Source organism: Dermacentor albipictus, chromosome 1 (assembly GCF_038994185.2).
Source record: "Dermacentor albipictus isolate Rhodes 1998 colony chromosome 1, USDA_Dalb.pri_finalv2, whole genome shotgun sequence".
Taxonomy (NCBI): Eukaryota; Metazoa; Arthropoda; class Arachnida; order Ixodida; family Ixodidae; genus Dermacentor; species Dermacentor albipictus.
The window spans coordinates 351025392-351131118 of NC_091821.1; the positions used below are offsets into that span (position 1 = coordinate 351025392).

General features: G+C 43.6%; 2 protein-coding genes across 2 annotated transcripts; one reads left to right on the plus strand and one right to left on the minus strand.

Moving 5' to 3' along the window:
* The first annotated feature begins 40387 nt into the window (after positions 1–40387).
* mRpS30 (mitochondrial ribosomal protein S30) lies at positions 40388–48583 on the plus strand. The gene is made up of 5 exons (XM_065441643.2): positions 40388–41010; positions 41633–41788; positions 42242–42353; positions 44907–45080; positions 48053–48583. Exons 1-5 carry the CDS (start codon positions 40444–40446, stop codon positions 48517–48519), a joined length of 1476 nt encoding a protein of 491 aa, XP_065297715.2. The 5' UTR covers positions 40388–40443; the 3' UTR covers positions 48520–48583.
* Positions 48584–50968: 2385 nt separating this feature from the next.
* On the minus strand, positions 50969–102237 carry Elp1 (elongator complex protein 1). Its single transcript, XM_065441642.2, has 33 exons — positions 101960–102237; positions 101723–101860; positions 101324–101405; positions 100163–100243; positions 96147–96232; positions 95828–95927; positions 93402–93492; positions 92528–92651; positions 92360–92456; positions 90075–90305; positions 87680–87856; positions 86997–87108; positions 84382–84543; positions 81244–81350; positions 77922–78016; positions 77244–77400; positions 75946–76129; positions 75767–75845; positions 72884–72963; positions 72654–72791; positions 72153–72238; positions 71803–71945; positions 70323–70446; positions 66970–67067; positions 64615–64816; positions 58336–58397; positions 57791–57853; positions 56644–56809; positions 53040–53136; positions 52807–52949; positions 52369–52517; positions 51184–51262; positions 50969–51116 (listed from the first exon to the last, which is right to left on the minus strand). The coding sequence occupies exons 1-33, from the start codon at positions 102101–102103 to the stop codon at positions 51049–51051; spliced, it is 3945 nt and encodes a 1314-aa protein (XP_065297714.2). The 5' UTR covers positions 102104–102237; the 3' UTR covers positions 50969–51048.
* Positions 102238–105727: the final 3490 nt, after the last annotated feature.

Here is a 105727-nt window from a genome sequence, read left to right on the forward strand (position 1 = left end):
TCACGTGATATAAGACAGAGAAAGAAAGAAGGAGAAAGCCGCACATACGAAGTCCTTCTTCTCCTCCATATGCACGCCACACATTACGCCCAGGCAAATCCGCTCCGGGGCGACGCGCCGCGCCTCTCCCGCGCTCACAACACGCGTGTATACCCCGAGGACCGAATACTCGGCGAGAATCCAGCAGCATTAAATGCTATCGCATCTAATGATGCAAATAGCTATATGGTGTTTATGCCGATACACATCGCTTACGTTTGAAATCTAGCGCCCAGTCGTCCTCGTTGCATACGAGGACGACTGGGCGCTAGATTTCAAACGTAAGCGATGTGTATCGGCATAAACACCATATAGCTATTTGCATCATTAGAAGCGATAGCATTTAACCGACTCACAATACCGCTTCTGCTTTCCCGGTTTTGTCGAAGAAAAAAAAATGGAGTTAACTTCTGAGAAACAATTTTGCCAAGGTATTTCTGTCGGCACGGCATTCGAACTTCGACGCGTGAAGCTTAAGAAATAAAAGCCCATATCTCTCATGCAGCATACCTCGGAACCCTGTCCGGTGTGAAATGACATTGTACAATGAGAAACAACGCGCTTAAATGCAGGTTGTGTCGCAATAAGTTCATTATTATTCTGGCCCCGCTCGTTGCATCCTTCTGGTATATATGACCTCGTGGAATAAAGGCACGGAAAGGCGCTTGAACGGATGTCTTTGGCAGGGGACTTGCCTACCCAATGGGAGTTGGCCGACTCCCATTGGCCAACGGGAAGAAGTCGGCCAGAAAAGAGAGGGCGAAGGACCACTCATGCCTGGTCATTGGTCAAGTTGGCCGAAATTCGGGCCACTTGGTTGGCCCAAAGCCTTCGGGTGACGTGCCATATGCTGCAGGTCGGCAAGCTAGCATGAGTCAACCTCGTTGTGAAGTGGGCGCCAAGCCCTACGCTCGTGAATGCGAAAAATTTCATAAGTTGGCAAATAAGTACAAGTGTTCGCCGGTCGGATTCTAACACTGTATACCACCAACTTGAAGCCCAATATCTGTGACTATGAGGCCACGGAGGCACACCTCTACGGGTGTAATAGATCACTCCATAAGAATTTCCCGCATGCAAGCCAGCGGCGTTGAGATGTTGGTAGATGATTTGAAATAGGCCCACAAAACATCGTCTGAGGCCTGGAAAGCACGGAGTTCGTAACGCGAGGTCGGAAAAACCTCGCTTTAAGGTGTGGGGCCAACACTTTCTTTGGTACTTGGGAAAAAAACATAAATAAATATAAACTGGCGGTATATTGTACAATTTCTCCATAGTATTACTCTCAGGTGTCTTTTGTGCTTAAAGTCTAATCTTAACGTCTATAGTTTAACGCCTCATCTTTTTGTACTTCATTTTATTGTGCTATGACGGCGGCTGCTACTTAAGTGTGAAACTGCTGGCCAGTCGCCGCGGCTGGCTTAATTAGCCGTCATGCCTGCATCATGGACGCTTCTGCGGCGCCAAGCCGTATGTGTTCGAATGTTAACTGAATAAAATTCGCATTTGGCCAAGGGCTACGACGTACGCGTCATCCTGTTAGCTTGATAGGCCGGTGTGTTCACTGAAGGGAGCTTTCTGCGTTCCGAGTCGTGAAAGGTAGCATTGTTGTTGATACACATGCATTTCAGCTCCTCGGCGTCTCAAATGTAGGATAATGTGGCCAGACAGTTCGACATCAACAATTCTAATGATTTATTACTTCTCGACTTGCAGGCTGCCTTGATATACTACAGCAACCAATGCAAGGTGCGAGATCCGTTTGACGCCCTAGATCTTGGGCACTCAAGACAAAGATGGAGGAGGCACTGAGATGCGGCAGGCAGGTTAGGCAGGGATCAACGAATGCAGTTGACTGTAACTTACTCAACTGATTTTTAACATTATTATTGTATAAGCTTTTTACAGTTACATATATGGAGCGGCATTACATTTTTAGCGGTACTTTCAAGAAAACGTCACTACCATATAAGGTATGCTTACCAATTTCTGCAGTACAGTTTTTAGTCTAGTCAGGCTTGATAAAACATGTCAACACGTTTGTGCTTCCATCACGTAGGCCGTTTACAGATTGTTGTTCCAGAAACTCATCAAAAGTGTTCGCTGCGTTTTGAACTTGTGTGTGCTGACCTTACACTACATACGACTGCATTTGTGGTTGGGTTAGAAACACATATAAAAATGCACATATAAAACGAATGGGTTACCATATTTTGCAAATATGAGCCACCTGCGCACCGTATGCTGCGGCTGCGAGGCAAAGCGCGCGAGGACGAGCTGAGAAGGATGGTGGCTTCATGAGCGCTGTCATCGCGCCCGACCAATATTGGAGGTTATACGTGACCAAGCGCGCTAGGGGGGAGGGGGGGGTGGAGGTGAGTAGAGCGCGTCTCCTCCACTAGCCAGGCCGAGGCTGCGCACGGCCGTCAGCGCGGCTGAGCGCATACGCAGTCCACGCGCCCTACCTAGGAGGTAATTGAACTGCGGCGGGTGGAATACCGAAGGGCGAGCCGAAATAAATGGTGACTTAACGCACGCTGTCTTCCCGCACAGCCACAGTGTTGGAGGTAGCGTAATCCAAGCTTCGGGGAGGTGGTGAAGCGAAAGCTGAGTATCGCCGTTTGCTTCCTGTTGGTCGCAACTGATGCACCATCGAGGTGCGACGCCTGCAACGCCACAGGCGGCGCTCATTATACACCGGCGTTGTGAAACGGCCGGTAGCTGCCAAGCCACTGTTCCTTCTGCCCAGCAGGAGTCACCTGGCATGCTGCGTCGAGCCGACACGTCGCACCCGCGTGTAGTTAGTACACCGTTCGAGGAGTTCAAACTCAACGCTAAACTTTGATATAGCTGTCGAGGCTTCGCCATTCGGGCGAACGTGTCAAATTTCGCCATTACGCCGACTGAAAGGCCAATTGCCAGCTTTTCTTTATAGCTGTAATTGTGCTGCCGCAGTGAAATGTGTGCTTCTCCTTGTGATCATGAAGTAGTAATAGAAAGCCCGCTTCCAAAGAGACGGCACGACCGACTTCATACACCTTTACCCCGAGCGTGCTCCATCTAAATAAGAAAGCGAAGAGTTGCTATAACCATCTCCTCGCGGCACAAGGTTTCTGTAGTCGATAAGTACACTCGTGCCGAAACATTTTTTTTTAATCAAAGAGCTTTGATATCATTAATCTCGTGTTAGAAGCTCTCTTCACCCAGACTATACGACACACGCGAAATATGCCGCGGAATATTAAAACAGCGTTTTCGCAAAACAGCCGGCGACGGGCCGGCCTGTCAACACTGATTTATCGCGTAGAATGGACCCAGCCCACCTCTCTCGCGCAAAGCCTGCAGGTCGCGAGAGAAGTCGGAGCGATCAAAGGCACGTCACGATGCGCGCATGCGAATCGAATAACAACGCGCCGCGCAGAGCGGGCAACGGGAAGAAAAGGAGGACGGTTAACCAGCTCTTCAAACAAGGCTTTCCACGAGTGCCGGGCGCGCGCATCACAAAACTCGACAGTCAGAGAGACCGGCAGAGCCCCGCGGGTCCCGCCCACACACGGTCACATAGAATTAAGTGCACTTCAGAGCGGAGAAGGAACGAGCAGTGTACATATACGACAAGGCGGGAACAGTTTGGGGACGGCGTGCGTTTGTGGCGGTAAAAGCTCGCTAAATGTCCCAAGACGGTGTTCATCGCGCCGTCAGAAAAAGAGAGCGCATCTACGTGTGTGCGTGTGGTGTTGAGCAAGGTGTACTCGGAGGAAGGCGGGTATCGGAAGAGAAAAAAACAAAACAAAGAAAATAAATAAATAGGGGACACGCGCGGAACCGTGTCTGGGAAGAGTGGGGGCACAGCGGAGGCAGCGCCGCCATTTCAGCCGCTCCGTGGACAAACAGCAAATGACGGAGCGCCAAAAAGCTTTCGCGCGTCGAGTTGCCGCCGCACATCGACACGCGGGGAGCACAATCGATCACGCGCCCGTACACGCACAGACACGTAACTCGGAGCAGAAGCGTTTAGCTGCTAGCTAATGCGATTGGAGCCACGGAAAAAGCAGAAGCGACGGCGGGCGCTTGTGGCAGAGAAGAGCGGGCGCGCGCGTCTGTGAAGTTACCGCCTGACGAAACTCCGCGAGCTGCAGAGCGTTGGACTATATACGCGCTAATGGAGCGGCAGTCTTTCCTTTCCGCGCTTCAGCCGGGCGGGCGGATGTAAGGTCTCTCCGCGCATCACGTGTCATGAATAGATCTTGCATTCGCTATTCGTAAAAGTTTTCGGAGCAACTGTCCGCTGAACTACAGATGCAGTCATTCTCACCCGCCCACGGAACGTTTTCTCGCGTCATGGTTACGGAGATCGAGATAAATATAGTGACACCGGTCTGCGTGGAGATGAGCAAGTGGCACGATGCTTACGCATGGTTAGACAACTGCCAGAGGCGTTTCTTTTCGTCCATCTTCATGTTTTATTTGATCATAATTTCCACAATTCAATTAAATAAGCAAGTGATTCTCCCTATGCTTTCCTTGTTCTGATTGTCTGTTGGTTTTATGTGGTTGCATGCGACTTACAAAAATCGGGTCCCTCGGTTCCCTTTCTTCTCGTTCACACACACACACACACAACACACACACGCACGCACACACACAACACACACACACATCCATCCACATAATGTAGTGCCACGTGAGATGGTCGTCGGCGTTTCGTACGGCACGTGCGTGTGAATATAGCACGACGCTTCATCCGCTTAGGCGGATATAGCTCCGCGGTTATGAACTGCCGCGTAGGAGTGCGTATACCGTGCGTGAACCACGCACGCACGCGGCCCACGCACACGTGTATACACGCCTGTCGGCGTAAGTATACACATGGCGGCACGAACACATATACGCACACCGAGGAGCGGCGAGCAAGAAGAAGAGTGGGCGGGGCCCGAGCTCGGCGGCAGCGCACGAAGCTGTGCCGACAAGAGCGTCCGCGTTGCCCGGGCGCGAGCCCGAGCACAAACTCACTTAGCGCGCCTGTTACCGCCCCGCGGCACAGACGCCGCCACTTCCTGGTTTGTCGTTTGTTTCCTCTCCGCTCTGCCGGCTTGGAGTGTTTGCCGGTAGTGCGCATTATACTGCAGGCTCTGGGCGCCGAGCTTGTTCACTATACGGTTACTTGTGTGCTCCGCTCACCGTTTTTTGTGTACCGCTTATACTTAACCGCCTCATCTCATTTGCCCTCTTCTCTGTTATTGCTTTTTAATCTCTCACGCATACATCACAGCGAAAGAGAAACTATACGGTTACACTCCGGGACGACTTTATTATATTTCGATGTTTCCTTCACAGACAGCTTTGCCGTTGCGTTAAATTACCAGTTTCGCTCTCGCACGCAAAATCAAAGGCACGGGTCTGGATTTCCCCAACAGTGCACCTGCGGTCGCGACGAGATGCTACCTGGCTACCTTCTGAAGTTCTGACCAACAAAGAGAGCGGTGTTTGCATTGATTGAAGAGTGAGAGAGTAGAATGAGAGAATAGAAGCGACGCGCACTTTGTCGAGTTGGAATGAAGTCGCCACCTATGACCGTCAGCTACGACGTCCCGCTGAATGCACTGCCAATATATATATATATATATATATATATATATATATATATATATATATATATATATATATATATATATATATATATATATATATATATATATAGAGAGAGAGAGAGAGAGAGAGAGAGAGAGAATTTAAGAAACGGCAGTGAAATTCGGCCTGAGATAAACTCCTCTGGACTGCATTTTGCGCCGCCTAAGATGAACACAGAAAGTGTTACGAGAGGTGACAACGGTGACAGCGGATGCAAACGGACAAATGCAAAGGAGCGACAAAGAAATGCAGTCAATTGACAGGCAAATCTATCGCAGTCGTTAGTCAAGTAATGCATGCACTGCTCTGGATTTACAATATGCTCAAGGTCCGAGTGAGGTATCTTAAGTAAGCGGCCGATTGTGGCTTCAAACAGGGATGATAATATGACGGCCATTGGTACGCGTGCTAGGGTTGTACACAGAGAAGACGATGCACTGTTCTATGTCACAACTAGCATAGTTGAGATATCCGGCACGTTGAAGTATAGACGCACACATCGTTTATTAAAGGCGACGCCTATAATCTGTGCGCCATGCCCGTATAACTTCTCCGGAGGCAATGCGACATTCGAAAACAAATAGTGTATGATCAAGCCTGTGAAAGCCAGTGTACGTTTGCCTCAGTTCTCATTGTCGCAGTGACGAAATATAGTGGGCTTCAGGTCTAGAGAACAGTAAGACTAAACAACGCAGGAAGATTTAAGGACCAGCCATCCGATGATAATTTTTTCTAGATTTGAGACGTGTCCACACTTATACGCTTTCAAAGAGAGATCCATAGCGACCGTAAAGTGAGGCTTTTATAGTATAACAGTTTGACCACCAGCGTATGTTTAGCTAAATCTAATGCACGCGGGTATATTGTATTCTGTACCGATTGTAAAGAGACGGCAGTGACCGGAATTCGAACCCGCAAGCGACCTTACGCCCAGTAACAGGAAATACGCAAGTTGGGAAAGCTGCGCGTTAAGCTTCCCAACGTTGTATGTATGTATGTATGTATGTATGTATGTATGTATGTATGTATGTATGTATGTATGTATGTATGTATGTATGTATGTATGTATGTATGTATGTATGTATGTATGTATGTATGTATGTATGTATGTATGTATGTATGTATGTATGTATGTATGTATGTATGTATGTATGTATGTATGTATGTATGTATGTATGTATGTATGTATGTATGTATGTATGTATGTATGTATGTATGTATGTATGTATGTATGTATGTATGTAACACGCACACAAAGAAGCCGACACTGAAACTCTTGTTTTGCCCTTGGACTAAATGCGGCACCCTTGGCGCCCCTTCTAAACAGAGCACCTCCTTTCCATTCCTCGCACCGAGGCCTCCGAGATCGCATTGGCAAACGGGTGCCGCTGCGATCTCGGAGGTCACGCCCAGACATGGCAAGACGCAGCACGCATCGCCACTGCGTCCTCTACCTTATTCGGCTTCTGCGTATCATTATGCATAGTTCCGGGCTTTTCCTCCGACCCCGAGCAGCGTTTGTCACTGGGTTTAGGCGGTGCATGCAGCTGTTACAACTTACGCGCACGAGTGGACGGACTGAACGCACAGACCCCGCTCCTGCATATGATAATTGTTGACGCAGCAACACAAGGACCCGAGAAGAACGAGGGAAGACAGCTGCGCGTATCATCGCGTAGCTCGCGCATACGACGGGATCGGAATCCCAAAGTCACCACAGCACAATTTTTCAGGAAATCCTATAGTCTTCTTCCAACAAAAACACTGCGCCCAGCAGATCACTGCAACGTTGTGACATCATGAAAATTTGGTTAGGCTTCACCGGCAGCATTGAGAAAATCATTGCGGTATAAGAACATTGCACCATGTTCCAGCTAACAATGTTTCCTTTGTTTCATATATAGAAGCGGGAATGTCGAAATCCGACAACGTGACAGACGGTATAGACGAGATGAACGTAACAATTTTGTTTTCCTCTTAGTCACAAATTTTCGCGATTAGTACGATCGAAAACACTAAAACACGTTATAGCCTAATTGGACCATAATCTTTGTCCTAGTTCGGCGAAAGATAAAAAAGTAATGTTTCTAGAAAAAAAATTGCGAGGACGGGATGTTTTCGGCATTAGTGCCGCAGCCGCTTTGATCTGAGAAAAAGAACCACCGACCTCGCCCACTTAATGCGTACTTCGAGCAGCCTTTAGGCGAACTGGAGCCTTCGACAAAGCGCGTCTGGCGTCCGCGATGCAAACGAGATTTGGCCTCTGGGTAACGTTCTTTCGGCGGATGATGCGAGAGAGGCGTGGTAGTATCCGTGCGGTATGTAATAGGCTCGCTTCCTATGTATATGTTGGGGTTGTGGAATGAGATCAGCGAGCTACATATATATATATATATATATATATATATATATATATATATATATATATATATATATATATATATATATATATATATATATATATATATATACACGCACACGTATACTTCCAAACATACGCAGCCGGACACATCCTAAGCCTCTCTGTTGTGTAGCCTTGTTTGGCCCAGGTGGGCGCGCGCAGCTTCCTTCGAGCTTGCGACGAAAATTAGATTGACGTGCGGGCAAGTTGTAGCGGCCGATCATCGGGTTATCGCGGCCGTACACCCCCGGGAGTGTACGCGGAACGGACGACGTTCCGGCGCGGAAACCGAGCTTTGAGTAAGGGGCAGCCGCGAAGAAGCCAACAAAGGGAAAATCTTATTCGGTTTCGCAGGAGAAGAAAAAAAAAAAGCGTAAACGAGAACCCTGCCGCCAGGCTTCCTTCTCAGCGCCGCGCTAATCTTCTCCTCTTTGCTTGAGATGATCGCGAAGGTGGCCTTCTTATTACGACCGAGGCAACATAATATGCACGCTAGCTTTTCTTCAGTCATAACATTCGCTGAGCATAATACACAAACGTTAATGCGAAATAAAAGAAAGGAAAAAGGAGAAGAAAAGTAGAAGAAAAGCCTGTCGGCCAACCCACCAGCGCATATACTTCTCTCTTTTTTGCAGGACAGCGTCCCAGCTCTGTTCAAATGCAGCCACCGCAGCGACCAATTGACCTCACTGCCCGCGAACATCATAAAAGAAATAAAAAACACATTGATTGCCTCCTTGCAAATGGGTAAAATTGATTGATTTACATAGCGAAATTCATGCTCGGGTAGAAGTCTTGCCCGGGAAGCTATTCGTGCAGTCCTTATAGAATGCCATTAACCGGATGATAAAGATGTTCACCAAATCAGTTTAGTTTGGCTGATTGCTATTTCAAAACAGTATTTGTCACAAACAAAAAACGTTTTCTTGGCGGAGAGATGCAACGCTGTGTAGCCTTCCTTGCTTTGAGTTTCGCTCTCGAATCAAGGTTCGTGAAGTAAGCGCGACGACACGGATTTCGTGGCTTGGCTGCACCTTTATGTGTAGGAACTGTCCATGAAAGTTTCCAGGTTGAGCCTCTACCTTGGAGTACAACGTAGTCCTTTATTATTGATAAGCGATTAAAGGCTCTCACTGAATGATGCCGATATTTATGGAGTCACTGTAATCTGGTGCGGAACTTAGAAGTGGTGGTGCCACGCGCGTTCAATCTTTGCATCTATATTTTTTGGGGGGGAGGGGGGGGGGAAGGGGCTAGATAACACAGTTGTGGTGGCTTCGCAGATGCACCAGTTCCTGACCGAAGCACAGGGCAGATAAATTCTGCTTAACAATTTCTTGTCGTTCAAAGAGAATGCTTCGCTCGCAGGCTCACTACGAATCTCCAATCTTCATTTAATGAAAGCAGTTTATTGTTTGGGTAGTATCGCCATGTTTGCACTCCATTAAATATTTGTGCCGTGCTGCGGTATCACGCTTCTCTCCTTCTATGAGCACAGCTCTCTACGAGCGTCTGGTGACGGGCTGTTCCCGTGTTTCATTACTGTAATTGTCATAGTGCACCAGAAGATTCACGCCACCTGTTTATCTTATACGGGCTCCTCAGTTTACCGAACGTCCAATTGTGAGGGGCATTACATGCATATCTGAAATAATGTTAATAAGCCGTTTTTTCTTTTTTTTTTAGAAAACGAACACCACACATACTTTATGTAATTAAACTGAACTTAGTAGCCTCGCAACACAGACCCCATTTTGTTTATCGCACTTCTTTTTTCTCTTTTCTCCCCCTACCACTTGACTTGTCTAAACTTCTTCTATTTGCAGGCCGTCATAGGACTGCTTCCCTTTATATTTCACTTTGTTTAGAAATGAGAAAATATTCGAACCCACCGTGGTTGCTTAGTGGCTATGCTGCTGGGCTGCTAAGCACGAGGTCGCGGGATCTCATCCCGGCCACGGCGGCCGCATTTCGGTGGGGGCGAAAACAACCGTGTACTTAGATTTAGGTGCATGTTAAAGAACCCCAGGTGGTAATCAGAAAGTGGTTTTGGCGTGTAAAACCACATAATTCAACTTTTTTAAAATAAAATGTTCGGCATGCGATTTGGTATATTCGGAGGTGCTTTTTCTCGAACATCTGTATTCGATTCCATTCGACAGTTTTCCTATTCGAACTTCGTCATTCCTACGCTGCGATTCTAACCAGTACTGAGGGCGAAAATTTTTATCCCTCTGCAGAACTCCTGTGCACTTCTCGGTACATCTCTCCTGACCTAAAATGCGGATCTCGGACTAAAGTCACAAATAAGCCATCAGCGTGCAGACTAGTGCCACCATTCGGCCCATCTACCCTTCATTCCGCTAACAATTCAAGCTTTCGGAACGCCTCTAATCTTCGAAGTACGACACTGTAAGTGAAAAGTCAGTGATCTTGGTTGTCCGAGTCAGCGGTGCGAAAAACCCTGCTTATGGAGGTATTCATGTACACCTTTTATTCCCTATATTACGCATCGCCAAATGTGGCGCCGCTCAGACACGCTGGTGTCTGCGTTCAGACTCGTTCAGAGCGCGAAGTTGTAAGTGACAGCGTCTTTTGTCGATGTCTTGTACGCAAGCAGTTCTGTAATCTAGAACACAAGTTGTATCCATTTTATCACAATAGGATTCCTGCGCGAGCCAATTTAATACATGACAGCGCGTAACGACGACAACGCCTAGAGAGAGAGAGAGAGAGAGAGAGAGAGAGAGAGAGAGAGAAAGGCAAAGGAAAGACATGGAGATTAATAGATTATCTTCGGTTAGCTACCCTGTACTGGGGAAGGCGCAAGGGGATACAAAAGGTGATAGAGAAAAAAGGCTAAAAAATAATTTAAAAAATACAATAGACAAAGCTCTCACACACAAACACACGTACACACGATACACACGAACTGTTTCTGTGGGTACTGTCACGTAGCCTGCAAAGGCGTTCTATAGTGTTACGCAGTGTCACCGTGCGTCACTCAGTGTACAGTCACAATTTGTCAGAAAGTCAGATGTATTTTAAGTACCGCAGCAACGCCTCCGTATCGGATCGCGCTGATGTTCGCGTAGGCCAGTTCCAAGGATGTTGTTTTCTGTCATTGGGCGCTTGTCCAGCATGTCTAGAGTGGCCTAGAGGACTGCTCTTTGTGGAGTGAAACGAGGGCACTCACAAAGTAGGTGCGCGATTGTTTCATTGCACCCGCAGAAGTCACAAAGCGGGCTGTTGGCAATTCCAATAATAAAGGAGCACGCTTAGTTTCGCGCAAGGATGCTGCAGTAGCTCAGCGCCTACACGACACGCTGCTATAGTAAGCACGAGGTAAAGGGTTCGGTTTCTAGCCTCAAAGGCAGCGTGTCGATTGAGGCGGTGCGCGTAAGTGCTCGCGCATCGAGATGTCGGCTACAGTTTTTCAAGAATAATACACAACCCTCTACCACGGGGCCCCTCATACCCTAAATAAATTTGCAACTTCAGAACGCTAAGCCCAATCAATCAAACATATCCCGTGGATGAAAACATTACCCACATGCCACAAAGCCTAACGGCCAATCTTTACCGACTGCTAGTTGAAGCGAAATATTCCTAGCGTATGAATACGTTTAGGCAGATCGCTGGAAAGCTTTGAGGCTCAAGTAAGTCGAAACCATTCACACTTGCGTACAGCGACGCCCGAGACATGGATCAGCATATACGCTTGCCGTCATGGTGCATTTTCATGCAAAAATCACGCGCGTTGGCGTCGGTTGGGCGACGTAATGGACACATAGCCGCGCGTTTTCCCATCGACATCAGTACTGGCTTCCCAATGACGTTTCTACGCTGCTCCTAGGTGTCATTTTATTACAGCAATTCTCCGCGAGGCACCGCCACAGCTAGGCTACATACACTTTATAGGCCAAAGAGCTCAGTGGTCCTCCACTCATCTGCTACCAAAAGAATAACAAGTTTGCCACATATCCACAAGAAGAAGATATTACATATATTGATTTGTTTTCTGTGGAAGGACTGTCTGCGCGCAAGCGACCAGTTTCCCGTGCTGGCTCAACGTGCCTCACTTTTTCCCGTAAAATCACTCCTCGTCGGAACTCCATACATTAGAATGTTGTACACCCAAACAGGGTGTACAACTGGTCCCGAACTTCGCACTTTAACGCACATACAATGATTTAAGCCCTCCCAGGCCAATCTAATTAAAACTTGTTCGTCATTTCTTCCTGCAATGCATGCTTTGCCGTATAACAACAATGTCCAAGGTGAAGCATCTGTTTCGGGGGGGGGAGTGAGTTTTGTTTTTGAGGTAGACATGGGCATGGGCTGCAAGTAGAAGATAGCGTACTCGCCGCTGGCTATCGAGTGAATTGTTTAGTGCACTTATTCCATAAAGCGTAGTATTGTATATAATAAAAAAAGCTCACGCACGCACACAAAGAAGACACAACGCACGAAAAATTTTGTAGCTATGCTCACTGGCTTCACACAATTTTCCGTCATAGTGCGAATTAATAATAATAATAATAATAATAATAATAATAATAATAATAATAATAATAATAATAATAATAATAATAATAATAATAATAATATAAAGGATGTCGAGAACACCAACGCGTGAGGCACAGCACGCGGATATGAATAATTCAGCGGAATTAAGGATTGCGGTCTACCACATACAGCGACATGGATCCCTCAGCGAGACGGCACTTTCGCACTCAGGCACACTAATCCGAAACGCAAAAAAAGAGAAAAAAAAAGAAAAGCGAAACGCGCTGTTTGCGCTACCATTGGTGCTCTGCGAACAGCGGCCATTCTCACGGACGAAACGAAAACCACGAGGCTTAAGTAGCGCGAGAAATGATTCCGCAGTGCCTCCCCATTGTGCTCGAACGCTGCGCGTGCCGCGCCACTCACGCAGGGTCTTGGGAGAGAGAGCACGCGCTCACTCCCATCGCGGACACGTGACCCTCTCCGGCGCATCTCTCGACAGCGTGCGTGGTCATTGGAACGCGGTCGGACGCAAATCCGAGTCACGTGCCGTGCTTTTTTGAGCGAGCGAGTGCAGCTTGCGTGCGCAACCACGACACCCTCCCCCCCGGCCCCGTCCCCCATTCCCTACCCGCCACCCTGGCTGCAGCAGCAGGCCAGGTTTGCTTGCTGCTTACGCTCAAGGATGCCACCTCACAAGAGTTCTGTGCACTGCTGTAGAAGCGGTGAATCATATCGTGATACTTGCACACTGCATTGAAATGGATACGGAACCTCTCCGCCACATCTCGACTTCCTTGCTCGAGGATAACCGCATATCTTGAGCTTTCTTTCCTTTCTTTCTTTCTCGTTTTAAAACTTTATTCACGCAACGCGACAGTTACAACGCACTTGTCTCCAACGACCGTCTCGCCACCAAGAGTTCTAAACAAGCTCATTTCTTGCCTGGTGACTGAGGACCCTACTTTGCCGCAATATCTGTGCTGTAAAGAACCCGACCCGCTCAGTCAGAAAACTGGAGATGTTAGAGCGTTGTTACGCTATACCGCCTGCAACATACATACAGCGCTGGTTATTTTGCGACTGCCTTCCTCAAATGCGTTCTGCGAAACGACCTAGAAAGCCTCTCAAGACCATGGAAAGCATGCATAGAGCCACCGGCATCGCTCATATAGCGTGCACGCATGTTCGTAGGCTTGCCCAGCGCTGCATGGAAATGGCAGAGATTATAACAAGCCTTCGCACGGCCTTACATATAGGTCGCGTGGCTCCACGGCGGGAGGCACTTGCATGCGTGTCCCATTGTAGCGCTGCAGAGCGTCCAAGAGCGTGTGCACGCGCCCGACCATGTAAATGAGCAAAGTAGCTTGTTTAGGACGAGTGGTGCTTTCAGCTACAGGAACAATATCAGCGCGTTCGTATGCCGTGTGCGTTCCCGGTCGATCTTTATTAGACCCATCTCGCAGATAACCGCATCGGATTTCAAAGTGCAAGCGAATTAATATCCTGGCATGTGCAGTCGTCGCAGGACGTGTGCATATGAAACGGGTAGACACAGACTTATTCGGCTAGAGAAATTAAGAAGGAGAAGGAGACAAGCGTTGTGTACGCACCAAATTGTAGTTACACGCCTCATGCTAGTAGTCTCTTGTTCATTACATTTAACTGAAAGTACCGCAACTTCAATGCATTCTTGGGCTGATTAAAAGAAAAGTGACATTTTTAAGCGGTTCTTCATTTTTTTTTGTTCTTCCGATTCTATTACGACACTTGCGAAGCCTGTTGTATTACATCGAATGCGTGCGAACATCCAAAGACCGCGACTCAAACGATAGCTCTCCCGCAGAGTCAGCGGGCCTAACGTAGGTATTCTGAACAGAACCAACGAATTGAACAGAACTAATGTTGAGATGCGCCGCACTCTGACTGTCTATAGCATCCCTTTCGAGATTGCAATAAACTTGTCTGGTTTCGCGGCTTTCACTTCTTTATCATACGACACCGATCTGAATGATGCAGCGTTGGAATGGAGAGGAAGGTCTTAGCTAGACGTCCCGATCATTCAGATACAGACTTAACGCTTGGTATTCGTTAGCCAAGGAGAACGTTCTCCATTCTTCGGATACAGCTCCGCGTTGTCAAGGCATATGATCTCGTTCTCGCGAGTGTAGTTGGTCTAATTGTACTTGCGCAACCGGATACTGCATTTCTTCGGTCATGTATGAACGTTACTTCCGAAGTACATCGAGAGAACCGCGATGAAGCACATTCGATAGCGGAAGTGTCGAAACCTGCGCGCTTTCAAAGCTGTAGTAAAAATTATGAAACAGGTGTAAGGAGACTTACCAGCCGTAAGCAAACTGCCAATTTCTGATGACATCACGCCACCTACTGCTGAGTGACTGGATCTGCACAAATGAAAAGGCAGGTAAGGAAAATGGTGTTCCTTCTTTTGCTGCTTGCAGACCTCGGCACACGCCAGTCTCATTATAATTAATCCCAGCTTCTTTTCGTCTTTTGTCCAAGTAGAGGCAGTTGTTAATTCTTTTTTTTTCCACGGAGAAAAGACAGGCACATGTTTATCACCTCACACGTTGCGGCATTTTCGAGTGCGAAGGTCGCGCAGGGGAAATGCTTTAATGTCCTAAAGACAGAGAAACAAAGATAACGACGCAATGAGAACAGGAAATAAGAACATTTAGTAATTCATTTTTGTCCTATAACGATGCTTCCTTGTATTAAAGGAGAACATTACGCATTACAAACATCGCTTTGCATACTTTGTGTTGTTTTATCTGTTCCTTTAATAGCCTTTATTACTCTGTTTCCTCCGCAATCTGAGAGTATACCTTATTAAGCCGATCGATCGCCTCGATAAATATAGTTTTTGTTTCTGTTTTCTCCTATTTATTTACACGCCTGTCTTTTCCGCATTCTAAATTTTTGGCGCGTATACGTTACGTCAATTCTTCGTTACTCTTATGTGCCAACAACAACAACAGTCGAGGAAGAATAACAAGAGTAACCAAAGGGTTCGATTTCTCGCCACAGCCATATATGAGACAATGATGACAGGGAAAGAATATAGAGGCAACCCGTTTCCTTAATATTATTACATAGCCGCCGCGGTGGCGCAGTGGGTTTGGCGTTGGGGTGCCAAGCCCGAGGGCGCGGGATCGGATCCCGGTCGTGGCGGCGGCCGCATTTCGGTGTGGGCGAAACGCAAGAATGCCCGTGTGCCGGGCATTGGGTGCACATTAAAGAACCCCAGGTAGTGTAAACTAATCCTGAGACCCACACTTACGGTGTGCCTCATAATCAATGTCTTGGATTTGTCATGTAAAATCCCGGAATTTAATTAATCAATATTTTCTTATATTTAAAGAAAGAGGGGGGTTATTTAATCACGGACGCCAAAGGGAAACGAAATTGGAACAAAAGACAAATTTGACGGCTGTGGGTTAGTTGAGGTGCCCTACAACTTCGTAATTGACATGTTTGCGATTCACGCAATAATTAAAAAGTTCAATAATTAAAAACAAATAATTAGTCAATACTTCGCGATGAAAAAGATACTGGCTGTAAGTGCACACGACTAAGGCTACTATGCAGTCGGCACGATTTCTCTAGAGCTCATGGTTCCTTTGTTTTTAAAATCTTAGTCCAAGTTAACTGGGACATCCGGTATATTTACGTACATATATCTATAGACCATGACCCTGGAAATATTAACCAGCGCCACCGATGACCGTGGCGGCGGATGTTGAACCCACGTTAAACCGCAGGCGTGACGTAGTGCGCGAGCAGTCGAGGAAGACGCGCACAAGACCCAGCCGCTTCTCGTCCTTACAGCACCGTGCACGATCGCGAAAGCCATGCCGATACGACGGCGCCTGCAAATCATCAAAAAGCCGAGCAGCTGTGTCTAAGCCACCTGCTTACCCACAGTCGGACAGCATCGCGCCACACAATAACCCACCCTGCGGCCGCGTTGTTGTGGCGGGTCGGACAAAGGGCTGTGGAGGCGAATCGAAAACTAATCATCTTCCGGGCGACTTAACGCCGCACATACCGCTGGGCGCACGCAACAGTGGCGCGGTGGATTTTGTGCCCGGGACGAGATTAATCCGCGACGGGGGCTTCCGTGGCTGGTCTTGCCAGTGCGTCGAGTGGGACGAAAGAAAGCACAGCGTCGTTCGGAGCACAAGGCAGTGGCGCGCACAACAGTGCGGAACACGTTATCGGATTATATCGAGGTGCGCAATAAGCACCGCGTGCCGTGTGGCGAAGATGAAGTCGCGACGCCATATGTAATCAACTGGTCAACCATCGTCGGTAGTATTTCGGTTATTGAAGATCTTTTTTTCTTTCTTTTCTTTCTTGAATTTTTCTTGGGGCGACACTGCGTGGTTCAACCTTTTGAGGTTGTTTGGTTTCGCGCGAAGACGGTAATTTGTGTCTCAAGCAATGGCGTCGTGGCGGATGTGCAGCTTTTGTGAATCTAAAACGGCATTTCCGCGTTTCCTTCTTCTTTCTCAAGCTTTCTTTCTTTCGTTTTTTTTTTTGTCAATGGTTTGTAAGTTATTTTGTTACCACAAACCCATGGGGAAGTGCAAAGCAGCCGCTTTGACCACCTTGGTGCATGCAGTGCATTCGATATATTTTACAATTTCTGGCTAACTATAGTCCCTACACGCATGCTCCACATTTAACAGCCCTCGCGCTGTCTTCCCTTGAAAAGAGAAACAAAATGTGTCCACTACAGGAATTCTCGTGACATCGGAACTCGTTTTGCTGGGAACGGAACTACTGTCCTGTCTCTTCCCGCAACGCTTTCAACGTTGAAAAAAACTCCTGAAAGCATGCTCCTGAAAGTTCCTAACAGTATGCAGCGATGAAAACAAGACAACAAAGGCACCCGTGCCCCGATGACAACGGCACGACGACGGCACGATGCTTGCACGCGTGTCCAGTAAATTTCAGGTCACGAACGGCACGGGCGCATTTGCGTGACACGGCGTTCTTGACCGGAAACAGCGAGTGCAGAGTTTTTAAAGAGATGAAACACAAGCAAAACAGATTAGGATAATTTTTTTTAAAATTTTAGAGTGCATAAGGATCACGACACGGTGACGTATACACAAAAGCTTGACAGAAGAGATGGACGGACAGAGTTAGCCCTGTTTAAAGCCTTTTAATTACATGATGCCATAGTGAAAGGATAAAGTAGGATGATAGCAAACAGTTTTCGTACAGAAACGATATACACACCTCATTCTCATTCCAATTAAAGTGATAAATTACAGGAGTCACTCATACATTATTATTGACGGCGATCAACAAGCATTTCCGACTATCTCGAAAAATAAACGGGTGCCAGCATTCATAAAAAACGATGTGCCTCCCTTGGGTTACGCTATGGAACGGGGCTCTCTCCTTCGCGTCTGAAACCTAAACGGTGCAGCAATGGGTAGTACTGATGACCAACACGTTATGGCCCATGGCCTAATGACGACGCAATGCAGAAGCTCATGTCATTTTATAAATGGCCCTTGATATCAACGTTTATAGATAGGCGGTCCGTTGCCGTTCCCCCCACCGCAAAGCTGCGGTGTATAGCATTGCTCCAAGCGTGCTTCCGTCGTCTGCTATATCCTGGCGCGGTTATGGCTAATTGTTTGTCAGGGCGCTTGCAATTTGCATGGGGCTCGCTGATTAAAGGAGCCTCCTTGCTTCACGAGAGTTTATTCGCTTATATACGAAGCACCTAACTATAGGAGGATAGGTACACAGGCTGTCTCTCGTTGAAGTCGGAATACACACGGTGAGTCCTGTAAGCGTTCAAGTTTTAAGAAAAATGAAAGCAGTTTCCTAAAGAGACCTTCCACGCTCCGCGCATGAACCATGTGATGCGGATTAACACCTTATCTCACCGTGACGTAGGGCAGTTGCAATTGGGGCTTTGTATAGACGCGTAGTTACGCACAAATATATCATCAGTTGTCGCATAATCGGTGGCGCACCAGAGGCGTTACATCATTTCAGTGCAGCTCGAAAGATCCAAGCTCGCATATTTTTCGTGAACGTCCGTTTACAAATTTCCTCGACGAATACAGCGTTTTGCCAAGTTACACGCCCGCTCATAACCAGCTACTTTCTGTTCAAAGCGCGACATTCAGTTAAAGGGAAGAATGCCCGCTCGCGCCGAACGGTCGCCCTGTTCAGACGTATGCTATAGCTATATCCAAGCACCGGAGTCCTGTTTTTTATTGTTGAAATTTGAAGGCTGGTACATGTGTCAGATCTCCTCGGTGTTCTCACCTATCATAAAGCACTGTAATGTTTAGCCCCGTGATCCGAATGTGATTCCACTCTTTTAAACATCCCGTAGATACCCTTTTTTTTTTTGCGCCAACTACACGCCTATTATTTAATTCAACAGTATTCCAGAGTTTACGCTGAAATAAAAAAAGCACCCCACGTTTCCCATTCGCGTACAAGTACTCAGAATGGAAAATACATCAGCTTTATTAAAACAAAACGCTCCTCACGGTCATTTTACTGGTATTTCCTTCATGCGAAAAGTGCACGGCGTGACAGAATGGAAAAGATCTCCAATTCGCCGACTTCGAATTTAAGGGAACCCTTTTCTTCATTAATTTTTTTTTAAGTTGAAGACATACATTCGAACGAAGATCTTCCGCAAGCTTGCTCATGCTTGCTGCTTAGTACCGGCGCTGTACTTTTATCTTCCCTTTCTTCCTGTAATATCTCCCGCCCACGGCGGCCGCATTTCGATGAGGGCGAAATGCGAAAACACCCGTGTGCTTAGATTTAGGTGCACGTTAAAGAACCCCATGTGGTCGAAATTTCCGGAGTCCTCCACTACGGCATGCCTCATAAACAGAGAGTGGTTTTGGCACGTAAAACCCCATAATTTTTTTTCTGTAAAATCACTCACACACACGCTCACTTGCCGTAAAACTATAGACTGCAGCGGCCTTACAGCCCTTATATAGGAACAGGCCGCGTCCGGCTCGAGAGGAGGAGTTGTGAAACTAAAAAAAAAAAAAAGTATCTGTAAACGCTGATTGCCATGTTCTCCTGCGGTGACGGTTGCAACCCTGTACACTGTCTACAGACTCGACTTCGGGTCTTTTATTTTTCTGTATATCTCACTCTGGCAGGCTGCGTGACCGTCGAGCTCAGAGCACGCTGAGGCATTACATACTACGGACGCAAGAAAAGAGACAGCGGGGCTCCCTTTATTCGTATAGTATTCGTATGTAACGTTCGAGCAGGGCTCGGAAATTCTACTCTAATTTGATTCTACGCCGTACTGGAGCGCTTAACATGCACCTCAATATAGTGGCAAATTCGACGGGTCGCTTTCGAGTACTTTATAAGGCATTCTCGTGGAGCAGTCTACATTCGGCTTGTCGAAATTGAGCGCTTGAAACGCATTCGTTTGATTCATTCAGAGCGGTGCGCTCCAACCCCAAAGCACTCGGAGGCGCTCTCACCTATAGGGCGCCTCGGTGCCCCTAGGCAACACCACCTACATAGCACAAGGCCTGTTGACTCCGATCCATGACGTCACGCTACCTGGCCCGAAATTTCTATTGACAAGGCTGGCGTGATGAAAGCGGTTACGTCAAAATCACTCGTATCCAGCTTTTCTGGACACAAGGGTTTAGTTCGCGTGAATGCCACCACGTGGCGTACTCACCTTAAACTTTTCAAACTTCCCGCGGTGACGCGTGATGACGTCAACCAAACAAAAATAAAAAAAGTAAAAGCTATCCCTGCGCATGGAACTTCGCCACAATGCTTGTCCCGCCGGCGTTATCAGTGTTCTTGATCAAGCGTATTCGCTCGTCGCCTGGAAATCGCTCGTCATCCAGCGTTTACTCGCGACGAGCAATTGTTGATGCTGGACTTTTGATTCGGTTCTTTTTTTTTTCTTCTCTTTTCCTTTTCTTTTTCTTTTTTTTCATTCTACGGAGTAAAGAAGCTAGCCTAGCTAACCGTCAGAAGCACTTCGGGGCAGCCTTTCTTCAATCCGCATACATTGTTAACGTCCGAACATCGCACCGCGCCTACTAGAGACGCCGTCATGGATGGATTTTGATTTTCCCTTATCGAATTCGTTAAGGTGCACACAATTATTTCACTAGCGACTTTGCAATGCGCACTCATGGGCTATCGCCGCAGCTGCAAATCTAGATGTGCTTAAGTATTAAGACATATACATGGATATGTTGGTTTTTCACCTTGACACAAAAGTCATGAAACAAGAGTTGAGCAAACTGTCCCTGTGTCGTCGCAGGGTGTGAGAGGGGGCTAGCTGGTATTCCATGCTAAAGTGACAAGCGCAAGAGTGGACACGGGATACTAAATAGGCGACAAGGATAAGCGCAAACTTCCAACTGGGAGCTTCTCCTTGTAGCGTCTCTCTCTTGTCCACTCTTGCGCTAGTCACTTCAGTCTGTGTCTTCATCCGTTAGAATGCTATGGCCGAAGCTGCTCGCAATATTACGTCACATTTACTGCCCACCAGGCCAGGTAAACCCTTGGGTATGACATATACAGTACTTGCAGTTAGTTTCCAAAGCAGTCTCCTATGGCGGCTATCCACGTGCGTGAAGCAAGAACCCTATTTAAAATTATTGTGCAGTAATATATACGGGATTTGTATGTTCTCCACATTCTCTACCATGTTGCCGTTCCGCCTTTATTATATATAGCCGCAATGTAGACTAGCAGTTATCGAACGCCATAAAGGCTATCCACATATTCAACCCTTAATTCCCATCGGTTATCTTCCCTCTTCATTACATGTCCTGCCCATGCCAATTTCTTTTTCTTGATTTCAACTAAGATGTCATTAACTCTCGCTTGTTCCCTCACCCAATCTGCTCTTTTCTTATCCCTTAACGTTACACCCTTCATTCTTCTTTCAATAGCTCGTTGCCTCGTCCATAAATTAAGTAGAATCCTTTTCGTAAGCCTCCAAGTTTCTGCCCCGTAGGTGAGTACTGGTAAGACACAGCTATTATACACAGACTGGATTCCAAGGGAATAGAAGCGTAGCAGGGGGTGGCAGAAAGTTAAGTGGGCGGATGAGATTAAGAAGTTTGCAGGGACGACATGGCCACAATTAGTAGGTGACCAGGGTTGTTGGAGAAGTATGGGAAAGGTCTTTGCCCTGCAGTGGGCATAACCAGGCTGATGATGATGATGATGATGACGACATATTCAAGGACCTAACGCGCAACTCCTGACACTTAATTGTATTCAAGAGTTGTGCGACTGCCCAGGACATCCTTAACTAATGTTACATAACGCATTATGACGTTTTACTTGCCAAAACCACGATTTCATTATGAGGCACGCCGCAGTGGAAGATTCGAGAATAATTTAGAGCACTTGGGGTTTTTAACGTGCGCCTAACCCTAAGTACGCGGGTTTTCGCATTTCACACCCATTGAAATACGGCTGCCGTGGTTGGGATTCGATCCCGAGACCTCGTGATTAGCAGCCGAACCCAATAAAAGCTAAGCAACTACGGAGGGAAAGGAATGTTGGCGAAGGTGACAGCCGGCACGTGAGACAATTTGTTCCCATCCTCATTGCTGGAGAATAGGTACCATCTGTCCAAGAATGACACCGTAGAATGCACTGTATTCAGTGTGATGGAGTCCGCGTCCAATATTTCAGACCCGAATCATACTGTAATTACTGACGACCAGGCATCTCGCTAATACGTGCAGTCGCTTGACAGCCGCCGAGCGCTGGCGTCGGCCACAGGACCTACTGGACCTTTGTTCAACACTTGCCGACATTCTCGCCTTAATTCGCACCATTGCGTTTCAGCTGAACTGCTTCAACAGCCGATTTATTTGTACCAGAATTTGGCCACCCTGTCAACCTTATGGTTTCTTATTTTTAAGTCATGTTTTATATTTAGGCTGAGGCTGTCGTGAAATTTCCTGCGGTTTCACCTTTCCCAAAATGCCCGCATTTTTGTCGGCCTCTGTTAATATTTTGGAGGATTTTTAATAGACGTGGAAACCATTGCATGGCCCCCTGACCAAGCTGCTCAAAAAGTCATTTGATATCCCTGAGGTCATGCGCAAGCTTCCGCCTTTTTGCCGTTCATCAACCTGCTGATTTCCCTGTCACCTGCATTCCATTTTGACGACTCCATTCCCACGGAAGTTGGCGACGATATGTCCATGGGATTACAGCCATTTAAATCAATTCTACTGTGGATACGACAGCCGCTTATGCTCACTGTGGATGGAAATGTTGCGCTAATGAGCGCCATTCTGAAGCATCTAAATTGACAGTCACAAAATTATGCGGATCCCACGTATGTGCGAATCGATGTAAGCAAAGCTTTCTGTGTTTGTTGTCATTGTTAAACGTAATCTCCACATAGTAGTCAGGCACCCTCTAATGAAATGCTGTCAATGTTTGCCTGATTACGCTCACCATTGCGATGCAAATAAACGTAACTTCAACTCATTTTCTCAGAAATAAACGCTGAATCAAACGCTGACGTCATCCTGAACAAGATCAACAAGTGCCCTAGTGCTCGATCTTATGATGCCCCTATTCGTAAGCTTATATTCGTGATTTAGTTATTTGGGGAGGGGGGGGGCGAGAGCGATGTGTTCTTATACCGTAGAAACATCCCTCGGACGTCTCTGATGTGCTCGTTTTTATTCTCAAGTACCCAATGAAAACTGTCATCGCTGCAACTTCATGATGTCCTGGTGGCAGGCCACCATGGCATGTCGCGCAAGTATGACCGCGCTGATTCATTTGGGTTGGCATATACTATTTGGTGCGTCATACTTTGCCACATGCATTTTTTAAGCAAAGCTTGAAAAGGGCGGCCAACTCACTACATCCCTTTCCTTTGTTTACTTCCGCAAAAAGAGTTGCTTTCACCAAGTCTTTTCAGCTAGAACTGAAACGCCAGACAAAAATGAGACCTACCGTTGAATATTTTTCTTGTTTACTAGGTTTAAAGCAAAAATGCTCATTAACACAAATAGTGATTTCTTTAAGAAATGGCATATGGATACTATATTTCAAGGTCATGTTTTGTCAGTACGGCCCGGCACCACGTATCGACGAAAGGGCATCACAGTGCCGATGCACGCGGCAGGTCACTGAATGAAGAAAACAGGAAACGACTGTTTTTTCAGTTCTCGCAACATATTGTACACAGAACACAAGACACCCACCACCATGACATTCTTTTTTTTTTACAACAGCGACACACAATGCCGGACTGATATACTTCCTAAAGGAGTCTCATTTGATTTTTCATCGCAGAACCGCAAGCACAGTTGCGTCACGCGTGCTTGCAGCCACGTACTGTAGCCGTGCTCCTTTTCCTCTAACAATATGGCCGCCGGCGGCTTAGAGCGCTCCCGTAGGTGGCGGATTGGACTGTCACTCGAGAAGTTTAAATACATAACCTCTTTGCATAGAAACGACGGCATGATTGTTAACATCATTGCTCTCCAGACTGATCTTGATGAGCTAACTCATTGGTGCGGTAGGGCAGATGGTAATTAACGCAGACACAACTATACATCTCAAATTTACTTCCGCTGCTAAGACGACTCCTAATGCCCACACAGTTAATAATACTATCATTGAAACTTCAGCGTCGGTAAAATACCTCGGTTTAAATTTTAGCTCTTATTTATCCTGGAGCACTCATCTTGAACTGATTACTACCAAGGACTTAAAGAAACTTGGTCTTCTTAAACGCCGACTACGCCAAGACAACCAGGATACAAAACTACACGCATTCAACGCGCTAATCAAGCCTGTGATAGAATACGCACACGTGATCTCAAACCCTCATTATACCTATCTTGTTAACATGTTGGAATGTATACGAAACAAGGCTGCTTGATTCATCATTTTCCTTTACTCTCGGTATCAAAGTGTAACAGTACTGAAAATATCGCTCCGTCTCCCGCCTCTCGTCATGCGCAGAAAACTCAGCCGTTTATCTTTTTTCCATACTCTCTACCACAGAAACACACCATTCGCAAGTTCACATCTTCTCCCGGTGCCGCACACACCGGCTCGTGTAGATCACATGAAGAAGACTAAACCCATTTTCGCTCGGACAGAACGATACAAATGCTCACCTCTGGTCCTGGCTATTGAAGAGTGGGATTCGCTTCCTTCTAGCATTGCGGCTATCGCTGGAACATCATCATGTCAAACAGCTCTTTGGTCCCCCCCCCCCCCATACTTAGAAAATTCCACTTTAGAATGATGTGCGTTTTTTTTTTCGTTTTTTTTCAGTGTGTGCGTGTGGGCCGTAACGTTCCGTGGAATGTTGGATGACATGTTTTGTAACTTCTGAAGGTGCGATTTTTGTTTTGTTTTGTGGGATTTGCCACATGTGCATTTTTTCAGTACCTGGTCCTAGCCATTTCTTCCCCTTAACTCGTACCTGGCTTATTAACTTGTTTATTCCTGTCTTCAGCCGTTTATATTCTGTGTTGTATATTGTTAAGTTTTCTTTGATGAATCCCCCCCTTACGTAACGCCCGCATTGGGCCTTTAGGGTATTGAAATAAAATAAATATTGTTGGCTTGGATATGTTTGGCACGAGGCCCAAGTCGGTACCCTGTCTTCTAACGCATTCTTTTGTTTTCGTCTCTGTCTTGAAGGGACGCGCACCGTAACATGCTGCAATGGTGATTGCGTTGCGCGTATGTAAGGTGAGAAACGCGGTTCTAAAATGTCTGTTCACTAACTTGTGCAGTAAACCCATGTTTATAGTATTCGCGCAATAGTAAGAGTCACGAGTATGGCAACCGTAACCGCAAGCGCCACGTTACAGTCGTAATTTGTCGCGACAGCGTAGTTGAAATCCACTGACCCTGCCACTAAGAAATACGTGGCGAGGTATGGCTGATGAATAATTAATTGCGAAGATTGGTTTTCAGTAAACGTTTGTTACCAAGAGCGGCGGGTGCTTATACTACCGCAAATGACGGATGCTTGGCGGTGACTCCAATCATTTACTCGCACATCACAGATCTACACTAAAATTCAACTGGTTTCACCAATTCTCGCTTATATTCTCTCGCCCCTAAACTGCGACTTCGCCTGCCACCCGGCCTCCAGCTTTTCCTCTTTGTCCCCCGCTTCTTTCCCAATCTGCTGAGACGTGCTTCCACTGATGCTTGCTCTTCTTTTTTCTCAATAAATGAAGGCATTCATTCATGCATTCCTGTGTGACTGCAGGAAATAGCTTGTCTTTATCTACATAACCACCCTCTCTCTCACCTGGACTCTCCAATCGCAAAACAAAGTTGCGGTGTTGCAAATGGTTGGGCGTCACATATACAATTTTCTAGGAATGGCCGGTAGCACAGCGGGCAATTTTCGGTGGGTGACGAGACAGTATACAGAACACCTTCTCTGCAATATCCACACTCAGTGCTCTGCTTCGTGAGCTACTATTAGCCGCTACTACGAAGTACGCAATGAAAGAAACCTAGCTGGGCTGGTCACGGACAGCTCTTTTTCGATTCGTGATGCGTCCATATAAGATATATATATTTCTTATATAAGCCTAAATGACAGCGATATAAGCGAGGTGAGTTACGCTAGTTCGTTGGTTTTGACTAACGACGCTCTTCACGCAGCACTTTCGTCTTATGCGTGTTTGCGAACGGGAATAAAAGACAGGAGGGTAACACGCCTTCCTGAAATGAAACATTCGGAATAACTCTTTCTTTGACGGTTAGACATATGTTGAGGGCCCCCGATACGAACCACCTGCAAGTCTGTATCAGCTTGCAAAGAGGAATTCAGATTAAACGTTGTCAAGAGGTTAGGCTTTTAATTATCATAAAGATATCTTTATTGAAATTCTTACCATGAGGTGAAAGCCGACTAATAACCATTTATATTTTCTGTGTTATTAAAATGTCCTGTTAATAAAAGGTTGCTGTGTTTTACAGCCTCCTAAATTAGGTTATAAAAAAAAAATTGATGCGGTAAGTGTGTAAACGCAGACGCAAGAAAAGGCTTAGTCCGTTTCCAAGTATTCACTCTATGAAGATGGAGCGCCTCTGTACTCTCACATTGTAGGGATGTCAAGAACAAAACACTTCCAAAGAGTGAGTCACGAATATATCTCATTATAAGGTGAGCTTGCGCTGGAAAAGAAAACGCTCAAAGCGCAACGCAGTGCTTCCTCTGATTCCGATCTACGGATCAAGGCGTCAGTTCGTCAGACTGAAATGCTCGTACATTGCAGCGCAATCTCGGGTCCTCAAATGTGACGGCGAATGTAGGCCAGTATTCGCTTCACGCGCGCAATCTGATAAGATAACGCTCTTTCGCTATTGAATCCATGACAACATACTGGATATTAGAAACACATGCAGGCGCATCTTGAGCTAACTGATAACTTTGGAACTGTGGTTAGACGCTAAAAAAAAAGCTCCCCTCCCCAAAAAAGGAATACAGTTGCTTTCAATATTAGCTGAAAAATAGTGCTTGTCGTTTAAAAAGGGCCTCCAACACTGCACAGCGGCGCCGACATACAGGAAATTCAAGCGCGAATTATCAAACCAGCGTATCGTGGTTCAATGTATCCCAATAGTCCAGGGGCCAGTTCCACCACGGCTACTGTGTCGGAGCTCATATTTCATGTCGGCATTATTTGTCACAAAATCACAGTATTTTTTCTTTAGATATTATCATTAGACAGCTAAAATACATCCAGCGAAAGCCTCATCTTAATATTTCACTACTTTTCGTTGTAACGTGCACATCCGTGCGATCCATATGTTACAAAGTACTGAAAATGTACCCAATGCTTTCCTCCAGGCAGCAGTTTTTATTCCTTATGATGCCAGGAAAGCGAGCCTGACGCCACCAACGCTCAGGCACTTAATCGGGAGCGCACACAATGTTCTCGCACGCCTTGTGGGATGTACCGTAGCGCTGAGGTGCTTCTTGTATAATATATAAGAATCGGTTGTAAAGGCAGTCGTGCAAGGTTCGGCACATGTGCTTAAGCTCATGAAGTTGATTAGTGCCAAGATAACCTGTCCAAGCTTTCACACTTACTTTATAAGAAGTCTACAACACCATCAATATGCCGGCTGCTTTTAACTGCACGAAACAAAACTATTGAAATGATACAAACAATGTTAACATCATTTTATCATTCGAGAGGTCAGACTGGTAATCTCTAGATGCGGAGTAAGTTGAGAAGTTGTTTGCGTAATTAACAAAGCTGCGTTAATTAAATTTTCAGTAATGGTTCTTACGTGGCTAAAGAAAATGAGAAGTTTGGAGCCCGTCCTCGTGATTATGCAGCCAATCGAAAAACTTTCGACCAAACATGCTTCTGTAAGAGCCATGCAAACAAAAATTTTCCAAGAAAACATTCTTGGAAGGCGTAACTGACGCAGAAAAGGAACATCTGTAAAGCCACAGAAAGAACAGCAGTTCACGACGGGACACAAAGGAGGAACCACACACAAACTGCGCTAACAACTTCAAGCGCTGTTTATGTGATAATGAAGCAGCTAGACCGTCAGTCATTCCTTCCAAACCTGTAAAGCCAACCTGACCACATCTAGCCTTTCGGGATGCTGTCATCAGTAGTATGGCCCCGCGAACATATTCCACGTGGCCTTATAGTCGCCTTCCATTTTTATTCATGCTGTTTTCTCGAAAGCAAGCAGTTTAAAGTTTTGGTGCCAATGCGGCAGTGTACGTGTGCCGCCGAAAGCTTGCTTGGTCGCAGAAGCGATGCATGACGAAATGATGGTGCAGATTTAGCGCGCCGCTGGCATCAAGACAATGCGCGGCCGCCGAGGGAAGGAAGATAACGAAAGTTAACAGCTTGGTAGCTGCTCACGGAGCCGTGCCGATGGGGACGGTGCCATCATGACGAAATCTGAGCCAGCGATATTGATGGATGCAGCGTTTTTGTTTTCTTTTATTCTTTTATTCTTTTTTTACAGCGAAGTCGTTAAGAGGAAGCTTTAACACGGGCCCTACTCGGACTCGGCCTATTCAAATAGATGTGAAACGCCGAAACGCTTTTCTTAGATAACCCCTGGACCGATTTTAATGAAATTTGTTGGATTCTGGAGAGAAAGGTAAATTCTAGTGACTATCGGAAGCGGAATTTCTATTTAGGGCCTGAATTTTGGTAAAAGATATTCAACAATTCGAAAGTGCGAAAAGTACACGAGCACGAAGTTTACAAATTATTAACTCCAGATCAAGAACTGATATCGCGGTTCTGTAAACAGCATCCATTAGACAATTCCAATATGCCGATTTATATCTTACGTGAAGTCGTTAAGTTGTGAACAAGGGTTGTGGAAAAGCTGTATTTCCATATTACTAAATTTTTTAAGATTCATGCGTAATATATCAATTTTGTCTGCTTTAGATGTGCTGTTAGATGCAATGTACATAATTTTGATATCAGTTTTCTTTGCCGGAAGAGCGTTGTAAACTTGATGGTTTCGTTTTCCTAAAATTTGCAATTTTGGACAATTTTGAATAAACAAATGATGACCTAATTCAAGAATTCGAAACCAACAGACACTAGATTTTAAGTTCTTGTTTTAAATGCAACAAACCTTATCAAATTAGATGCAGTGGCTGTCGAGAAAAACGAATTCTCCTTTTACATTTACTGAGATAGGACCACCAGAGCTAAAGCTTCCTCTTAAGGGCTACTTTCTCCACTATCGCGTTCGCGTGTAGAGCCACATCCTGAAGGTAGCGTAATACCGGCCCGGCCCGCAGTGGTGGTGAAGCATGCGTTCAGCGCTCCCCATATGTGGGCTGATCCCGAATGTAACGCCATGCTGGGGAGACCCGCGGCGGAGGTGAAGCAGGCGTTAAGCACTCCCCGTACGTGGGCCGATCCCGAAAACAGTGCAATGCGGGGCCGACATACGGTGGAGGTGCAGTTCACCATTAAGGGACCCACATACACAGCTTTGCAGGTCATGTTTCTTCACGGAGTGGAAGGGCACTGAGATTTTTTAGTTATCCGCGTTTGTCCTGCATGCGTCTGCGATGAAAACAAGAAGCAGGTATGCCTGGAAAATCTAAGGTGGTGGAAGCAGGTGGTAGCGGAGAGGTTAGCATACTCAGCCCCTGCACGTACTTATATCTGCATTGACATGGGTTCGTGGTAGTGATAGCGACCAAAGCTCTACTTTTTCTGCGTACTCTAGTCATTGTGAACCTAAGGATGTGCTTAGCATGCCCAGTCACTGAATGCAAATTGCAGCAGTTACGAGTGGTGAAATCCCGCTGGGGCTGATTGTGAAGAAAGCTTCCTTTCTCTGTCCACTCTCGCGATGGTGAAGCTAAAAATGAGGAGGAGGCCTGACGGACACAATGTTGATCGTCACCATAACAGAATGGATGGACGACCTGCGGAAACGACAAGGCACACCAAGTTTTTAGCACTTAATTTGTCCTACAGTAAAGCGCTACAATGGCTAGTATGCCCTCATGGGAATGGTAGACCGAACTGCTTCTCACTGCTAACAATGGACTGATACTAATAAAATACTCCGTCCGCAGGCACCACGCTACACTGAAATTAGCAAAACAATGTCAGTTTATAAACTGATATTGCCAATTATCTGGTGTCCTTCTTGTGTGTGTGGAGGGCATAAAGGTCCTGGCAATGAAATGGTAGTATTTTCGTTTTTGCTGCAGTTGCACACAAACAAAATTCTTTGAAGTAATGCGACAGCGATCTACCGGCGGAGAAGACCAATCCACAAATTAAAAATAATTACTGGTTTCAGATCTTGCAATTTACTTTGCGCTTAGCTACCATCTGTTATATTTTTCTTTTTGTGCTCTTATAAAGAAGAAAACTCCACATTACTACAATATCAACAACCGTACACAAAATAGACTGGCTTTGAAGCTGTGACCACGCACCGCACTTTTCTACATTTAGCACATGTAGTATTGGGCAACACGTTTGAACAAAATGATTAGGTTTTCGGTCAAAGCACTGTGACAGGCGGGAAAAACTTGTTGTCATGCCCGGTCGAAACAATACCATCTGAAATCTTATTTACTTATATTCATTTTTGAAAAATTACTATAACCGTTTATACATTTGCTTCGTATGAGTTATACACTAGCTTGCCTCGTCAATCTCAAAAATCTATTCTCTTTTCGGGAGACGGCCTACGTGAAAAACGACGCAACATCACAGTAAAACATCCAGCAAGGCTCTATCCAATGATTGGAGAAATAGTGCGCTGAGACCGTGTCGACTAGCGTGCGAGTGAAAGTTGAATAATGATAGTTGTCAGCTTGTGTTGCCTCTAGCACGAGCGAGTAGTGTTAGCAATGACATTGGTGTGAAAATGGTCAGCTCAGTCTGCGATTTGCTCATGTGATCTCCGCATTGAACGTCGCAGTTGTCACGATGAGAGTACTTCTGTGACATTATCAGCCCAGTGGGCTGGGAAGGCTCGAGTGGTAGCTCACCTTGAGGAGTATCAGGTAACAATTATTAATATACATACTTTCCGATGATGAAAAAGGTGCAGAAACACCAGTGGTGTTGTCTAACTATTCGTAAACAGGCCCCACAAATTTCGACTGGCCCACCCCCAAACATTAGATAGGCCCACCCCCAAATTTCAAATTGGCACACCCTCAAATTAAAATTGGCCCAGCCCCCAATTTTAAGTCGGCCACGCCCGATTTTTTTTCGCCCAGCTTTAATCTTGGAGTTGGCCCATCCCCAATTTCAATTGGGCCACCCCTAATTTTCAAGTTGGTCCACCCACGAATTTCCATGAATCGTCCCCCAAAATTCCAGTCGAAGCACCCCAAAATTTAGGTTGGCCCACCCCCATATCGACCCCAAGTTCAGATTGACCAACCGCGAGATTGCCCCCACATTTAGGTAGGACCCACCCCATATCACCCCCAAATACAGATTGGCCCGCCTCCACAACACCGCCAAATATATATTGGCCCACTCCAACACCACCTGCAAATCGAATTTGACCCACCCCCATATCAGCCCCAAACTAATGCTGGCCCACCCCTCGATCACCTCAAATTTAGGATGGCCCACCGCAAATCATACCCCAATATAGGTTAGTCCACCCATCACCTCCCCCCCCCCAATTCAGCTTGGCCCAGCCAAACATCACCCCCATGGTTAGGTTAGCGCGTCCCCATGTTACCTTCAAATTTAGGTTGGCCCACCCCCACATCATCCTCAAATCCAGGTTGGCCCACCCCCATATCAGCCCCAAACTTAGCCTGGCCCACCCGTCTATCACCTCAAATTTAGGATGGCCCACCGCAAATCACTCCCAAATTTGGGTTAGCCCCCCTACCCCCCCCTCCTCGATTCAGCTTGGCCCAGCCCCATATCACGCCCATGGTTAGGGTGGCCCACCCCCCATATCACCCCCAAATTTAGGTTCTCCCACCCCCATATCATCCCCGAATCCAGGCTGGCCCACCCCCATATTCCCCCAAACTTAGGCTTACCCACCCCTATATCACCTCAAATTTAGGTTGGGCCACCCCCATATCAGCCTCAAATTCAGCTTGGCTCACTACCATTTCACCCCAAATTTAGGTAGGGCCACTCCCATATCACTGCTAAATTCACCTTGGCCCAAATTTATGCTGATGCCACTTCCAATTTCAAGTTGGTCACCCCAACCCTTTTTATGAAGACCTATATATTTATATGGGAAATGCGTCAAGCTTTTGGCGTTACAGGTACGATATTGCACGATCTTGCTACCAAATTGCTGGGGTACTCGACAAAGAATGCTGCGCATTAAAAGCAAATGCACCGAACGAAGGACATTTATTCAAATGGTTTTTTACGGCCACACCTACGGATTGATACCACTTGGCTGTAGGGAACACATTAACAGTAGCTACTAATCCAGACGCTGCACATCTCCTAGTTGGTACATTTCTTATTTGGATGAATATTTAGAAATAATTAACGTTCTGGCAGCGACTCAGCCTAGCAGACCCTTTGTTCCACACGAATGTTGCATAGGAATGGCACTGGCCACCGGGTAACATTGTGGCACAGCTGGACGTCATTCGCTCGGAGTGTGTGCCATTAAGGACAGCCGAAAGTCGAAGAAAACGGACCTTCCAGAAGAACGCAATAAGAATAGCCATCTTGTTCTTGCAGGTCCCACGCTACAAGCACGAAAGTTTTTTTTTTTTTTTCATAACACAAAGCCATGCGCAAGCTTCTATTTATGTTGTCCAATGAATAAAACCTTCATAAAAGCGATGACTTAACAAATGAACACGATACTGCTACGTTTTCGGAAGGAAAAACAGAAAGCATAATATTTCAAGAGCACCACTGGAAAACCAGAACCGAAAGCAATTCGAGAGTTTTGTGTTTATGCCATTTGATAGGAGACTATAAGCCCTATGCGGCTTTCAAAAAATGCGCTGCTGAAAAACCAAAACCAAAACCGAAAGCAAATCTTGGGTTTTGTGATTCTGCCATCTAGTGAGAGACTACAAAACTAGGTCCTATGCTGCTTAAAAAAAAACGCTGCGAAGGGGGAATCGAACCACGGCCGCCCGTGATGCGGGACGAAAGGTGCTCGCTATTCTACAACTCGGCCACAGCTACCGGGGCTTCGCCAAGGGGTACGCTCATGTTTTTATAGATACCACGGCAATTTTCACGACAGTGTTACAAAAATCGCTTTCGGGAACAATCTTACGCCATATGTGGAGAGCCGAGAGAGGCGTCAATCGAAAGCTGAGTCTACGGACTACATACGCTGCACTGCGTATTACGATAGACGGCATAGTTTTATTACAGTCATCGTTCTTGCCTCAAAAATCGAGCACAAATTTTCGTCGTTTCCATAGGCTTCCATTGCTAAAACTTTAAGTGCTGTGGGAACAAAATTTTTACGTGCCATAGAGTGATCACTGCATTTGGCTCGTGTGGATTGTCTTCCAGAACACGTCTGTCACCTGCGTTTTTTGATAATCGACCTGCAGCTTTTGTTATTCGCGAAAAACCCGCTTGTTCCATTGAAAACGCGCTAGCTTCGTGCCGGGGCCGCTTGGGGCGCTAGTTGGTACGTGTCCAGAAAAGCTGGATATGGTTGCCTACTCGGGAGCATCCCCATTAGATTCTATGGCAGTCAGGCCAGGTAACATGACGTCATGGATCGGAGTGAAAAGGCCTTGTGCTATCTAGGTGGTGTTACCCTAGGCAGCCTCTTCGAGCTAGGCGCGCGGCCGAGATCCGACAGAGTCCCTATCATGTGACTACTCCGCTTGCTCTGGGGGCATCAACCACGTTTGGCCGCGGGGAAGTCTGGCTCTGATCTCGATGGGGCTGCCCATCACTGTAAACCGACTTGGATCGCGGTAAAAACCAGCCGAATGTATACCGTAAGTACACGAGTGTTTTTGGACTTCGCCTTCCACAGAAATTCTGCCGGCCGTGGGGTGGAATCGAATCTGCCACCTCGGGCTTAGTAGAAGAACGGCAGAACCATCAGGCCACGCTGGCGGGCGAAATTTTATTCTTTCCCATTCAATGTAGAGTAGCGATTGAATGTCGGACACCTAGGCATTTTATTGGTTGCCGAAAAATATCAGTGCAGATAAGCGCGTCCCTATAAATCTCGAAACTAAAAGGCAGCCGGCATATATACCACGTTAACAAGCATTTAGCGAGGGCTGTCGTGAGCGCTACAACGTAATTGACAGTAATGATGCAAAACACTCGAACGAAAATGGGGGTTGGGAGCTTGTACCGAGTAGCTCGACGTTCTATAGTTGCTTATTTTTCGATTTCTTTTTTTTTCGCGAAAGGAGAGCACGGACACGGCATCACATGAAAAGTAAATAAGACCGTTGGTCGCTTTCTTTGGCCCAGAGAGTAAATAACAAGAGACGGACAGAAAAAGGGAGGCGTGTAAAGGTTTCTCAGGTGTCACGTTCGCCTCATCAGGGCGAAGGAGGAGGGGAGCGAGACGGCATAGAGTGAAGGCACGGTGGTGTGCAGCGTGTCGAGTATCTCGACTTCCGGTTTCCGCGTCTCCCTGTCCTTGCTTCCGGAGAAGGAGGATGCAGTGTTCGCGCGCTTCCTGTATCGGGCGCTGACAACAGTGTAAATAACTGCCGCCGGCCGGCTGTGCGGCGAGGCGGTCAGTGCGACCACGGAGCGGCTGCCGCGCACCTAAAAGCGACGTACACAGCTCCCGTAAGGAAGAGGGAGAGAAGTGGCCAAACAAAGTGCTAATGTACAATCGTTGACCTTTTCTGTGCGTCACGATGGCGTACGCAGAAATGCGGGTGTCCACTATGTAAAGTGGAAAGGGTGTGTCAGCGCGAATATTATTAATCCAATTAGCATTCTTTGGAAACTTCAACCAGTTTGCGCCTTGTTTCTTGTTTGTTTGTTTGTATCTAACCTATTTCCTGCCAGCTTGAGTCGCTGGGTTGTCCATGGTCTAATGGGTAGAGCACCGGGCTGCCACACAGAGGGAACCAGGTTCGAAAGCAAGTTTGGGACCAACTGAACTGAGCTGAACTTTGGTGTATGGGTATTTGCCGCTAGATGTGTACCACCTTAGATATGTGACGCCACGCGCGGACTTCGTGGCGGCGCCACTAGGTGGCGTAGCGTGTTCAGGTGAAAGCGCGAGAGAGGAGCACGGCTACATACAAGCCTTATACATTAGGCGTTTCGGTGGTGGCAATATGGTGTTTCGCTACATTATCTCTATGTTAATCACATTGACGTCGACATTCATCAGGAGATGGTCTCTGCCGTATACATGTTTTATGTTTCGTAATTGCGACATCTTAGAGAGTACGTTTCTTTTCCCTGTCATATAAGCGCGCTTTAGCTCGCCTAGCTCGTCCCTAGCCCGTGTGAGACATCAGTGTTCACCATTATTTCATTATTACACTTCTTTCTTAACTACGTACATAATGTAATACGAGCTGTGGCGGTCGGTTACAAAAATTTCAACACTTATTTACCCATATGCCAACTTCTGTGATGGACCTCACAATCAGATCGTGGTTATGGCACGTGAAACACCAGAAAAAACATGTATGTATGTATGTATGTATGTATGTATGTATGTATGTATGTATGTATGTATGTATGTATGTATGTATGTATGTATGTATGTATGTATGTATGTATGTATGTATGTATGTATGTATGTATGTATGCATGTATGTATGTATGTATGTATGTATGTATGTATGTATGTATGTATGCATGCATGCATGCATGCATGTATGTATGTATGTATGTATGTATGTATGTATGTATGTATGTATGTATGTATGTATTAACGGACACGAAGCACAAGCACCGCGTAAAGAGTGAATTTCTCATGTAATCATGTATGCAGGTATAGACATAGACGTAATTATCAATTAGGCGAAGAATCGTGGAAGTAAGCGTATTACTTTCGGATGTCACTTGGCGCAACGGCGACGAACCTGGCAACAGGGCCACGTATGCTTCATATGATAATACTTGATATTTCACAAGCGTCATCGCTAAAAGAACGAGGTCTAAGAACTGAGGATCGCAACACAAGCGCTTGTGTTGTGATCCCCTTATCTTCGTCCGCGTGTTTTTTAGCGCTGCTGCTTGTCAAATATTAATTAACTTCACCCAACTCGCCCAAGTTTCCCTACTATTGAGAACAGAGAAAGGATACGGATTGATCAAAAATTTTTTTTTCTGTCAGTTTGCTGCTGTTTTACGAGAGAAGGAGGCTGCCTTTAATGAAAACTCGAGGCGTTAATTGGCCTGGCTGACGGTCTGGCATGCTACTCCAGGTGTTCGTATAACGTTATGACACACGTTTACAGTAATCAGAAAAACACACAGACGGCACATGCATGCACAGACACGCATGCACTCAACCTGCTCATAAGTATCACTAAAGTCCACAGTTAAAAAAAAACAATGCCAGAAGCGTTTTTGTGGTACGCAATGCGCAAGCAGTGTTTCGCCACAAGTCAATTAAGAATGTCCCGCAGCTTAAGGCTACAGAGTCACCGTGAAAATGCAACAGACCCTTTACAGATTGTCTTTTTGACGAATGTCGAGTGCCGGTCTTGCCAAAACACACGTGCGAACCCCCGCACTAGCGAACACTGAATTGCCATGACCCCGCGACAGTTATAAAGCCAGTAAACGCGTCGCGGCCAGCTGCCGGCCCGGCTTCCGAGTCCGGCCGTAGAGAAACAAATTTATCTACACGGTCCAGCCTCCGTCATTAGTGCGAGGCGACGCCGAAGCGCACCAGCGGCCCACGAAACACGCAAAAGCGAGATTTGCAGGTCCGGCGCGATTCGTGACTCGATCTTTTCGTGTACGACCGACCGACCGCCTGCACCGCGCGCCGCACCGCGGGGACATCCGCCTCGGAAGCGGACTACTTCGTGGTTCTTTTACAATCTTCCACGTTCCGGTCCTTCCTTCCGCTCAGCGCCTCCCCGCCCCCTCTCCCCGCCCACTCCTCTTGTTCCCCCGTGACCCTATTGTCTTCCGATTCTCGTTAGTGATCGCACCGCGGCACAGAAAGGCACCTTTTGTCTTCCGGGGGTCCGGCGGCGGCGCTCGCTGCTTTTGTCTCTCGGCGCTGTTTCGTCGCATGCCACGTCTGCAATCGAGGCTTGTATGTGTACACACACACCGGCTCGCACGTAAGTGCGCTCTGCCCGCACGGTACTTCGCTTGCGTGTCTCGCCAAGTGAAAAACCCGCGGGTCAGTATTATAATACAATGATTCTCTTCGTTGATCGATTTTGGCTGGATCTATTCTTGTCACCTGCCACGGAGAGGACCTGCAGCGATAACGCAGAGTGATGCAACCGAATGGGATTTAATTTACATAGAATCGCTGCAGTGACCCATGCACCTCAAATCATATTTCATATAGGTCTGAAATGTGTTTTGATTGGGGTCCCGAAAAGGGGAAGCACTGTGGTTATGATAAACGACGTAGTGGAGGGCTCCCGATTAATTTTGACCATCCGTGCTTCTTTAACGCTCACGTAAATCTAGGTACATACGAATGTGTGTGTTTTTTTTCTTCTTTTCCTCTTTTTTTCATTTTTTTTTTTCATTTCGCCGCTATCGAAATGCGGCCGCCGCAGCCTGAAACGTTTATTGTCCTAATGCGTGCGCTCTCAGTAAGAGACAGGAAGCCACTGGAAAAGGACGCAATAAAGTTGGCGCAATCAACTTGAACCCAGCGTTACAGCGCATGCAAAAGCACAAAGAGAAAACAGAATACACGAGAAATCACGCAGCACCGCGTTACGCCCTCTTTTCACTTCATACCTTTGTATTTTTACAAGAATGCTTGGGCTATAGCTATAGCGTGACACCTTATTTTCCAGCGCGAATGTGTCTTGCACTGCGCTGCATTGACGCACACCGAGATTTGATGATGCGAAAATGCTCAGAAGTCGGGTCAGGTTGACGCGATAGATGAATAGAAGGGACTTCGTGATATACGTCAGCGTTGCGTTCGTTTCCCTGTCGCAAAAAGGACTTGATTATTTTTTAGGCACATAACCATGTATGCTGTGAGGCTGGATGCGAAAAAGGTGTCCTTTCATATTTCGTCAATCACCGCGCGTCACGCGCTGTATGTGCAAGCGAAAGATTGCGAGGGTCAGCCAACGATCTCGCGCGCGCGAGGGAGGGAAGCGGAGCGGGAGCGCGCCGTCTTCTGTCGCGCGTGAGGCCTGGGAGGGGGAGTGGGAGCTGCTACTTATTTATTTATCAGTCGGAAAAAATTAGTACGCTATCAGTACGTCGCTGGAAATACCGCAGTTAGATGTCCCTAAGCTGTGCCTACAAATGCCTCATTGACACTCTGTAAATTATGATAGTACGTCTCGAGTTACATATTTTTTTACAATTACCTAGTGAAATCTCAGTAACGAAAATATTACTGGCAGCTACTCCACTGTACTGGAAACAATATGCACTAGGTTTTTTTGAGTAACGCATTGCTTTTTTTTTTAAATCTTGCTGCATGATAGTTAGTGGGGACACCCTGAATATATTTATGATCTCTGCATGCAAATGACGATGTTTCCATCCCTAATAAATGTAAATTCTTAGAAGTGTTTTTTTTTTTTATGAGTCGTTAGCTTTATGAGTCGTTAGCTACTGGAAAGAGAAGCGATATTGAGACACATACATACCATTCACGTGCATTTCACACGCCGTTGATAAAAGACTTTTCCGAAAGGGTCACTAAAGTTACCAGTTTTTTTTTCTGGGTCAATAAGCACGCAAATTATTTTGAAGCGAGGTGAACATACAGCAACATATTCATTCTCTAGGCATAATCTATTCATACCTTTAGAAATAATTGTCAATTGCCTACCTTTCCTGTGTATATATTCAAATATATTGAGTTTGTGCATGGTGTTTACAGTGGAAACTTAAAACAATGAAGTGAGGTTTTGCGGACGAGGCAGCCGCCACTTGTACTTCTAATGCGTTTGTTCTCCTATTGTCAGGATTTGCCAAAATAAAGCAAAATATGTATTAAAATGCGTGCAGGTCCGCGCCAACAATGATGTAGTAAGCTATTGGCCACAACAAAATTTTAAGTGAGCAGGTTGAGGCAAGTCCAAAGAAACCTCGAACGATGTGGGTGACAAAACTCTGGCAATGGCACGATATGTGGGGGATATGTGGAGGTTATGTGGGGGGGGGGGGGGGGGGGGTAGGGGACTCCGGTGGGGGCTCCCCACAGGATTTTTTTGGGTAATGCGGATCTTAAAGGCTATTGTTTTGTTGGTTTATTTATTTATTTATTTCACGTACTTTCAAGGCCCGAAGGCGTTACAGGAAGGAGTGGAGTCAAAAACAAAAATAATGCAGTCAAAATACAAACAGAAAGTATTAGCCGAAAATATTAACAAAAGACATTCTGAACAGCTGTCTTGAAGTTGGTAGAGTCGGTGATGAGTGCGATTGATGCGGGAAGGCGATTCCAGTCCGTGCTTGTCCTATGGATGAATGAGTAACTGTACTGGTTTGTACGGCACAATGGCAACCCGACTTTAAGACTGTGGTCAGTGTGGGCCGAAATATAAGACGGAGGGGCAAGAAGGGTTTCTTTTACAAGGGTGCTCAAATGAAAAACGTGGTGGAAGCGATATTGAGATGCGAAATGAGGTGGTGTCCACAATCTGACGTCTATGATGTGTTCTTGGCTCTTGCAAAGGCGTCCGGAACATTCAAACTACAAAAGCATACTCTTTAAGACGTATAAGTATAAAGGGCGTCATCTTATGAGACGTGGATTCCATAACCCATCCAAAACTCTACCTGTATGACGTGTTTGTGATTCCCAAGATCACCTCAGAGTATTTTTCTAGGTCACTTTACTTCAGCCGCATTCAGCCATAGAGATTCCTACAACATCATTCAACATCAAGAGATTAAATTATCATTTCAACTCTAGAGGACGCCACCCTATACGACCGGATGTCTTGCAGTCATAGCTTATACCGGTACAAGTTAGATTTTTGAGAAAAAAAAATAGCAAGGAGATGTATAAAAAATCTGAATAAATCAAGCTAACTAGGTGTCTGTTTGTTGCTATTTGTGACCGACCCGCTTCAAAGGTGGCGCAATTAAATCATCATCATCATCATCAAATTTGGACTCCACCTAATTTAAATTTCGCGTAGTTCAGCTACTGCGGCTCACCCCTCTGGCAACCCTCGCTACAGCCATGTGCTTCCTTACAAAATGGCGACCAAAATACTAGCGAACCGGCGCATTTTAGGATGCGCCCGAAATTTGCGGTTCACGAGTCACTATCCCAAGCTTCTTAACCCGGACTTAGAATCAGAGTACGCGTACACTGAAGAACCCAAGTACCCGCCGATCTTGGATGTTTCTAGAGAGGCCACCAAGAGGCGCGAGAGAGAAGAATGGCGAGACAGCATCAAGGCGATGCCCACTGTTCAGCAAAAACTGCAGACGATGGCCGAGACGGGCCAGCAGTACTGTTACGTGGTGAACCCGGATATCTTGTACTACAACTGCCTCCCTGCGTACCAGTACGCGACGCGCACGCACCTGATAGAAGGGCTGCCCGACTCTTACGAGAAAATAGACGTCGAGGACGCGTACGCGCGGCTCAAACCGTACCTCGTCGATGCCATCGCCACAGAGCTGGAGATGTACGAGATGGGCGGTAAATTCAGAGCTAAATCTTTCGAGTCAGTCAAGCAGAGTAAAGTTATCGCAAGCGTTTTGTCGGTGCTTCTGAGAGGCCTTGCCAAGGACACGCCTCACCTTCAGACCTCGCAGGTCGGTAAAATAGCTCGCTTCCTACTCGATAGTTAGTGCACGGAATTGTGCCGTCAAACGGCTGCGTTGGAGCACACTGAACTTTGTATAAATGCATGCACGGTTGCTTTATGTGTAATTCTGGTTAAAGAGTGAGAATGGCGCATGGAAAATAATTGGATTTCAGTGTAAATTGGATATCCAAGCACACACTTATTCTCGCTTATGCTTGCTCTTCAGGCGGCACTTTGCCGCGCTTTAACTGAGCGTGATCAGAGCAGCCGACGCGTTGTTAGGCTCACAGGAGTGCATAAACATGTTTAACTGGAAAGACTACTAAACACAGATTGAGTGAAGATGACTATCTTATGTAGCGACACGTATCTGTTTAAGCATGTTTTTTTTTTTGAAAAATGAATTGGGATCATTAATAAGCAAGTAATAATGTCAAGTTGTAAATGTACATAATGACAAGTGCGGTGTGACTTTTGGATCCTTGCAAGGAAAAAGTTTCGTGCACGACTGCGTAAGAACAGCTAAACATGTATTCTCGACAGCCAGATTGGTGACATATAAGGCTGTTACAGTGCTCAATTTTTGGGATAACGTGGCCTGCATAATAAAATACTCGTCTCTCTTCCAGGTGGACTTCACACCACGTTGCGATGCCTTTTGGGAGCACGGCCGATACTACCCCAGCCAGAGGAGACGGTTCAGAAACCAGGAAACCATCCACATGAAATTGCAGTTCAAGGATAAACCTGATGCTCAAGTCAGAATTACAGAGCCACTTCCTGCTGTAAGTCAATATGGAGACACCCAACATGTTTGATTCTAATAAGGATATCGGTGGTTTTGTCAGAGCTTCCCTTCGGTAGAGCATGCAAGGGTAGAAAGTTGCTTACAATTATATGATCATAGCAGAAGCTTCTCTTTTAGCAGCTGCTTCACTTACTGAGAGTGCCAATCGTTTCATTTTCACTGACAGATTATTTTTATGCAGATTATTTTAGCCTGAAATAACTGTGTAATGGGAAGGTGTGTAGTTGTGTTTGCTTCTTACCATAAGTACTGTTCCTCTGCGCAGTAAAACCCCACAAGTTTTCCCTGCAATGTGTTGCATTATTCATTCCTTGTGATGAGCCCCTTCCTTGTTTATGCTCCAATAAAGCAAGGACAAGCTGAATGTCTTATAACTGTGCTGCAAAAGTAACACAAAAGAGGGTTATCTCCTGTAAACATTTATTTATAGATAGTGAGCCTGGATGATCCACTTGTATGCAGCCAAGAAGTTCCAGATTTTCCCTACCATCCATCTTATATGAAGTTCAAGTGGAAAAAAAAGTATCAGACTAGTTTGCCTGGTAAGTCCTTTTTTTTTTCATATGTACAATTTGGGGGGGGGGGTGTATAGTGTGTGCTAGCATGCCTATACTCCTGTGCCTTCTTGCACAGAAAATCCTAAAGTTCTCGCATCCCACGCAATTTGAGAGTCTGTGTCAATATGAAGCATTTGCTCACACAACGCATGAGAATATATGTGTATTGAATGCTTATTATGTGGATATCAAGTAATGTGGGATTTATTAAAGATGTGGGAAAAGTGGCAAAGGTTTATGTAGTCAGCAGGCATTTTTTAATGATTACACTTGAAGTACTACAAGCTTTCTGCATTGAAATGTCCTCCATTAACATATTGACACTTTTATGCTTAAAATTTGGCATGCTTATGTTAAGGTACAATGGTAGACAGTGCCATATGCTGGGTGCTACATGGAGAATGGTGAGTAGCAGCCTGTGAAAACTGAAGCAGGAAATGTAACCATGGATCCTTGAATTGTCTTCTTGCGACTATATGATCAATGACATTCACTATGTGTACTGCTGTTATTGTGTCCAAATTTATGAGGTCGTGTCCCAGTGCCTGCTTCATGAATGCAGGAAATGATGTATTTGATCAGTTTGAAATGTCAAAAGTAATGTCAACGGTTACGACCATCGGCATGTGTTTATCTCTGGCATTGTCGTAATATGAGAACACTGCATGCAAACGTTTGGTATCAGCACAATAATATTTCTACAATGCTTACACTGTTAGGCCTCACTTAAAACTATATTAAACCAATTTTACATGCCACTACTGGCACAACTGGAAGACCAATTTTTATATGCTGTAATTTTTATGTCTGCAGTAGAATATGCACGTACAGAAAGGAAAACAGTGGTGCTAATTAGAGTGTGAGGTATATGTTGTCTTTGTTGTGGAATAAGCCATAAATAAAAACATGGTACTCTGAACTGTTCATATTCTCCTTTACTGTCCATTCTATTCCGTTCACCCATTCTATTTAGAGATCTGTGTGCATTGGAGACAGCTATACGACAGCATTATATGTAAAGGCTTTATACGCTTGATTTGTTGCTTTATTATGTAGAACAATGTGTGCTTCCTGGCACTGTTTTGAAGGTCAGTTATATCATACTACCCAGCTCACTGTATGAAGCAAGTCGCAATTTGAACCGAGTATTTCTCCACATTAAAAATATTGCTAGCAAGGTTTCCTACTAATCATGCTGCTGTAAAAAAGAAATTGCGCAGATCCAACATGCCTGTTGGAGTCTGTATGAAGCAGTTAAGTAAATATTGTACTTCTATCAGCACTGTGTACAAACGTGCTTACTTTCATCTATAGGATGAAAGTAAAAACATGTAATCTCATGCAATGGTTACGTTTATGCACCTGAAAGGCCTCAACTTCTGTATTTCTTTGTCACATTGGCACATACCTTCCGAAGATCTAGTCAAGAATAAGCACACCCCCAGTGGCACATATTGAATGGTTAAATCATAGAAAATCAAGTAAATCAATGAAGCTGCTGAATATAATGTGCTATTCCATTAAATAGGTTGGTATGCTTTAAATATGCGTCTTAGCAGACAATATGTCTTCAAGATTAATGTATAAATTCATTGTTTTATTACGACGAACAGAAGTGCACCTACTAGTAATACATGATGGTCAGCATACAGGGTTCTATAAGCCCATTTGTTGGTACTTGCATTCAGAGCAGCACATTAAGCTTTGTACATACATGTATATATAGAAAATGTTGCTCCAGTGAGAAAACAATGACAAATGCCATTTCACATGTGGCACTGTGAACTGTAATGGAACTTCCAAATATGGTGTTGAATGGCCATTTTTGTGAGTGCGATCATTATAACGTTACCTTGAACAGCTTGTTCAAGTGCGACAGTTTTGCAAAATATAAACTCCACTCAGATTTTAATTGAATGAGACAATTAACATACTTGAACCATTACTGAATTGTGGCATTCTGAAAAAATGGTGCAGCTGCAAATATGGGTTATTGCTGCCTAGATTGGCTTACACAATAAGATAAACTCATGGACAAATATTCAACATTTTAACAAACATATTATAATTTGTCAAACTAGACAGCTTGTATTTTAGATTCACTTGCTGGTTTAGGATAATTTGTGTTTTTTGAATGTATTTAACAAATCAATGGCACATTGACAAGGGGGGTTCAACTTTGGAAACCTTCCCCCAAAGTTTTTTTTTCCGGCTAGTGTGTGTGTGTGTGTGTGTGTGTGTGTGTGTGTGTGTGTGTGTGTGTGTGCGTGTGTGTTCTCTCCAAAACCATAATTTCTCCCATTGCCCCAATGGGAAATTCTGGGTACACTAATGTTACAAATAACCTAGCTGGATTGAGGGCCAGAAATCACTCATGATTGTGTTGCTTTTTATGCTGTAGTTTTTCTTTTTTGAGACTTTGGTTTAGTTGCCATAAATGAAAATAACGACGGGGTTATTTCCTTGTCTGTGCCTTTCCCACATAGAAAACACAAAGCAGCGCACATTCTCATTGAGCCTCATTTTCATGTTCTTTAGGTACTTGGCCACTCCACGAGTGCAATTTTCCTTTGCTCACCATACGGCAACGCAGCGTGCTGACTGGCCACCACAGCTCTCCATTCAAAACACCTGAAGAGGTACAGGATGCGACGAATGCTGCAGCCATACTGGCAGGCTTTGGCTGGCTGAATGGAGTGGCAACACAGCTGGGTACGCGTGCAGTGGCACATTGTTGCACACTTGGCATTGCATTATCATTGTTGCACATGGCTGTCACCAGTGAGGAGTGAATAGTGCCCTTAAGTAACCGGTCTTTTTGTTGTGGGCTACAACTTCTGCAAAAGCTGTATTTTTGCCATCATAGTTGTCATGGCTAGTCATGCAGGGCGTTTTATCATTCTTGATTTTTTTTAAGTTCATCTGCGGCACGTAGCACAATTCTAATTTTTGGGCTGGATTACTGTCTGAGGTGGACATTATTTGCACAAGAAATCAAAATGAATATTTGACTAATTAACAAAGTTTTGTTAACTCACTTAATCTAATTACATTACGGGGCATATTGCAATGTACTATAGTTGACTTCCATTAATTCAACCCTGATGGGACCGATAAAATCGATAGAATTGTCTGCCAGGTCTAATTATATGAGATGCAGAAAAAAATGTCAGAACAAAATGCCAATTCGTTTGGTAGTATTTGCCAGAGTCTAACGTGCCCCCAAATGAAATGCACCCATTTTCTATGTGTCCAAGTAGAAAATTAACGTAGAAAAGACATTAAGGTTTCTCAACAAAATAGAAAGCTAACGAACACCCAATTCGTTAGCAAGAAATATGGGCAAGGGTCTAATATTTGTTGCACAGTGGCAGCAGCTTTCCTAAAGTCAGCTTTGCTGCAGTAAATCTGTTTTATGCGGTAGAGCATCAGAAGGCTATGCAGGCGGTTTTGGTTTCATGTCTGATTGCTCCGCTTAAGCAGGCCAAAAAAAGGTGTTTTCGAGGGGAGGTGACGAGTGTTCAACGCATTCATTCTCCCCCTAAGGGCAATTCCGGCATTTCTCTTGTCACATTAGGTTATTGCCATTTTCTAATGGCATTGACAGTTCTACCACTGGTAGGATGGTTCACTTTGCTTAGAAACTCAACAATTTTAAGTGACCAGTAAACGAGGTACCAAAACTGAAATGGGTAGCTGCTTTGTGTGACGTCTACGATGAGTCGATGACATCAGATCCTACACTACAGCAATGTAAACACACAGAATGTGTGCTAAACACGTGGTGCACATGGTATTAATGCCAAAAAAGGCGAAGCTGACAATCTCTTCCAATGACATGGGAAGCTTTTCCAGCTCTTTTGAACTAGACAACGGTGAATTCAGCAATGATATGAGCACTGAAGGATTACCGCGTGCTTTTGACCTGCCGCTGCCTCGCGAGGCAGCTGACGAGCCCCAAGCTCTACACATTGTGCTGCGGCACGACGAAAAGAAGCACAGGTCACCATGTCTGTCAAGTGATGATTGTCAGCCGTTGTCTCGTAAAAAAGAGGGGGGCGGCCAGCTTCGTTGTTTCTGGGCTAAGTGGCAGTATAGACTCTGACGTCACAATCACAGGGTGGCCAGTAAAATGTCATTCATTCGTGGGCATGAGTCGAGAGTATGCAGCCAATCTTTAAGTTCATTTTCAGGAAAACTAAATGCAGTCCTATGGTTTGACAAAGATAATCAGAGTGCGAGAGAGAATGTATATTCAAAATTTTATTAAGGTCAGTGGGCTTTAAAAAATTGAATTGCAGGAGTTGCCATTTAAGCTCCGTTCAAGACACATGCTGCCACTGAAGGGGTCACTGCACGTGTGCTGGCTGGTAAACTTTGAATTATCTGGCAAAGGCAAATCTAGGATCGAAATAACGAAAGTTTGGACCCACAGACATGCATGGCCATTGGCTGGGATTGAATTAACCAGCATCGATAGAACGGAAGTCTACCTTAATTGTAGGCTACTCCAAAAGTCATATCTACTTGTAACATATTCTGAAGCTGGCACCAGTTTTAAGATATACATCCCTAAAGCTGGTGATAAAATGCATTAGTGTTCCAGTAATTTTTGAACATCAATGCATAAAAACATGTTCTGTTAAAAAAGTAAATGGAACAGCTTATCTTTACCACAAGTTTGACTGCTCATCTCAAAATTAGTTCCAATCAGATATGCTTTGTGAAATTTCTGCCTTAAATTTGTTTATTGGAATATGTGTGCTGAAGTAATTTTAGGCAGTTGATTAGTAAAGTTTTGTTAAGCATTCGATTAGCCATATTGATATTTAGTGTAAATTATATCTGCCTCTCTGAGCAAGCCAGCTCATCAAGATTTGTGCGATTTGCCACAGGCAATATTTAAAAATTGTTGTAAAATAAAAAAAAAGCACCCTGTATATTACATAGCTGTTCAGTCATTACATCACACTAGCCATGGCCTGCATATTTACTTAAGCAATTTAAATATATCTTGCAATTGCTGTTTCTTCACAAGTACTAAGATTTCGTGCCACAATCACATTTTATAATCCCAGTCTTACACGAATGCTATAGAGGTCTGCAGTGTTCAGCTAGATCGGTGATTACACATCTACCAGTAGAATCTCTAACAAGCCAGCCTAACTTCGAGCAGGGGTATCGTTCACAAGAAAGGATTGATGCAAAGGCAGGTGGCACATCATCAATTTCCCGCAGCATTTTATATTTTTGTTGGCTGTCTGGCCTAGGCTTGTTACAGCTGTTAATTGTTAAATGAGAATGTTGCATTTCTGTATTTGAATGCTCAACTACTGCCTAGCATAACAAAGATCCTAAATAGGTAAAAAAATGTGAAAGGGCTTTTCTTTTCTTTTTCTGTGGACTAAATATGAAGTGCAACTGCCTTTTTTTATTACGTGATGCATTACTCTGCAAGCAAACTCTTATATGATTCACATATGTTAGACTTGTAGCACATGTTATGAAGGTGATCGCTTATAACTGAAGAGTTTGTTTTATGACACTTGTACTAGCCAACTTGTGTTCCATTTTAAATAATGATATTTAGTTATGTGTAGTTTAACATTACTATTAAATATAAAAAGAGATGCAGTGCTTGAGTATCTTCACCCTTCTTGTTGTCTTTAAAATTTCTTTTACAGGATTCACAATATATCATGACCCAACCTATCCCCTGGTCAGCCACATAGTCAACACAGATGGGCAGCACTGGACATTTGCAGTCTACCAACTAAACACACTTCGTTTCCATGAGGACTACTACGAAAGCAATCCACTTCGCAACCTCTGCTGGTCATCCGGAAATCTTCGCCTCTTTGAAGCTTACGAAAATGGAGAACTGAAAGGTATAGACGACAACGTGTTCAAGCTCCTGCTTCGGTTCATGCTCCGCCAACCCAAGGTGCCTGAAGGGGTTGAGCTTCGTCCATATCTGGGTGTGGACACCCGTCTTGAAGAAGAGAGGCAAGAACAACTTCAGTACTGGATGAGGACCTATGACTGCCGCTTTGTGCTGAGAGAGGCTATTGCTAAAGAAGTGCCGATGTGGGTCAAGATCTACAAGTGGCACAAAGACGCTCCACCCTCACCTCACATCAAGCTGAAGTAACTTGCTCGGCATTGTGAATGTATAGTTGTTTATCTCCAGTAAAGTATAACATATGTGATTCAAAGTGCTGCCTTGATATCTGAAGAGGAAACACTGTTTGCATATTTGTCTCAATTTTACTGAAAAACACAATGACGTCATCAAGAATATTATGCCTGACTCAAAGTGGTCCCTTGATCTCTGAAAACACTGTTTTGGTCTCAAATGTAATTAAATAGTACATGATTATATCAGCACAGAAGCAGTGCTGCCTGACCCTTCTGAGGAGTGTTACAATGAAAAGCATAATATTAAACTAAAATTTCAGCCAAATCAAAACTGTACTCTAATACCAAATACACGTTTACATTTGTAAAAAGTAGTACATTTGTAACAAGGCTGTAGGTGAGGGGAAATTTACAAAATATAATAAGGCAAAGAATAATATGTGAAATGTGAATATGTTGTGAAACTGCTTACAAGTGAAACAGAAGGACCATGCCACAGTCGAGAATAGGACATGGTCCTATCTCACTTATAAGCAGTCCTAACTGTATTCCTTTTTTTGCGTGCATTTCTTGCAATCTCATGCCGACCCCATCTTTCAAGAGCTTTAAAACATTTTACAGCGCAAGCGGTTATGAGTTCATTCCAGTAGCCGTTTCACTTGGCGATGGTGTCCGTAGCAGCTATCAGCGGGAGTGAGAAAAAATGATTCCCAGTTCCCGCCGGAATTGAACCTGGGCCCGCTGCATAGTACTGTAGTTGGCTACTCTACCACCGAGCCACACAAGCGTTTGCTAGTATTCTGCAAAAAAAAAAAAAAATGTCCTATAAATCCATCCTAGCGCGTGAGGATACGCACAATGTCACATGCGCACTGCGTAGCGTCTATGCGTGCCACATTTTGAATTGCAATTGCACATTATTACACCAGGTAGAATGCCATATAGCAGATGCACAGGCAGGAATACAAGGCAGTTAGAAAGGTTTAGGGAAGAAAAAGAAGTTCAAGGAGGTGTATACAAGAACGCTGGAAAATATATTATGTGCCTGATTAAATCAAGCTGGCTAGGCGACTTCACCGCCGTGTTTCAACGGGAATGCCAATAAATAGTCATCATTATCATTGTATTGCGTCACTTGCCCTGCGATGTGAGATGTGAGCCGCATAGCATCTATATCTGCACCCTTTGCATTGCAGTTGCATATTATTGCACCAGGAGCCACCTCATGTAGCAGTTGCATAGGTAGTGGTACAAGGTAGATAGGGAAGTCTTGAGAAAGAAAGATTATAGAGATGTATGAATATTGATGTAATGAAAAACATGTATGGCATACCTGATTAATTTAAGCAGACTAGGTGACTGTTTTTCAATGTTCTGTTTCAAAGGGAATGCCATTAAATCATCATCATTAGCATAATATTGTACCATTTGACATGCAATGTGACATGTGCTCCGTGTAGCATCGATACATAAAAACTTTGCATTGCAGTTCCGTTATATTCCACTAAATGTCCTGACATGTAGCAGTTGCATATCACAGTTGCATGCTGCGCATAGCTGAACCTGGTTAACTCAATCAGGCTAGCTGGCTTTTTGTCACCACCCCTTTTCAAAGGGGATGCCAATAAATCATTATAATCATCATCAACAACAACGTACCACGCCAAGGATCAAGGGATGTGATATATGCGCCACCTAGTCTAGATACCCATGTTTACTCTTTGGTACGTGTTATGGCACCTCCTCACAAGGTACGAACTGCTGCTCAAGAAGCGAATTGTAAAGCTACCCGCGCGGCTTTAGAGAGCAGGGCATGCTGCAGCTTGCCGTCAACGCCTGGCGGACAGTTCAGATCCTTCTCACGAAAACGACGTGAAGACCCTCTATAGCGTAGTGCCGAAAATGGAGCTCCTAGGGAACCGCTATTCGAGCTTACGCTGTGATTGTGCTGCATGTACTGTGTAGGCCTGTGACTATTTGCGAACAGAAATTATTTTTTGTAAAATTTGATGCAAAATTCATGAAACTGTAGAAGCCCAAATTTTGTTAACTTTACGAGGAATTGGGGAGAGTTCGCAGGTGTGGTATCTACACTCATTATATGCAAGTTATCAATGAGCTATCTCTACTCTTCAGCCTGTGATGATTTTGTGCAAATATGTTTGCGGACATAATGTACGATGATGTTTAAGTGGGGTGTCAGCAAGTGTTACATTTACCCACGCACATCCACCTGCACTCCCAAGGTTTGTTGCAACTTTGTTGATTATACACTTCAGGACTTCAGACACCAGTAGCTACACATGCTCAGTGCACTGTTTGCAAAGTTTCAACCTACCGTCTCTATTGTCTGCCTGTGTGGACTTCCCCTGCACAGATCAGAGAATGGATTAAGAATGCAGCAAAGCGTGGATGAGCTTTCTGCAGCTGATACTGCAAAAGGCATGCAACAAGCACAGCAGTGCATGGAAGCGGCAGCATATATTTACAGTCAACTGCTGTACATTACTCTTCATACATTGCATTAAATGTTCACAGTTGATCAGGTTAGCATCTGAAGTTTCCAGCAAAGGTTTCTTCGAAGTGTAGGTGGTTGTCGAAGTGCCGGATCTGAAATGAGTCATTCGTAATACATACTTTAAAAAGCTGAATACCAAGAATGCCTCCTGAAGCATACCTGATATCACATGCTCCACAATTCTTTGTTTCTGAACTGCTTCAGCAATCATTGTTGATGACGAGTGGGGACCAAGAGGCTGATCGAAAAAAAAAAGGAAAAAAAAGAAAAAAGAGCTATAGCAACCAATGGTTTACCACAGCTCACAATCTTTGTACAGGGCTGCAAACACTGCTTAGCGCAGGTAAAATTTATCATCTTGGACATATCTACAAGTTAGCTAAAAAGCATTCCTGAATATTAGCATTAATATGTTTTTGTATAACTCTAGGATACCTGCCGGGGAAATTTCCTCAAGTAATATCTGGAGGGTCACTCTGAATATAACATGAAACAACAATTCTTTTCTTAAATTTTGCACTTCAATATGCAGCAAGCTCAGCTATTAGGCAACGAAGCCTTGTAGGAAAGTCAATCTCTCATTGGTAAGAGCATGTTTATGGGAACATGAGAGAGCAAGTAAGACGGTGCAAACATATGCCAACCTGTGCACCTTAAAATTTGCAAATATCCTGTAAACACACACACACACACACACACAAAAATAGCATGCAAAATAGCATGTATTCTTTAAAAATTTTGCCATGAGTCCACACCTTCTGTGGAGTACATGCACACATGCATACTTCACCTCTAGACATAGCACAATAACAGCAGAATGCTTGGAATAGCACATAACTGACAAGCAACAAACTGCTTTTAGATCACAGTAAATTTTTCAGTGACTTTGCTATTACCAATTTTGCCTGTTTAAGGAACTGCTTGTGCAACGAAGGTAATCTCTGAAGTCCTTTCACAATCATAAAGAAGGCTTTCAAGGGTATGATCAGAGATGGACGAGTGAAGCTTTCTCGCAAACAAAATTAACATATTTTCCTAGAATTTGATGAGACATCAGTTACTTACATAAAAGGCCTGAATGTGTAAACATTACAGAAAGTTCAGGAGAGTTGGCAAGTAGAGTGCATACAGAAGAATGGAGGCGATGGTACTATGGTGTCTAAATACTGTAAGGACACTTATATGAGGACTTAATTGGCCCTATCACACTGACATACGCGCACACTGCCTCGATGTCATCTGCATACACACCTTCCGCAATGCACAACCTTTTGAGCACTTTCACAACTTTTTTTACTTAATGCAGTGTAATGAACCAAGGTGCAAATTAAAAATGGGACTTGCCAGTGTGCTTTCAGCTGTTTCTGGAGGCCAAACATTGGGAATATCCTTTTCTATGATGTCTAGCAGTGCTGCAAACAGATGTTGTAGGCTCCTGGCCTCTTGATCCAAGCCACATAGCACCAGAGCACGCAGAAGGTCCCTGCACTCCTCTGGAAGTCGTGGCTTAGCATCACATGACTGGACAGGCTGATCCCACAATGCCCGTCATATATGAGGATGTGGTTACAAGGATGCACAAGTTTGTTTTCAAGGCATAATACCTTGGCCCTACATGCAAATTAAGACGGTTGTGCTGCCTTCGTTTGTGTTGTCACATTACAAGATTTTTTATAGAAGGGCTAAACTATTTGCAGAAGCTGCTATTAAATAGCTAATTCCTTTGTAATTGACCGATTAAGTGTCAGTCTTTTCTTGAGTTTTCAGAGCAAGTGAGCTTGCCTTGTAGTTTGTCAGATGAAGAGGCCACTTCACCAAGTGCAATGATGAGTGCCAAGTCCTCATAACGGGAGCCTTCCTTCAGCACATACTTTTTGCGTTCTTGTTTCTTACGATTCCTTGATGTCCTCATGGTGGCAATCGATCTGAAAAAATACAGTACTCCTCCTTTCAAACAAAATTGACGACTAATACAAAGCATGATCACTTTTTGAATGAAGCTAGAAATTCCTCACCCCGAAATGAAGCTGCCACCAGCAACGCTCCCACCGACTGTCCTGGATGTCACGCTTGCCACATCAGAAAATGCACCATCGTCCAGATCGCCCTCCCCTTGATCATGCCGAAATATCCAAATCAACAGCTTGCTTTGTAACTTGACAATTCAACAAAAATATGCTTAATATTATGCATAACTGTCATTTGGAATACTATGTCAATGCATCGTAGGATTGCATATAAAATGAAATGTCATTTTCATACAATGACAAAAAGCAAACAAGTTTGATAAACAGTACAGGACATGCTCAATGACACGCTTTGTGTGAAAAAAATGAAATGCAGCTATGCATGCAATCATGCCTAGCTGTGCCACTTATTCAATTTTGTTATATGTACACTCCATGACAACACAAGAAGCCATTGATTACATATAGTATATTGGTGGGATTGGTGGGATGTATATTGGTGAAAGGGGATGTTGGCATGAAAAAAAAAGTTCTATAAATTTTGGGACCCAAGTACGTACCAAAACCACAATCAAATTATGGGGCACGCTGTAGTGGGAGACTCCGGGTTAATTTTGACCCCCTGGGGTTCTTTAACATGCACCTAAATCTAAGTACATGAGCATTTTTGCTGTCCGCCCTCTTCAAAATGCAGCCCCCACAGACAGCATCAAACCCAGGCAGCGTAAAGCCATGGCCAGGCAGCGTAACACTATAGCCGCCAAGCTACTCTGGCGGGTTGGTGTTTGCATTTTCCGCCTACCTAAGCATGTTAGTGTTATGAGTGGGCTGGCAGAAGCAGTGTATGTTGGGTGACACCAACAGAATAAGAGAAATCAAGGTGCTAGATTTTTCTTACAGCCACATGAAGCCAACAGACAATGAACCCTAGGGAAGCATATAAGAAATTAATTCTTTTGATTGAAATGTAGAAACATTAATACAGAATAATGAAATGAAAGAAGGCAAGAAAACAACTTGCTGCCAATGGGAGCTGAATCCACATTTTCGGCATTATACATGCAGTGCTCCACGAACTACACAAATTACACTCCACATGGTACAGTGGCAGCTGTCCCCCCCTGTCAACTTTCTTAGGCTATTTGTGTATTTATGTACATGTACAGTCGACTTCCGATAATTCGACTGCGATGGAACCAATGAAATTTGTCTAATTATCTGGTGGATTGAGTCAAACAAAGTACAGAAAGAATGCCAGAACACACAGCTAATTAATTTGACAGCATCTGTCCAATTTTAATACACTCCCGAAACAAACAAGCGCCCATTGTCTATCCGTCCAAAGTAGAAAACTAGCATAGAAATTACATTAAAGATCCTAAACAGAGTACAAATCTAATGTGCACCCGATTTCTCAGCAAGAAAATGGGCCAGGGTCTATTTATGTCTTGCACATTAGAGGCCAGTTTCCTGAAAAGGAGCATGTTTCAATAGGGTAAATACTGTAATAGGACATTGTGGACTACAGTTACTACTTGAAAATCTTTCTAGGGGCAGGCTGAAAATAGGTGGTTTCCAAGGGAGATGATGTGTGTTCAACGCAGTGACCGTCCCTTAAGTTACTGAGAGCGTTGCCACTACAGGGGTCAGTATTGTGGTCACCGTAAAGATCGGGTGTGTGCATGAAAGCTGGTCAAATTCGAATTATCCGACGAAGGTTAATTTTAGATTGAAATAACGAAAATTTGGGCCTATATAATTTCACGAGTGCCAGCTGGGACCTTCAGTTGGGATTAACTGCAGTCAAAATAACTGGTCTACTGTACAAGATTTAGCCCTGGAGGTGTTAGCCAGTGCCCCTTGTGGCCATGGCAGTGGCCACTGTGGCCACTTTTCCTTTGAGAGCTCCTTCTCTCGGACCTTGAAATCATTGTCACTGGTTATGGTCAGAGAGAGTAACCAGCAGGTTTAACAACTGTTGCTGCGTGCCCCATAAACAAGGAAAGCGAAACCTACAATGACACCACACTTACACCACACTTATTGTGACACATCTAGATTGTCGGGGTCTCCCTCAGTACTTTTTTTCCTTCCTTCATGATAGAGAGAAAAAGGTCTTAGACAAGCCTTACTTAGCTGACAAATCTTAGCTGCTTTCTGGCAAAAGACACAAGGAAATTCTTAGTTATTCCTAGTTGCCTCACATGTGTGTTGTACATGTCAGTTGGGCCGGCTCAGTTTCTCCCACTGCAAGGAGGTTGGACTGTGTAGGATATCCATTGGTGCACCATTAACACTAGTTGAGAGGGATTTTATGGCCTACAGACCATCAACTAGCCTTTGCAACTCCTCCACAGCACTTCTTGTGATGTTGCTAAGCCACTGCCCACAGGACTACAATCAGTGGTATGTGGTCCTTACCACTAGATCCCTATCATGGCATAATTTCGTGGCTTAATCTATACTTTGATTAATCTTTCTTTTTCTGATGTTTCTAAAGAGAGATGAATAACCAATATGAATGGTTAGCTAATGATCCAGACAGCATACACAAAGACGAGCATGATGTGACTGCCTCCATAGTTTATTGTGCCAGAAACTTGCCTTCAGTAAGACATTTTTGCTGACTAGTTGGTTCATACTTAAGGAAAGTTAAAATTACTAAACTACTAAACCAAACACTTAAAGGTGCTGGATGGAGGTGCAGTTATTATTTGGCCTTATAGTCCACATATTCTACAACACCTAAATAATGAAGTTCACAACACAGGTAGTGGACCATGTATTCCAATGCTGATGTATTTCCTTATCATACAATGTGCACACAGTGTGGTTGAGACTATCACTAAGCAGCAGGGGTGTGCGAATATCAAAATTTTCGAATACGAACCGAATACAAATATTTAGCTTCGAACATCAAATAGAATATCGAATAATGATATGCACATGCATTTATTAGCAAGTTGGGTTAATTTGTTATGTTGGAATATTGCAACTGCACTGTAAATGTTAAAAAAATTTGACTAGTGAGCCGCTATACCAAAACATCGTGTATTTGGCTTATGTTAAGTTGAAAAATTTAGTAATTCCCACTAGCTGTTCTCGCCAGCCTGTGCCTTATTATACCGCACCAAATACCTGTAAACGCGGACCCTGTGCCAGTCGTCACTCATCACACTTGCTGTCAAGCAATAAGCTCAGAATTTGGAGTAGCGCTGGAAAAAAAAAAAAAAATGCATCCTCACTGTCCGCAAACCATGTCCCTTTGAGAGGCTGATTTTCCCGCAAAGTTCTTACGTTTAGTGGCTAAGTGGGCTTTACAGGCAAAATTTCGCTTGCAGCACGAAATCGCAAAATTTAGCACAACATCGCCCCAATATTCTTAGATTAGATGGAAACAAATGCTAAGAACCGTGTTTTTTCCCGCACGGCCGGCAATATATTTGAATATTCGTATACAATCGAATATTTGAACATTTACGAATATATATATTTTTAATTGAATATGAATTTTAAAAAGATAATATACGATAATATTCGAATTTTCCGAATATTCAAACACCCCTACTAAGCAGCCATTAACAAGTACCACTATGGATGTACAACTTGTATTAATACTGTGAAACGGCATGTGTGGCATTCTGGTAATCACCTTGTTCCTCATTGGCTTTGAGCTCACGAACAATCATTAGCCGTGCCACATGCTTGGACCATGTGGCCTTCAGTGAATCCACAGCTTCCAACATGAATTCAAGCTCGCTCTTGACAGCTGGCTTCCACAACTTCTCAGTGAGCTCCAACTTGTTGAAATGGTGAATCTAAAAAGCAAGAAAGATGGAGAGCACATCTGAACTGTTCTGCATTGCGTATGAAGCAGCTACTGGTCAAGCTAACACATGCGCCATGTTTTTATTCATAGCAGAATGAAATATTGAACTTTCACAGCCCCGAGTGCCAGCCTTGGTAGTTTACATTCCTCGGCACCATTCTGATACCACACCAGTGGCATGCACTGAAACTTTATCATGTGTGTGTTATAAAGAAAGAAAATGAAGTTATGCATGGCTTGGGCAATGATGCAAGAAGATGGTAAGAGGCTGCTGAGCTGGTTCGGAGAGAGCTGCTGTGGCTTTGGAAAAGTGAAGACATTCCTTCATGTGCTCTGGGGGCATCATCAAGAAGGCATCGTAGTCTGTGCTGAAGTGACGTTCCACTGGCAGCGCGCCATGGTCCTTAGCAGCAGAGCCAGGTGACCCAACTGATCACCCGCAACTTCATCATGCACTACAGAGGCCTACCAGGATGCCTACAACCTACCAGTACTCGGCCGACGATGTCTCGTGCTCGTTCGACCCCCGCTGTTTGTTAGCAACATGCCGCTGGGACAGTCGGAACATGTTTCTCAACTTTACATGTCAGGTGTTTTGAAATGTGTGTTGTTAGACTTGTTTTCTGTAATTTTCTTTTATCACTTGCTATCTTCTTGATATTTATATATAAAGGCTTGTTCATTGTTGTTGGTCTGACCCTTGTCCCTCTCTGGTAGACCAGATATCATAACAGACTGTGACACAGACATAAAGGTAAGCTTGCCCAGATACTACAGATGATGTTGAAATGAAGGAAATCACTTAGAGCTTCTTGGGGATGAAGTTATGACTATCTTTATCAATGGGCAGCTGTAAATGGACAAATCTAGTTTTATTTTTTCCGTACAGTTTGTGAGCCTTCACCATTATTTTCCCCAGATGTACATTTACATTATTTTACTGAGCAAGTGTTTCACTATGGAAACAAACCTTTGCCAGTGCAACATCCCACATGTGTGCGTCAAGCAAGATGCGAACTGTTCTTTCTTCATCCTGAAAGAAAGAAAAGGTTGAAAATGAAATAGAAATAAGACACATGAGAAATTACAGCATATTCAAGATTGTTTTTAAAACAATGACCCCATTTTATACGTTACATAGTGCTCTATCACAAGATATCTACCTCCTGCACTAGAAAAACTGTGTTGGTCAGATTTGAGCAGTTTTTGAACCTCCTTACAATAGACTGTGGTATGAGGTTTAAGTTCTACACCTGTGAATGCATATGTTTGGATCTACGAACAACAATAGCAGCAATGAAAAGCCGACTAGTGCTATTTCTATTCACAGTTATAGGGACTGCAAAGATGAATGTCCCAATATATTTGCATTTATGAACAACAATGGCACCAAAAGATGGCCAGCGTTTGTTCTGTTCATCCCTTTAGGAAATCTGAAGCGTATTTTTAATTTGTGTTTTCATGTCATTGCATAAGCTCTCTCCTTTTGCTAAAAAAGCACAATCAATCACATACCTTTAGGAAGGTTTCAGAAATTTCAGAGGCTTCCTTGTAACGTTTGGCGAGTACTAAAGCATCTGCAAACATATACAAGAAGTAGCGATGATGCTAAAGCAGTGTTGTCAAGTGGTAAATTGCTTGATGCGGTGCTACACGGAAAGTAATTCCCTCTAAAGAAAGTGTGGAAAGTTTGTGTAGCTTTCAAGAGCTACATAACAGACCGGCAACACCGGCCAGTGTTGTTTAACTTCTTTCAGTTTATTGTTAGTTTTATGCCAGCATCATGCAGTGTGGTGTGGTGCAGCAAAGGGCGAGGGCCTGGCACAAACTTCACATGAGTCATGAGTGAGGCACTGAGTTTTAATGTAGAGGCCAAAAGCGCAGAGCATCAGCGCAGAGTACGGCAAAGTTGTATTGGGTTAGTTGTAAAGCAGTTGTATGCAACAATCTTCAACCTTTCGTTAAACAACATAAACAAATATATAACCAAAAGTTACTTCCATACTATAAGTTTTAAATACAAAATAAAACATTGTGACTTCAATGACAATGAGCGAACCACTTTGGCACTTTGAATGAGAGGTACTTTCCATGTGCTTAAAAATGGGATTAGCAGGATTTTGCAAGAGTGGATCAACTATCAGTAATTCTTTCAAAGAGTGGGCTAATCTGAGAATTGCTGAACACAAGTCATTATTCAAGAAAAATAACATGCTTGGACACAACAACCACTGGAATCAATTCAGATTAGAACACAAACAAGTATTTTCAAGCACTGCTGCCACATGACAGTTCAGAAAGCAGTATCAATAAATGTTAACACAACTAAATTTCCTTAGTGTTTTTCTTAAGGCGTATGTAATATTATGGGACGTGTGTGTGGAAAAAGGACTGCTTAAAACAGCTTATATATATGTATATATATATACCCAAGTAACCACTTTACAGCGACACCTTTGACATTGAGTTGACAAGCACAATAAGAAAATTAAAAAGACCCAGCTGTCTGTTAAATATCTGTGCGTTTAATAAAATACAATGCCATATTAAGTATAGAGTATAATATTACTCTTGTAAATATGAGATTGTGTTTTGCAAGTAAAAGGAAGTTAATAATATAACTAAAACACACAGAAAAATAACTGTGAAAACTCTAAAAACTATTTTCTCTTTGTTCTTTCCCTCCCTCCTTCACTTCCTTCCTCTACATTGTGAGGAAGATTAACTCTCTCGTGTCTTCAAACGTTCGTCTTCCCTACATGATCATGCATCTCCTGTCATTTAGGTTTGCCGCATGACACAAGTGCATTGGTGGGAATTTGTTATAATTACGGTCTACAATGAAAGATGATGCAAGTGTTCCGATACAAGTGCCACCTGACGGTGTGGATAACTCGAGCGTGAAAGAAACTTACTTTCCCCACTTTGGCTTAGAGACATTGAAAACCATGGGATGACCTCAGGATCGGCGGCGCCCTCCAAGAAAAATGTCCCTCAGAAGGTTTCCAGTTGGACTTTGGAGTGCAACTGGCACAAATGACTTATCCTTCTGTGTAGGGAGTTGAACTTCTATTCCTCAGAGTGTTTAATCAAGGAGCTCTTCATTGTAGGTATTTTGGCTAGCTGGCACTGTTGTATAAGATGACTAATAAATGCCTTTCTGGTGTTTGGCACCACTGTGTTGTCATTCCCTGTGTTGCCAAAAGCAAATTAGACCCCATAACCTATGCTAGATAGCCAGCTACCATTGTGGAGTACATGGAAACTGCTATCCCTTTAACACCATATACAGGGTGTTTCAGCGAACACTTTCAAAAATTTTAATAGGTCGGCTGTGGCAGATAGCACAATTCTAGTTCATGATCTGACCTACTCGAAGAGGCGGAGATTCCTTGCACAAAAAATTGAAATGCATAATTGACTAAATAACAATATATCCCTAATTTAGTGCTTAACTAATTATCGTATGGCCAATACTGCAGTTTACAAATTATAGCCGTGGAGTTTGCAAGGCAGATCTACTTGGAACTAATTCTCAGGGTGACGCCAGTTTCAAGATATTAATTCCCGAACTTTGTAGAGAAATGCATTGATGTTTAAGTTACTTTCTTGACAGAACATTTTATGCATTCAAGCACAAAAGTAAGTGGAGCACCAATGCATTTATTGTCAAATTGCAATATGAGCCATAAGGTAACTAGTCAAAACTTAATTAGTGACATTTTGTTAATTGATTATGCATTTCTTTTTTCAAGTAATGTCCACCTTTTCGAAAGCTCTCTTAACCATGAATGGATAAGAGAGTTCCTCACCAATCACCAACAGTTCGTTTTCGCCAATGAAGTCAACTCCACCGTGTGTGCTGTCGCCTCCGGTGTCCCGTAAGGAGCAGTACTCGGCCCGCTACTTTTTAAAATTTACATCAATGACATCCTCGCGTGCATCTCTTCAAACATCACTTACCATTCTTCAAACGTCACTTACCTTTCTTTCACTAATCCCACTGATAAACTAATGCTTCAGTGTGACCTAATAGACGTTGAAATTTGGTGTCGAACGTGGCTCATGATCATTAACATTGAGAAAACTTCTGTAATTTCTTTTGATAGACGACAAGAGTATCGAGCTAATACATACATGCTTAATGGCAAAGTCATTTCTTCAGTAGATTCCCTCAAATATTTATGACTTAACATCAACCATGACCTCATGTGGTCATCACACGTCACACATTACAAACAAAGCTAACCGCATCCTTGGCTATCTACGACATAATATCGCACTTTCCCTGCCGTCCGTTAAGTTCATCATCATCATCATCAGCCTGGTTACGCCCACTGCAGGGCAAAGGCCTCTCCCATACTTCTCCAACAACCCCGGTCATGTACTAATTGTGGCCATGCCGTCCCTGCAAACTTCTTAATCTCATCCGCCCATCTAACTTTCTACCGCCCTCTGCTACGCTTCCCTTCCCTTGGAATCCACTCTGTAACCCTTAATGACCATCGGTTATCTTGCCTCCTCATTACATGTCCTGCCAATGCCCATTTCTTTTTCTTGATTTCAACTAAGATGTCATTACCTCGCGTTTGTTCCCTCACCCAATCTGCTCTTTTCTTATCCCTTAACGTTACACCTATCATTCTTCTTTCCATGGCTCGTTGCATCGTCCTCAATTTGAGTAGAACCCTTTTCGTAAGCCTCCAGGTTTCTGCCCCGTAGGTGAGTACTGGTAAGACACAGCTAATATATACTTTTCTCTTGAGGGATAATGGCAACCTGCTGTTCATGATATGAGAATGCCTGCCAAACGCACCCCAGCCTATTCTTATTCTTCTGATTGTTTCCGTCTCATGATCCGGATCCGCCGTCACTACCTGCCCTAAGTAGATGTATTCCCTTACGACTTCTAGTGCCTTGCTGCCTATTGTAAATTGCTGCTCTCTTCCGAGACTGTTAAACATTATTTTAGTTTTCTGCAGATTAATTTTTAGACCTACTCTTTTACTTTGCCTCTCCAGGTCAGTGAGCATGCATTGCAATTGGTCCCCTGAGTTACTAAGCAAGGCAATATCATCAGCGAATCGCAAGTTGCTAAGGTATTCTCCATCAACTTTTATCCCCAATTCTTCCCACTCCAGGTCTCTGAATACCTCCTGTAAACATGCTGTGAATAGCATTGGAGAGATCGTATCTCCCTGCCTGACGCCTTTCTTTATTGGGATTTTGTTGCTTTCTTTGTGGAGGACTACGGTGGCTGTGGAGCCGCTATAGATATATTCCAGTACTTTTACATATGGCTCAGCTACACCCTGATTTCGTAATGCCTCCATGACTGCTGAGGTTTCGACAGAATCAAACGCTTTCTCGTAATCAATGAAAGCTATATATAAGGGTCGCTTATATTCCGCACATTTCTCTATCACCTGATTGATAGTGTGAATATGATCTATTGTTGAGTAGCCTTTATGGAATCCTGCCTGGTCCTTTGCTTGACAGAAGTCTAAGGTGTTCCTGATTCTATTTGCGATTACCTTAGTAAATAGTTTGTAGGCAACGGACAGTAAGCTGATCGGTCTATAATTTTTCGAGTCTTTGGCGTCCCCTTTCTTATGGATTAGGATTATGTTAGCGTTCTTCCAAGATTCCGGTATGCTCGAGGTCATGAGGCATTGCGTATACAGGTGGCCAGTTTCTCTAGAACAATCTGTCCACCATCCTTCAACAGATCTGCTGTTACCTGATCTTCCCCAGCTGCCTTCCCCCTCTGCATATCTCCCAAGGCTTTCTTTACTTCTTCCGGCGTTACTTTTGGGATTTCGAATTCCTCTAGACCATTTTCTCTTCCATTATCGTCGTGGGTGCCACTGGTACTGTATAAATCTCTATAGAACTCCTCAGCCACTTGAACTATCTCATCCATATTAGTAATGATATTGCCGGCTTTGTCTCTTAACGCATACATCTGATCCGTTAAGTTATTAGGCTATCAATCTCTTGTAAGACCTAAGTTACAATATGCGTGCGTGATCTGGGACCCTCACAAACACAATCTTAGCAAGACACTCAAGTTGGTACAAAATCGTGCAGCCAGATTCATTTTTTCTGACTACTCATATCATACAAGTGTCACTCACTTAAAATCAAAGGCTAATCTTCCCAAACTAGATAGGCGCAGCAAAACACTCAGACTCTGCCTTTATCATAAGCTCTACCATACCCTCCCTCCTGACAACACCCTTATCAAACCGACATACTATCTTTAAAGCCGTATCAGCCACCATAAAGCAGTTTATCTGACCTGTGCTTAGAGAATTGCTCATCTTCATTCTTTCTTTTCTCAAACAGTCATAGATTGGAACAATCTTCCAGTTAGCGTCATTATTTATGATGACCCTTCGTGTTTTAGCTCTGCCACTGAATCACATGCCTGATTGCATCATCTGCTTGTATTATCTGTAGTATTCTTTTCAATGTGCTTCTGTTGACGCTTTAATATGTTTATCGAGATGTCTGCCTATCTTTGCTTGCCGTGTTCCATACCTAGAAAAATGTTACTGCCGCTTTTTGTACACATTGCATTCAACACTTGTCGATTGTCATATTTGATAAGTTCTCGTGTGTTTCTTTTGCATTTTTCTGTTTCTTCACCTGTGGATGTGCAAAATGTTTTAGTTTTTATGTTTTTCTTTGTTGCTGTTTCTCTTCTAACTCATTTCAGTGCTTACTGCAGTGGTATTGTGTTTCTGCTAATTTGTATGCTTGCCCACCCCTTATGTAAAACCAGCAGAGGTATTTGAGGTATTATAAATAATATACATTTAAATAAATAAATTTAAAAAATACATAGGCCAGCTCATGAACAAGAATTGTGGTACCTTCTACAGGGAACCTTTAAAAATTTTTGAAAGTGTTTGCTGAAACATCTGGTGTACAGGCTGTTGCTTACAAAACAGTGCACCAACTGCCGTATGCACTCAGCCAAAATTGTGAACCAGAAGCAATGAGTTCTGCTTAATCCAGAATTTCATGACACTACCAGATGTTTATTTTCTATTTTTTTAATTGTGTCAAACAGGTTACCAGTGATGTTAGGGCAATGGCAAACACTTTCTGTCCTTACTACAAACTGACATCAGAAAGACAATGAAACCAGAACACTAATACAAAAGTCATTACAGTGAGAAAAAAAAAAGAAAAACACAAAGGAAAGTAAGTAAGTAAGTGGTGAAAGTAAGAAGGTAAAAAAATTTACTGTGAACAACTGTTAATCCTGCCTTCGGTGGCAAGCGTGTCTTTCTACTCAGCGTAACTTAAAGTTAAAACCGCTGTCCACACCATGACTCACTGAAGGATTGTCACAACACTCACTCGTCGCTGCAACAACACAGCACTGCAGCATCAGATTGCTGCCTGCAGTTTATTCATATGCGTGACATTACTGCAGTTGGAGCATGGTGGCTGTTCACTGTCAGTAATGTGTACCTGCTGAAAGTTGAACAGACCCTACTAACTTTTTGTTCTTTTCACAAACAATACACACAGCTATCAGCACAGAAGCAGACCTCATGTGCTTATGACAGTGATATGAAAGCATGTGACAATAAACCTTAGTCGAAAGTCAGTGCCTTATCTTGTCATTTTTTCTCTGTGAGTGTGTATCCTGGCACTGTTTAGTCGCAATGAATTTATACATATTAGCTCAATTTTCATTACTTCTACAGAAATAGTAGTGTCTTTAGAAATACAAAATTGGCGGAGCTTGCATGCAAAGCTACAGTCGCTCTACCTCACCTATTGTCCTGTTTGCAAGGGCTTGCAGGCTGTCTTGGTCGTACTCCATCTGGTAAGCTGTTGAAAGCAGCAAGTTCCAATTTAGGCACATCTCAAAGGCCCTTGCAGCCTTTTGCAGTTTTTCACAGCGCCAGTAGACAAGTCCAGCCTCCTCATAGTGTTTCTTCTCAAACAGGTAATCTCCATAGATATCCCATACTTCCTGCGATAAAGAAATAAAATACAGTAGACTCCCTTTAATACAAATTTGAACGGACCATAAAAATTTGTTTGAACCTATTCAGAAGTTCGTCCTATCAGAGGAATAAGTGGCAACATGATCAGGTGCATCCAAACATCTTACTTCAAAACAATCGATGAAGTAAGACTTAAAACGGTGGAAAAATGACATAAAAGCATTTATTTAGTTGAGCTTAACAAAAAACTGTTTTTAAGTGGTACTCATTCTTGGTTTCATCCAGTCCATGATGAATGTTTGACGCTTTTGAGCAAATCGGCGGAAGCTACTAACGATGTCATCTTACCTAATGACCTTAAAAATCCTTCTGTGCATTTTTGCTGCTGGATAAGTTCACTAGGGAGTTAAAGCAGGCATCTGCTGCCTCAGAGGTCATTGGTGCAGGCTCCAAGCTAGCACAAGTATGAAGGAGTGCGCTGAGCGCGTAGCAAAGCAACGCAACCTAGAGGAAACTCTAGGTGGTGTAGAGCAAAGTGGGGACGGAGAAACGAGGTGAAGCATTGCGGAGGAGGAACGCAGGCAGAGGTTTTCCGGGTTTACCTCCTCTGGCAGTTGCTACAGGTTTCGTTTGCGATACGGATGTGCCGGGTTCGTCTCGTGATAATATCGTCCTTGTGTGCCGTACGCTGTGTGGGCGAGTGAAAGCGGGCGATGGTGAGCAGACTATGGCGGCTTAATCTTGCATGTGAAAAGATGGAAAGGGGGAGGGGGAAAGTGCACTGTCTTCCATCGCGTGCATGGCGCCAGGAAGGGACGGAGGGGCATGTTGTACTTCGGCCCCGTGCGGTGGTGCAGGCTTTATCTTGAACGCGATCTGCTTTGGGGGCACAGTCTAGGTAGGCCGATGGCTCATAGCTTTGCGTGCATCGTGTTCTTGCCACTCAGTTTATGTTGAAGCAATAGACAGTGCGAAGGTCACTTCGCTCGCTGCTGCTGCCACGATTCCTCATGCCAGCGTTTTGACGGCAAGGATCCGCGGTCATCGAGTGTAATGTATTCATGTTTGCCTGCGTATATTGACACCATGCTTTTTATTTTGGTTAGTACGTGAATGTTTATAAGGGGGTGTTCTACCCCGGCGGCTGCTACGTTTGGTGCGGCAGTGCGAGCCCTGTCTTGAGTACAATTGCGATGTGGACAATCTAGGGACAGCGAGGGCTGATAGCTTCGTATGCGCTATAGCACCCATACGCTCGCGCGTCACACGTGTTCATGAAGTGAGATGTCACTGTCTCTTTTTGTTTCCACCTCTTGTTTTCGCTTCTGTCCACGGGCGATGTGCATCACAGGCTTCCAGTGGGTGCCTTGATATGCCACACCACCAGGTGCATCATTTCTTTTGCACTGCATCTATGGAAAACCAAACAAACTTTCTCATGTTGTTCGTTGTATACGAGAATTCAGCTTAACCAAGTTTGTCTTAATGAGAGTTAACTGTGTAGCTACTATATTAAAGTGGTATATTGAAGGAAATGAACTAGTGTAATTGGAATTGAATAAAAAACATATGAGCTAGCCTTTCAGTACAGTGTTACAAGTGAAAAAAAGCAAACCTTTGGCCTCTGCTTTACAACAGCATGAGCTGAAAGCTTATGCGTTTAGGGTGTGCGAGTAGGTGTTTCATGCTGTTAAGATGTGCAAATAAGAGTATGAGAATATAAGTTTTCATGATCAAATCAAATACAGATTGAATAATGCCAGAATTGAACCTTGAATACTTTTCTAATAGCTTTTTGAATAATGCACAGCCGTATACATGTACTATATACAATCAAACACATGTGTTAATCGGAACAGGATGCCTATGAAATTCAAGAATGATCAATTTTGATGTGACATGGAGATTTGGGTTAAGTGGCATATGCAGAGAACGTCTCTGATCTCAAGGCTACATGTCAAGGCTGCACAGAAAATCAACCTTTTGCAGGTACCACACCCTGTACTACTTTGGCGCTGATGTACGTGTGTGCATTTATCATGTATGCCTGCATTTCTTCAAGGTTTACAATGATAACAAGAAGATAAATATCAGGAACTGATGGTGACATAAAAAATCTTATAAACCTCCGTAAATTTCAAGACTATAAAACAAAAGGAATTGTAATTATTTTTCATACCTTACTTTCCTGTGAACCTTCAGGAAAGAGGCCAAGTGCTGTTGTGTACAGCCTCTGTGATTTGATGAGATTAAGACACTCAATGAAGTGTGGTTCACCTGTGTGCAAAGTAAGGAGCAGACCAATGAATGCACACCTAGTGACAACGCAAAGCAAGAAAGAAAAGGAAAAGAAAAGCAAGACAGCTTCAGTAATGAAAGAAGTGTGAATACATTCGGTGGTCTTCCAACACCACAGCATTGTTCTAATGTAGGAATTCACAGTGCTACAGTAATACACAGCAAGGTACCACTAAAACAACAACAACGAAGGAGAAAAACATTTTTGCTGCCTGTCTGTACCACACTTTGTCACAGAATGAGCGTCTTGCAGGGTATTAAAGGGCCCCTGAAACGGTTCGGACAAAATTTGTAGGCGCGTAGGGTACAGCTTAAGTAGAACATTCGCACCACAATTTAAGTGAAGCGTTACGTATTAATGGAGCTGCAAGCGATTAGAAGTTACCCTCCTCCCTAGCTATGCTTTTCCTCCTCAACTCGCTCGCCGAGCGAGCGGCGCTAAGCTCCGCCTTCACTCGTTCAGCGTCACGATGCGACGTCACATCGTTCACTTCCGGTTGTTTAGGAGCACGCCCCCTCCCGCGCGAGACCTCTCCGCTAGCCGCTTGGCCGTCGACCGAGAGCTATCGAAGCAGCGTGCGTTGCGAGCATTCTGTCGTAGCGCCGAACGTGTCCGGTACTCCGCTAAAAACAGGCAAGCTGGTCATTTCGGCAAATGACTGGAGGCATAAACTCAAGCTGATGAAGGAACTTTAGCGTAGACGTACGTGAGCAGCCTGATCGGTCTGCACGGTCCAGACACTTGCTGGCGCAGCGCTTAACCAGTCAAACAAAGCGCTAATATTGCTCTAACCAAGTGTAAAGCATTTTAAACATTTATAAATCAACGTGTTGATGATTACACTCCTGCGAAAAATACACACCAGCAGCAAAGAATACACTTCGTTGCTGCTACTGTGTATGGTTGAGCTCTGTGCCACCAGGTGGCTGCACCGTGCAGACCGTTCACATTTGCCCTTCTGCTCATCTCGCGGCTCATCCCGGCACAGTCAAGCGGCCAGACCCTGTCCCCTTGCGCTTGCGTTTGCCCTAATACTGGACTCGCGGTTTGCAGGTCGCTAGGTTTGCAGTCCACAAGGCAACAAAGTCGAATCATAGTGCTCGCGAAAAGACTGAGACCGACTCTGACCGCGGAGCTCTCGTCAAAATGGAGTACGTTGTAACACAAGCAGACGACACTTGCTGTGTGCCGGAAGTGCTGAAGTGTACTAAAAAACTATTCTTGTGTATTCTCTCTAAGTTATTTTCTTTTTACAAAAACAAAGTAACTAACATTCCAACTATTACGAGCATCATTTGTTCACCATAAAGTTGGAAAAATTATCGACCACGTGTCCTGGTCAGCCAATCAGATAGCTCGCCCATGTGACGTAATATGGGTTATTTGCATCATATGGGTAGGGGCGGCTTAAAATTCCGCCGAGCAGTGCGCTGCGATCGGCAGCGATGTGTATTTTTAAAACCTTATAATAAATTACACGCTTTACGCAGAGCACTTAGATGCATCAATTAATGATCAGAAGAACCTACTCTAACGACTCAGTACGTTTGTAGAAAATCGCCAAAATCGTTTCAGAGTCCCTTTAAAGGCTGCACAGAATTATATACACAGGCCATTGAGAAACTTAGCATTGCCTCTTTTCGGATAAGAAACTCTTTGCAAGCTAGCATTGTGGCATCTACCCTGGTGGCAGTTCTTGCACAGTCCCAGCAACTTCTTTGAAAATCTGAATTACCACTGTTGTGCAACTCTTAACAATTACTGCATGCTTGAAAGGAATAGTTTGGTTGATGGTTTACTGCACCTCCAGCGGCTGTTTAAGGCACATTGTGCTACAGCCCCGATTTTTGCGATGCACAAGTATGCCCCTGCACTATTGTCCATGACAGCCAGCAAAGTTGGGGCGCATTGCGTCTTACAGGCAACATTCACAGAGGTGACATTTGCCAACAAAGTGGATATTTCCAGAGAACATATAAAAGCTTTTAACACTTCGGTAGTGTCTATACATAGTGGAAATAGCCTACAGGACACTGAAACGCATTGTAAGCACTACATATTGATGTGTTTTCCAGATCCCATCTGGTTTTGAGTATCCATGCCAGTTGCATCTATCTGTGGTCAGATGCGCCATGACACTTAGCGATTAGGCCAAACAGATGAGACAGTCTACATTTCAGTACTCAATTAAAAAGCGGTTGAAATAAATGCATAATGCAGCAAAGGATGCTTACAAAGTTTCAGTCACAAATATTTGATAGTCTAGCAACATAACCCCTCTACATTCTGTTTCGTACTTAGCAGTCAATGTAGTAGTAGCTAAGCAAATACATAGTCAGCCATGGAAGTCTCACTTCCCACATTTTGCCATGAAGTCGTTTTTCCTCTGCAATGCCTTCTAAAGAATAACTCTAAAGAACAGAAGGTTATGTAAAGTCACATATTTGTACACATTAGTGTTTCTAGTATGCAACATATGGTATTATGTTTTAGTCTCAAGTGCATGTGGTGTGCTCTGGTTTCTGGTCGCAGGAAGGTGAAACTCTGCTCGTTTGGTGGCAAACAGGTTCAGGTCTGCAATGCCTTCCACGTCATAATTATGCCATATTTTACAAAGTTAGAGTATAAGACCTAATTTTACATTTAATTATATGATGCATATTCATATCTTTCTTTCACATGTGACAGCTTAATTTTTTGGTTGCAGATGAGAGCAGAGAGAGGTCTTTGTAGCATTTCCTGTTATGTATAAAATGAGGCCTGCTTTGATATCACACGAACTGCCCAATAGTAACACGCACCGGAACACACACCGATTGGCACTTACTTAAATTAAGCAATGTATGACGAAGTCTGAAGAAAGGAAAAGTGGGATAATAATGCCTAGGTTCATTGCTGTAGGATGAATAGAATCAAAACAAATTGCAAGTTTAACATCCAAAAGCAACACACAGACTATACAATGGACACCGTAGACACCACCAATTTCAACCAACTTATATTTTTTTAACGTGCCCCTAGATCTAAGTGCACAAGTGCCTTTGCATTCTGCGCTAGTCAGAATATGGCTGCAGCAGCCAGAAGTTAAACCTGTGACCTTATGTTCAGCAATAGAATACCAAAGCTACAGAACCATAGAACAGCGGGTCATTCCTGTACAGCAGGAGGGGCACAGTTGCGGAAGACAGACAATGAAGAAAAAGTGTAAATAAATTTGAACTCAGGTTGCTTGCCACATAGGCTGATGTTCTTGAGGGCCTTCTTGTAGCGCTCCAAGTGCATGTCTATTGTGAAGCGGCGATAATTGGGCTCCAGTTTGTTTAGCTTGTTCAGAAATGGAACATACTCTTTAGGATCCTGCAACAATCAAAGAAAGAGGTTGAGTGAGGTTCACTATGCCTTGCCCTCGATTCCTTGTACTGTTACTAGTACTGTGAAAATCAGTTTCAAATTAGCACACAGAACAATGCACACCACTAGCTCATTTGCATGTAAGGACATGCTGATACTCTGTGCTTTAGTATAACCAAAAGCTACTGAACCGGTAATGCACACACCTGTCTTTGCATTAACCAAGTGTGCAGGAATATAGTCACAATGTAGGCAAACACTGTTAAAGTAGCGGCAATTCTTTCCCACTGACAGGTTTATTCTGTGCATTATGCCATTCAACAGCCTGTAATGAAGAAAGCGTAGCGTCAACGTTCCAGTAAGTGTCGTGGACGGCACAATTCAATAATACATGAAGCTATGGCTGCCAGGTACCCTTGATACGACCAAAGGATAAAAACAACATTTAGACCTGAAAAGCTTACATGGAACAAGGCGCGGCTGAGTACACCACATGCAACGTTTAGTTAGTTCTACTTTCTACTTGACACAATCACAAGAATTTCCAAACAGGACTGTTTTGGATACATCTTGCCATGGCTGCTCAGCCGCTTGCAATGATTGACTGCAAGGACTATCACTCAGTGCACAACATTGCTTTCTCATCTGTTTTAGACATGAGGGTGGCATCTTGCAAGGTTTACACAGGCAGAATGCAACTCCGCTTGCATGTTACTACTCAGATGTACTCTTTAAAGAACTATGTAATAGCAAGCCATACTACAAACAGTCAACAGTAAATTGTTCACTTACTTCAAACATCAGTACTGTTTAGCAAAATCTTGCACATTAGGCCCATAATCAGGCCAAAGAAGCCATGCTCCGTTACACCACACAGTATGACCCAAAACGTTTCTTTGAAGCCTTTCTAGACTCACAATTTCAATTTACTACTATATTGCTATCAGATGCTTGGTTATGAATATAATGCACACATACTACTGTTTCAAATGCTTTGTAGTCAATGTACTAATAGTATTGCCACAAATTCAAAAGTGAACAAATTTTAAATGATTAGAATGATTCCTTGCATTTCAGGGTTTGTCTGCATTTGTAATGGCTGCTCCAAGACATACATTTCAGACTACACCATGTTTAAAAATCGGCTGCAGAGTGATTGCACGTCCCACTTTTACACAATTAAATACACGTAACAACTGTTCTCATCAATTTCTTACTGTTTGTTTTACTTTATGTTGATGGTACATGGCTAAATAACTGGACATGCTAGCAAGCAAACAAGACAACACACTATCACTTATACCATGAATGTACTGCTTCTGTGCAAACACTGCCTGGTGCTTTGTGATGGCTCACTCTTACCTTTTGAGACTTTTCTGCAACCATGAGAACAATGTCGAAGTTGTATGTCCCAAGGGCAACATCAAACAGGTCTTTCCTATCCACAAGGTAGAAGAGGTACTTGAGTGCTTCGTCACATGTTGTGCCTGCTTTATTCCCAGAATCTGCCAATGATAAAGCACAATTGCTCTGGTGTTTGCAGTCCATAACAGCATGACATGGCAAAGAGAGAAATAAGGAGAGACAAAGAGCTAATGTTCCTGTCTGACAATTTGCAGTGCAATAACTTTAGGAGCCCTGAAAACTGTCAGAAACCGTTTTCAGTGAGGAACAATGCAATGAGGGTTAGCAAATGTAAGTTCACATTTTACCTTTAAGGCTGTAGATCTTGGACAATGCTTCATCAAGCTCTGGGTCTGTCTTTTTAGCATGGCATGTCAACACAGAGAGGAGATACCTAAAAAAAGGCACAGACTGTATGGTATAGGCGGTGAGGGAGCACAAGGCACCTTATTCTCCTGATGCTGCAGTGTTAAATGGCTGCTAAGGAAATATTAATGTTACAGCAATAAATTTGTAACTAGAGTAGGTGTAATATTGAATTGAGCAGCCCCTGTCAAATATCTGTCGAGCTAGTCAAGCATGGATAAAAATACATTTCATGATCATACACAAATTTTGAACTGGCTGGGGCACAACTTTAGTACAGTAGCAGGATAGGACTCTTAGGACAAGTGCAGGATTCCCACATGAGCCTGCCAGATGATGCAATGGAAACATGCACAGGCCACAATTTCAATAAAACCTTCACAGCAGTCAATTTGTGGTACCTGCATAGTTGCAGTGGAGGACAAAAAAGTTTCCATACTTACTTGTCATAGTCGACGTGCTCAAGAACATTTCTTAGGCTGTCACAAATTTCATCTCTCTTGTTCTTTTTGAACACAAAGGGCACACGCTTTCGGGCTCGGTAGGCTGATGCATACATTGTGGTCGAGACATCTTTGTCCCTACAGGTGAGGGATATCACAGAAAAAGATTATTTACAATGTAAAGTTTATATAGACTTGTAGAAGTACTTTATCAACCTATCCAGACTTACGTGAGCCCTGTTATGAACAGGTTGAGGTCTGTTGGCTCTTTTACTTGTTGAACAAACTCTGACAAGCTGCTCAAAAAGGTCTGAAAACAACAAACAGTGGAGCTCAGGGAGCATACTTTTTTCCAGCCCCAAGTTCATTTATGACATAGCTAGCACTGGAATGTTTTTTCGTTTCTATGATTGTAACCAACAAAAAATGGAAATGGGGCTCCTCGATTCCTCTTATTCTTCTCACTCATAATAATACACATATTTTGAAATAAAATAAAATGGTAACAATATGAGAAAAGATGGAAAACTTAAGTAAGCACTGCTGCTGCATGAGTGGCATAGTGGGTCTTCACTGAAAGTACTGTAATCTTTAATGGTTTCCATCCAAATTTTACAGCAGCATGTACAAAACTTCCTACACACAAAATATGGATGTTTTATCATTAAAAAAAAAGATACATAAATGCACCTATCATTTTGTTAAATTTGGCAACTAAAGCTTCAGGCGTAATCGTAAAGCCTGAAGTCGTATGGTGCAAAATCAGCTGCAAACAACATGAAACACGAGACATTTGAGAGTGGCAGGGGGAAAGTTTAGCTTGCCAGCTTGAACATCAGCTGTCATGACCTACGCCTCAGTCACCAGTCATGGTCAGTCACACGACTTCTCTCAATCGCCAGTGTATTGCGATCTAAGACAGCCAGCAATAAATGGCTCTTTTGACTGGATTGCTAGTTTGTTTGCCATCAAATTTTACAGAGAGCAGGCCTTTCATGGTGCATTATGCCTAGATGCAGATGTTTGGATGCAGACATTGCCTGTTTTGACCAGAATGAGCTGACAATGTGCATCACACTGCAGCCAAACTGTAAAAGCAATTTTCTTAAAGGAGTACTGACACAAAAATTCGAAGTCGAGTTAACGTGGGAGATCAATTTATGTGGGCACACACACATCGTCTGCAAAATATAAACGGCGAACACAGTTCAGAACATATTTAAGATCAATTTTAAAGTGCACGTGTGTGCAGCCAACAGCAGAACGTAGCACCTCGCAACATCGACATTAAGGAAGGAATGTAAAGAAGCAAGAAAACACTATGTCACGAGTTTGCCCTGCCATCGGGGCGGGCCCTGCGAGCAAGTTTTCCGCCGCTCTGATGCCCCGATGTTTTCTTTTTTTTTTTTTTTCTTGCCGCTGAAGGCAGCGCGGAAAATCAGCTAAAGTTTGTGTCCGACACGAAATAACTCAGAGTAAAGTTACCTAAAAAGTGTGCATGTCATAAAACGTTGCACAAAATATTAAATCATTGGCGTGATTTTGACTCGCAAGCAGTCAGTGCAGCCGCCACAGCAATTGTCTCTGTGAAGCGGCTCGCCTGGCTAACGTGTTTTCTGATCGCTACCAATGGCATCGGGAAAACTAATTGTATTGTCACTTACAAGCGACATAAATGTGCAGACAGTGATTGTGTTGATGAATATAGGTGCTTTATTAGGAGCTGCGGAAGGATTGCATGTGCCGTCGGCCTCGGATCGGATGGCCAACTAGCTAGGCCTATGCCATTACTTAGCAATTGCCAGCTCGCCTGGCTTGCTCGTTCGCTACCGTCAGCATCGATGAGTGGCAGAAGTGGTCCGAGTTCACGCGTGCCACTGGACGCTTAGAATGGATCCCATTGAAGAGCAGCCAGATTTGCTCATTCCGAGCGTGCCTGGTATAAACAAAACCTGCCGAGCTTAGAGCAGACTGATGATCTTCCACCAAGACTACATACCCCCAAGCCTGATACTTTGCCGACTTTTACGCCACCTACTGTCCTGCTCCGGAATAAGCTTCATTCCCAAAGCGCCTTCGATGAATGGTTCGTACTACTTGTAGCAGTGCGTACGTAAATTGATAGCTGTCGCTGGACACACTTTCCGAGTCGCTGCTTTGTGGTGAATCCAATCAAAAGTGGTTGGCCACGTTTATTACGATGGCAACTCCCACCTGCAGGAAATAGTCGCCGCTGGAGGACGAAAATGAGGACGATGATGATGGCGAGGGCATCGCAAAGCACGTGCGAACGAACTAGCAACAAGAAGCTCGCGTGCCGGCGAGCGCGCTGACGTGCTTACATCACAGTTTTGTGCGATCACATGCCCATATGTGTTACATTCCTTCTTTGCCTATCTCGTTGCTCTCTGAAACTGCAACATGGATTGGTCGCTACAAACAATGCTCCAAATAATTACCTGCTGCGCTCTGAAGCCAATGATGTTTCGTGCTGTGATTGATTACTGGGTCATTAGCAACTTACTGCAGCGGAAAAACCAAGATCGAAAATTTTTGTGTCAGTACTCCTTTAATTTAAAGGTATGCTGGCGTCATCTCTTCGAAGAGAATGACACATCTGCTATAGAATATAACAGAATGTGGCATGCCTCTCCCAGTTAAAGTAATTTTCACAGTTAAAGGTATGGTGGTGCCATGTCTCTTAAGAGATTTTCAACATTTGCAATGGAGTTGAAAGAATGTGGAGTGCTTTTGCCCTGCAAGTAGCAGATGGCACCACGTTCCTTCAAGTAAATCTGCACCCCAGTTCCTGTTAAATAAACCTGCATTTTTTGTTTGGCATGGCTGCAGAAAATCCTGGCTTATTCTGGGCAAAACAAGCAAGTACTGCACTTAACATGATATTAAGCAAAACACATTCCAAAAGGCAACCCTCGTGTGAAATGTGAGCATGCACAAGCCAGTAGTTTAGCCAGAACTGTTATTCCTACCAGTCACCCTTATAGACTTCAATACAAATAAACGCACTGCTGCAACTCAATGATAAAATTTTTATCCACCACCAACTAAGCTTAAACCTGGTAAGGGAAAAAATACTGCTGAGGAGTACTCACTGAGGGGTCATGGTCACAAAGAAGATTAAGGTCAATTCGATTCACCTTCATCAAAAGAAATGCATCTCTGTATTCCCTTCTGAAATGAAATGATTACACAGAAGGTTTAACTTGGCAGTGTGTAATGATAAGAACTACCAACTCTGAATGAAAAGCATCTGTGCACAAGACTAACCAACCTATCAAGATGGTCGCAAACTCTGTCCAACACAAGCACTCTTGGTGATATAGTCTCCAGGTTTCCTCGTGGAAGCTGGAGAACCACACGCCCGTCGGCTGGAACACTGGTCACTAGTAATGAGCCACTCTCCAGCTCTCGTGGGGCATCATTTAAAGACTCGGTTGATCCACCATTCAAAAGATCTGCAAAACACAGCATGTTGATATTGGCGCCCGGTGTTCATTACCGAGTACTAACTGAGCAGTACAGCTGTGAATTTTCCAACCATTAAGTAAACTTATCTCATGGCTGTGCCAACAACCTGCTGAATTTATACTCCTTTGCTAAGCTGGACCTGAACTTAGGTGCAAATGCATAATCAGGAACAGAAAACTGAAATCTATTTGTAGTAACCACTAATTCACTGCAGATTATTACATAAGTGAGGTATACTCTACTAGTGCATGCTGCATCCCAAGCCTTTTATTACACTGCATGCAGTAAAGAGCTAGAAAACATGAAATACATGCCTCCTCCTTGATCTTAGCAGATTTGCATTAACAGTGCGCATTCAGAAAGAGCACCCGACACCTTGTAACTAAACTATCTATGAGAAGTGGTTCTTGTGGGAAAGGAGGAAAGGTTAGCACTATCTTCTGCAACCTATGCGGGAGCACGGCTCAGCGTCAGCAGGGTCGGGGAGATGGGATTAAAAGAGAGAGAGGGTAGGAGGAGGGAGAAAGGTAGAGGGTCGTCCCAGCAGCACCAGAGCAGCTTGGCCGGGAGGGCCCAGTGGGTTTGACCGGAGGAGTAGGCTGGAGGTAGACCGTATAAAAGGTGGCCCAGTAGAAGTGAAGTAGTGGCAGATCAGGAAGCCCGAGGTGCGCATGTGTGGGCACCGCAATTTGCGCCCAACTGGTACAGGAAGGAACTCGCGCTTCAGTGAGCTTGTGCAAATCGCATGCAAACATGCCAGGCCACATGTTCGTTACATTGTTTAAATGGCCAATCGTCATACGTAAGCAACAAGCAGACCAGCCACGCACTGTTTTGCGATTTGAAAGTGGCTTCCTACCTCTGAACTTCTCATCTTTCACTTTCCAGTTCACTGCTTGTAACAATGCCGTTAGGTTGATTTAAAGTTAGTCATTATACAACTTTCAGAGACATAAAAGACAACACAGCCTATCATGTCTCTCGTTATATTAAATACCATGCATCCATGCTACCTTTCTAAAGAAGATCAGTCATCAACTAGCCAGCCTAACTACCAATCCTGAAAAGTATAACTAGTGATGGAGATGCCAACATACATACTTGCTAGGTCAAAGTCCAACAGCAGACAACGCAGGGTGTGGTGATGTGTGGTCAGTAGAATGAACTTCCCGTGAATCCTGAAGGATGTGCAGTCATCGCATATCTTCACGCTGTCACAGAACAGCTCAAAACGATCCGACAGTGCTATTACTCTCGGCTGTTGAAGAATAAAGAGGCAGTGCTATGTTATCCAGTGCCTCCATTTTGTACATAACGCTCTATGAATACTTCTCTTAGTTTTCAGATGCATCAAAACAAAATTTTAATTCCGTGGTTCTATGTGCCTAATCCATGTGCCATCTGATTGAGGCATGCCGTAGTGGGGGGCTGGGGAGTAATTTTGACTGCCTCGGGTTCAAATGCTTTTGTTGTATTTGGACAAACTGGTCATCTTGTCTATCACACCGCATAAAAATTATGTTTTGGATGTATATGTTTGCTTGAACATTAAATTAAGATCATGTCCTTAACCAAAATTTGAATTAATTTTGTACAATTCAGTTTCGGGAAGACTTAATTAATGCTAGTCAATAAAATTATAACATGAAAAGAGGCACAGAACAAGGACAAAAATCAATTATCATAGGCTTCCAACAGCAGATAAGATTTTGAAGGAATTTTCATTATAGAACTGCCACCTCTCAAGAATGTGATGACTTGTGACTGGCGTGAACATACCTGTTTCAGAACTTCACAAACAGCAACAGTAGCACAAGGCCTTGGCAGCTTAAGTGGAATTCCATCACCACAAAGCCATGGAACCACTATTCCATCTGTCGGAGAAGAGTCAGCGAAAAGTGATGATGATAGCCTAGGTGTAAGCCTGGCCTGTACGTTAGGTTACAAAAGGTAAAAGGCGATGAAACACACATGCATATAAATAAGTAAAAGCACACACACCCAAATTTAGATATAGTGCCTCATTATGGCCTATGGCTGAGAGAAATCAGGAGCATCTTTGTTGCATTTGGCATGCACGCAGTGCTCTCCCTTAACATAAAAAATAACACCAAAAGCCACCAAAGTAGCAGGGCAAAAGAGAAAAAATAAAGCAGGAAAAAAAAGAAGAAAGAAAAAAACGCAAGTCTTTTGTAGAGTTCTGGTTTAAAAAAGCTTTGACTCTCTCTCGTTCAAGATCTAAAACCTCGTAATCCTTTCTTCCCTGTACTATGAAACACTGTAACGTTCTGTAAGGCTCTGCTAATTAACACAAAAATATTTATCATGAAAATATTGCACACGTTAAAGGTCCCTGCTTGCAGGGTGAGCCTGGAAATGTTAGTTATCCGAGTGTTTTCGGATAATTGATTGGCTATCAAAGCATGCGAGGAAAGACAAATCTACAGCCACTCTTCCTGACAGAAAGAGGAAATCCAAGTATGCATGTGTACACGACAGAAGGTCACACACGCTCACGCACTTCATTTACAGCAAAAATAAAATTCACACGGAAATCCAAGTATGCATGTGTACACAACAGAAGGTCACACACGCTCACGCACTTCATTTACAGCAAAAATAAAATTCACACATACTATCAGGACAAGAAATACCCAGGGTGAAGCAGATTAAGGTGCTCGGACTCATCATAGAATCGAACGGCAACAACGGAGAAACGGTCAGGCATTTGGAGACTAAGATCACGAACACGATGAGGCTCATCAGAAGAATCACCAACAGACATCAAGGTATGAGGGAGGCCAACGTCGTCAGACTCATACACTCCTTCGTTATTAGGCACATTACCTATGTGGCCGCCTACCACAACTGGTACGCGGCCGAATATGCCAAACTGAACACCCTCATTAGAAGAGCACACAAGATGGCACTGGGCCTTCCAGACAGCACCAGCACGAAACTTCTGCTACAGCTGGGTGTCCACACCACGCTTGAAGAGTTAATTGAGGCACACCAAATCTCGCAATTCGAAAGACTAGCGAAGACACGAACGGGCAGGAGCATCCTGGATAAACTCGCTATAAGTTATCACAAGCAGCACGGCGACAAGACATCCCTTCCAAGTGCGATCAGGCAAAAGCTGCAGGTGTCTAATATGCCCAAGAACATGAGCCCCGAATTCAATCAGGGTCGAAGAGAGAGTAGAGCCAAGGCTTTACTCAAAGCCTTCGGTAGGGACAAGGAAGCGCTGTACGTAGACGCGGTAGAATACGAGGATCAACGTACTTTTGCAGTGGCCGTACTCAATACCGAAAAACAATTGGTCAGTTCTTGTAGCATACGTGTGAAAAACCCCGAGGTAGCGGAAGAGGTGGCGATAGCCCTAGCCATCGTTAACCCCAGTTGTAGATACGTACTCAGTGACTCGCAGACGGTGGTCAGAAACTACGCACAAGGCAGAATTTCGCTGAAGGCTGAGGCTATGCTCAAAGCCAACGCAAACTATGTCACCTCCGAGGAGACGGAGGAACGACACATTATATGGTTCCCGGCTCACACGTCCCCCGACACCCCCGTACCCAACCTCAACGAGGAGGTCCACCGCGTAGCGCGAGGTCTCACGTTCTGCGTCCGCGAAGAAGGAACCTCTCTTGGGGTTGGAAATTCAACAGAGGCATGGACAGAGAGGGACAGAATGACCAGATACTGTGATATTACAAAATTTTATCAATACTCAAGGCGGGTTTATCCGCCCCCTAACCCCAAACTCGACAGGGCCCAAGCGGTAGACTGGAGGCAGCTACAAACAAAGACCTTCCCCAACCCCGTCCATCTCAGAAGGATATATCCGGACATCTACTCAGATGATCAACTGCAAATTATGCAGCAGGGCTCACGCATCTCTTAGACACATTCTCTGGGAATGTGAAATTATATGCAAACATAGTTCAGGAGAACATTCATTTGGGCTAGATGGTGCATACTTGTATTAGGAAGGAACAGCGCCAACTAAGACGAACACAAGAGGGGAGAACGACACAGGACAAGCGCCGGCGCTTGTCCTGTGTCGTTCTCCCCTCTTGTGTTCGTCTTAGTTGGCGCTGTTCCTTCCTAATACAAGTATGCACCATCTAGCCCAAATGAATGTTCTCCTGAACTATGTTTCGAAAACACAGGGCCCTTTCTTATGTGACAACCTTTCGTCGGCGCTTGTCCTGTGTCGTTCTCCCCTCTTGTGTTCGTCTTAGTTGGCGCTGTTCCTTCCTAATACATATATGCAAAGAAAGTGCAGTTTCCCCAGATGAAGGCTGCGGCGCGATGGATGGCCGCGTTGCGCAGCTCAAACCTTGAAAATCAAATATGGGCCATCCAGCAAGCCCGTGAGGCGGCGAGGAGACAGGATCTCCGGACCTCCTCGGGGGCGGCCTAGGCCCAGGCCACGAATTTGCCGGATTGTTAATAAAGTTGTTACCACCACCACCACATACTACCATGCTCAATATAAGTTGCAACACGGTTCCCATGGCGAAAGGAGCATTAAGACAAGGGGCACTAAGGTGGCACTACCACAAGAAAATTTGTACTAAACACTAACTAGCACTGGCATTTAAATTTTTTTTACCCTGTCATGTTCTTATTGCGGTTTTTTGCAACCACCTGTGTGTGTGTGTGCGTGCGTGTGTGTGCGTGCGTGTGTGTGTGTGTGTGTGTGTGTGTGTGTTCTTCGTTTCAATAAAAATTTAGTTGAGAGTTAGCGCTTGTCCTGTCTGCTTCAAGTCTGCGTCCGTGTCCCTTCACGCTACAATCTGAGATCATGTTACCGTACCAACTCGCCCAACTTTCTATGCTTTTGCATTTAAATTTTTCACATGACACTGCCATCATGCAGTCTCGGAGCCCCCTGCACCATGGGCCCTGTGTTGCAACTCATACAGAGTGATAAAACATCGTCATAAAAATTAGCTTCATATAATGGGCAAGCTTTCAGAAAGCTAGTAAGTAGTGATTAATAGGAAACTGCTTACTGAAGAGGGTAAAACATTTAATTAGTCCTGCCGGAAGGTGTCATGAAAGATGACTAATGTCGAATATGTCGCCTTACCTGAGTTTGGGGCAGCGCAACTACCATCCTGATACTGAATGCAAACAACAGTCCCAGTTGAATTTGTAGAGATGGTTAGCACAGAGTCTCTCAATAGGCACAATGATCTAAAAAAGCATAACAGATAAGCATGTCACTTAATACAGACATAAGTGCTGTTACTATAACATTTTGACAAGGCAATAACAAGAGTACATTGAGAGTTGGCACGATATCTTTCATTTATAGCTATTACGTCTCTTTTTCATGGTAAACTAATGTTCCCAGATAAGTTTTTATTATTTATTTAAAAGCAAGCACTGAGAACCACTACAGTAGTGCTTTCCGCCATGCTTTTCCAACAGCCATAAGAAATCATAGTTGAAAGTACAAAGTGTGAAAATATTGTTGGTGGATAGCAGTATGTGAGTAAGCAATGCTAGTGTCAAGGCAAAGCATTTTTCTCACATTCATGGCGACACATAACAGAGACTATCAATACAGAACAGATGTTTTACATGTACACTACAGAAAAATGAATATATGGCTGCGGACAAAAAGAAACCAGCTTGGTTGTTTCAGTCTTGTGAATTACAAACACACAATTAATTATTCTTTTCACTGTTTAATGTAGTGACTGAACAAGCAGATGTTCAAAGATGTTCACCTGAAAGTATGGCTGGCAAGTTTTCGAACATAGAAAATTAACTCACACTGTGCATAAGGTAAATGAAAGAGATGATAACAAGTTTTACAGTAATTGCGTACGAACGGTAATGCAGAAGCCTAAAAAAGTTAAGGCAGAAATCATCCTTGATTATTACGTATGTTATGCAAAGCATTTCTGAAACATACAGACAGCACAAATGTTGGGCAAACTGTTTATTTCTTAAGTGCTATATTCCTAAGTGCTTTCTTTGATGCTTCTTCAACCACATGAATGCTAACTGGAATTGAAGCCACATTTCGCAGAATGGAGTCATCACACTTACCCATGCCCCAGAAATGTTTCGATGACAACAATAAAAACTTAAGCAGATAATATTCTTTGCCTGCAATTATGAAGGTGTTGTCCCAGTGAAAACACTTTGTCCATAGGACATCCAAATCGTATCCCAATGTTTGTGCACTGTTTCAGAGACAAATAGAACGTCCACCAGACGTATATTTCTGAATACCTCACTACGAACATCCCGCCACAGATGTCCAAACGGTATTCCACATGGAAATTGTTTGGCCTAAACACGAATACATTGCCCTCCAAAAAGCCTTGTCTGAGCTTCTTAGTAAGAGAATTATGTTTTCTCATAAATTTGAATTACAATCCGAAGCTATCATGTGCACCTCATGTGTAGGTCATATTTTGTAAGTTTTCTGATGCAATTTACTTTGAAAACTTCCATTAGTTCAATAAGCTACTTGTGCGTGCCTAGGAGAATGAGGAGTGTACTGCACTTCTGCACATGTGCTTGCGCGCATAATGTGTTCACACAATGTATCTTTTCTTGATGCATGGCCACTCTACCGATTGCATATCTCACACAGCATGTGCGGAGAACATAATACAGTCGAACCCACTTATAAAAATATTCACATGCCATGAAAATTCCATTGTTATAACCAAGAATTGTTATAAATGGGTTGCATGAAAAAAGTCAGAATAGGGGGATGGCAGAGCTGCTCTTAAAAAACTATAATGGCGGGGAGGCCATTGCCCCTTCCCGCCACCTTCCTCCATCCGGCTGCTGATTGTGCTCGCTCGTTTAACTGCTTCCTGGGCACTCCAATCGCATGTAACAAGCTGCGGCTGTTCGCGTTAAAGAATGGCACTGCTATAACTGCAAAGAGGGGTCACGGGTGGCAAGCGATATGCAAGCACCGCCGAGGCAACGCCTTGGTGGCCCCATTACGTGCCTTTTAAAAAGTGTGAGGAGGATGCCAGAGCAGCCTGTCAGCTTGAGAAATCATGAAGAAACGCTGAGGCGAGATCACTGAGGGCGACAGAAGAGAGGCGCACGGAGAAGGCTGCAAAAATGAGCGCATGGTGGCCGTTGGAGCAGCGGGCCATCGTGCAGCGGCTCGAATTTCTCGTTTTCTTTTTTCTTTTCAAGGATTTCGCATTTCACTACCTTTCGGCTCGGACAAACAGCAGCCAGACTTCATTGTTATGAGCAATAATGCGCCGGGCACCAACATCAATAACCGTTGGACAAATAAAGTTTATTCCTGTCCTATAATGCGGCATCGAGACATTGCAGTAAGCAGGTTATTTCACCATGCGATACGTACAAAAGTTGATGGTGCAGCAGCTTCTTATTGTTATACCCGATATATTGTTAAAACTGGTATCGTTACAAGTGGGTTCGACAGTAGACGTTAACGCAAACATTGTACGAAAGGCCCTGACATGTCCATAGAATGTACGCAGCATGCCCCCATGATGTCCCTCATGGACATGCAAGGGATGTCCACAGGACAGGAAAAGTACAGCCAAATGATTATGTGATGGACGTACGCTGGACGCATATTTGACACATCCCTATAATATCCCTGTCCTAGCAGTGGATGTCCATAGGATATCCAATGGATGTCATTGCAGTCACTGGGGTGGCTACAGATCACATCCCGATTGGCCAAACTAGATATTGCCCGTTATTGAGAATTTCTGCAGACAAAGCTATGTGCCAGAATTTGTCAACATTATTCAAATTTGTCAGAAGCTTGGGTCACCTTGCTGCATGGCAACTCATCCGGTCATAGTGCGGAGACATTCTGGGGATTTCTGACTAAGTATGGTTGGGAAACTTTGGCCCACCCATTATACAGCCCAGATCTGATTCCATCAAACTTTGACTTCTTTGCAAAGTTAAAAAATCAGTTAAGAGGCATCCGTTACAAAAGCCTGCATGAGCTGTCCATGGATGTGACCAGAGTGACACGACAGTTCAACAAAGATGGAGTCTTGTATGGCATCCGAGACCTCCCCAAATACTGATTGGCAGTCATTAGCTTAGGAAGAGACTACTTTCAATGGAAATAAGGCAAGCTTTATTCAATAGTCACCCAGTACTCTTAAAACTGACAGTGTACATGACTTTTGTTATGACCTGGGTATACTGAGGTTCAGTGGCAGCTATTTTTGAAAGGCTGACATCTTACTTTGCAACAAGATGTGTTTCTTGTTCATGCCTGATGTCCACTCGCAGCAGCTGATGGGATTTCTCAGTTGTACACACGCACAGCAAATAATCCTTGGAGGGCCATGTCCAATGGTGCAAGGTCATAGCAGACTCAGGTATTTCAATTGCATCGAAATTTATTCTGTAAAGATACAAAACAGCATTCTGTTAGTACTGTAGTGTAACAGTAGCATGATCGCAATAAGTACTGCACTTTAGCCCTTTTTAAGATCATGTTGTGCCATGTTGTGTCATTGCATCTTCCCATCTCCATCTGTTTATAATCTGTAATAGGGTGGCTGGTCAATGCCTCAGTGGAAATTATAAAAATATTTACAGATGTGGAAAGCATTCAGCAGCCAGGTACGAAGAAGAAAACTAGACGCAACCAAATCAGGTTTCACTGCTTTCATCATGTGCAACACGGTCTGAAAACAACACCAGTGTAAATAGTGATATGGTGTGACAAAAGGAAATGTGTGCACAGGTGTGAATGACAAGTATTGAAAAAAAAATTTGGCAGACTGAACAATTTGTTGGTGTTTCTTGATAAACCAGACTATTGAGCCCAAAAATTAGAGTGAGCAATTTCTTGGCCATAGAATATAACATTTCTTTTCTTTTTTTTTTCTCTCTCTCTCTTTTAAAGTATATCAGTACTTCATTTGTCCCAGTCAATTAGAGAATGGACCCCAGACAAAACGGCTACAAAAATGTAGCTTGAGGACACCTGGCGCCCAGAAAACAAATACAGGCATACGTTATACAGAGCCGGCATTCAGACACAATTTATGCCAGCAGGCAATAGTGAAATAACATTTCAAAAATACACAAGATGCAATATGACTCCGGGGCTAGTAAAGAAACTTGAAAGAAACTTAAGGAGCACTGAATGATAGACATAACATTAAGTGATAGAAAGATCACGGTATATGTTACCGACTGATACTCTAGGTGATATAAGGATGAAGGAGTGGAGCCAGGTGGGTCATATAATGACTAGAACAGATAACCTGTAGTCTCTTTCAGTAATGAAATCAGTGCCAAAGGAAAACAACACAAATGAGAGCAAGTTGAATGAAGTATTGAATGAAGTAATTATACTACACACAAACCTCAATATAACAAAATCAGTAAAATCAGTAATTTACTTCGTTATATCGAAATTACGTTGTACTGAAATTTGACCTTTTATGCAAATAAGTACAGTCGCCGATTGATGTTTCTTACAGGGAAAGGGGCCGCCAAATTTTTTGTAATTAATGGGAAATTGAAAGATGCAAATTTGAATTAGAAAACAATTCATTTGGATAAATTTGGATGTCGATGACGAACGATACAATTTCATGCCATGTACGTTCACAATATATTCACATTGGCGGTGCGAATTAAGCAAAGCCAGCCACGCTTTCATGTGCACCCAACCCCCGCGGCTGATAGAGTCGGCACCGGGGAGCAAATCTTGCTCCAACGGGTCATGGAAGCTCAAGGTTATGCAACCTCCAGTACTAAATGCGCAGGAAGACAGATTACATGGTGCCATGCCATATCGGCACACCCACTCTTCGCACATGCGGCAGATTACCTCTAAAACTCAGGGTCCGCGGCTGCGTACGCACCCAGCTGCACTTACAGCCATGCAACAAGACGCGTGCCAGTTTATCCCCTGCCCTCTCTTGCGCACTTGATCGCGTTACTGGGAGCTCACTCCAAAGCGGCATTCCTAAAGCCACCATTTTTCTTGTCTCACCCTCGCACACTTTCACTCGCACTTAAAACACACAGTGCGCGGGGCGCAATAGGATCTTATCGCACTTGGACTTTGTACGGAACATGATGTGACTCCACTTGGCTGCTGGCTCTTGTCGCGCAGTGCGCAATTTGAGAGGTGCATTTGCAAGGAGCCGCTTGAAATTCAATCATTTGACCATCCGTGTCTGCGGATGTTCTCATTTGTCTCAGCATTCCTATGCTGCGGCAGTGAAATTTTATTATATTGCAATCGCATACAAACACACTTCATTATATTGAGGTCCTAAATATATGATCTTCTATAGAAAAGTGGTTATGAAAAGTTAAATAATTCGTTATATTGAGAATTTTGTTATATTGAAGTTCGTAATATCGAGGTTTAACTACATTAGGAAATCGGTCAGCAAGATATAGGTCCAGTTGTCAGAGGAAACACGAGACCTTTAGAAGGGGTTCTTGTTCCAAGTAGATTTTATGTTGGTGATAATTGCTGCTGCTAATCATAGAGGCTTCAAATTTTCCAGCCTTCACTTGTTCCAAATTCAGCAGGCAATTTCTGTCATTTACATTTTTAAGCAAATTCAGCATTTATGGAGACCTAAAAAAGGATTTCGTCTTGACTTGGGTTGCTTCATATTTGCTAGATACCATTTGGCTACAAAGGCACCATGTAAGTTTGCTATGGGTAGTAGCTGTTCTGTTCCTTCCTTCATTTCGCTCGCATTTCTTGGCATTCGTTTTCAACTGTGTGTTCAGAAACTTTCCGATTACAACAGGCTACTGCTTTGAAACACAAAACGACTGCAACTTGTGGAGTGAAAAACCAGGCTTAAATGTGCTAACCTGTAAGGCCCATAGCATTCAGGGATAGTTGATGTAACCTTGAAGCCATCTTCTCCACCCGCACCATCAAGCTGCAGTGTGCAGTGGTTGCTGGATGTCTTCACAAAGTCTCCTGCAAATAAATGGACATGACTGGTTCTGATATGCGAATGTATCAACTTTCTGCATGATCCTTACAATTGCTTTCTACTCAACTATGCACAAAAAAAGCTGAAATTCTTATTTACATCACCACGCGTCTGGGAATTAAGGTGAAAATGTGCTTGTCTCAGAGCGAAGTATTTTCTGCACCTAACCATTTAAGGGTGGATGCACTGTCTACGACGAAATTTCTTTTCCAGCTCCCCAAAACTTCGTGGTCAGCAGTGCAACATGACAAGCAAGTGTTTGCATCTAATAACTGCAAAAGGAAAAAATTTAAAAAATATGTTCGTACTTGTGCATGGATATACAGATGCACACACACAAAAATATCTATGGAACATACAGTGGCTAACGTAGGTTTTACCTTCTAAAAAATCAATATTTATCAGCGTACAAAATTTTGCCAGCTTTTTCCTAAGTTTACAGATCACTGCACCTTCCCAGCAATTCATTTTGAAAAACATTACAGGTTACTTGAAGCGAATCAACAGACAATAATATGCACTTATAAAGAAATTGGCAAAGATAAGCATCCATACCCGAGTTGCTGAGCACGAACACAAGGCTGCTTTCATTCTGAAGTGCAATGACAAAATCATTCTCGTGCAGCCCAACTCCAAATGCCACCTCGTTGACGGATGCAGCCGTCTTGACTCTGTAGCTACACATTGGTGGCGGAACAACAGCCACCTTGAAGAGTGTCACCAACACAGTATCTGCATGAACAGCAAAACAAAGCAAAAACCAGTGAAAACATGCTACCTCCTATTGATTACCATATTTACTCGATTCTAACGCACCCTTGATTGTAACGCGCATCCGTTTTCTGTGACCAAAAAAAAACAAACAAAAAAATCAGCCAACACCTCAATTGTAACGTGCATTCGTTTTCCCACGACAAAAAAAAAAAAGAGTACCATACCGCGCATCTCATGCTTTCATACAGAAATACCATTTTCTCTCATTTGGAAAAAACAGATTTATTCCCAAGACACTAAAGTTGTAATGACTAAAAACACAAATGTAAATGGCATACCCTGCCGCCAAGATTTTCACTGCGCCGGTACGAGTTGCGTGGGGCAATAGATCTTACTCATCGTCGCTATCAGACAACTCCTTATCGCTATCAACAGACCAAAGCATTTCATCCTCAGTGCCGTCCATAGCATTCAAAATCCCGCACCTTTTAAAGGCCTTGTTGACAATGGTAGATGGGATTGCGCACCGTGCATCTTTCACCCATCCAGCAAAGTCCTGCACCAAAGCATGCTTCATTTGATTGGCGGGCGTGAATTCGTGGCAGAAACTGACAAGCCATTCGTTGTAGAGTGCTTGAATTCTATCTTTCACTGGCTTGTTCAAACAAACATTGAGCGACTGGAGCTGCGATGTCACGCCACGGGGTATCACAACAAGGTCGGTGTGGCATGCAGCCAGCTTGTCCTTGATGCACTGGTCAAGGTGGCACCTGGACGTGTCGAGCACAAGCATCCCACACAGACCCAAACTGGCGCTGGGTCTCTTCTGCCAAATTTTGTCTATCCAATCTGCAACCAAGTCCGTGGTCATCCAACCTTTTTCATTTGCGCAAACAATCACGCCACTCGGAAACACGATTCCTTTTGGAAGCGTCTTTCGTCTGAAGATAGGATACGGGGGCCGCTTGTGCCCATCCGCAGTGCAACAAAGCATTGCGGTGACTCTTCTATTTCGGAGAAGTGGACCTGCTTCAGTCCACTGAAACCCTTCCTAGTTGCTTTGCTGGTGAAAATATTCTTCTGTTTGCCCCAGTTTGCCGCAGGCAAGTTTCAGGAACTCCAAACACCTGTGATGTGGCCCGATTTCTGTCCGTCTTCGCGTACACGATAACTTTCCTTTTAAATGCGGCATCATGGTGGACTCAGCGTGTCTTCGCAGTCGGCATTTCCATGCTGACTGAATAAACGCAGAAAACGGGAAGACAGGCGGTAGACTTGGTTACACCAGCGCCTCGTTACACGTACAACATGGAGGTATGCACATGGAGGAAGCTACAGCAGCTAGGCCAGAAGCGCGTACGAGGCAGCCATTTTTCAAATGCTGAAGGCGGTATGGTAATGCAGATTTAGGGTCATACTCGATTCTAATACGCATGCAATTTTTGGACCCATTTTATCTGAAAAAAAAAGGTGCGTGTTAGATTCGAGTAAACATGGTATATGTACACCGGTGAGCAAACGTATATGGACCACTAGGTCACCAAAAAAACAGACTTTCTTCGTAATTAACACTCATAAACGGAAACTGATGAGTGCATTAGAAAATTCGTAATGGCAAGTTTGGACTGCAGTCTTTAATATCAAGTTGCATTCACAGACAGAGGAGAGAATCAGTTTTATAATGCAATCCCTGGTCCATATTATTGTGCTCACGGGTGTACTTCGTGTGTGTTAGCTGTACTGAGAGGAAAAAGGAAACTTTAATTAAACAATGATGGTGTGGATTATGCACAAACATTTGTTAGCATATTTGGCTTCATGGCAACGCAGAGTGCATTTGAACTGAAACAATGGTTACTTCAAAAAGTGCAATACCAGCTGTTCACATACCTACTAATGACTCATTGTCAGTGCCATCATTGAGCTAGCGCACCAGTTTGTAAAAAAGACTAAACTGTCTATCGGCGAGAACGATGGTTTACAAGACCAGAACATTTACCCCCAGAGTCTGCTCAGAAGCTTGCCAGGGAAGCCACGGTGGAGAGTTCCAGATTAACTGAAACCATGTGGGGTTCATTGGCGTACACCTAAGTGCACGAACACCTTTGCATTCTGCCTTATTTGTATGCAGCTGACATGGCTGGCAATTGAACCCATGACCTTCTGCTTAGCAGCAGAACACATCATAACCACTAAGTATCTAGGCAGAATAAAGGTTGCACAGTCATCTCATTACCTCCATCGATGACAGCCACATTGGCAGTGCTCTCCTCTGTCTCACAGTGGCTCCTGTGCACAGCACAAGACCAATCGTAATGCCAGTACTGCCCGTCAACAGACAGCACATGTAGAGTGAGTACGCTGCCTTCATCCCAGTGAAGGTCGGCAAGCCTTTCCTGTTCCCTTGTGCCAAACTGTAGTGTCTGCTTCAGATACCAATGGTAGTTCTTCATACTGTACAACAGCACTGGACAGAAAACAATAGTGTGACAGATGTTATGTAGGACAGAAAGAGGCAGTCTATCCAGAAAAAGAACTTTTCTAGTAAAGGATCAGTAAGGTAATACAGGATCAGCAAAATAACCAATTTCAATGCTGCTGGTTGCAATTGTGGTCAGCAATAGGGTTAATAAAATAATGAGTCTGTCACCACTGTACGGTAAGCCTGACAGCATCTCAGAAGAATTATGGGTAGCACTTTAAGTAATTGTAACCCCCGTTATCTATGTAAAATAATTTTACTGTGACATAGTTACTAGCGCTAGCAAGACTAGAGAGAGAGAGAGAAGGGAAGACGGAAAGGCAGGGAGGTTAACTAGACTGAGTCCAGTTTGCTACCCTACGCGTGGGGAGGGGAATGGGGAGTGAAAGAGAAAGAGAGATAACTTAAGTGTAGGTTGTCTATAGTCGCGCACTCAAGTCCGTCGCCTTCAGGTAGCGAAAAAGCGCTCTAACTGCTTTTTGGGCCAATGAGCTGTGAGGCCAGGCTCCCAAGATCTTCGCTTCCGTGAATGGCCTGTCATCCAGTCTATTTAATGCACACTGGAGAGTCTCACGTTGATTATCGAAGCGAGAACAGTGGCACAGAAGGTGGCTGATGGTCTCTTCACACTTGCACTTAGCGCACATTGGTGAATCCGCCATTCCAATGCGGTAGCTGTAGGAGTTGGTGAATGCTACTCCTACCCACAGCCGACACAGCAGTGTTGCGTCACGTCGTGGAAGGTTCGCTGGTAATGTAAGTTTTAGTGATGGGTCGAGACTGTGTAAACGACACTTAGAGTTCTGTGGTGTATGCCAGCAACCTAACGTGATTGCACGAGCAAGACTGCGAAGCTCTCTTGCAGCGTCGACTCTGGATAAAGGTATAAGGACTGTCGGTGAGCCAGCCTGGGCACGTCGGGCAGCGTCATCGGCGAGGTGATTACCAACGATGCCACAGTGTCCCGGCAGCCACTGAAATATGATGTCATGTCCTCGTTCAGATGCGCAATGGCAGGTTTCGTTGATTTGTGACACCAGCTGTTCATAATTGCCACGTCGTAAGCTTCGCAAGCTCTGGAGGGCTGCTTTCGAGTCACAAAATATTGCCCATTTGTTGGGCGGTTCTTTTTCAATGTATTCGACAGCAGCGCGAAGAGCGGCCAGTTCAGAACCTGTAGATGTCGTTACGTGAGAAGTTTTGAACTTGATGACGACCGATTGAGATGGTAGAACAACGGCGCCCGTAGAATTTTCGGACACGGAACCATCCGTGTAAACATGAATTCGGTTAGCATATGAAAAATGTAGAAGTTCCAATGTGGTCTGCTTGAGAGCCGCGGTGGGCAGGCTAGCTTTCTTCACTATTCCTGGAACAGCAAGGTACACAGGAGGCTTCTTCAAGCACCACATAGGGGATGGCGTTCTTGTTGCGGGTGAGTGCCTCAAAGACAAAGAGTGCCGGTTAGCCGCAATCGATCTGGAGAACGCTGCCTTGGGTCTTTTCTCAGGCAAGTGAGCGAGATGGTGGTCAGGGACTCTGGATATATGGCGCATACTCCAGCAAGACTAACAGGAAAAAAAAGGATAGGACAGGACAGTGCTTTGTCCTGTCCCACCTTTTTTCTTTTCCATTAGTCTTGCTAGTGCTAGTAACTATGTCACAGCAAATGCATCAACACAAACTAGCCCAACTTTCTGCGTTAATAATTTTACATTCATACTTTTTTGGCACATAAGTTGATGTAAAGCCTTACGTACGGCTTGCTAAATACTGGCTACTGCTGACTAGTGACTATAACCATATTACATAAAAATTTGCATTCAGGAAGTTCAATTCCAAATGCTTATCGAATGCTATATAACAACAAAATATGCGTGCAGAAGTAAACAGGTTTAGGTAACATCAAATCCATAAGATTTTACATTTTCTACATTTGCATGTTTAGAGAATAATTAGAGAAAGTTATATATATAAGCAAATCGACAAAAACTGTTCCCCCATTCTTTTTTTCGTGGAACACTACAAAGTGCAATTACCCAGGTCTTTGGGAGCCAATGATGATTCATCAGATGAAAACATTGACCCAACCACAGCCAGAATGGTAGAGTCTGGACTCCAGGTTACTTCCTTCACCTTAAAAAGAATGAAGTGCAGACTGCAGTCAATAAACCAGAAAGAAAAAAACAACAAGAAAAATACTATACCCTAAATTCATTAGAGGCAAAGGGCAGCTGGAAGCCTCCATGATTTAAACCATTCTTTTCAAAGAAGACAATCATGTGCTTGTTTGGTAGTCGCTGGCTTGAGGCTATCACACTGCCTGATGGCCTAAGGAAAGAATGAAACAGTTACAGAAACCAGTGGAACGTGTAACAGCTGTTGCTTTGACAATTAACAAGCTCTACACGGTCATCTAGAACAACTTGCTACCAATAGAGGAAAACCATCGGATATTTTGTGGCCAAGCCAATGCAAGGATCTATGAGACGAATGCCTCATTTACCTAAAATTCAAACAAGACAGACATACACAGAAAAATGGAGGCTGAGTGGTAACAGCGATCGAACAAGGAATGGCTCAGACCGAAGCCAACGCTTCAACAAGTCTTCATCAAAACCCTGACGAAGACAAGTTCTCTTGTCAAAACGTTGGCTTCAACTTGAGACATACCTTATTTAACCACTGTTCCTTTTAACAGAAATATCTTTTTATGGTAAGTAATACACAAAAGCCAAAGTTGTTAACATACACACATTTGTTTAATGGGGTTAGTTCAACAATTTTTTAATGTAGAGCTTACTATATCTTTAAAAAATTCCAATAGTATTTGTCTTCTGTATAGAAAATATTGAGAATATTTATCAAATCAATGTCTCGTTGCCCCTCTACATGTTTACTTTAGGACATAACAAAAGTCAATGCACGTGCTGCACCCACACCACCACTGATTTCCCTTATTTGTTCCTCCAGCATTGAGAAAACAGAAGCAAAGAAAATTTAAGGAAAGAAACACTGAATATCAATTGCGAGCCAAGAATTAGGAGAAAAGGTATCCATCACAACGCTTCAGACACTTACTTCCAACCAAGGGCTTGTTCTAGGCCAATCAAATCCTCGCCTGTGTACTGCAAAATGCCATCTCGGCTCCATAGCCTCAGCTTACGATTTCCTGCAAGGAACGAGAAGGGTAGCTGAAGGACCTGATTTTTATTAGTCACAACTGTAGGAAGGCAACAGATAATGAAGCCAAGAAAATTATAGAGGAAATTATTTGTTGTTTTAATTGAATTGCAGAAATGATAAGCTAAAGGGTAATGAAGGTAGACAAAACACAAAGGAAGAAAGAAAACTTGCCACCACTGGTTGCCAAACCAGCAGCCTGCACAATGTTATTTAGATGTTATTTGCAAAGTTATTACCACATGCCTGGTACTAATTTTCGCATCTTGGAGCAAACATACAATATTCTTGTGCAAAAGCGACCCCAAAACCAGGTAAAAAAAAAAGAAGAAAAAAAAAAGAGAAGGCACACTTTTCGGTATGTTTTACACAGGACTTAGAACAAAGTAAAAGCAGGTGATTCATACAACAATACAAAAAATCGTGTTAGTTATATATGTACGGTCCTTTGTTTCAGGGTTTTATATATATATATATATTTTTTAATTCAGGGGGTAAAAATCAGGCGTTATCTTTAAGGAGGAAAGCCGGGAAGAATCGAGGTTCTTGTTGTACGGCAAGAAAATCGAGGAGAAATTAGGGGTTTTGTTGTTTGGCAGCCCAAAATTAGGAATTTTTTTGTAATGTTTACAATGTATTAACAAAAGCCATGGTCTCCTTTTGGAAACAAACATTCTATTTAAACAAGCGAAGCCGCTCAAATGAACATGTAATGGCAAATAGAGCTGCTTGCAAACCATGCGACAAACTCAACTTTACAAATCCCCCTTGTCAGGCAGTATTATTAGACTAAAAAGAAACCACATTAGCAAAAACAACAAATAAAGATGGGTTTGGTGATCCCTTCTTTACTTAGTTCTTTGCACTTTTTTAACAAAGAAAGGAAAGTTCAGATTAATTTTAGCATAAGATGAAGAGGATGAAGGCGAAAGCCTGTTTGCTCATAAAATTACTTGACATCCTCAATATAATGTGTTGTTACTTCCTATAACTTGTTCTTGCCCACCAAAGGTCATAGGTAAATGTGCCTTAATTAACTATATGTTAATTAACTGTGCCTTAATTAACACCAAGTGTAGTGCATTCGATTCTCAACCTTCATGATGTCAATTGGAATCCAACTTGGAGATATGGCTGGTTTGCCCATATCTCCAAGTGAGGTCGACCCCCCACCAAAGGTTGTAGTTACGAGTGCCTTAATTATCTCTATATTAATTAACTGTGCCTTTGACTTAAATAAATCCACAGGTAGTAGGTTCGACTGCCACCAAAGGTCGCAAGTTCGACTCCCTGTGAATTTTGGTGCCATAATGCGGGACATGGGATTTTTCGTCCCATGAGTCATCTAAGGTTTTCGCCTTAAAAACTACAAAACGTAGTGCTCGCAGAGGTGCTTTTCTTTATTTTGCAAGCCCTGGTAGACACACATTATCATATGCATTGGGAACATTTCTGCATCCATCGTAGGGGGAGCAGAAACGTGTCGGGTTTTTCATCCTCACCTCTTGCTGTCCTGTTTTACAGGTTCCCAATATATGCTTGTGTAGCAAAATTAATGAATTGATTTTTTAAAATCTTTTTGTGCTCAAACAAACAGGGACAAAGAAGAGGAGCAACACAAGGACGAGCGCTTGAATTGACTCTTCTTTGAACGTAATGTTGTTGGATAGACATCTTCTCAATGTCGCAGCTACCATTTACAATGCAGAACAACGTCAGTGCTGCGTTAATTTGTTTCCTACCACATTATCACCATTTACGTGTATGTGACAGCAAGAAGTGCTATGCAATGAGCCACTGCTGTGTTCACAACTAATAAAAAAGTAACAAACTTTCATTTAATCAACTTCAGTAGGCGCTGAATATATTTTATATTTATATATGCTGGTCACTGCTTGAGTGTTAAGTGAGAACAAGGCACATACTATATTTGTATTTCAATATTTTGATGTGTCTTATCCAGTTGTTTACAAAAATAATGAACATTGCCAACCTTCTGTAACACCTGCATTTATATTATTATTTAAAAAATTAAAAAAGGTCAAACATCAGGGAGAAATTGAGGAGAAATCGAGTTTAACCTGGTTTTCGTAAATATAGTTCTGGGTGCAAAAATCGGGCATAATCGTATGTTACCCAAAAAGCAAAGGACGCTATTTATATGTTGTGAAAGAAAGAAAGAAAGAAAGAAAGAAAGAAAGAAAGAAAGAAAGGAAGAAAGAAAGAAAGAAAGAAAGAAAGAAAGAAAAGCAATAATGTAACGGCGCTAAAATTTTGAATCAACTGAGGAATTTTAGGAGGCTCCATGTGACAGCAATACCTACCGCCAGTAGGGTCAATGCAAGAAGTGGCAAAGTATTGGCCATCACCACGCCATGAAACACGAGGACACTTGTCATCCCACCAGAAGGCAGGCTTGAGGGGCTGCAGGTTGCAAAACATAAAGAACACAGCTTATCGTTATTTGATTATGCAACTCATCATCAGCTGCTACAAGCAGCCACAGACGTAAGACAAGAAAGAATCTAGCAATCAACAGGTGAGCAAGTAAGGTTGAAGGTTGTGACATAATTCTTCACAGCTAGCCATGCATTTCAGGCTCAGAAAGATTATGTTCAATGTAGTGTGTTTGTGGGACGCTACCTTCGCTTCAACCTTGGCTGCCTGTTTCCCTTCAGACCCGTGAAATTGGGTTTCTTTGGAGCCCCACCCAGCAGTGATGGGAACACCTGTAAAATATCAATAAAGGTATGAAGAAAGAAGTACATAGCAAGATTTTAAAACAAAGAAATTGTTTGATCTTGGTGGAAGTGGCACAAAAAGTATGTATACAGTGGAACCTCATTGATATGTTCCTGTTAGTCACATTTTTCTGGCTCTTACATTCCAATAAACTGGTCTTATTTATTTAGTTCACATACAGCCAGGTTTATTAGCTTCCGGTTGTTGCATTTTCCTTCCCAGTTGTTAGATTAAAAAACTGTGACAGTGCACCTCTGATGTGGCGTCACATGTTGGCAGCGCAGTGTGCCACCTTTTAACCCTTTACTGCACAATTTTTTGTTTCCTCAAAATATTATTCATGGAGTTGTAGGGAAGCATAGTGGTACCTGTACTCCCATGGAAACTTACTTTAGCGAATGTCTGTGGTTTCGATTTGCAGAAAAAGGGTATGTTGCATATTTGCAACAATGTGCAAATAAAGAAGAAGTTGAAAGTAAAAGATAGATTTAGTGTGATTCATACTCAGATGCTTATTTACACGAGACAATCATTGGTGCACCTATGATTTAGTGCGGAACAAAAAGAAGCACTTGTACATGCTTGTGCAGCACAGGTGGTTCCCACACTTCGTGCAGTACGTCATGCAGATTCCCGTCCAGCCAGGAAACAATGCAGTGTTTTCGGGTTATTGCCAAAATGTAGAACATCGAAGCACAGACGTAAAGCTGTGCCTGTGACGGCATGACACGGCAACGTGCGGAGGCACAGCGTACTTTTGAAAAGAAAAAAGGAAATTTGACCAGAGAACATCTTGTCCACATATTGAATCGAAACAGACTTACACTCGTGGCTGTCGTGACTAATTGAATAGTCGCTGCCTTCACTATCAGGAGAAATTGCTGGGCCATACGAGCGTTTCGGAGCCATTTCACTATTCCGAAGAAAATAAACCATGGACACGTTGTTGCATTTGTGCAACATAGCAACGTTCTGTGGCCAGGAACAAACTATTCCGAAATTACAATGTTTTTTTCAACCTACAGAGTCAGAAGGATGTGCAGCATAGCGTAAAATTTTTTTTTGCGCTTTGTGTTATGGGGAAATACATTTACAATTTGTAAAACTTACCTATATTACTGCTCGTGGGTGCGCGCAGCCTCCGCCACGTTTGTTTTGGTAGAAGATGCAAAGAATTAGCACAGATTGCAGCACAAGGCGCCGCATTTTACAGACCAACGTTGCGGATATGCAACAACGTGTACAGGAAGCTCCAAACTGACTTTGCTTCGGTTTTTAACGCCGTTCATCAGAATGTTGCGTAAATGCAACAAGGTGCAGTAAAGGGTTAACACAGCATGCCAAGGATGTACAAGGCATCAACTATGCCTACTACACTGCAAGAGAGGCACAGAATCTTGAAGATACTATGGGACAAATAGAAGCCCATATCAACAATAATATGTGAGCGCATGTCCTGCAATGATGGCATTGCAACATCAGAATCGCCAATTGTCAAAATGTCATCACTGATCTCAACAGGGCTCATGACAGTGGAGGAGGAGGAGGAGTAGATTTTAATGAAGAGAAAGGAGGAGAGGTCGGCCTGGAGAGCGTGTCTCTAGCCTGCTACTCCTCACTGGGGAATGGGGAAGTGGGAAATACAGGGAAAGGTAGGTGGCGGATGATGAAAGTGAAGAGGAGGTGCCTGAAGGCAAAAGTGGTTGCCCCACATCCTCGTTTGCAGATGCTGTCATAGCCTTTAACATGTCGTGCTGTTACTTCGATATTCACAGCTGTGCAGAGATGGAAAAGGACTGCGATTAATCGAAAAGGTCCAATGGCTAGCTGAAATTCGCAGGCTTCATTTAATGTGATTCACAGATATGATTGCTCACAAGAACGTGTTTAATGTTCAATCTAACTGCCAAGAAGTGGTAGTGAGGTTTATTTAGCATATCTTTGGTAGCTTGTTGGATTAGTAAAATTAAGATCATCAGATTAAGATAAAATTCATCAGATAAAATTAAGAAATTAATCAGATGCTAAATTTTTGTGGATAACATGCTCTTTTTTTCAAGATCCCCCAAGAAACATATCAATGTGGTTCTACTGCATGTCACACACAGAAGTCAGACACTTGACTTCACAGATAAAATGTGACAGCATGATACATGGTGCTTCTAGATGGCAGTCCTTACTTCTTCAGCTAGAGTGGCAACCCTATAGGAAATGAAGAATGAGCAACAGTGTAGCGAAACAAATGCAAGCCATTTCAGTTACAGGTGCGTTCTCCAATTTTAAACAGTCGCACATTGAGTGCGTTTCCGAAACGTTAACAAGAATATCAGTGCAGCAGGATTCACTTGCGTTGTCCCAAGAAAACTGTAACAGCATGAGCATATATGGTGGGGGCAAACACACAAAAAAAGTACAACAGAGAGCAGGAAAAAGGGGGATGCTAAGCAGAAGGTGTGCAACATAGCAAGGTCCAGTGTTTGAAAAGCAGATCTAGCTTTTATGCTCACATTCAAGTGCTCAGTATATTGAGTGTGTGAGGGAGACTAACCCCTCAAATGCATTGTGTACATTTGTGCAAGCAACTTATTTTTGCCAGTTCTACCTAGTGGTGGCAAGAAAGAACTTCCGATATTCAGTTGCAGGTAAACTAAGCCCCCTGCTTACCCAATGCAGCTTCATTTCAATTCAGCAGGCTGGCTACATAAAACCGCTTTTGTGAAGGCAAAACCATGTTTCGTGGAATGCTCAATGTGCCACATTATATTATTAGCAATGGTGAAAGAATGATCTTTCCTTTCTTGTAGCGCTTGCAGCCAACATCTACTTGTTCATACACTTTGAACCAGTCTTGCAGTTACTTTTATAAAGAAAAAAGAAATACAACATGAATGACTGCAAATTAAATCTATATTCATTTACTCTAAAATTATGAGGATTTCTTAAATAAGCATGAAGCATCATCCAACCGCCTTTACTTCCTTACAATTATGTAACTTTTACAGATTTATCAGCATCCCATCATAATTTAGTGCCCGAAAGGGATAAAACAAAACTTATTTACTATGTCCTGACAATGAATCAAAGTGTGCTCAAACACATGCAATTATCTATCAAATACATACAATGCAGAAAAGAACAATAAACATGTTCTTCAAGGCCAACTCATATTGTTGTGAGCAAACACCTTGAACTGCTCCTCTAGAAATTAAAGGACAAAAAAGTTACTCTTCTTTTAAAAGGTGTCTCCAAGTTAACCCTTCATGGATGAGTTGCATACTAGCAATATACCAGAATTTTTGTTTTTTCTTGCAAAGTTTCGGTACTGAGTATGGAGTTTCCGGCTAAATGTCTTTGGCTGATAGTTAATGATAATAGCACAGAGCAGGAACACAGGGCAGAAAAGAAGCTTGGCATGCAACTGGCTTTCTATTGAAAGTACAGTCAGAGAGACAGACAGATGCAAGATCTCAGGCTGCAGCGGCATAAAAATCATAATGCATAAGCAACTGTAATGTAGACCTATAGTTAACCTATGACAATAGCTCTCTGTACAAGTTTCAAACAATGCCATGGATGGCGTAGGGCAAAGCACACTTCCTGTTTTCTGGCTAGTGATGCCCCCTCTATTGCCAAAAAGGTTCTGCAAAATAATTTTTTTCTTTTCATAGATCATGCTCATTCTTAGTGTATCTTACCCATTTAGTAGGAAAACCACATTTTCTTTTGGGTATTTATATATCTTGTCTTAAAAGGTTGACTATGAATTAATATTTCCAAAACAAGCAGTACAGTTGGTTCTATGGGCTCACAGTAAGATATCTTAGTTGCTGAAGTTTTCAGGTAACAAATCAGCATTAAAGAAAAATAAATGCAGAAAGCAGAATTGCCAAATATATAAGCAAAAGCTAAATACTTACATTGGCCAAATTCATCAGGATGAAGCTCTTTTTCTGAGATAACGTCAAAGTCTTTTGTCATCAACAACAGCTTCTGTTCACCTAAGGTGCAATGGAAAAGGACGTTGTAATGTGAATCATAGCAGAGACACTCAAACTGACCCTGCATGAATATATGATGTGTAAAATTTAAGCTGCAGGACCATATATTACCATTAAGCACTAAGTCAATACAAATGTGCAGTATTTATGTCAACTGCTAGCCACGCAGTGATCAGTAGGAAATCTTCACACAATATGATGCAACCTTTTTCCCCCATGTTTATCTGCAAGATTATGGTATTTTTCAAACTTCCACATCCTGTGATGAACAGCTTCGACGCATTCCAATTATGCATTTTCTATTTAAATATAATGCCCCAACACAAGCTGATTTTTGTTTTTTATGGCGAGATCTCTTAAACTAAAGGAACGTGCTGCAGCTACAAAGTTATTTAATGCATCAGAGGTATAATCACAGCCAAGCCCATGATTTGCTATGCATGAATAAGCAGCAAAGCCAGTAGATGTTACAATTTTAGTAGATCATGTTGAAAATCCTCCTCTGATTCCTCTATATATATTCTGAATCTGAACTTGCAAACAAGCACATGAGGATGTGAAAACCAGGAGAGTGAGTTCTACCAAAGTGAGTTGACGATAACATAAATAGGAAGTAACAGCTGCTTTTCATAAGGTTGCAAACACTAGCTGATAGTATGAAGTGACGAACATCATTAACCGGTTATCTGGAAATGACAGCCAGTAATACTTCGCATTATCCTGCTGCGACTGGCATTGTAGCTAGACCTTGTCAGCTTTTGTTATCAGTTATAAACAGCAACTGAACAAAGTAATCCTTAGCCAGCAGCCAATGTTTCATCAAAGGGTCTAGTCTTAGGATGGGGTCTTTTTGTCTAAATGTTGGCTCCAGACTTAAGCTTCCCTAGTTTGGCAACTGATCACTTTATGTGCGTTGTTGTAATTCATCTTATGCCTAAATAAAACCACTTCTGACTCTGACTCCATCGTACTGTGAACCTTATCCACTATATGTAGTCATACTTGAAGCATCCACATTACATGCAAACCATGTAGAACAGATCAGGCAATTGATAGAGGCATGAGAAAAAGTGTACGTACCCGAAACAATAACGACGAGTTCATAATCTGGACTCCATTGCATGGCCAAAATGCCACCCGTAACATTGCCAACTGATTGAGCCTATAAACAGACAGATTGGAGGGCAATGAAGGTCACATACTTCAGAAGTGACAATAAGTCGCACTGCTTGTTAATCGACTTCGAACAACTCCAGCTTTTAGCATAAGTGTAAAGGAAAACAGGATACACACGTAAAGCAGCAACGCGGATAAAATGCACATAATTTCGGATAAATCGCGCGATCACTACCACACATTCGCAACCACATTTGCTTTCGGTTCCATAGCTTGCAGTGACAACCAGTGAAACCTTCTCAGTCCGTTTTTACATTGGTAGCTTCACGCAGCTAATGAAGCCAAAGAGGCGCTATTACTCACAGTGCCACTTTTGACGTCGTACATCAGTATGTCACCAGATTTTTTTCCGACGCAAAGTGACTGGAACTCCGACAAGAAAACGAAGCTTGAAATGACGCCGCCGTCATTGCCCAGCTCGCCAACCAGGGTTTTGGTCTCCTAAAGCATAATTCAGGTGATCACTTCCGAGTTGCTCAACAGATTGGTTGTACCGTCAAGCATGCAGAGACTAGCAGAGACTAACGCCAACTTCAATACCTCTAAATCGCTCCCAAGAGAAACGATGCAGTTTCCACTGACGATGTAAACGATTCCGGAATCAGCGTCGGAGCAAATGCGGCAGTTGGTGTCTACCAATGAAAGTTTTTTAGTTAATGTCCGTCGAAGCTGTAGATTTCGCATGGCTGATATTCTTAGCTCACGCTAAAGAAAGCGTGCGCTTGTCAACACTAGATTCAAGCCTCTGAAAGCCGTAGCAGAAAACCGCAGTGAACAGATTAAGCAGAAATACAGAACCGCACGCACGCGCTACTCAGTGTTGCTGTCTTAGTTCAGATGTTTCGCTAAAGTTGTCGAGTATTTACGCTCCAACAAGTCTACAATTATACGCGTACGCCAATTATACAAATCAACAAATATAACAAATAACAATAAAGGTAATTTCAGACAATATAAAGACACAATGACCTGTATAGGCATAACATATTTAGATGACCGTTTCTTTTTTTATGCAAGTTTTGCAGTTTCTGTTCTGCTCTCTCTCTCTCCCCCTCTCTCAGTATGCTTTGCTAGCTTCACTGTTTCCTTTTTTCGTTCTTCCTCGTCTCATTCTTCTTTATTATCTTTATTATTATTGTTGTTGCTGTTTGTTTGTTTGTTTGTGTGTGTGTGTGTGTGTGTGTGTGTGTGTGTGTGTGAGAGAGAACAGTGTGCCACATATCGTACGAGTGGACATAACGCCTCCCTCACCAGGGCCATTTTTATTCGCGTGATAACGGTTCTTGCGATAACTGCATGGTGTTACGATCGGCCTGCAGGGGTACTGAACTGCAAGCCTTTCACGGCCCGCTGCAGTTGTTTCGATCGACCTGCGGTGTTGGCGATCTTCTGAGAAGCGACCTTCCAAACTTTCCCGGTCCGCTGCGACCATAGAGTTTCTCACTATAACACCTAGAGGGTAATCTGGCGCCACCGTCTATGGGAGTTTCTTAAGGGGGCACCGTGCCGTCATGGGAATGACGGTATATGTGTCTGCGAGGCTCGTGTTGGCTGGTGTTGTAAGAGGCTTCGTCTAAAACGTGGATATGGCTACGCGAATAACGCATTCTCAAAGTAAAATCTTCATAAAATGTTTCCATTCATGCATATTACATTTTTACTCAACCACAATGCATGACCAAGCGAAGAAAAGCAAGAACAGACGACCAACTGTTTCAAAGCGAGCGCGAACCTTATCGTCTGTCCTCCAACTTTAGCGGCCCACTGATACTTCTTATTTAACATGTAGTCGTACACACAATAACAAGTTCTCATAGTTAAACAAAACATGTTTTCGCGTAATAATAAAGCTAAACCAGCTTTTCACGTGCTGTTCTAGTAGAAAATGAATCATTGTGACAGACGGAACGGTACTTGCCAAGCGCGTCTTCAAGGCGTCCTGTCTCTACGAGAACGATGGCAATCCGAATCCACAATATACCGGCATTCCCATGCATACCACAGCGCAGCAGCGCCAGATTTCCCTCTAGGTAATGTAGTGAGAAACTCTATGGCTGCGACGACTCGCCTTGGATGGATGGATGGATGGTAGGAGCGTCCCCTTTGAAACGGGGCGATGGCAGTTGCCACCATGCTCAGATTTTTATTTCGCCTTTTATTTTTATCTGTGAAGCGTGTTATTGAATTTCTCGATTTTCTTTAAATACGTCTTCCTACCCTTTTAACCTTATGTCACCTCTCTGCTTTTGAGCCACCAATCCTCCAATCGCCTTTTGCTAATTTCCACCGCACATTTATTTACATGACTATCATTATCTCTGAACCCTAGGGCCTCAGGAAGGGTGACTGTGGCCGCATCGACATCGGGATTGATACCATCACATTTTAGTATGAGGTGTTCCATTGTTTCTACATATTTACCACACACAGTACATGTGTCTTCTTCTTCGTTAAATTTCTTTTTATAGACCAGAACACGCTAGTCTCGCACCCAGACTAACCGAACGCATACTCTCGCACCCGGGTTGCCCGGTCGACCGGCGCTATTTTGTACTGGGCTGCCAAAGTGTGTTCGCCGGCGACCAGTAGACATGGCAAACGCCAGCTCTAGGGCTCCAAAGTGCGGAAATGTGCCCGTTCACACGGATCCAAAGTAGAAGAAGTCATCTGGGCATCATTGCGTCGTGTTTGGATGCCAAAACAACCAGCGGAAAAGGAGCAGGTTGCTTAGCGCTGTTTGCGAAGAGCACAACACACGTAGGGGATCGTGCCGGTGCGGTGTTTTCAGCCTGCGCCGATTTCCATCCGCAACGAAGAATGCCAAGCTGCGTCACCGATGGATAGCTGCAGTGAATGGGAAGAACTACCAACTCAGTGAAAATGCACGAGTGAGTATTCGATCTGTGTATATCTTGGTGCCACGTTCAACTTTGCGCCCTACAAACGTAATACGCAGGTTTGCTCCGAGCACTTTCTGGGCAACAAGCCTACAGAGCAGAATCCCGCGCCCGTGCTTCGCCTTGGCTATAACACAAAAAGGCTTTTCGTGTTTTCATTCAGGCAGAGCTCCCGACGGTTAAGCGGAACAGTTGAGTTTGCGGTTAGCGATACTTGCAGCTGGTGCACGGAATGACCATTAAGCGTGAACGACAAGTTGTAGGCCTTGCTGGTGAGCGTTATTGCTAATGAAAGTAAACCGAAGTCTGCTCGTCACGTAGCATGCGTCCACAAAAACGTAAACGACGACTACTCGTCGTCGAAGGTGTTCTTGAAGCGCACCTACCTTTACGAGCTGGTGTTGCAGGTGTCATTCGTAACGTATTCATTTGAGCCTCCTGAGCTCTAAACTGCGTGCGGGCTGTTATGCGGGGCAAAGCGCAAAATATTTCCGTTCATATGGCGAGGAAAATAAGGTGCTTAATTATTCTTGTATTTTGTAACAAAATTTTGATCGTTCTCACTAGTTTTTTTTTACTGTTTTCTTTTCTAAGGGAGCGCCAACAATCCGATGGCCCCGCACAAGCGAAACAGGTCTGGTACCAGGTAGCTGCAGTTGGTGGGGCTAATTTCTTGGAATGCAGGTGCGGTTGTTGTCTTGTACCAAAGGGGTCCTGATGATGCAGCTTTAAGTAGGGATGGTAATTTTACGTGCCCTGTCATGGTTTGTGCAACTGTACAACACCTGCATCTGTCATGCTCGCCCTGTTATACGGGCTTTGACTGCTCATGTAGTTGAACATTATAACTACTGTAGTACCTCATTTTCCAATGAGTGCAGGTTTAGCATCATATGCTGCTTGTTCGAGTGCTGTAGGCTTTTGTTCTGAATGTTGTACTCTTAAGTGGTTGCACGATACAATTGGCCTGGTGTATTTTCTATTTCATTTTGAGAGGACTTTATATCTTCGCAAAAGTGATGGCATGGGAAAGAACTACAGCCCTTCTTACTATAACATATATTTTGTTTTCAGTGTGCAGGTGGTGAAGGGCAGGCGTCTGCTAACCAGGCAGTCAAACGACCTCGCCAGTTGGTTGCCAAGCGCGGCCAACCCAGTAGAGACCATTACAAACAAGACCAAACTGAAAGCGCAGATGACAGTGTTCTGCGTGCTTTAATAATATATGGCACCAACACAGTGCTGTAAATTCCTTCACAGGTTACGTGCCAAAAAGCTCACAGGTGTCGTAGCATATAGCGCGCGGTTTGTACAAACGTAACGTAATAGCGTACCTACCCGATGTATTCGCTTCTGCAGTCTGCACAGCACTCAGTGTGTCCATTGTGGACTTGCACGAGGTCTTGAAGTT

What these genes read in the sequence shown, in the direction of transcription:
- mRpS30 (XM_065441643.2), top strand. Translation starts at nt 40,444, where the DNA reads ATGGCGACCAAAATACTAGCGAACCGGCGCATTTTAGGATGCGCCCGA. An exon ending in CTCACCTTCAGACCTCGCAG is followed by an intron (nt 41,011 to 41,632) that starts GTCGGTAAAATA and finishes TCTCTCTTCCAG; the next exon opens with GTGGACTTCACACCACGTTG. An exon ending in TTACAGAGCCACTTCCTGCT is followed by an intron (nt 41,789 to 42,241) that starts GTAAGTCAATAT and finishes ATTTATTTATAG; the next exon opens with ATAGTGAGCCTGGATGATCC.
- Elp1 (XM_065441642.2), bottom strand. Translation starts at nt 102,103, where the DNA reads ATGCGAAATCTACAGCTTCGACGGACATTAACTAAAAAACTTTCATTG. An exon ending in ATTGGCTCCCAAAGACCTGG is followed by an intron (nt 90,306 to 92,359) that starts GTAATTGCACTT and finishes TTTTCTGTCCAG; the next exon opens with TGCTGTTGTACAGTATGAAG. An exon ending in CAAAGCCAATGAGGAACAAG is followed by an intron (nt 53,137 to 56,643) that starts GTGATTACCAGA and finishes GGCATGATCAAG; the next exon opens with GGGAGGGCGATCTGGACGAT.